Raw genomic sequence first — 123,631 nt, forward strand, 5'->3', positions numbered from 1 at the left:
CCCAGCCTCAGAGGCACTGGGATCCCCATCTCCTCCTGGCATCAACATCTCCCCAGCCTACCCCATGGACAGACACCCCAACCTCACTGGCCTCATCTCAGCTCCAGCATCTGCCCCTTGCTTTGGGGTGAGACAGGGCTTTAGCCAGGTAGTGAGGGGCAACCCAAGCTGCCCCCATCTCTGCATAGTCCATACTGATGCTCACTGAATAAAGTCTCTTCCTTTTCTCCCAGAAACACCTTTCTGTGGTCCTCCGCTGCTGTTCAAAGCCAAACGCCTTTTGCTGGCCTTTGCTGTGCATCTTTAGTGCCTTGTGGAGCGGCTGATGCCTACCTTGGCCAAACCCTCATAGGATGTAATAACCATTAAAGCTGGCCAGGTGTCTCTGCCATGGGCAAAGCCGGTGGCACATCCATTTGGTGCCAGTTGCTTGGGGGGAGCTTGTGCTCATGTCCCCCTGGTCACACAGTGGGGTCACACATGGTGGGGGCCCTGCCCACCCTAGCAGCATTGCCCAGGAGCAAGTGCTGGTGCTCAGTGGGTGCTCGACCCCACATCTCACAGGAGCTGCAGCTGCATCCCATCTCTCCAGCCCTGGACACACGGCATGGCCACAGGATGCAAGAGAAGACAAAGCTGGTGGGCACAGAGGCAGTGCAGCCCCTCACAGCAGGGCTATTGCAGAGAGACCCTGGTCTGTGCTGCTCAGAGCTGTGGGGAGCAATGAAGGAGTCACTGCTGGCACGTGGGGGTGGGGCACCTGACACAGCACCCCTCCACCGAGCCCAACCCATGCTGGAACTGATGAGTACCGAGGGAGGGATACAGCTGCAAGCAGTGGGACTGAAGGCATCTGCTGTAAGAGAGCACAGAGCCAGGCTGAGAGAGCTGGGCTGGGGCAGCCTGGACAAGAGAAGGCTCCTGAAGGGGAGACCTGAGAGCAGCTCCAGTGCCTAAAGGGGCTGCAGGAAAGCTGGAGAGGGGCTTGGGACAATGGCCTGTAGGGACAGGCCAAGGGGAATGGCTTGAACCTGCGCGAGGGGAGACTGAGCTGAGCTCTTAGGCAGAAGCTGTTCCCTGTGAGGGTGCTGAGGTGCTGGCACAGGGTGCCCAGAGAAGCTGTGGCTGCCCCATCCTTGGCAGTGTTCAAGGCCAGGTTGGACACAGGGGCTTGGAGCAAGCTGCTCCAGTGGAAGGGGTCCCTGCCTGTGGCAGGGATTAGAACTGAAGGAGCTTTAAGTTGCCTTCCAACACAAACCAGGCTGGGATTCTATGACTGTTGGCTCCCCGTAGGAGTGTTCATGGGCCATGGTAGACACAGCCTATTGCACCCCTGGAGTCCCAGAGCTGCACGAGCTTCACAGCCACCACAGTGGGAGCTCATGGCGCCCATCCTGGAGTGGTGCTCCTCCTTGCATTGCTGGTGCCCAGTACAGCATGTTCACAGAGTGGGGAGTCGGACACGTGCTTCCTATCCACTGTGGAAACCCCTGGTGCTGCCATCTCCTGTCATGCTGCACAAGGGTCCCCATGTCCTGCATCCCAGTAACAGGGTACAGCGGTTGGTGGCCTCCTCTCTTGCAGTGAGTTGGCACATCACTCTGCTGCCTGCAGTGCCCAGAGCATGCATGGGTGCTCTGCCATCCCTGATGTTATTTGCACCCCAAATGGAGGTGCAAATTGGATTGGAGTCTTTTTCCAGCTTTTTCCCCCATTTGGGATCCGACTATTGACAGCAGCAGCAGAGGCTGGGATGTCTCTGAGCCCTCATTTCTGAGGATGTGGCCAAGCCTCCCACTCAAGCCAGGAGCTGTGGGGATATATCCAATGCTGTCAAGGCTTCTGAGGTCCCCGCTGGGATTCAGGCACCTTGTCTGTTCTCTTGCAGGGCCGGTTTCCTTCCTCTGAGGCCATCTGAAGGGGAGCTGGCAGGAGAATAGTCGCTTTTAAGATGACACGAACAGACCCACCTGACATCCTCGTGTCTACGGTGTACCAAGACATAAAGGTGGCCACCGCAGCCCCCAGGGATTCCATTGTCTGCCAGCCCCTGGCACAATGTGATGCCTCCATGTCCTCCTCCCTGCCCCGCGAGCCGCAGCCCTTCAACAAGCGCCACTGCAGGAGCTTCGACTTCGACGAGTCGCTGGAGGAGCAGCTGGGCACCCCCGCGGCCATGGAGCACCCGTGCCCGCACCCCGGCACCCCCGAGCCCACGCCAGGGCCGCCGGGCAGGCGGGTGCCCCCGAAGCCGGACCCTTACGCCTGCAGAGCCCCGGCACCCAGAACTGAGCCGAAGCGCCGTGCCCGCTCCAAGAGCGCGCCGCGGGTCAAGACCACCTTCACCTCGGTGCCCATCGCGGTCTCGGCGTCGCCGCCGCCGGCCCGGCGCGGGCGCGAGGTGCTGCGGGTGGCACGGGAGCCCTCCCGGCCCGAGCCCTCTCCCCGCCGCGAGAGCCAGGCTCCGCTGCGGGCCATGGCCAACGAGGTGCACCCCATCAAGCTGCAGCCGCAGCGCAGCAGCGTCAGCCGCATCTCCCCACTCTGCCTGGGCAGCAACTGCTTCGAGGAGGGGCCGGGCGGCAAGGTGGGGGCCAGCCCCCATGTCAAGTGCCGGGTGGACATCAAGCCGGACGAGGCGGTGCTGGTGCACGCAGCGCGCAGCCTGCGGGCAGCGCAGGGCCGGCAGGAGCCGCCGCGCTGGCCCCGCGCTCCTGCCCGCAGCCTGGCCGTGCCGGGAGGCCGGCGGGCATCTGCATCCCGCACGCCCACCCCCAGCGACTCCTACAGCGGAGACCCCCCGTTCCTGCCCTATCCCGGAGAATACTATGAGCCAGACCCCCGGGCACTGGCGTACCAGACAGTGCCGGTGCCTGCCTCGCGGGAGTACAGGGAATACCCCGACAGGGGCTGCATGACCTTCTCGGCTCCCGGCGTCCCCGCCAAGTTCTTCTATGCGGAGGAGCCGACGCGATGCCCCAGCCCCGCCATGCCTCTGCGCAGCTCCGGCTACGCCAGCTACCCCTACCCCGGCCGCCACGCTGTTCCACAGCACTTCTACACCGAGGACCCGGCCAAAGCCGCTGTTCACACGGTGCCACCCCGGACGTTGTATGTGGAGGAGCCTCGGGGCTACCCGGTGCAGGAGGCGCCCGCCCGCGCCTTCTACGGGGATGAGCCCCGCTTTTACCCCCCTCGCGGCACCCCGGTCAAAACCCTCTATGCTGAGGACACCCGGACGTACCCAGCCCTGGGCTCCTCGGCTCGCGTCTTCTATGCCGAGGACTACGGGAAATACCGGGAGCGGGAGATGATGTCGCGGACGTGCCCCCCGCCGCGCAGCGCGCAGCCCTTGCACTTCAGCGACTGGTACGGCCCCAAGCGGGCTGCGCTGCCCTACCAGACCCTGCAAGTGTCACGCTTTACCCCGCAGCCAGCAGGACAAGAGGCTATGGTCTCCTCTTGGCACGCCAGCTATGGAGTAACCCCCCCACGGTTGGTCCGAGACACCCAGCACTACTCTAAGTCCTGGGATAACATCCTGGCGCCGGCAGTTCACAGGGAGGAGGTCCTGCAGCGCGGGCGCAGCTACGAGAACCTGCTCGCCCGGGAGCAGCACCGTGCCTTATCCCCCGAGGAGCGCCGCCAGCCGGTGGTAATCAACCTGTCGAGCTCCCCCAAGCGCTACGCTGCCCTGTCGCTCTCGGAGAGCTCCATCCTTGAGAGAGTACATGCCGATGGTGGCCGCGGCCCCCCAGGCCGCTCCTGGTACGTCACACCGGAGATCACCATCACCGACAACGACATCCGCGCCGACGGGATGGGCAGGAGTGAGAGACGCTCGGCTAGTTGGGACATGCTGGATGGGGGACGGGAGCATGGGCCCTACGCTGTGCCCAGTGCCCCGCAGCCCGTCCCCAGGGAGAGCAGCTCCGGGCGCCAGCGCAGCTTGGAGCAGCTGGACGAGCTCATCACCGACCTCGTCATCGACTACAAGCCGACATCAGGCCACCGTGCTGGGGACAGGGATAGCCTTGCTGAGCAGCTCAAACAGCTCTTGGGCACCAGTGCCACAGGGCCTCCACGGCGAGGAGAGGGCAGGAGGGGTCCTCCTGGCACATCCGAGGCACCTCGGCCCACAAAGGAGCAGCCGGGCCCCAGCTCCCGCACCAGCGCCCCACGCCCCTCACCTGCCCCAGTGCCTGCCGGCACCTTTGAGAAGTCCCCGGACAACTGCTCGCCTGACCTGAGCGCAGAGGAGGATGACATGATGATGTGCTCCAACGCCAAGTGCCGGCGGACAGAGACCATGTTCAACGCCTGCCTCTACTTCAAGTCGTGCCACAGCTGCTACACCTACTACTGCTCCCGGCACTGCCGCCGTGAGGACTGGGACACGCACAAGGAGAGCTGTGTCTACGGGCGGGTGGGCAGCGTCTGCCGCCACGTCCTGCAGTTCTGCCGTGAGAACACCGAGGTGCACAAGGCCTTCTCACGCATCGCCAAGGTGGGCTACCTCTCCCGTGGCCGCGGTGTCCTCTTCCTTGGCTTCCCCAATGCTGGCTCAGCGGAGAACTTCCTCCAGTTTGGGCTGGAGAGTCTGCTGATGTCCCCCACCTACCTGTCTCTGAGGGAGCTGGACAGCTACTCAGACAACCTGGGGGAGTACGCCCGGGAGCTGCGGGAGACAGGCAACCAGTACGACCCTGACGAATGTTTCCTCCTGAATGTAACTGTGGCCGTCACCCAAAAAGTGCCGGACAAGCCATCGCCAAAGATGCAGGTGCCAACAGTCAGGAAATACGCCAAGGTGGCCTTAGCCTCCTCCAGCCCAGAGAAGAAGATCCTGAAGAAGGAGCGGGACATGGAGACGTTGATCCTGACACCACCCCCTGGCACGGCAGATATTGACAAGGAGGGTGAGGAGGGCCGCAAGGCACGGGAGGTCTGCTTCATCAACATCCAGCGCGAGCTGCGCATCCGCGGCGTCTTCCTGCGCCACGAGTTCCCTGCTGTCTACGAGCAGCTCTGCGACTTCGTAGAGAGCAACAAGCGCTTCACCCCCACCACCATCTACCCCATCGACAAGAGGACAGGCAAACAGTTCATGTGCATGATCATGGCAGCCTCCGAGCCCCGCACACTCGACTGGGTGGCCAGCCCCAACCTCCTGGATGACATCATGTAAACATGGGGTGGGGACCCCTCCAGCTCAACCCCCCTGGCTCACAACCCTTTGTAGATAGGTGTTGCCCTGTCAGCACGGTGGGACAGGGACCCCCTCTCAGATGTGGCAGGGAGGGGGGGAGGAGGCCGCGACAGGCTGCGGGCAGCCGGCATTGGCTGGGAGGGGCTGCAGGGGGGGGTGCTGTAGGGCACAGGAGCATTGGCCAAGGTTTGCCATGGGGCACAGGTTCCAGCCAGCCCCTTGGCACGACCCCACAGAGCCCTCTCAGGGTGAGTGATGCTTGCTCAGAGAGAGGGCATCCCAAGGACTGCCAGCCTCTGCCCCCTGGCCAGCCTGGCTGCCTGCACATGCAGAGCCCCCTGTGCCAGCCTGCACCCAGCGCGCTGCACAGCGCCCCGGAGACTTCCGCAGCGGTCCTGGGGCCGTGCAGAGCCTGGGGTGCTGCTGGGTGCTGCTGGCAGCCCTGCAGGGATGCACTGGTGCGGTCTGTGGTCGGAACGAGTGCTACAAGGTCCCTGCTCCCTCGAGTCTATGTCCTGAGCACACCACTGCGTGATCGCGGGTACAGCGGGGACCCCGCGCGGGAGCTGTAACGCACCCGCGGGTGCCCCCGGGAACCCATAAGGCGGGAGGGGGCTGCGGGGAGTCGCGGCTGTACCCATGGCTGCGTGTGGAGCCACTTGGGTGGAAGCTCCGCATGGGGCTGCCGCGGCTGGGGCTGACTGCGGCCGAGGCTGCCCAGGGAGGTGCCGGGGTACCGGCGGAGGGCAGAGCCGGTCGAAGGCACGGCCCGGCTCTTCGTCGCTCGCCCGGGGCTGCCCCATAGTCCTGCCCAGTCCCGGCCGCGCAGCCGGTTCGGGCGCCGTGGGCAAGGTCCCGGCCGGGCCGCCCCTCGCGAGGGCTCCCGCACCAGGTCCGCAGGAGAACCGCCCCAGTGCCCGCGAGCAGGGCCCCGCCCCTCCGGTGGGCGGCACCCGTGGGCGGTGCCGGGCGCTGGTTGGCAGCGGCGGCGGAAGGGGCGTGTCGCGGGGCGGGGCGGGCGCGATGGCGGCGGCGCTTTCGGGGGTCCGGGACGTGGAGATCGACGGTGACGGCGTGTTCAAGTACGTGCTGGTGCGCGTGCGCGCGCCCGGCGCGCCCGGGAAGGACGTCGTGCGCGGGCACGGCTGGGCCGAGTACCACGGTGAGGGGCGCGCGCACCGGAGGTACCGGGGCTGCGCTGCGCCGCGGCTCCTCCTGGGGCTCGGGCGGTGTGCGCCCCCCCCTCCGGCGCGTGCCCGGCACCACCGGTCCCTCTCCCCGCAGCCGACATCTACGAGCGGACGGCGGCGGAGCTGGCGCGGCAGGGCCTGGAATGCGAGTGCCTGGGGGGCGGCCGGCTCGCCCACCGCCCCCAGGAGAGGAAGATCCACGTCTACGGATACTCGGTGGTAAGCGGGGGCCGGGGTGCGGGGGGGGTGGGGCAGGTCTCGCACCCCCTTGGGCGCGGCCGCTTCCTCGCGATGCCGGGCGCGCTGCTCGGGGGTGCGCACATCGCGTCTCCATGGCAGCCGGGGAAGGTGTCGGTGATGCCGGTGCCTGTTTTCCCAGCTCCAGGTGGCGCTGTCCGGCAGCCGGGGCCGGGCTGAGCTGCCCGTGGCCTGAACCGCTGCTGCAGAAGGGTCGGAGCCCACCGGTGGTTCACGGGCTTAGCGGCGTCTGTCGCTGCCGGCGCTGCTGCCGGAGCTTCTGGTTGCCATGAACCCCCCCGTGGGTGGTGTTATTGGCGCTACTTAGGGACCCTCTCTCCTCTGCCAGGGCTTCGGGCGAGCCGACCACTCCGTGACTACAGAGAAGCTGAAGGCCGAGTACCCAGACTACGAGATCACCTGGGCAGATGAAGGCTACTGACTCCTCTGCCCGGGCTGCAGCAGCAGCACCAGCCTGGAGCTGGTGCAGCCAGACCTGGTGTTGGGGTGGTGGCAGCGGGCTCCCGGTGTTCTGGGCTCTCCTGGTTTTCCTTTCTGTTGAACTCGCCTGTTCTCCACTGTCACTGGACTCCTCATGTGCCGGTGGGTGCTCCCACTTCCCAAGCACGGCAGAGCTTCGGTGAAGGCTGTGGGTGCCTTGCCCTGACGTCCCTGGTGGCGACGGGGTTTGTCCCACATGTGTATGTGAGAATTAAACACACTGGGCAGCGCAGCACCTATGACTTGGTCTGCTCCTTTTCCTGGTCTGGGATGTAGCCCCTCATAACAGGAGTGACTTTCCAGATTTCTAGCCACTGAGGGGGGCATGACCCTGGAGCTGGGAGGGTTTGGGGTGGGGACAGCTGAGGATGTTAGGATTAGCCTTGGGAAGGGGGAGGATGAGGTGATGGATTCCAGTGCCTGGTTGAGGGAAGGGCATGGTTACCACCCTCTTCCCCTGCTGGGAGGGAGCTGAGCTGCCCTGGAGTGTGGTTGAGAGACCATGCTTGTTCTCACCCCATCAGGTGGTCACACCTTGAGGTAGAGCATCTTCCTTGACTGCAGCCCTCTGAACAGCCAGGACTAGCTCCTGTCCCTCATTGTTGCCCAGGGAGGCTGTTTGTACTCCCAGTGAGAAGGGGGGGGGGGGGGGACGGACTGGGAAAAGCTGCTGTAGCCTTCGGTGCCAGGAGAGGTTGAGGGAGATGCGCTGGTCAGGCTGCCAGGTGGATCGCTTGATCACTATCCCATACAAGGTTGGGACTGGAGGAACCTTAACCCTCTGCTCCCAGCCCCGTGTCACTTGTCAGACTATGATCCTTTGTGCTCCTGGCTTCTGCCTGGCTGCTCTGTCTGCTGCTGCTGCCCTGCCTTCCCCTCTTGCCATCAGGGATGTGGGCTACCTAGACAGGAGGTGGTTTGTCTGTGCCTGAAGCCATGCAGGGTCAGCACACCTTGCTGAGGCTCAGCCCCAGTGCCCAGTGTCATGCACCAGACTCAAAAGGAGATCATGAGGGATAGGGGTGAGCTTCATGGGCCAGGCTGGGGTGTGGGACCACTGCCTGGCAGTTGGCTCGGGGCTGGAGCTCAGTCTCCTGTGGGGGATGGTGCCCACCAGCCTTACAAGCTGGCCTGCTCTAGACAAACAGCTCTGCTGTGCCTAGATTTGACCTGCTGCAAGGTGTTGACCATCTTCTCCATGCTGGGGTGAATTGTCACACAGCAGTCATGAGTGCACTCAGCACTGGTGGCTGTTAGGTGGGGGCTGAGTGCCCTGCACTGGTTGCACGGAGGCAACTCTGGAGATGTCCAGTCCATACTTTACCCCAGCAGAGCCAGCTCCTCTCTGCACCTTCCTGTCAGGTCTTTATATACATGGCTGACATTCCCCTGTGCCTTCTCCAATTTGGGCAGCTTCAGCTCTCTCAGCCTGACCTCATGGGAAGCTCAGTCCCTTTATCACCATCACAGTCTGCCCCAGTCTAATAAAGCCCAATCTCTGCCCAGTCTCTGTACCAGGGGACCACAATATCCCCTTGTGTCTCCTCAGTGCAGGAGGGAGGGATCAGACCTGCTGGAGATGCTCCAGGAGGCTGGTGCCTGCTCTGCTTAAGGTCAGCTTAGTACCCACCAGGGCTCCTGCCTGCAGGCACTGCCAGCACTGAGACATGCGGCTGGGAGGGTGCAGGTACCGACCCTGCTCGCACTAAGGGAAGGACTGAACCCTGTGCTTTACTGCACGTGATGCAATCACCTGCAATCTGCTGTCCAAGGCCATCGACAGGAGGGGAGAAACCTCCACGCACAGCTTCAGCCGCAGGGGCCCAGCCTCAGGCACGGGGGCTGCAGAAGCAGCGGCAGGAGGCTCTGCTGGCGCTGGGGAAGACGACAATGGCTGGAATGATGCTGCTGAGAGCCTGGGGAAGGGACACGGCCCTGGAGGGGTCTGCCAGGCTCCTCTGGCTGGGTGCTGGGTCAGGCTGTGGAACCCCGTGGGATGTGTCCTGCCTGTCCCTGCCTTCCCTCCCAGCCTGTCCCAAACCTTCAGACCCTGAGTTTTGTTCTGAATTCAAAGCTCCAACATTTTTAAGGCTAACTCCCTCTAGTCCTCTGTATCCCTGCCTTCTGCAGCTCACCATTGCCTGGCTGCATCATGACTCATTTATACCTTTCCTGCCTTGGGGCTTCTCCTTGCACTCCATTCCCCCCACCCTTTAGCACAACTGTCATCCCTGGCCACCCCATGCCTTTCACCCAGAGGTTCTCCCTCTGCTCCTTGTGCTCAGAGACTATCATATTTTTCTTCTCTATGGATGAACAGGACACAGGCCAGCAGCTGGCACATCATGACCCCCAGGCCCCTGGCAGAGGTGCCAGCTTCTCCCTCAGAGCTGGCAGCATCAGTGACTTGGTGGGAAAAAGTGGCCTTTTCCCTCTCTGAGCCAGTGTGTGCCAGCCAACCCTGTCCTGGTCAGAGCAGTACCCAGCATCTTGTCCCGGTTGGAAAAGGGGTCTAAAGAAGAGTGGCTCAATAACGTCTCCTAGGGCTGAATGCAGAGCTGGCCATTCACCATCTGTGATCCTGTGATGGTGCCGGGCAGCAGGACCACGGGTGACCTGTCCCAGCCCGGCCATAAACTCTGCTGCGGGGCTGGGAAACAGATAACAAGTGGGGCTGAAGTCCAGGGGAGCAGATTCCAGCCCTGGGCTCCCAGCATGGCCTTCCCCACCAGTCCCATGCCTCTCCCAGCTCCGTTTCACCGTTACCGTGGCACAGAGATGTCGGGGCAGAAGGTCCTTACTCTCCTGCTGTTGCTGGGTGAGCTCTGCCTCTGCGGGGGTGCTGCTGTGGGGAGGGAAGGGGGCTACGGCGCTGCTGCTCTGCTCTGTTCCCCCCCCAGCACGGCCTCCCATGGGGATCGCTGCTGCCCCAACTCTAGGGGGTTGCGCTGTTGGGGGCCCCGGGGCAGATGCAGCCCAGCAAAACCCTCCTTTGGGCTCCACTGACAGTGTGGGGGTTCTCAGGGCAATGGCTGGGCTGGGAATCACCGGTGGCTTTGGGCATCGGGGGAAGTGCCCAAATTTCCTGTTCTTTCCAAAACCGGGTCTGAGCCGGGCGCATGGGTGGGATGGCAAGCTGGAGGGTCAGCGGCACCCGGGATGTGCGGGAGCAGGGCTGGCAGTGGGATACGGCAGAGCAGATGTGGAGCCGTGGGGCGCTTGTGGGTTCCTTTCCAAGGGATGGAGCCACTGAGAGCTCAGCGCTCCCCAGCACGGCCCCAGGCTGGGAGCCCAGTGTCCCCTGCAGGGCCCGTGTGCTGGCACCGCTGCTGCCCCTGCCCTGTGCAGCGCCTTTGTCTCTCCCACAGCCGGCTTCGTCTCCCCCGGCGGCCCCAGCAGTGCCCGCAGCTGCGGCAGCGCGGCCGAGGAGCTCTGCAACTTCATCTGCGACTGCGGCAACTGCTCCGACGAGAACCAGTGCGGTGAGTGCCCCCCAGCCCCTGCCCCGCTCCGGGTGATGGAGCTGGGGCGCTGTGGGTGCAGGACCGCGGTATGGATGCAGGTCCATGGGGTGAGCGCAGGACCCCGAGATGGCCCCAGCGCTGCCCTGACGCCCCATCTGCCTGCCCCAGGGTACCTGCAGGGCTCAGCGGTGCTGGGGACCTCCTTTACCTGTGACTTCGAGGACGGTGCCTGTGGCTGGCAGGATGTGAGCACTTCAGTGTACAGATGGGTGCGGAACCACGCCAGCCTGGCTGCGTGGGGCACGGGGCCCCACTCGGATCACACCCTGGGCACCGACCTGGGTAAGCAGGAGCTGCTTGGATGCTGAGCAGGCTCCAGGCACTCACAGCACCACACCACAAGGCCATGTGTGTCCTGAAGCCAGGGGTGCTGGGAGTCCCATCCTTGTAGGGTGCAGGGGATACAGTAGACCCATAATGGGCAGGAGCAGGGCCAGCCACAGCTCTGGTGCCATCCCATGGGGCTGCGGCCACTGCTCTGCTCTCTGCTGTCCCCAGGGTGGTTCATGCTGACTGTGTCCCCCCCGGCAAAGACTACAGCCACTGCCTGGCTCAGGTCACCTGTGATGCAGGAAGCAGCCGTCACGTGTGAGATCAGGGCCTGGTACCACATCTCAGGCAACGGTGAGGGCTCCTTGGTGGGCACAGCCAGGTCTCGGTGCACCAGGCACAGGAAAGCTGTGATGGGGGGCAGTGGGGAGGGATGGGGCCATCTGCCTCCATGGCAGGGACAGAGCCACCAGCACCTCGAGATGGGTACTTGCCTTCCCGCTCATCTCCACATGTTCCACAAGCAGAGCTGATAGGACGTTAGGGGTCCCAGCTCTGGTCCCCAGAGCTGTCAGGGCTCAGTTCATCCTCAGGGGTACCCCAGGATGCCCGTGACTACATCCTGGGTGTCCCCACAGTGCTCAACCAGACAGAGTGGCCAGTGCTGCGCCTGGCCATGGCACACAGGGATGAGGTGGTGGAGCTGTGGCAGAGCCCTGGGCATGGAGGCGAGGGCTGGCACCAGCTGGTTGCGTACCCAGGCCGAGTGACGGGGGAGTTCCAGGTGAGATAAGGCAGTGTCCAGCCCTGTGAGCTGGGTGATGACCCAGACACCTGAGTGGTTCGGGTTGATGCTCTGCTTGTGCCATCCCCATCCTCCCATCCGCAGCTCATCTTCTCTCTGACACAACCACCCATGTGTGGGGCACAGCTGGCACTTGATGACATAATCTTCAGGAACTGTGGCTTGCAAGGTGAGTCCCACATCTGCTGGGATGAGACATGAGCTGGGAATTGGTTTGGCCTTTGGTTTGAGAGCTCTGCTGTGTCTCAGGGCTGCCTTGTCCAGGCCAGGGCAAGGGCTTGGCAGCAAAGTCTGTCCCTCAAGTCACCCCAGGGAGGGATATGGGGGAGCCCATGATGTGCAGGGGTCCCTGTGGGTTCAGCCACCTTCTGACAGTGTCCCACTGCCCCAGAGCTGGGGCAGCAGGTCTGTGGGGCGGAGGAGAGCACCTGCAGCCGCGGCTCCTGCCTGGCACAGCACCGCTTCTGTGACGGCACCGATGACTGCGGGGACGGCTCGGATGAGGATCCAATGCAATGCAGTGAGCATGCCTGGCCCCAGAGAGGGGTCCTGCCCACCGGCTCCTCCAGCCACACAGATGGGCTGTGGGTCTGCACTGATGGGGCAAAGCTGGGCAGTGGGGCTGTCAGGGGTCACCCCAGCTCTGGCCTTTGGCTGTGCAGCCAGAGGGGCAAAATCACCCCAAGAGCTTTCTGGAGGGGTGGCATAAGCCCAGCCCATTGCAGGGACCCCCCTGTTGTGGGGAAGGCTGGAATCCCACCCCTGGGTCACTGCTCCCTCTCCCTGCCCACAGCATCCTTCAAGCTCTGCTCCTTCGAGCAGAACCTTTGCAGCTGGGAGGCAGAGCCCGGGCAGTCAGCGTGGGAGAGGAACATGAGCCTGAACCTGGACACTGTGCATGGCTTCCCCAGCCGGGACCACAGCAGTAACAGCAGGGCAGGTACCTGTGCACCAGCACCCCAGGGGAGCCCCACTGCGGATCCATGGGGCATTGCTGGCACATTCCTGGGCTCAGCTTAAAGCTGTCCCAGGAAAATAGCATCTTGCACCCCCATGGTGCACCAGCCCCTTCCTGGCATCTTCTGCAGGGTTTTTCCTCCACGTGGGCAGCGCCGGTGGCACGGCCCGGCTCAGCAGTGCCACTCTCCAGGCCACCAACTCCTGCTCTGTGAGTCACCCTAGAAACTGTACACCACAGCCTGTGTGGGCATATGGGGCTGAGCTGCAGCTGACTCTTTCCTTGTGATGGGCAGAGAGATTTGGGGGTTGTTTGGATGGGCAGCAGGATTTTGGGGTGGTTTGGTGGCATCTCTGGTGCCTGTTGCCAGCTCTGAGCTCCTCCAGCCCTGCCTTTGAGAGTATCCCCTGGCTGTGCTGTGAGTGCAGTAGGCTGCTCCTACCCTGGGGTGTTGGAGTTTGCTCATCCCCTTCCCATCCCCAGCTCGTGCTGTACTGTCACCTCCATGGCTCAGCCACCAGCAGCCTCAGCATCTCCTATGTGACCAACTTCACCAAGCACCTGGTGAAGGAGAGGACAGGAGACCTGGGCAGCCTCTGGGTCCGGGAGAGAGTGGACTTCAACGTGATGGGCAGCTTCAAGGTGGGCACGTGCCTGTGGGATGGGGTGTACAGACACCCCCAGTACACACCCATAGGACTAGGGTTGAACTGGGAACTGGGCACCAGAGATGAGCCTCTGATGTTGGTGTTTGCCACCCTTGTGCCCACATGTCCAAACCCCCTACCAGCACCCCCAGCCCAGGGGCCACCCCACTGGAAGGGTTGTCTGCATCCTTCCCATGTTACCCCAAGCCTCCATGCTTCCTGTCTGCTGTCTCATATGGCTACACACACAACCCAACCCTCTCCCATATGGCCCTAGAGGGCACCCTAATGACACCCTAACAGTATCCCTGGGTAAACACAGGCCATGGTGATGTGCATGGGCAGCACCATGTTCCCAGGCCCACCACAGCCCTGCCAGCCCTTTCAGCCTCAGCATCCTCCTGCTGAGCCTGTCCCTGGAGAAAGCACAGCTGGCCAGTCACAGGAGTCGGGTCCCCCCTGTCCCACAGCTCCCCTCTGTTACCCTGTACCCAGTGCCATCTCCAAGATGCAGTGTCAGACTTTATGGTGACAGTGGTGGCATGTACTTCTCTGCAGGTGCTGATCGAGGGAGTGGCTGGCAGCTCAGGGACCGTGGCTATTGATGACCTGATCCTGTCCCCGGGCTGTGTGCAGGAGCCAGGTGAGCCTGAGGGTCCCCGATCCCACCTGCCCACGGCGCTACCCCTACGGGACCCACGGTGGAGTCTGCTGTGGCAGTCACTTGTCACAGGTCCCACAGCTTGGTGCCGCTGTCCTGCGGCTGTGACACCTCTTCTGTGCCAAATCCTCCTGCCCGCCCCGTGTCCAGCAGGGCAGGGGTGGGGAATGGGGAGCCCGGGCGGGGCGGCGCTGCCGCTGCTCTCACCGCTGCTCCCATCCCGGGCGGTTTCTCCATCAGAGCAGCCCTCGACGGCGCTGCCGAGCCTGGGGGGAGCCGGGCCCTGCGCGGCCGCGGAGCTGGCGTGTGACAGCGGCGAGTGCATCGCGGCGGAGCTGGGCTGCGACTTCGCCGCGACCTGCGCCGACGGCTCGGACGAGACGCGCTGCGGTGAGCGGCAGCCCCGGCGGCGAGGCCGGGACACGAGCGCTGTGCGGGGCTGAGCCTGGGCTCTTGCAGGAGCAACCACCTTCGAGGAGGGGCCCGGGGGCTGGCACGATGTCAGCGTGGGGCAGCTGCGCTGGGGGCTGCAGAGCGTCACCGAGCCCCAGCCCGCCAGCACTGTTCTCTCAGGTGAGGCTGCTCCTCCCCTGAGATGGAGCTCTGGTCCCCAGGGTGCAGGGCTCCTGCTCCTACCCTCCGCGGGTGGAGGTGATGGTGGGCAGGGTGCTTGGTGGGTGCTGCCGGGGGTGTCCCAGCCTCTCAGGGTGTTTCCATCCCCAGGGGTTTTCCTGGCCGTCCAGGCAGGAGAAGGACAAATGGTGGCTGCTGCCAAGGCCCGCACACCTCTGCTGGGCCCCTCTGGCCCTGCTTGTGCCATGGAGATGAGCTATCACATCCACAGCAGCCCCCAAGGTAACCACCTGCCTGCCCTGGGGTGCCCAGCCTGCACCCTGCCTGCACCTGCCTGCCTCTGCCTGATCCCTGCCCCCACGGCACTGGGTAAATCCCCCTGCCCCTTCCTGACTTGGCTGTTGCACATCTCTGCTCTGCCCCATCACACTGCCCTGGAGCCATGGTGCCCCAGTCCCCCATATCGGTGGGCTGCAGGCTGCTGGGGCTATGGGGGGCTCTCATGAGGGTGCTGCCAGTGCCTGCAGACTCAGCATCACTTCTCATGACAGGCTTCCTCGCTGTCAGCATCGTAGATCACACCACTGGCACCTCCTATGTGGCCTGGCACACTGAGGGACAGGGCAGCACAGCCGAGGGACACATCCACGTCCTGCTGGGAGAGAGGAGCCGACCCTTCCAGGTGCTCCCAGAGCACAGGGACCAGTGTGGTCAACTGTAGGGGGGCAGTGCCAGGCACCCGGGGCTCATTGCCACTGTCACACTGCCCTCAGGTTGAGCTGCTGGCATTGGTGGATCTGCAGAACATGGCAAGCGCTGCTGTGGATAACGTGACATTTGTGCAGTGCCACCCTGACATGGTGCCACCAACGGCCACGGGTATGGCCATAGTCAAGTCGGCAGGGAGGGCAGCTGAAGGCAGGAGGGGACCCCCAGCCCATCGGGGCTGCCTGGTACTGTCACCCTGCCCTCAGCCTAGGGACAGCATCACAGAAGATCTGGGGTAGGGCTGAACACACATCCTGTTCCTAGACACCTGCACAGGGTGAATCTGAGGAGGGGGCAGGCAGCAGAGGGAAGGGGACATTGGGAGGACCTGTTTGCTTTTTGGGTGCCCTGTCCCTGCTCCCTCATCATTATCATCTCTTTGTGGCTAGAACTGTCCTGCAACTTTGAGAAGGGTATGTGTGGCTGGTACCAGGATCAGTCCAGTGACTTCAAATGGGTTCGTGGCACAGGGCAGGGACAGGGCTCTGACCACACCACAGGCTCAGGTAAGGGGCTGGCTCCTTTCCCAGGGGCCCCAGGCAGCCCAGGGCACCCACAGCCTCTTGTCCCCAGCGCTGAGATGTGCCCGTGGGGTGAGACCAACCAGGGGCAGCCTGGGGACACCCAGATCCAGGCTGAGGGTGCAGGTGATGCGGGTGCAGCGTGTCTGTGTCCACTCCACCCTGGCTGTCACGGACACTCAGGCTACTTCCTGGTCGCGGATCCCTCTGCTCTGTGGAGCCGCGGGCAGCGGGCGCTGCTCATCACCTACCTGCAGGAGCCTGCTGCCACCGAGCGCTGCCTGTCCTTCTGGTACCGCCTGGCTGGCGCGCAGATCGGTATGCAGCCTCCTTCCCGGCGACAGCCGGGTCCCTGCAGGCTCAGGACGGCTGCCCCATTCTCTTCTCATCACAGGCACCCTGAACCTCAAGCTGCGGCTGGAGGGAGCAGAGGAGACAGTGCTCTGGACCCAGCGGGGCACCCAGGGCAGTGTCTGGCACCGGGGACGGGCCACACTGCCCGCTACGGGCCAGCGTCGGTACTGGGTGAGCACTGGGCACCCCCATGTAGCTGGGTTCTGGTAGGGTGCAGTCCATCTGATGGTGCTGTGTTGGGGTCAGTCCATCTGATGGGGCTGTCTTGGTGCAGGTGGCATTCGAAGCCCTGCGGGATGGGTTCCTTGGGGACATGGCGCTGGATGACCTGACGCTGACAGCGGGACCCTGCGGGGCTGAGCTCTCCTGCTCCTTTGAGGCAGATGCCTGCGGGCTGGTGGGCAGCGGGTGGCAGGGGTGGTTGCGGCAGAGCAACGGCACCGGCACTGCTGCCGGGCCCCCAGCCGACCACACCACCGGCACTGCAGCAGGTACCTGCACCACAGCTTCCCGGGGAGCCCTGCTGCCTGCGCTGAGCACCCTGCTGCCCTGAGCACCCTGCCTGCCCTGAGTGCTCTGCCTACACTGAGTGCCCTGCCTGCCCTGAGCACCCTGCCTGCCCTGAGTGCTCTGCCTACACTGAGTGCCCTGCCTGCCCTGAGCACCCTGCCTGCCCTGAGCACCCTACCTACACTGAGTGCCCTGCCTGCCCTCCCTTGCCTGCCCTGAGCACCCTGCCTGCCCTAAGCACCCTGCCTGCCCTGTGCTCTGCCTGCCCTGTGCCTTTCCTACCCTGCTTATCTGCCTCATGTCCTGCCTGCCTGAATGTGCAGAGGGAATTACTGTGCTCCTCAGTACAAGACAGACAAGGAGCTACTGCAGAGGGTCCAGCAGAGACCAATAAGGATGCTCAGGGGTTTGGAGTGTCTCTGTGATGAGAAGAGATTGCGGGAGCTGAGCCTCCTTAGTATGGAGAAGAACAGCCTGAGAGGGGATCCCATCAATGCAGATCAGTATCTCAAAGATGGGTGTCAGCAGGATGGTGCCAGACTCTTTCCAGTGGTGCCCAGTGACAAGATGAGGAGCAATGGCCATAAACTAACACACAAGTTTAACCTCAACATGAGGAAGAACTTTCCTTTGAGGGTGGCAGAGCCCTGGCACAGGCTGCCATGGGGGGTTATGGAGTCTCCCTCTCTGGAGATATTCCAAATCCATCATGGACACGTTCCTGTGCGATCTGCTCTGGGTGGCCCTGTCCTGGCAGGGGGTTGCACTGGATGATCTTCATAGAGAGAGACCCTAATGGTGCTGGGATTCTGGATGGGGCTACCCAAGCCAGGGGAGATCCCCAGCCTCAGTGGTCACCTGGGGCCGGTTGGAGGATCACAGCTCTGGGGCTTCTCTCCCACAGGCCATTACCTGGTGGTGAGCACGGGCAGGGACTCCCTGCCCACAGGGCACGTGGCTGCCCTCACCTCCCAGCCCTATCAGCCCTCAGCGCCTGCCCAGTGCCTGGCCTTCTGGTACCAGCTGAGCACCAGCACTCCAGGTGAGCACCAGGACCCTGGGGGCACCTTGGGATGGGGGTCCCACACAGACCCTGCCTCATGGTGGGTGCGTTGGTGCAGGCTCCCTCAGGGTGTTTGTGGAGCAGAGTGGGGTGCAGAGGAGGGTGCTGTCTGTGAGCAGTATGGAAGGGGATGCCTGGCACCGAGGCCACGCCACTGTGGAGGCAGATGGGGACTGGCAGGTGAGACAGGGCAGGGCACTGGGCAACTGCGGCAGGGAGGGGACGGGGGGCACGTGGCAGCTCTCTGTCCCCCTTTACCCCTGCCCACCTGCAGGTGATTTTTGAGGCGGTGGGAGCTGGGGGTGACCGTGGGTACATTGCGCTGGATGACCTGCATGTGTCGGATGGAGCCTGCCCCGAGCCAGGTGAGAGGGCCATGGGGCACCCATGGGGCATGCAGCCATGGGGATGGGTCTTGGGTTCCCCACCCCCACCCCCCCGGCTGCTGTCTCCCTCCCTGCAGCAGGAGCATCACAGTCCCCCCTTCCCTCCCAGCATCCTGTGACTTTGAGCAGGACATGTGTGGCTGGAGCAGCCCCACGGACCCCCGCCTGCACAGCTTTGCCTGGGGCTGGAAGAGTGGGGTCCCCCTCACCAAGTACCCCGGCCCCGAGCAGGATCACACCCTGGGCACAAAGAATGGTAGGAGACACGCTTCCCCCTGGGGCACCCTGCTATGGCTGGAGTGAGGAAGAGGAGCTGGGGATGGATGGGGTCACCCCTGAATGTGTCCACAATATGTCAAGGGCATCTGACTCCACAGCATTCATGTCTTCCCTTTGCCCCCTTCAGTACCAAACACAGCAAGGAGTGGGGCTGGGGGGTGCTATCCTCTGAGTATTGCCCTGAGCACTTTGAGGGGGACACGTGGTGGGGCTGCATCGCTGGTGGACACCCTGTGTTCTGTCCCTGCCATCTAGGTCACTATGTGCACTTCGACACCAGTGTGCTGGGCCCGGGGGGCACCACAGCCCTGTTGGAGAGCCAGTATCTGCCTGCTGCTGCCGACTCCTGCCTGCAGTTCTGGTACCACATGGACATCCCAGAGCACCTCTGTAAGCACAGGCAGGAGGCGCTGCCCCTGGGGAGGATGTCCTGAGCCCAGATGAGAGAAGGGGGCTTGACTAGGGACTGCAAACCCTGTCCCATCTATGGGACCAAGCTGAGAACGTTGGGGCTGTTCAGCCTAGAGAGAAGCTGCATGGAGACCTCAGAGCAGCTCCCTCAGAGCAGTACCTGAAGAGGGCTACAAGGATGCTGAAGAGGGACTCTTCATCAGGGACTGTAGTGATAGGACAAGGGCTGATGGGTTCAAACTGAAAGAGGGGAGATTGAGATGAGCTGTGCCCAGAGAAGCTGTGGCTGCCCCATCCCTGGCAGTGTTCAAGGCCAGGTTGGACGCAGGGGCTTGGAGCAAGCTGCTCCAGTGGAAGGTGTCCCTGCCCATGGCAGGGGTTGGAACTGGATGAGCTTTAAGGTCCCTTCAACCCAAACCATTCCATGATTTGATGACCATGGACACTCTGTTTCACCTCTGGTCGAGCTGTGGGGATGCTTGTTCCCATCGGGTCCTGCCAACCCAGTGAAGGATGCCCCAGTGTGGGAAGCCCAGTGGGTCTCGGAGGCTGTGGGTTGATGCTGGGACCCCTGTTCCCTTCACTGCAGCCTGCGGGGAGCTGCGGGTGGTGCTGCAGAGTGCGGCGGGGCAGCGCACGCTGTGGAGTGCAGCAGGGCACCGGGGCCGGGGCTGGCAGAGTGGTGCAGTGCCGGTGCAGAGCCCTGGCGCCTTCCAGGTGAGGGGGCCGCCTGGGATGCAGGGTGCTGTGTGTGGTGCAGGGTGCCATGTGGGGTGCATGGTGCTGTGTGGGTTCATGGTGGTACAGGGGGTGCAGGGTATCATATGAGGTGCGGGGTGCTGTGGGGGGTGCAGGGTGCCGTATGGGGTGCATGTCGCCCCTCCCCATGCAGCAGCCCCCCCCAGGCCCCACCTTCCCCTGCAGATCATCTTTGAGGTGACCACACGGAGGTGGCCAATGGAGGGGACGGTGGCACTGGATGACATCGCTTACAGCGCCGGGGCGAGCTGCCATTCCAGCCCAGAGCTGCCAGGGCAAGGTGTGGGAATTACTATGGCTATGAAGGTGCACCCGGCACTGCTCGGGGCGCTGCGCTCAGGCTGGGGCCGGAGCCAGCTCTCCCGGCAGCATCTCTTCGCCTTGCAGAGCGCTCCCCCGGCAGCTTTGTGGCAGAGACCGTGGTCGGTGTCCTCTTGGCCATCATCATCCTGGCGCTGGCGGCTGCCGGTGGCTGGTGCTGGGTGAAGCGGCGCGGGGTGCCGAGCGCGCCGCCGGCGGAGGGCAGCTCCCCCCAGGGCTTCGACAACATCACCTTCCGAGACGTGAGCACGGGGGTCATGTCCCGCTTGTCCCAACCTCGCCAAAAGCTCCCCTGGTGCCGCTCCCCCCGCCCCTTGCTTGCGCTCAGCCAGCACGGCAGGGGTGCAAAGGGCTCTGCCTCTTATCTGCTCACGGCAAAGGAGTGACCTGAGCTCTGGGGCTGACCCAGAAACGGTGCTGCCGCCGCCAGGCAGCTGCTGCAGGAAGAGCTGAGGCTGCTCTTCGTGCTCAGGCCCTGCAGGAGCAGGTCCTGCAGGCACGGCTCATCCTCTTCAAGCCAGCAGCTCAGACCCTGAGAGCAGCTGGAGCTGCAGTTTGATTTGGTGCCATGTAGTCCACAACAGAGCCACCAGCCGCAAGACGGACCCCATAAGAGGCTTGGAGACCCCCTTGGGGGGTTGGTTTCTCTGCTGGGGCCACAGGGGCTGGCAGACGGTTCTCCTCTCTGCAGCCTGGAAGAAGTCCTTGTATTTCTAATGAGCTTGTTGTAAACTGATTCCCTTCTCCTTTCTCGACAGGACAAGGTCATTATAGTTCCCATGCCAAAAGAAAGGGATGACAATTGAAATCATGAGCCAGCAGCAGTCGTCGCCTACTGCAGAGCATCCCTCCCACAGCACCTCACACTCCAGCAGCCTCCTCCAGCTTTCAGCATCCTGCAGCAGGTGCTGGCTGTGGGCTCCCACCCTGGGGTGCCAGCCCCATGTAGGGACCTGCCACTGTCTCCACACCTCCAAAACGTTGTCTTTTGTAACATGAACTTTCTGTGCCAAGACATGGTGACGTCCCATGCTTTGGTGGGTGCTGCCACCTGGAGCTCCTTGCAGGGGCCACCCTCAGCTGAGCTGTAGAAGGGGCAAAGTGCACAGTCCTAGACAGGCCAGGGCTGTGCAGATCAGGGGAGCCGCCTGAGGCACAAGCCTCTTCCCATACCCAAGAGCTCCCAGGGCAGTGAGCTGCTTCTGCTGGTGTTGGAGGTTTAGGGAGGGTGGCCAAGGGGGGCAGGGAGCAGCACCAGGGCACCACACAGAATACCCGAGGGCAGCCCTGACCCTCTGTGTGGGTGCCCACCCCTCACCCAGATCCCTTCACACAGGACTCCTTTCTTCCTGCCCCAGCTTTCAGAACTGTATTTAAGCCTGCACAAGACCTGAGCAGCTCACAGCCAGACCTGCCACTGACATACAACAGCTCCCATCCTGGTTCAGCCCACTGGGGATCCTGCTCACCTCAGCCCCGGGGTTTGTTTCCCCTGGCATCCTGCTTCCCCAGTCTGTGATCAAAGCCTGTTCATCCTCTCACCCTTCAGCTCTGTCCCACTTAGGTTGTGCCACAGCCACATCAAGCAGCATCCCTACAGCTCCATCCCTGTCCTGACCCAGCAGTGCCCTGCAGGAAGAAGTCCCCAGCAAGCTGGGCTGCTGGGAGCTGGGGAGGGGAGGTGAGAGGGAGGGAGGGAGGGTTCAGACCTCCTACAGTGCCCAACTGAGAGCATCTCCACATCGGTAGCACGCTGCAGAACTCAACACCACTCACCTCTGCACCAGATCAAACCACAGAATTGATTTCATCCATGGGCTTTGAGCCAGAGCTGCAGTCCTCTCCAGCAGGGAGGGGAGGCTGTGACAGCTCCACCTGCTCCCCAGACACCCCAGGTATTCCCATTAATTACACTTCCAGAAGGAAGAGAGTGCTGCAGCTCGTCACACCCAACCCAAATTTACTACAAGCTGGTAAACACGCAGCAACTGCCCTGTGCAACTGAAGGGTATCAAACTTTATTATAGATCTCTTTAAAACAGGCTGGAAGGAACAAACAGAAATGTCATTGCGATGCAGTGACAAAGGCGTCACTTCAAATGCAGACACTGGGCAAGCCCCAACTCTCCCACATTATTTATATATAAGATATCACACCCGCCCCCAAATTGTTCCAATTAAGTGATTGCATTTCAGACCACCCCAAGTGCTTTAACATTAGCTCTAAACACCAAGACGCACATGGGTTCTGCCAAATCAGATACTGTATTTGGGGGGGTTTAGTTCCTCAATCTCTGGAAAGGAGGAAGGAAAAACACAATCAGAAGAATTGCTTCTTTAAGGTTGCTTTTTTACAGCAGGTACAGATTCAGCAGATTTCCCCCCCCGAAGCAAGTCTGAAACCCTCTTGTTCAGCTTGACAATATGAAGAGAGCTCCTGGTGGTTAAGGAGAACCAGCCAGACGAGATCAGTCTGAACAAACTGATTTCGAGGCTTTGTTGTCATTTCCCTTTGGGGCCGGTTTCCAGTGGTTTTCCAATATCCTTCCCACGCAGTTTAAGGCCTGGAACAAGACAAAGGAGATGACCACCATCAACTGGCATCAGCACTCCATCATTCACCTGATAACTTTATGTCCTCACATGTTTGCTATATGGAAGAGAACAAGTGCAGGGGACCCAGAGGGAGGGAGAATCCTACTTTAGATTCTAGGAACACCAGACAAAGCTCCAACTCTTGCTTGTGCATTATCTTCCTAGAATATAGTATCTGAATTGGCCTGAGAGAGCAACACCAACACTACTGGCTGCAAGACACTTTCCCAAGTATCATCAGGCCTTCATGGGTCTCAGTATCTCTCTGATTTTGGGAGGAAAGCAAACAGGGGTGGCCTCCAGTGAATGGCCCCACACATGCAGATGAACAAAGAACAAGAGCTCCAAGTTCTAGTTTCAGGCAGTGGACCCAGGTTTTGCAGAACAGAGCTGCACCCACAGTAACCAGCAGCTGCTCCTGATGTGGAACATGGATATAACTTACACCAGAACACCCCTCTTAGGCACTGAAACTGTGTCATGTATTTTATTTCCCTTCTCCACTTACGGATGGCTCTCTCGATCTTGCCCATGACCTGGTTGTTGGGGATGGCTCGTCCCGACTCGTAGTCAGCGATAACTTGCGGCTTTTCATTGATTTTCTACAACAAGAGGCTGGATCTCAAGCACTGGCTCTTGACACTGAACCCCTCAGCACAACCCCACACTGTTCACACAGATAACAACAGCCTTGAATTATGCCAGGATCAGAAGACAGAGCGCTACTTCTAGGCTCACTCCACCACCATTGCCTCCTATTTGGGTCTCACAGCAATGGTGACACCGAACCTGGACAGGCTGCTACTTCCCTCAGCCTCCCAGGAGGAGCAGGAACACTCCACACTGCTGCTCCTTAAGACAGCAGTGGGTTTCTAAATGCTGTATCAGGCCCAGATGGTACCAACAAAACCTCATGTCACTGCTGAGATGATGGGAGAAAGGCAAAACAGCCTCCTCCCAGGTCACCAGCGGCAGCAATGATCCATCTGCAAGCAGTGTTCGAGGGCTGCACAACCCCTAAACCATTCCCCAGGTAAATAACCCTGCCTGGAGAGCAGCCACCAGAGATGCCCCATACACCAAGCTTCCTGGTCACGACATCACTCCACTGCAGTTGCCCACAAGGAGACAGGAAGGGCATCCACCTTCACCTAAAGCTGCATGGGGAGACTGGGAGCAGGGGCTGTACTCACAGTGGCCAAATCCTTCTGGGTCATGCCCTTGCTCTGCCGGCCTTGCTGGATCACTTTGCCCACCTCCAGGGGAACTCTGTCATGGTGCAGCTCTTCTGTCTCCCGATCGAGCTTGGCTGTGTTCTTTGTAATGAAGTGTTGTTTGTTCTGGCCTGCTGCCCCTATCACCCAAAGCAAGAACAAACCAAACCAAAACAAACCAAGGACAAACAAAACAAGGCTCAGCACTGTGCCCAACAGTATCAAGGTACTTTTTCTAAGCTCTCAGCTGCTCAGCATCCCAGGGAGCTTTCAAGATTTCAATGTGCCAACATCAGCACAGTTCCTGCCCATCAGAGAAGACATTCTCTTAATCCTGTTAATGCTGGTGTCTAAACACAGCTACACGGAGCCCACCCCTTTCTCCATTTCCCATCTGAACTTCACTCCAGACAAGCAAGATCTCACTATGGCTTGGAGATTTATCCGGACACACGTTTGTGCTACATCGTGGTGGGGTAACACCTGAACTTGAGTGGGGTTTGCTCAGGTATTAAGGCAGCACAAAGAGTAAGCTTTTAATAAATTTTCTGATGCCTTTTATAAGTAAACTCTAACTGTACTTGGCTCTGCTGAACGCCTGAGGTTCAAAACATGCTGTTTGGTTTGCCCCATCGCAGTTTGAATCTTTTCTCCCACATTAGTCTCTGATGTTCAGTCTCTTGATAACACTGACTAAAACTCTTTTGAGGAATATCTCTTTATTTCCCAACACCCTGATCTCATCCCTATGGCAAGAGAACCTGAGAAGTTACACCAAAGGAAACGGGGTATTTTTAAAGAGCAATGCCACAGAAATGCCTGCGGTTAAACCTTCGGGCACGCATCATCAACACGAGAAATCAGCTGCAGAAATTGGGAGTTTATAATTCATGAAAGATCCCGCAAGATCTGTGCTCAGCTCCGGAAAACCAGAACCTCAGCCCCGGCTACAAGAAGCACTGCCCATGGCAGGGCGCGGGACTGCGCGGACCTATCCTCATCCAGTGAAAATGAGCTCTGGCTCAGCCGGGGGGTGCAACTTCTGCCCCCCGCTGCAAGAGCCTCCGGCACCGTCTCAGCTCCGGCTGCGGAGCCGGCCCCCAGCCAGGCCGGGCTCCCCCCCACCCCGCGCTGCGGAGCCACTCGCGCGATACCCACACTTCTTGGAGGTCTCCACGTCCTCCCCGCGCCGCTGGGCCGCGAGGATCGCCTGCGGAGAGGAGAGGGGCCGCGGTGAGCGCTCCGCCGCCGGAGCCATCCCCTGGGCGGCAGCCTGGCCCCGGCCGCCGGCTCGCCCGGGCTTGGCCGCCGGTGTACGCGGGCACCGGCTTCAGCTTGGCCTGGGGCCGCTCCACCGCCGCCCGCCACCCGCTGACCTGCTTGGACTTAGCCTGGGCCGCGCTAGGCCCCTTCTTGCGCAGCACCGTGACCGTGTCCCAGTCGCTCTCCGCCATGGCACCGGTACGACCCCGCCCGCGGCCGCGCCCGCCGCTCCGCGGCGCAGCCCAACGCCTGCCCCCGGGAGGCGGGGCCTGGAGCTGCTCAAGTCAATAGGGCTGCACTCCCGTCCTTCAAGGAGCCACCGCCTCTCATTGGTGGAGAGATGAGCTCTGGTAGTGGGCGGAACTTCGACAGCTTCAGCGGGCTCAGCGGTATAATGGCGACCCGGGTGTTACGCAGTTGCACGCAATAGGCGCAGGAACACAGCGATCAATCTTACCGCTATTCGATTGGCTGGTGTACACGCCAGGCTGGACGTGGGCGGGCTCCCGCTGTACACGCTTATAGGTTCCTGTGACTGCCAATCACTCCATGCTCACAGGGGATTGGCTCAATCCTCGGCGCTGTCAGCACCGCTGACCAATAATCGCGCCCTCAGCAATTGAGCCGCTCCGTGGCTGCTCCTGCCGCTCTCGGCCCCCGCAGGTGCCGTTCGGGCGGGGCTCAGCCTCTCCCGCTGCCGGTCCCGGGTTCTGCCGCCGGAGGCGCTCGGCGCCGCGGGCCGGTGCGGAGGCGGGGGCGTTCTCCGGGTGCGTTACTCCGTGATGCTCCGGCCGGGCGCAGGTGTACCCGGAGCGGCCCCTGGTGGTTCCGCCCCGCGGCCGGTGCCGCACAGACGCGGCTGCGGGTTTCCTGCCCCTTGCGAGCTGCACGTCCTGCCCGGGACACGGGTGGTGCGGGAGGCGGAGAAGAGGCTTTTCCCCCCGTCGGGTTGCATCACCCAGCCAAGAGCTTCAGCAGCGCAGCCGCTTTCCCGGGGGCGCGCAGATGTGCCGGGAACTGGGACGTTGCGACCTGCGGGGATGGGCAGCGGGCACGTCCGCGGGCAGTTGCCGGGTGCCGTTCCCGGTGCTGCCTCCTGCACCGATATGTGTGCCAGCCCTGCTGGAGCCGCTCGCCCTGGGGAACCGCTCCTCGACGGGCGCCTGCATGGCCCCGCGGTTCCAGCCACCGGCTCGGCCCGTTGCGCTTCGGCACTGCCGCCGCGGCCGCTGCCACCACCCGGTTGTGCCCGGCTCTGACCGGGAGGGTTTTTCCGGGGCCGCCGGGTGAATTCCCCGTCGGTGAGGACGAGCCGGCCGCAGCACCGCGGTGCGGGAAGCGGCGAAGCCCCGAAGTCCCCGCACCGTACACAGGGAAGGCTCCGGCAGCGCCCGGTGCATGGGCAGCGCAGGGTGGCGCGGATGGAAAGGCCGGTGACCGTAAACCCGGCGGTTGTGGCATTCTGCCGGTCGAGTTCCGCTGCGCAATCACCTCTCGTGACCTCAGCGCCTTTCCCCCGCGTCCTTCAGTTATTTTCTACTGCTATTAAACCGGAACCCGCCCATCCCCACCCGTCCTTCCTCTGCCGCGGTGGTGTTCGCTCCCCGCCGCGCCGTGCCGGGACGCGGTGGCCATGGCGCTCTGTGCCCAGGTGAGGAGACTCCTGCCGCCCCGGAAGGACCGAATGAGGCGAGGATGGTGACGGGAGCACCTGGGGCCTCTCTCGGGGTGGCTGCGGGAGGACGGTGGGGCTGGGTCCAGTCGCGGGAGGTCGGGTTTGGGAGTGACTGTGGGAGGGGGTGACACGGGGGGGTGATGGTGTGTATGGGGTGAGTGCGAGTGCTGAGAGGAGCGGACAGTGGGAGGGAGTCTGAGGGGTGTTTGCGACAGGGCTGGTAGCGGGGGGTTGAGAGAGTGATAGGGATGATGGATGTGGGGATGTCGGGGGGTGACGGGTAGGTGACGGTGTGGTGCTTATGGAGTGGGTGATGGTGTGGGAGTGTCTGGGACTGATGGGGGTAGATGACAGTGTGGTGTCTGGTGGGTGTTTGGGGCAGGGGTGACAGCGGTGGGGGAGGGGATGATGGGGGGTGTCTGGGGGATGACAGGGTGGGTGACAGTGTGGGGGATATGGGGTGTGTGTCTGGGGGTGTTGGAGCAGGGGTGGCAGGGTGACGCCTGGGGGCTGTGGGGCAGCGGGCTGTGTCTGCGGGTACTTGGGGTGCCGGGAGGGGCAGAGGGGGAGTGTCCCGGCGGGGCGGGGGGTGCCACACGCGTCCGGTGGGCGGGGCCTGTGGGGCGCTTCCGGTGCGGGGCGCGGACGGAGGCGGCGGGTGAGTGCGGCGCTGCCCTCCCCCCAACTCCATCCGGTACCGGGCTGTGGGGCCGGGCCGCGGGGGAGGCGGGGTCTACCGTGCGGTTCGCTCCTCCTCGGGCCAGGCCCCTCCCGCAGCCGGGGCCGGTAGCGGTGGGGCCTTGGCGGGGCTCCTGGGGAAGGGGTTCGTTACCGTGGCGCGGGGCCCGGCTCCAGCGACCCCCGGCTCGCCGCGGGGGGGTTCCGAGGGCTCCTTCGGCCGGCCGTGGGATGTAGCGCCCGGTGCTGCTGGAGGCCGGGCTCACCGCACCGGGTCCCTGCAGGGGTTGCTGCACTGAGGCGATTTCTTTCCTGATCAGCTTTAAGGCAGGTTTTCACAGTGTTTTGGGGCAGAAACCCGGATTTCTCCGAATAAGCTGCATCTCGGTAAACGCGGAGGGGGTTTAGTGAGCTCTGTCCACCTTTGGCCTGGGTTTAGTTCTAAAGTTAACTGGAAAGGTTTTTTGCCACGTTCTTCAGTGGGTGGAGGCAGGCTCTTGGTGACATCGCTGTGCGGACGGACGGGGTCTGGCTGCCACTGTAGCACACTGTTGATGTGAAAGGTTGCCACCAGCCACTTGTAATCCAAAGGGAAAATGTGTTTCTTTCCAGGCTCTGGAGGTCCAGCCCGAACTTTTCGTTCACATGGCAGCAGCGAACAACACCCCTCCGGGCTCTCTGGATCTCAACCAGCCAGGATTTGCAAAGGAGATCCTGGGAACGAAACTGGAGGTCAAATACCTCTGCTCTGATTGCAAGAATATATTGAGGCGGCCGTTCCAAGCACAGTGTGGCCATCGCTACTGCTCCTACTGCCTGAAAAAAATTATAAGGTAACTGTGCCTTTGGTCTGATGGCAAAATGCTTGGAAAGGTGTTTTCAAGCACAAAAGGAGATAAAAGTTTTCTTTTCAGGGCCTTTCAGTGAGAGAGCTGCGTTGGGGTGCAGCATCAGATCATCTTCGAGGGAATGTGTGATCTCTGACTTGTTCTGTTGTTCTGGAGGTGCTTCAGAGTTCCCTTTCCAGAATCCCATGGGTTGGTTTTGCTGTTCAGGTGCCTGTCCATGTGGATCCCCCTTCTGCTTCAGTCTCCATCACAGCCACTGAAGGAACTTGCTCTTAAAAGTCATCATGTGATAATTGTGCCAAAACATGACAAAACACAACCTGGCTTCTGGGAAAGTTTCCTGGTGCTCTGCCTCACTCCTGCCTTTGAATGAGGGAAGTTGAATCCATGGTTAATCAGGAAAAGAAAAAAAGCCAGAGTCAGAAATGGGAATCAGAAATATCCCTGAGCAAAGGCTCAACGTGATGTTTTCAGAACAGGAAAAAAGTTACCAGAAATCACTTTATTATTAAATCATAGATTGGTCTTTTCTTGTTGTGTTTGATGATTATTTTTCTGTCTGGTAGTGCTGGACCTCAGAAGTGTGCCAGCTGCATTCAGGAGGGGATCTTCGAAGAGGGAATTTCTATTTTGGAAACAAGCTCGGTAAGTAAAAATGCATTTTGAAAACTCAAGCAGCTTACTGATGGCACTGATACCATGTGCCATTTGTGTTTAAAACCCAAGATCATAGAACCCCTTCTTCCTAGGAAATGTTTGTTTCAGTAGTGAGAGTTCTGGTTAATGTGGTGCACTCCCCAGCTTCTGAAATCCAGGTCATGTTGCTGTGGTGATGGCCCACTTAAATGCTGTAATAACGATGTGTTTGCCATTAGCACACCTCTGAGGATGTGATGTGGCAACAGGATGGGCAACTGGTCTTGAGAAAGAGTTAGGAGACCAAACCAAAACTGCAGCCCCTGGTAATGCTTGTGGTTTGCTTGGGTTTTTTTTTTCTGTTTTAGGCTTTTCCAGACAACGCAGCTCGTCGGGAGGTGGAAAGTCTGCCTGCTGTCTGTATTAACAGTGGCTGCACTTGGAAGGGCACTATTAAAGAATACGAGGTAAAGACCAGAGCAAGGCCTGTGATGTCTGTGTCCTTCTTCTGTCCTCTGTGTCTGGGGAAGGCTCAGGTAGTTTTCCTGGACACTGATGGTGGTGGTGGGAGCTGTTAACTCCCTGGACTAAGCAATGAGCTGGAATGATTCTTGGCTGTGCTGGAGGTGTGTGCCCTGCTGAGCACACAGGCTGAACTGAAACTGTCAGATTTGCTTGGCACCAAGCATGGCCCTTCCCTGATGGTATCCACTATCTCCAGCTCCTTCCTGCTATAAAAGACAAGCAAACTGTCAAGCAGCTGTGCTGTGCCATGAGGTGGTTGTGAAGTTTGCTGTGTTATGTGAACCCAAGACCTACTTCAGACCCATAAGCTTGGGGAAAGGAGCCTGGCCATGACCTTGCTTCCAGCCAGCTGCCCCATAGCTGCCAGGGCTGTGGAACTGGCTGTTAGTCACTAACTGGGCACCTGTCACTCTGAGCTGCTCTGGGCCATGATCCTGCTGAACAGGGTGTTTTTTTGACTCTTGCTCTTCTCAAGTAGCCCACCAGCTTTTCAATCCAGGCCTTAATTGTGGCTGGGGGTGTTTGGTCGTTAGCATGTATACAGCTAAATGGTGCCTTGTGAGAAGTGTCTTTGGGCTGAGGATGGCAGTGGATGCTGTGTTCCCTGTGCTTTCCAGGAGTTCACCTCTGCTGTGGCAATTTGTGGAGTTAAAATGCACTGGCAGTTAGTTGTGAATGAATATATACTTTGGTGCTCCTTAAGGGACAGTTTTGTCATTCCTCTTGGGGTGGAAGAACCACCATGTGCAGGGCCTGAAATAAGAGGAATAAATTTTATTTCCCTCTGACACTTGCCGTAGGTAAAGACTGTAGCCCTGTGGTTCATGGAGCTTTGAGATGCCTGTCTAGAACCTTGGTCTAGGCTAACATTTGGATTCTCTTTGCAGTGCCACTGCAGGGTGGCTGGAAGCTGTGGATCCTGCCTGGCTTGCTGAGCCCATTAGCAGAGATGTTTTTGTACCACTGCTTTCCTGTCCTACTCTCTAGAACTTTCTGCTTCTTTATGCTGAAAGTTAAGTCTAAAAGGTGAGGGGATGTAGGGTGCTGAATGGTTGTCCTGCTGTGAGGCCCTCAGACCTGGAAGTGGTTCATGATGTGGAGGGATGACTGAATAAATGTCAAGTTAAAGCTTCACTTCAACGCAGCACTGAGAGTCTGGGAGTTGCCTTTCAGGGTACAGTGTGTTTTAATGAGGTTCCAGGTTGGAGCTGTGCTGTTGTGGCCTGCAGATTGTTTGACCCAGGCTTGCTTTCTGCAGCGGTGACTAGAAGTCTGATGCCCACTGCAGGATTCAAAATGGTGATTGTAGTAAGAAAGCTCAGCTCCATTAACTAAATCAAATCCTGCTTGTCAGCAGCTTCCATTGCTGGTGGTTGTGGTGTGACTGGTGAGCAATTCTGAGCTGCTTCTTCTGGGTTTAGAAAAAGTCTTAAAGAGTTCTTGCAGAGTTCAGCAGTAACCATCAGCTGTCAAAGGTGCTTCTGTATGATCTTGCAAGTGTTTGAATGCAGGCTTGAGTCAGCAGAACTTCACTAGAAGTTCAAAAGGGCAATGAGCTGTCCTGGGATAAGTCCTGATTGAGTGAGCCCAGAGGAGGCCACGGAGCTGCTGCGAGGGCTGGAGCAGCTCTGCTCTGGAGCCAGGCTGAGAGAGCTGGGCTGGGGCAGCCTGGACAAGAGAAGGCTCCTGAAGGGGAGACCTGAGAGCAGCTCCAGTGCCTAAAGGGGCTGCAGGAAACCTGGAGAGGGGCTTGGGACAAGGGCCTGTAGGGACAGGCCAAGGGGAATGGCTTGAACCTGCGCGAGGGGAGACTGAGCTGAGCTCTTAGGCAGAAGCTGTTCCCCGTGAGGCTGCTGAGGCGCTGGCACAGGGTGCCCAGAGAAGCTGTGGCTGCCCCATCCCTGGCAGTGTTCAAGGCCAGTTTGGGCACAGGGGCTTGGAGCAAGCTGCTCTAGTGGAAGGAGTCCCTGCCTGTGGCAGGGGTTGGAGCTGAAGGAGCTTTAAGGTCCCTTCTAAACCAAACCAGTCTGGGATTCTGTGAAGTCTCTCTTGCTGGTGCGCAGATAGACTCCACAACTAGTTAAAGATGTAAAGTAGGTATGCTTTTATTCAGCGCTGAGGTGCATGGGGATAGCTCCTCCAAAGCATGCAGGTATGCGTGATGCTCCAGAATCTTTTGTCGAAATACTGAAGAGTGTCTGGGTCAAGGGCCTCTTTTTAAACTCTCCACCTGATTTTCAAAGGTCCTGTTTAGTGCTTTGCTAAACCAGAGCAGAGGTGGGCTCCGGAGTGCCTGGGCTGCGGGTCTGCAGCACTGATTGTGGCTGTCACAGGTTTTGTTAGTCTCAGGGCAGTTCTGTGTGACGGAAGGGGAATGGAGATTCTGAGCAACACTGGCCAGTTCATGTGGGGCTGAGCCTCTTACACACTCACACCTCCCTGTTCAGTCTGACAGGGGAAGGTTATTTCGTGCCCTCATGGGAAAAGCTGGTTCTTTCCTGGAAACTGGTGGGAGGAGGCAGCCGCTGGCTCATGTCCTCTCTCCTCCCAGCCAGCTGCTTGCCAGGGAGCTGTGGCATCTAATCAGGCCGGGCAGCCCTGGTATGTGTACCTGAGGAGGGCGGATGAAAGGAGATGTCAGAACATCTGTGTTAGTGCAGGGGGTAGCCTCAAACCCAGCCTCGTGGTCAGGCTCCTTTGGTGCTGAGTTTGCCTCCGGCGGTAGCCAGCAGTGTGTGTAAAGTCCTGCCCCAGCTCTGCTCTGGAAAGTCCCTCAGTGCTGCCGCTATTTCCGACAGGACATGGAAAGTCCCTGAGAGCAGATTCATTGTTTGCTAATTTAAACCGCTGTGTTCATGCCGAGGGAGGTTTGCTCAGCTGCTGTATCCACTTACACTGCAGGAGGCTGTCACTTCTGCTTTGCTGAGCCCATCGGGGCACGAACAAGAAAGAAAATGTTCTGCAGCTTCAAAACTTAATAAAGCTGATTTCAGTTTTGCTGCTGTTAAGGCAGGCCAGAGTTCAGGTCTCAAAGGGACATACAGAGCAGAGCGCACAATCTGCTTGGGCATGACTTGCATTTCTGCTTGAAGCTGTGTGGAGCATAGGAAATATTTCAATGCTGAGCACATGTCTGGGGTTATAAGTGCATTTTTTCACATTGTAACTATTATGTGGCATTTGGATAACCCAGCCTGTGGTGAGGCTGGGGGGTTCCTTCTAACCAGTAACCTCTCTGTATGTGTGGGTTTCCCGATGAGTCTGCCTGAATCTACAGAGAGCAAAGCAGGCTGTGGGCAGGAGCCTCTCGATTCAGGTGGAAAGTGCAAACTAAAACTGGCCCCTTACAGCAGGAGGAAAGTCCAAGAGAACCTGTCCTGTGGTGTCCAGGGAGACGTTTCCCAGCTCTGGCCTGTTTCTTTTCTTGCCTTCCAGTACCTCCAGTTGCCCACATCTCTGCTTTATCAACCTTGCTCTGGCCTATCAATGCATCTTCAGTTCTCTTGTGTCTTTTATCCAAGTTTCTTCTACCACTGGCTCCCTTTCTTCGTCTTATCCCCCCTCCCCTCCCTGTACCCTGTCCCCCAGGACTGGGATGGGAGAAGGGGGCTGCAGGGGGTGTTCAGCCTTGGCAATTCCATTTGTTACCCAGGATGGAGGTTTTAACTATGCCTTGCTCATCTCAGGTGATACAGAATCATTTGAGACAGGAGGTGGAATTGTCTAAGTTTTGGAAGGAGAACTAAGTTTTGAGCTTAATCCTGACAGCAGTATTTAAAAGGAAGTTTGAGGTATCGGGGTTCTCAGGAAACAGATTTGCTCAGCAAATGAGGACAGGGCCTGTCACCTGTGGTGATAACCTATCCTGGTCCAGCTGGAGGGCATATGTTCTCCTTGGAGTTTGTTGTCACCTTGATTTTGAAGAGCTCACTTCAGTTAAAGGTTGTGAAAGGTGCAAAACGTCAGAAGATGTTACTCCAAAGCATGTCGTGTCAGAGAGGATGCTTGCAGCCCTTTCAGGGCTATATGGCTTCCTGAGACCAGGAGGACAGGGTAAGTGCGCAGTGCCTTCTACCCAGTGTTCCTACTGGGAGATGCTGGAGAAGCCTTCATGTGGAGAAACTGTTCCTGTTCAGAAATGCTGCTGGGGCTCGTGAGTTTCGTGGTCTTCACTGTTTCATGCTGCATCCCAACAGACTTTGGTGGTGATTTTCAACTTAGGCTGAAAGCTTCATCTTCAGACCTCTGCACATTGCTTAGAACACAGCTGCTGCTGGTCTTTGAAGCTGCTTCACCTGGCTCCTGTTGCCTCCAAGGTGTACTTCTGAGCAGTTTATAGCAGTGTTGTCTGCACGAGATATGGCATTTTAAGCACTGTGGCAAGCACACATAATGGTGCTGGTGCAGGGTGACAACCCTTCTTTTTAAAATTCCAGTACAGCATTTACAGTTTGTTTCTGAAGGTTTTGGCTGCAGGTCATGGCATGTGCTGGGGGTGGTTTGCAGCCAGCCCCAGCCTCACCAGCAGTTTACCCCAAGATCAGGTGGCTTCCCTGTGGGGGAATCCCTGACTTGTACATGCAGGTGACCAGAAGCACCTCCTGCTTTGACAGAAGGGATCTGACACCTTTCCTTTCCAGAGCTGGAACTGGGCTCCACAGACAGACCCCAGCCTCCTCACAGTCACCAGAGCAGTTTCTGTATCTGGCTACCCAGACATGAGGCAGTTTCCCATCCAAGCCTGTAGTGGGAGCTGAGCAATGGGGAATGCCAGCCTGTGGGGGAGCTGGAAAGCCCTGGCTGAAAAGGATCTGCCCTTGGCTTGTAAAACCGGCTCAGCCTTGTGGTGGCCCAGCAAGTGAGCACTTTGGGCATCTGCTCTTTGAAGAGCGAAAGGCTGTCAGGAACTTTAAGGTGGGAGCTGTGTGTCCCTTCTGGGCTCTGATGAAACCCCTCAGTCTGAGCACAGCTTGGGGGGGGATGTGGGGCAGCACCCCAGGGGGATGCTCCTTGGGCTCCACATGTTTGGCAGGAACCAAAGCTGTGATCAGACACACCCACACCACCAGGGGCCTTGGACAGCCTGGAGAAAGGGGTTTGAAACTACAAGTTCGACTTTACATGGAAGGCACATGTCCCAGTTGTAGTATTTATCTCAGCTTCCCTTCTCTGGGTGCCAGCGGTGTTCTCAGCCTCACGCTGTGACAGGTCTGTTCACAGCCTGCCTCCTGTGCGGCCTGCGAGGCAAAGGAGACCACCTTTGGTGCCTCTGCTCCCGGAGCTCCACCACCTCATCCAATGTGCAGGTCAGGTAGACCACCAAGAGGCTCCATCCCAAGACTGTCCCTTGTGATCTGAGCAATGGAGATGAAGCTTTGTGTGCTGGTGGAAGAGAGGGGCATCCCTCCAGGGGAGCTGTTCTGGGACCTGGTTGGCTCAGGCCATGCTCTCTGTGTGCCTGGTGTGTCTCCTGCAGCGTGAGCTGTCAAATCGCCATGGCAGGTGAATCCATTGCTGTGACCATGCCGGTGCCTGGCTCTGTCACTGTGAAGGGAGGCCTGGGGTCTCCTCCCTGGTGGCAGGTTGTTCTTGAGCAGTGGCCTCATTAGATGTGAGCATCACATCTTGGGCACTTTTCATGCGACTATGACTGCAGCTGTTATCTGTAGCCTAGAAGACCTGCAGTGTTAATCCCTCATCAGACGTTCCCAGTTGCTGTAAACCTCCCTTAGGTATCAGCCCATGGAGACTTGGGGTAGTCCCAACGCTGTAATGTTTCATTTCCTTGGCAAGTGGATTTAGTGTTCTGGGTTTGCAGAGCACATGGAGGTGGGAGCACAGCGGTGTGCGGGCTCCTGCTGGCCATGGGGCTTCGTCAGGCTCAGGCTTATCTAAAATGCTCTGGGGTCTTGCCTCACACCCAGGGAAGAGCAGAGCCTGGTTTAGGAAATGGTAGAAAACCTGCTGCTGCTTTCAAATGCTTCTTGCTCCTTCAGCCTTTTTCAAAACCTGCTCTTGCTTTCAGATATTTTCAGTGTGTGAAGTGCTGCCTTTGTGTCCCTCTGCCAAGAAATCCCAGATCAAATGTGTCTAATCAGATCTAAGAGCTGATGAATGATGATGCTGAAAACAAAAGTTCCTGTACTGATTCTGGAGAGAGGCGTGAGGGAAGCTGCTGGGAACCACAACATCCCTGCTGCCAGTCCGTGTCCTCGAGCTGTGATGCTGTGGCATTGGACAGCAGAGGAAAGGTGGTGTTGGTTTCCTGTGTCATCACTGACATGCACAGAACCGCAAACTGCTTTGGGTTGGAAGGGACCTTAAAGCTCATCCAGTTCCAACCCCCTGCCATGGTCTGAAGCCACAAGCAGTTACTGATGGGATCTTCATCTTTGTTTTTGTCACTTCCTTTGAGGTTTAGTTATTTGTGATGCCAAGTGAACATGCTTGGACCTCTGTGACCAGCGTGTCCCAGCTCAGGGAGCAGTTTGTGCTGAGTATCAGCTGATGTGGCAGTCTCTGAATGCTCCTGTTCCGAGATGGCACTGTCAATTATAGACAGGGTTCCTTCTTCCCAGCCTTGTGTTGCTGGGCTCCATGAAGCAGCACAAGGAGCATGTGTGTGGTCACCATAAGAAGCATGTGTGTGGTAGCTAAGCCCATGTGTGGGGAAAGCTTTGGGCAAGCCTTAGCCAGCCTTAGGATACCCCTGAAGAGGAAGAGTCACAGCACGGATGGGCATGGTGACTTGAGAGGAACAGGACATCCCAGAGTACCTGCGCTGTGTGGCACATTCTGTCTCGGGGCTCAGAGCCCCTGGGGACCTGGCAGAGGGGCACAAAGCAGTTCGTACTTCTTGTCTCAAGGGATTTATGTCCCCTTGAAACTGAGGCACTGGAGGACTTTGTCAGGGTCTCTCCACCGTTCTATGAGCTCACCCTTTATCTTGGAGCCAGGATAAGATGCCAAAGGAGCCTTGTGCTGGACAAGGCAGTGCTGGGGTTGGAGAGTGCCAAAGCCCTGGCAGTGCTCTGGTGCACTCGGTGTCACCTCAGCTGCCTTTCCTTTGCTCTCCTGTTAGTTTTCCTTCCCTTTTCATTGCTCCCCTCATGCTGCCTCAACTGTGCTCATGGCCACTGTTGCCATGCTCGGAGAGTACTAATGGCCTATGTTTCAAAGATCAGCTTGCTTGAGTGATTGCAGAGGAGGCCACGGAGCTGCTGCGAGGGCTGGAGCAGCTCTGCTCTGGAGCCAGGATGAGAGAGCTGGGCCGGGGCAGCCTGGACAAGAGAAGGCTCCTGAAGGGGAGACCTGAGAGCAGCTCCAGTGCCTAAAGGGGCTGCAGGAAAGCTGGAGAGGGGCTTGGGACAAGGGCCTGTAGGCACAGGCCAAGGGGAATGGCTTGAACCTGACAGAACAGGGGAGACTGAGATGAGCTCTTAGGCAGAAGCTCTTCCCTGGGAGGGTGCTGAGGCGCTGGCACAGGGTGCCCAGAGAAGCTTGTTTGTGTTTAAGGGACCTTAAAGCTCATCCAGCTCCACCTCCTACCACAGGCAGGGACCCCTTCCACTGGAGCAGCTGCTCCAAGCCCCTGTGTCCAACCTGACCTTGAACACTGCCAGGGATGGGGCAGCCACAGCTCCTCTGGGCACCCTGTGCCAGCGCCTTTTGCCCTTGTCCAAAGCCCCTTCTGCAGGTTTGTTGTCAGCCCCTTTACAGCAATTGTCTGAATGTCAGAGGCTGGTCCCTGCTGCAGGAGCTCACAGATGTGTGCTTGTGAAAGGTATAAACGTGAAGATTGCCCCATTCCTGGGGGAGTGCAGCAGATCAGGCTTGAATGCCAGCCCCTGCTCTGGCTTCTGGGTGCGGTGGATTTCTTCCTGTGGCGATACCATCACGTCTGGTCATATGCCCGTATCGAGGGGGGAGGAACAGGGGATTCCAGAAGAGCCTGAAAGTGTTTATACAGGAATGTTTGTTAGAGGTTTGGCTCTGTGCAGGTTCATGCCAATGCTTCTGAGTGCCTTAAACACTTCCCATACAGACCAGTTGCACTTTCAGCTTAGCTGTGTGGGGCTGGTTCCTTTCTGCTGCAGGCTGGGCAAGCTTCACAGCCCTGCCTACATCTTGGGCAATGGCGCTGGGGTGCAGATAACTGCTGGAGGTGGCGAGCGTGGAGAACGGGGGTAGTTTCATGCCTGGCACATTGGCACAGGAGAAGCTGAGTTTAAATACTTCTGTTTTAAATAGTTGTCTTTGCAGCGAAGTTTCCTCCTTCAGCCACAGTGTCTGTTCTGCTGCCAGGGTCTGTGGGTCCTGGGGAAGATGCTATCTGGTGTTTCTAGAACATGAGAGCAGTGGGTGGGGAGAAGAAAGGGCTCGGCCCCTTGGAATGAGTGGGAGGAAGGAAGGTGCTCTGCCTCCTCCTGCTCCACAGGCAGGGTCTGTACAGGCAGCACTGCCCACCCAAACGAAACCACCCAAGTCACTGTGGGGACAGGGCAGTGAGGCCTTGAGTCTGGCCACTCATGTGAAGTATAAAAAGGAGAGAGTAAGAAGCCAGAGCTGACCACTGATGGGTTTCACTTTCCAGTTTCTGATGTGGTAACTATTTAAGTCTGTGCATGTTTCCCCCCACGCCTCCAAGACAGTGACTTGTTTTAATAAAGAATAAATGTGACTACATTTCCAAAGCGTCTGGCTTTGGATGACTGCTGTATGAATGCTTCTGGGGGGTTGTGGATGGGTTTCTGGGGGTTGTGGTTGTTCCCCCCCCACCGTTACTACCATGGCAGGGTACTTCATTGCACTTATCTTTTAACCTGAATATTGAACTGCATGTTCATGGCATTTGCAGTGCCTTGTACCAGCTGGATTTTGTGCAAAGAGGTTTGAGCAGTGTGGGAATGACGCAGAAAGCAGAGGCACGTTCTGGCATTCCCAATTTAGCTGCTGTCACTGGCACTGGTGTCTGCTGAGGACAGAGTCATATTGCCCCTCTCACTTTGTGCAGCTCCTCTGGCTCTGTGTGTGTGCTCTTGCCTGTGTGCAGGGACTAGTGAATGAAATAGGTTTGCTATTTCTGGTAAAAAGATGGTTTTCTGATGTGAATGTGAAGATGCTGCCAGAGAGCTCAGGCCAGTGAGTGATGACCAGGCTCTGGGTCATAGCTCCACTGTCTGATAACCATCACAGGGGATCAGTTATACAAATGATCTTGCTGAGATAGAGGCTTACTTCACTTAACCTGCCCAAACTTAGATGTTCCTGGCAGAGCTATAAATGGAGCTTCCTGTTGATTATCTTGTTCATCAAAGCAGTAATTTGATATGAAATAATTATAGCAGCTTTAAACTGTGGCTGAGGTTACAGAGCACCTGAAATCTGGTAGCCTGGAGATCACACAGATGAGTCAGCATCTGCATCACCAGCATGGCCAAGGCTGGAGTGGAGGTTGCTGGAGCACAGTGCTCTTCTGTAATGATGTACAGAACTCTTGCTGTTGAATTGTTGGGTTCATCACACAACCTCACTGGAGCTCTTCCTTAGAGGACAATTTCCTGTCACTTCTCCTACAGGCTCATGATGAAGTCTGCCCTGAATTCCCGCTGACTTGCGAAGGCTGTGGGAAGAAGATCCCGAGGGAGAAGGTAACCCCTGCCTGCTGGTGACCTGGGTGCTGTGGTGGGGTTTGGAGCCCTGAGGGGCTGTCACTGGTGTTCTCAGAGCCGGGAGGGAAACTGGGACCATTAATTAGGATGGGGTGTATGAAACAAGTAGTGGCTATTAGTGCAGGTGTGACCTTTGTGTAAGGCTCGGAATGCTGGTTGGGTGTGAGAACGTGACCCGTGGCATGTGTTAGTGCTGCCAGCGTCACCCCTCTTGGAGCAGTGTGTTTGCTATGTGTGGGTGCAGAGCCTCCATGGCTCTGTCACCCACAGGTGATACAGAATTATGCAATTATGGAAAGGGAGCTCATCTCCAGCTAAGTGAATGAATTTCTAATGAATGGTGTCATGGAATCTGTGCTGCTGGCTCCTGGGCAAGGCTCAAACCAGGGAAACTAAGGGTTTGGGAACCACCTTCAAAGAGCACATTCATGTGAAACTCTCCTGCCTTCCATGGGCAAAGGTTCTGAGTAGTGCTGTTGTCAAAGGCCTTGCTAGGAGGGCAGGGGGGACAGAAGCGTTATAAAGATGAGCAAAGAATTCTAAATGGGGAGGTAATGAAGGGCTTTGTGTTGGGGTCTGTGGATACAGATCTGCTCTGCAGGCTGGAGCTGGAGCCCAACAGAGACTAACTGGGCTTGTAGGATTCCTGTAGGACTCCAGTGGGTGATCTATCCTGTGTGTAAATATCAACTCCCTCTTCTATCCCTCTCCAAACTTCAGTTGATTATCTGCAGTGTTGTAACCTGACTCATTAAGCAAGCCAGATGGATCTAGAAGCCTTTAAGTGGTTTAAAAATAGTTTGAATCGACATCTGTTGTAGCAGATGTAGGTGTTAAATGTGAAATATGGTGGTTGTTCAGAACAGACCATCTATACGGAGATGAGAGGTGTACCAGACCCAAGCTGATGATGTGCCAGTGCTTGTTAGCATTAATCATGCGCTGTTTGGGAACCCAAAGGAGTCCTCTTGGCAACTGGGGCGTTCTTCTCCAGCACTTCTCTGTAGCAGTACTCACTGTTGGCCTTGGCTCTTTCAGAGAGGGCCTTTGGACAAGGGCCTGTAGGGACAGGCCAAGGGGAATGGCTTTAACCTGCCCAAGGGGAGACTGAGATGAGCTCTTAGGCAGAAGCTCTTCCCTGTGAGGCTGCTGAGGCACTGGCACAGGGTGCCCAGAGAAGCTGTGGCTGCCCCATCCCTGGCAGTGTTCAAGGCCAGGTTGGACACAGGGGCTTGGAGCAAGCTGCTCCAGTGGAAGGGGTCCCTGCCTGTGGCAGGGGGTGGGACTTTAAGGTCACTTCCAACATGAACCAGTCTGGGATTCTCTGATTATTGACAGCAGTGGTCAGGCAAGGTGAGGTGTGGTGTTGTTGGCACCCTGCTAGGGAATGCTGAACCCAGAGAGCCTCTGCCCTTGCACAGCTGGACCTGCAGTAAGTGCTGTAAGTGCTCAGGCAGGACCAGTGGGAAGCTTTTTGTTCTCAGATGTGTAATGTTCAGTTGGAAGCTGTGGCATGTCCCAACAAGGGTTACATGAGGTCTACAAAATCTAATGGCTGTCTTCTTCACAGAGTCGTTCTTAATCCTCCCCTTCTCTGTCCTCAGTGAAGCTTGTTTGGCATCCATAACATGTACCTGTGCTGGTTGCTTTTTCTTCCTTGCATATGGAGATGAGAAGTGAGACATCAAGAGAAAGAAAACTTCCTTCCAGGTGTCAGCACTAGATTTATATTACAGTGAAAGTTATATCTGATGGCAGACAGTGTCCATATGTAACCGTGCACTTGGACAGTGAGTGATTAGCGATGGCCTGGGTGTTCTTGTGATACCCTCAGTTTCCTACACACCAGCAAGATGGAGAGGGAGCTACTGGGGACACAGAAGATCTAACATTGCCTTCCTTGCTCTCTAGTTTCGGGACCATGTGAAGAGTTGTGGCAGATCTAAAGTGCCTTGCAGATTTGAGGTTGTTGGATGCACTGAGGTGGTAAGAGCTCATGTGTTGATGTTCATCTTGGGGCTTGTTTTCAGTTCTAGTGTTAGTACCCTGCAAACTGCTGTTGTCCAAACTATTGCAGATGCTTGCATTAAGCTTTTTGAACAAAGTGGTGTTTCAAACCCTTTGCAAATGGAGCTTAACATCACCTGCTGTCCAGAGTTGACGTAACCAGAGAATGAGCTCATTGTGGAAGCAAACCTCTTTTGAGGAACCCTCCAAGTACTTTGATGCTCTGGGGTTTGTGCTGCTTTTAGCTCTAAGCACAGCACTGGGTCCAGGCCAGTATTTCTCCATGTGACTTAGTTTTCCAGCTCCTATTGGTAATGTTCATACAAATCCCTTCTCCAGGGGATTGCATGAGTCTTTGTCCTGCGATGCTGTTCAGTACATCTGATAGAGCCCTTCTGGAGAGTACCAGAAGAAAGCAGAGCAGAGCAGTGTGTACAGCTAAGGAAATGTCAAACATCCCCTTTGTATCTGAGCTGCAGCATCTGTAAAACTAAACAAAACCCCATCCCCAAACCAGTTTTCTTAACTATCTTTCTTTGGTTTTTACCCTTTATAATTAAAATCTTAAATTGTGACCTTGAGAGCAGGAATTTGTTGTGTGGATGGTGACAGTGTAGGGTGAGCTTGCTGAATGGGGGATGTATTTCTCTTCATGTAGGTGGAAAAAGAAGAGCTTCTCGAACATGAAAGGAAGTGCTTGGCAGAGCATCTCTACATGCTGCTGAGTTTTGTGCTCAGCCTCAAGGCTGGGGCTGGAGACCTGAAGCCTCTTCTTGCCCTTTCCTCATCACAAAGTGCCCCAGTGCTGGCAGAAAACTCAGAGTCGGAGGTCTCCAGGTCCCTGGAGCTCCTGGGAAGATGTGAGACCCTTGAGAGGAAAACCATGACCTTTGAGAACATTGTCTGTGTGCTCAACCGGGAGGTGGAAAGAGTGTCTCTGACAGCCGAAGCCTACAACAGGCAGCATCAGCTGGACCAGAAGAAGATCGAGACGCTGAGTAACAAGGTGTGTAAGCACTGGCTTGGGCTTCCCAGCACCTGGAGTAGAGGCTTTTTCTGTTTCCTTCCCATGTTATTAGCAAAGCTTCACCAGCCCTGAAACTCCACATATCTCAAGGGCGGGCTAAAATATCATCAGTGCCTGTGCCCAACCCTCAAAAGGTTCCTGGAAAAGACAGGGATTGAACTGACAGGCATAAAGTGTTCAGATCTCTGCTAGTAATCGAGTTGTGCAGATGCTGAGACGTTGCTCCTGGATGAGGTTTTCCAATGAGAGCCAGAGCATCCCAACTTTTCACTGGATCTCTCTGGATCTATGAGGCTGCTTCTAGACCTTCCTAAAGGAGTGCAGTCATTAGTGCTGCACTGCAGTGTTGTGGCAGGCACCGTCTGGAGCTGTTAGGAAGCTGACCCCAGCAGTATGCTCCAGCACAGGCCCTGTTGAGCACTGCAGGCTGGGAGTTGTGCATTTCGCAGTGTACCTGTGCTCTCAGCAAGGGAGCTGCCAGCACTGGTGTGATCCTGTTAGCCAGGGGTGATTGACCCTCTGGAGAGCTTGTGGGCTGGGTGGAGGTTCTTCTCAGTTTAGCTTTGCCACAGTGCTGAGCTGTTGTTCCCCCCGAGCACTTCTTGGCTGCTCAGGTAACAGAGCTCTCGCTGGGAAATTTTACCACTTGCCGTGGAAAAGTTTTGAGCTCAAGCACTGAGTTGTATCAGTGACCAGTGGATCTTCTCTGGAGTGACAGAATTCAAGAGGGAGCTTCAGGGAACCAGCTTCTGATGCCAGGTTTATCCCTTCTGTGACCACTGTCGGTTCTGAGATACAGCTCACACTGAAGAGTCACCCTGAAGGGGATCATAGAATCCCAGCCTCATTTGTGTTGGAAGGGACCTTAAAGCTCACCCAGTTCCAACCCCTGCCACAGGCAGGGACACCTTCCACTGGAGCAGCTTGCTCCAAGCCCCTGTGTCCAACCTGGCCTTGAACACTGCCAGGGACGGGGCAGCCACAGCTTCTCTGGGCACCCTGTGCCAGCGCCTCAGCACCCTCACAGGGAAGAGCTTCTGCCTAAGAGCTCATCTCAGTCTCCCCTTGGGCAGGTTAAAGCCATTCCCCTTGGCCTATCCCTATGTTCCTTGTCCAAAGCCTCTCTCCAGTGATGGATGCTGGTGGCTGCTGGCTTCCTTGGGTCTCACAGTGGTACATTTTTCTAACCAGGCTGCACTCTGTATCCCACTGAGCAGGTCCGGCAGCTGGAAAGGAGCATTGGGCTCAAAGATCTGGCCATGGCCGAGATGGAGGAGAAAATCCGCAACATGGAAGCTTCCACCTACGATGGTGTTTTCATCTGGAAGATAACAGAGTTTGCCCGGAAGCGCCAGGAGGCCATCACAGGCTGCTCTCCTGCCATCTTCTCTCCAGGTTATTGCCTTTTGTGTCTCAGCTGGGTGTGGGATTTGTGGTGATGTCCTTGAAAAGGGAGATGCTGCCCCTTCAGATGTTCTTCTGTTCTCTTCCCCTTTCCCCATGGACCCTGAGCAGCTCTATTTTAGCAGTGGGCAAAGTAAAGCTGGTGGTGAAACGGTGCTCTGTTTGATTGCAGAAAACCCTTTTGATTTCTCATAATGCAGATTGCAACCCTCGTAGGTCTGGAACAGCTATCATAACCCTTCAGTAACATTCAGAGACCATAAAACCAGCAATAAAATGGTTATGTAAGGGAAGAAATGTCTATTAGAGCTCCTGCAATACATTGTAGATTCTAAAACATGGTGGTGCAAGAGACAATGTCTACATTGTCTCAGCCCATCCATACCCAGGAAGTGCTTAAATACCTGTTGGAGGAAGGGGCTGTCCTCACAGAGCTGCCCCAGCCCCACTGTTCTTCCTGTTCCTAAAGAAGGACCTGGTGGACAGTGAGCCTCTTTGCTGGGGAAAGAACTTCCCTAGCTGGTGGCTGTGAGATGAAAGCGTCTCTTCAAACAGTTCTTACTTGGTGGAAGCCCATCTTGCAACAGAATGGTCGAAGAGGGGAGCTGGGGTTTGCCTGAGCAGGAGTTACTGGGATTGAAGTGTGCTGGAGAGCTTTTTGAACCTGCCAGAGCTGTGTGCATGTGTGGAGCAGGTACCTTGTTCCCAGTGCTGTTGTTGTGGCTGTGCCACAGGATGAAAGCAGCTGAATTGGGTTAGAACTACTCTGAAGTCTGTGTTCCGGATGGAGGCTGCTCAGAGGCCTTTTCCTCTTGAAAAACTGAAAGAAGAAGGGATTCCCCTTGTTGACGGGAGCTACGGTGCTGCTGACATCGTGCAGACTTCAGTCAGCAGCAGCCTGGAAACCCCCACAGGAAGGGCACTGTTTCCTTTTCCCAAATCTGCTTCAAATCTGGTTTGTGTGACTGAAAGGACTTTGACTCTTGCAGCCTGCCCATGTCCCACACTGTGCTCCATTGCTGCTTGGCCTGAGCATCTACAGTGACTGTGGGTTGGAGGGAGGTGCTGGATGGAGCTGACTCTGCTCCTCTGGCCACGGGCATCCCACACTGTGCCCAGCTCCAGGCTCCACACAAGCCGATGCCATCTGCACCCCTGCCGTTGGGAGGGATTTCTAGGTTGGAGAAACACGTCAGCAGGATGTGTCAGAGCCCAAGGGAGGGAAAGGGCTGAAACCTCTGACTGCAGGAGGCTTTGTTTATCGAGACACATGCCCTGAGTGACCAGTTCCTCCCAGAGCTGCAGCTCAGGGTTGCTGGTGCCTCCTGCAGTGTGCTGTGTGTGGGCCAGGCTCCGGGATACTCTGGCAGCAGGAGCAGGACTCAGGGCTTTTGTAAACTGTTCCATCAAAGCAAAAGCTCCTTCCTGAGCCACCAGAAGTGCTTCACGGTGCTGGCTGGTCTCTGCAATCTCCTGATGAATGTCTTGTATGTGGGGGGGTGGGGGGGTGGGAGGTGAAGGTGCCCAATGCCAGGACTGGCTCTGGAAAAGGCAGCACTTTATCTTGCAAGTGCAAAGTCCAAGGCCCTGTTCCCTGCAGCAGCCAGTTGTGGTGTTCAGAGCAGAGATCTCAATGCTGCTGCTTTAGCTGGGGAGATGGGGCTGAGAAAAAAGTTTCTTGTGGAGGTGGGGTTTTATCTTGGAAAGGGAAGTAACTCGACTGGTGCTGTTCAGTCTGGAGGAAGTCAGCTGAGGGGAGAGAGACTGAGGCTGTGAATGGGACAAACCAGGGAAATTAGTGTGTTTGGTTTGCATTTAAACGTCCAGGTGAAGAAATAGTGAATGAAATCAGTGTCACAACTTCCTTAGCAGAGTTACTGCTCACTCACGCTGTGAGCTCACCACCATTACCACAGGATTTTGCAGAGGGCAGAATCACAAGTTCAAAAAGGCAAATGCACAGGGAAAAGGCTCCTTGGGGGCCTGAACAGGGACAGCCCAAAGGGTAGCTCCAGCTGGAAACTGCCTGCTGCCAGCTGTCCAGTGCCACTGGCAGCTTGCTGGGCTCTTGCTTTGATTATGATGCTCTTTACCTTTGCTGGGGCTGGTGGGAAGCAGGATGCCTGGCTCACTGCTCGGAGCTGGTGGTGTGCAGGGTGCTCAGTGTTCTGCCTGGTTCCATGTCTGGGTGCACCCACCCCTGTGGGAGCATCCTCCCTGCAGTTCCTTGCCTGGCTTTGTGCTCACAGGTTTACAGGAGTGCTGAGGAGCCCCAGGGGTGGTGGAGATGCTCTGCTTGGACTAGCAGAGGGTGGCATTGCCCTGAGAGCCCTTGGGTTGTGAGGAAGGATGAGTGGGGAGTGCTGGGGGGAGGTGGTGGCAAAGCCCCATCCCCAGCTCCTCACCCAGTGGCAGTCACAGGATCTGCTGCTGCTCCTCTGTCTGCCCATGGCAGTGCACTGAGCCCTGCCGCCAATGAGCTCAGCTCTGGCCCATGCCTGAAGTGAGCTGAGCCCCAGGCCTGAGGCTCAGCCCTGTGTGGGGACAGATACCCTGCCAAGGGGTGTTTCTGTGGCCCCACACAGGTCTGGTGTCAAACATGGGCATTCCCAGGTGAGATCCAGAGCTCGTGCCTGTGCCGTGCAGAGCAGCCAGGATCCAACAGGATACCAAAGCTCATGTCCCTGAGCCCCTGCTCCCACCAGAGGCAGCCAGCTTTGACAGTCTCAGACTGATTTGGGCTGGAAGGGACCTTAAAGGTCCTCCAACTCCAACCCCTGCCACGGGGAGGGACACCTTCCACTGGAGCAGCTGCTCCAAGCCCCTGTGTTCAACCTGGCCTTGAACGCTGCCAGGAATGGGGCAGCCACAGGTTACAAGGAGGGTGCAGCGAGCACTGAGGATGCTCTGCACCCAGTCAGGGGGTTTTACTTCTGCTCATCAGCATTGTTGTCGTGAGCTGCAGCTCCTTCAGCAGTCCTGAGCAGCACAAAGTGGGTCTGGGAGGGTCCATTGGGAATCACTCAGCTCCTGGGCACTGCTCCAGCTCCAGGCTCTGCCCAGGGTGCTTGTGCCTCCAGGAGCAGGAGGGGAGATGCCAGGGGTGCAGGAGCTCTGCTCTGTGCTGCAGTGTCTCAGGCACTGCCTGACCCTGGGCTGTCCTCAGGCCAGTCTAAGATAGCATCTAACTGTTGTACCTGGTGGCTTTCCAGACCACCTCCGTGCTTCAGGTGCTTTAAGACCTGGACCAGGTTTCTTCCAGGACCCAATGTTAAGAGTCCTCAGAGTCCAGAGAAACATGCTGGTGCCGGCCTGGCTGCCTTTGACCCTTCCTGTGTCTGCTTTGCCTTTGACAGCTTTCTACACAAGCAAGTATGGCTACAAGATGTGTCTGCGCATTTACCTGAACGGGGACGGCACCGGGCGTGGGACCCACTTGTCCCTGTTCTTTGTGGTGATGAAAGGACCGAACGACGCACTGCTCCGGTGGCCCTTCAACCAGAAGGTAGGTCTGGGACAGAGCCTGCCGTGCCCAGCAGTGTGTGTCTCTAGGTTTGCGCCCACTCAAGCTTCTAGGTGCCACTGCTGTGGCCTGCTTGGCAAGCAGGAGGAGGAAGGACTGATGTGCTGGCTGCCCAGGGGATTCCCCAGTAGTGCTGAAAGCACTGAGTGTGCCACAGGGCAGAGGCTGAGGCAGGGGAGCAGCAGCGTGGCTGAAGGCAAATGGAGCCTCTGCAGGAGTTGAGGGTGAGGGAAGGGGAATGGCCCCATTGCTCAGGGCGCAGCTGATGCTCATCCCCTGTCAGAAGCTCACGTCGTAGGTCTGGGAGTTGCAGGTTTGTGAAACACTTCAAGGCTGAGCCCATGAGGTTCTGATGCAGGCAGAGGAGACGCCTCCTGTCACTGCGAGACATCAACACAGACTTGACAGAACACCCACGTGAGGTGTTGGTGCTGGGAGTTAGCCCCATGCCAGCTGGGTGCAGGTTCTCAGGTCAGGGGGACAGCTCTGTGCTGCCACCAGAAGTTTCCAGTGACGGGGCAGGATGTGGGGAGGGTTCTGCAGAATGTCACTGAGCTGGCTTTCCCCCTGGCCCTGCCCTCAGGCATTTCTCGGGGCTGTAGGCATGTGCTGGTGCTTGCACATCTCACAGGCTTCCAGTGACCGGTCACTGGGTTTCCATGTGCCTCTTGTTCATGCGCTCTCATGTGTTTCCACCTTCTCCACAGGTAACGCTGATGCTCCTGGACCAGAACAACCGGGAGCACATCATTGATGCCTTCCGACCCGACGTGACATCCTCGTCCTTCCAGCGACCAGTCACAGAAATGAACATTGCCAGTGGCTGCCCCCTCTTCTGCCCTGTCTCCGTGATGGAAGCCAAGAATTCCTACGTGCGGGATGATGCCATCTTTATTAAAGCCATCGTTGATCTCACGGGCCTCTAACCCTCACCTCCAGGAGCAGTGACCACAGAGCCAGCCCCGTGTGGGCCATCCCCCTCTTGTGCTGCACTTCAGGCAGGTCTCGGAGAAAGGAGAGGGGGCAACACGTGGAAGGGGCAAAGCCCTTCCCAGAAAGGAACCTTCACTCTGGGTGGGAATGAGGTGTCTGATGGGAATTCTCTTCCCTGGTGTGGCAAGACCTTCATGAGAAGAGGTTTGGGTGGACGTTCACGGTTGCTGGGGTACAAGAAGGGACTGCAGGGACTTGGGGATGTGGGAACCAGCACAACTCTTGCTCTGCCCCCTTAGTGCACACCTGCAGTGCTCTGTAGTAAAAGAAGTGTTTGCCCTGGCTCCACCTGGTGTGGGGGCTCGGCGCAGCAGCCCACAGCCATCAATGTGTGCCTGGGAGCTTCGTGCACAGCAGGGCCGGGAGCTGCGCGGCCGGCTCGGGGCAAGCTGGGCCAGAGAGGTGAGGATCCCACCGCTGTTGTGGTGCTGCTCCGCACTGTGTGGGAGCAGAACCCCGAGTGTGGCTCTTGTCGTGTGCTTGGTGGCTGGTTTAGCAGCACAGAGTCAGACTGCTTTGGGTCAGAGGGACCTTAAAGCTCCTCCAGTTGTGCTGTGGCCATGAGTGGCTCTGGCGAGCCAGTACCCAGGCTGGGCTCCAGGCTTTGCTGCCTTCTCTTCCTGCACCGCGGCCAGTGTCTGAACATGCCCCAGGGGATGGTTTGTTGGTCAGAGGAGACGGGTGCTTGCAGTGATGGTGCAGGAGGCCCCTCAGCACCTGTGCTGCTCTGGGCAGGAGGGTGGGCAGTGGGGCAGGAATCGGTCACACTCCTTCACAGTTCATGTGGATCAAGCTTTGAGCCCTGCTTTGAAGTCTCCACGTGGATCTTAACCCGGGCATGCAGGGCTGGGACAGACTCTGCTGCTCCAGCAGCAGGAGGGCGGCAGGAGCCAGCGAGGAGGGACCTGCCTGGTACGGCTGCTGTCATTCTGCTGTAGTTGCAGGCAGGGCCCTGATTGTTTCTTCCCGGAGGCAGATGGTCAATAACTGTGTCCAGCTCACAGGCAGCTGCCTGCACCCTGCTCTGGTGTGAGGGGACCCATCCTTTGTGCACCCCCCCCAGCCTATCCCTTGGGGCAGACCCAGCTGCATGTTGCTGCTCTCACCCTGTTGCCCTGGGAGGAAACAAAAGCCAAATAAATCCCAGAACCCCCACACATACTTCCAACAGATCAGGCCTGAAGGCAGCCGCCAGCCTGGAAATGGGGAAGAAAGCCATTTCTGGACATTCAGCTGTTGGGAATTGAGTGTATTTTATGGGTGGGAAGAGGCTTGGTGGGAGTTGATGCAGCTTTGCTCTTGGAGTGCTGGACACCCATTGCCACCAGCCAAGCAGTGCTGAGGGGCCCTGTTGAGACACCAGTGCAGGGCAGGGGGGAGGTTTCAGGGTCGGTCCCCCCCATCCCAGCATGTGTCTGGAGAACGTGTGGAAGAGCCCAAGCTTGGGGTGCAGCTCAGGCTGGTCCCTCCCAGCTGGGCCCTGCCTCAGGAGCTGTTACCTGTGGTGCTGGGGCTGCAGCGTGGCCTGAGCTGTGTGCAGGGGCTGGGGCTGGCATAGGGTGGGTCAGGGAGCCCCAGCGCATCTGGGCAGCAGGAGCAAGGTTGTGTTCCTTGAGGATGGAAACTGGTCAGAACCACCAATAAAGCTGTTTGAAGAGCATCAGTGTTGGCTGGTTCCTGGGCCACTGGCTCTCTAGCAGTGCAGGGGCAGGAGCACCTTGGAGGGGGGAGGGATCCTTCCCCGGGGTGGGTTTAGCCCTGCAGGGATGATGGTAGCAGCCAGGGAGCTCACAGCTGCTTCAGCACTCACTGCACGAGTGTAACTTGCTGGCTTTGCCTTCCCAGTTGTGTAGTTCCCTCTCCAGATGTCTTGTAGGCCCCCTTTAGTGCCTAAAGGGGCTACAAGAAACCCGGAGAGGGGCTTTGGACAAGGGCCTGTAGGGACAGGCCAAGGGGAATGGCTTTAACCTGCCCGAGGGGAGACTGAGATGAGCTCTTAGGCAGAAGCTCTTGCCTGTGAGGGTGCTGAGGTGCCCAGAGAAGCTGTGGCTGCCCCGTCCCTGGATTCTGTGATTCTCCTCCTCTCTTCCTGTCATTTCACAGCCTCCTGCCTGTCCCCTGCAGCCCAGGGCAGGTGGGCTCAAGCTGCTCAGCTCCATCTGGGTGCCCCAAGCAGCCACAGGCACAGTAGGATGATGCTTCTGGCCTCAGTTCTGCTTCAACAGAAAAACAAACATTGTAAAGATGCTTTAGCAGAATATTTATTCAACGCCATAGTGAAGAGCAAAACTCAGCACAAACATAACCCCTCGGTGCCCTGCTCACTGTTACACTGAGACAAGGAGCAGACTGCACAATCTTGGGGTAGGAGGAAGGTGGAGGCTGTTCCTATGCTGTGTGACTGACCAAGTGCTCAGTGTGGAGCCTGTTCACACACAAAGGACCTTCCTGTTTCTGGAAGTCCTACGATGACAGAAAACCTGAGGACAGGGCCTACGGTTAAAGCCTTGGGCACCTGCTGGGGCACAAACGCTCCTGCTGAAGGGCACAGGAGCTGTTGCAGCCTTCGGTGTGCATGAGCACAGCGCCCACTGCCTCCAGGAGGTCTATTTACAACCTTGGCTGAGTGGCACAGACAACTGCCCCCATGCCCAGGGGAGGCCCCAGCCCTGCCCGGAACGTGGCTCCTTCTCATGCACAGCCCGGAGCCCGGGAGCAGCTCCTGCGCCCCATCCCAGCCAGGGCAAGAGCAGGAGCTTCATTTTAGACCCTCACATACAGGTGCCTGCTGCAGTGAGGAAAGCCTCAGGGGCAGATACAATCAACATGGGTCCGAGTACTGCAGCTCCACCAGCTGTGAGGGCCCCATCTCCAAACCCAGGGGGAAGCTTATTCAACTATCATGTCAGACAGAGGAGGGCCGTGGGCCCCGGGTACCCATGGGGACCTGCGGCCATCCATGGGCACCTATACCCGTTCACAGAGAGCATACCAAGAGAACCTAAAGTGCCATGACTTGGGTAGCGTGGGAGGGAGGCGACCAAGAGAGCACCAGCCATGGACACAGCTGCCCCGGGAGGGGACAGCAGAGCCCCTGGAGTGTGTTACTGATGCTAGAGCTTAGTGAAGTGCTACTGAGCAGAGGATGAGAGAAAAAGTGAGCACCACGTCACCACCAGCCTCCCCACACTCAAGTTTTTAAACTGGGGAGATCAACACGCTGTTGCCAACAGAAGGCATCAACTGGACCTGGCTGCCCCCCCAGCCCTGCTGCTCTCAAGGGCAAAGATGCCCTCAGGGAGCAGGTGCTGGCCTTGCCCAGCAGCCAGCCCAACTGCCTGCGGAGATTTGGGACAAAACCATGAACAAAACTACGTTAACGGAGTCCTGCAGTGGAGCAGCGCTGCGCCGGGCTCTGCCAAGTGCTCTGCAGGGGCAGCTCTCGTGGGGTCAGCCCCGTCCCAGGCTCAGCAGTACCAGCGCTGGGGATGCACCTCAGTCTGTTCTTGGAGACCAGAGCTCACCCAGAGCGAGCTGTGACCAAGTAGCAGCGTTTGTGAGAAGCTGTGGAGAACCCATCCTGCAATGACCAGCTCAGGCTGTGCCCCTATCCAGGAGCAGGCCCTTGGCTCTTACATTCTGTCTCTGGAGCAGATGCTCCAGGGAGGAAGCAATTCCCACTATCAGGGCCCCTCCTGTCTCAGTGGATGGGATTCAGCGCTCAGAGCTCGTCTCTTGTGCAGGGCCTTGGGCTCTGCAGGCTCCAGAGGAGGTGGCTGCAGTGAGAAGCTGCAGGTACAGGGGGACCCAGGTTCAGCTTTTCTGGTTCAAGAGCCAGGAGAAGAGCAGTTTCCTGGGCCGGGGCCTGCGGGCCTGCCGGCTGCGCAGAGCACGGGGCGAGCGCCACACCTTGATGGTGGTGTCATCGCTGGCGGTGAGGAGCAGCTCCTGCTCCACTGGGCTGAACGCCACCGAGTTGACCACGTTGTCGTGCTGCAGCTTGGCCAGGCAGATGTTGTAGTGCCGGTCCCAGATGTAGCCATGGCGATCCTCTGCCCCGCTGCAGTGCACAGGACAAATGAAGGATGTCACTGACAGCCTGCTCCCAACCCCCAGCCTCTGTCTGCAGCCCTGTCACCCACAGAACAGTTTGGGTTAGAAGGGACCTTGAAAGCTCCTCTAGTTCAAACCCCTGCCATGGACAGGGACATCTTCAACCAGATCAGGTTGCTCAGAAACACATCCAGCCTGGTCTGCAACGTCTCCAGGGATGGGGCATCCACCACCTCTCTGGGCAACCTGTGCCAGTGTTTCACCACCCTCCTTGTAAAGAATTTCTTTCCCATACACAGCCTGAATCTCCCTCTTTTAGTTTAAAACCATCACCCCTTGTCCTATCACAACAGGGCCTGCTAAAAAATCTCTCCCTATCTTTCTTACAGGCCCACCCCATCAAACACACCTTGCTACAAAGTCCCTGCTGACATCCAGGAAGATGAAGAAGCACTCCTCATTGGGTGTGTAGGCCCGGTGAGCCCGCAGCGCTCTCTTCACCTCCTTCATGGTCTTCAGGTCAAACACGTGCAGGTCGATCTCCTCAGCGATGGGGGGAGGCTGCATGGGGTCAGAGATGACGCAGTCACGGGGCCAGGCTCGGCTGTTCACGTACAGGTACCTGTGGGAGCAGAGGGGTGACCCTGCAGCTTCCTGCACTCAGGGAGCCCCAGCTGGAAATGTGCAGGTTGGTGGCACAGGGACCTAGCAGCTGCTCTGGCCCTTGGTGAGCTTGAGGCTCAGCTCACCAAAACCCAGGCTAAAACATGGGAACATGCTGCTGGAAACACACACTGCTGCCATGTTTGGAACTGGCAAGGTGGGTCCTGAGGGCTAGGCCAAGCCTCTTTAATCCATTACAACCAACTTAAGGGATAGTGGTGGATTGTGAGCAGCAGGTTGAGGGAGGGGATCCTGCCCCTCTCCTGTGCTCTGGGGAGACCCCCTCTGCAGCCCTGATCCAGCTCTGGGGCAGCAGCACAAGAGGGATGTGGAGCTGTTGGAGCGAGGCCAGAGGAGGTCATGGAGATGCTGCGAGGGCTGGAGCAGCTCTGCTCTGGAGCCAGGCTGAGAGAGCTGGGCTGGGGCAGCCTGGACAAGAGAAGGCTCCTGAAGGGGAGACCTGAGAGCAGCTCCAGTGCCTAAAGGGGCTGCAGGAAAGCTGGAGAGGGGCTTGGGACAAGGGCCTGTAGGGACAGGCCAAGGGGAATGGCTTGAACCTGTCTGAGGGGAGACTGAGATGAGCTCTTAGGCAGAAGCCCTTCCCTGTGAGGGTGCTGAGGCGCTGGCACAGGGTGCCCAGAGAAGCTGTGGCTGCCTCATCCCTGGCAGTGTTCAAGGCCAGGCTGGACACAGGGGCTTGGAGCAAGCTGCTCCGGTAGAAGGGGTCCCTGTCCGTGGCAGGGGTTGGAGCTGGAGGAGCTTTAAGGTCCTTTCCAACACAAACCAGGCTGGGATTGATCTGCCTCGGGAACAAGACAGTGTGCAAGCCGTTTCTTCACTCTTACAAAGCTCCCTGCTTGACCCTATCCTGACTCAGGCTCAGCAGTGCAGAGGAGGAAAGCAATATTGCTGAGGCGGGAACACAGGACATCAGGACAGAAACTGGATGTGAACAAGCAGAGCTGCCCTTTCAGGCACCCACTACAGTAATTTCTTCTCCTGGTCACTCCACAAAGCCCCTAAGCAGCTGCTGCCCGCCCCTGCAGGTCCCGAAGCCAGCACTGAGGCCAGCACTACCACACTCACCTGTGATCAGGAGAGAGGCCCATGCCAATGATGTGCCCATGGATGTCGATGACGTGATCCAGTGAGTCAAAGAACTCATCCGAGCGCCTCTCCTCCCCGAGCACAGGCCCAGCAGTCGTCATCTGATGGGGCAGGATCCTTTTAATCCCTTGGTGACAGAAAGCAGAATCAGGCCAATCTGCAGGCTGCTGCCTGCAGACAGCAGAGGTGGTAGAGGTCCCCAGGCTTCAAGAAGGGACTTCCCTTACTGCTGCTAAAAGAGAACTGGCTCACTGGTGGAGAACCAGACAGGGGCTGCTGTCCCTGCCAGGCTCCTTCGAGTTCTCGCAAGTGATACTTTCAGCCAGGACACTGCCCAGGCACAGGCACCAGGAGGGGCATGGAGCTGTTGGATAGAGGCCAAAGGAGGACATGGAGATGCTGCCAGGGCTGGAGCAGCTCTGCTCTGGAGCCAGGATGAGAGAGCTGGGCTGGGGCAGCCTGGACAAGAGAAGGCTCCTGAAGGGGAGACCTGAGAGCAGCTCCAGTGCCTAAAGGGGCTGCAGGAAACCTGGAGAGGGGCTTGGGACAAGGGCCTGTAGGGACAGGCCAAGGGGAATGGCTTGAACCTGACAGAACAGGGGAGACTGAGATGAGCTCTTAGGCAGAAGCTCTTCCCTGTGAGGGTGCTGAGGTGCTGGCACAGGGTGCCCAGAGAAGCTGTGACTGCCCCATCCCTGGCAGTGCTCAAGGCCAGGTTGGACACAGGGGCTTAGAGCAAGCTGCTCCAGTGGAAGGGGTCCCTGCCTGTGGCAGGGGTTGGAGCTGGATGATCTTAAGGTCCCTTCCAATTCAAACCAGGCTGGGATTCTATGATTCTCCACAGGCAAGAAGATGCCCAGTGCCCAGCTGGCACAGACACTCATCGCTCCAAGTCCATCCTCCACCACACTCTGAAGCAAGGCTTCTTGACTAAAGGAGACACATGTTATGGGTCAAGCTCTGTCACCTGCCATCTCTAGAAGTCCCAACACAAACGATCCACAACAGCTTCTTGAAGGAATCCTATGAGCTTCAGCATGGGCTCACATGGGCTTCACCCTCAGCAGGTCCAAGTGGAGCTGGATGATGGCCTATCCTATCCTACTGCCCTTCTAAAGGAATCACTGCCAAACACCTTGAATTTCAGCCCTCTCCCACAGATCAACATGACTGGGGTGACACCACAATGCACCTCAAGTCCAAGGTCCTGCACAGCATCGCTGCATCTGAAAGTGGGCTGTCCAGGACACTCATTCTCCGATCCAGCTGGCAGTGCTCACCAGCATTTCACTCCCATTTCCACAGCACTGCACTCCCAGTTCCAACCTCGGCTATGTGTCCCCTCTGCACAAGCCAACAGAAGAGGAGGCTGTGCCCGTGACTCAGACCTGCCACAAGCAATAGGGAGACAGGAGCTCCAAGGCAACTCCTGCAGAAGCACTTGTGTGCTACAGATCAGACCAGAGAGCGCTGCTGCCCAGCAGCTCCAGCAGCAGCAGGGCGAGAGGCAAGCACAACAGAGCTCTTTTAAAGTACTGGCTCCTTGGGGCAGACACCAGATGCACAAGGGCTGGTTCCATGCACAAACTGATGGGTGAACATAACATCTTGCAGTGACTCATGGCTGGAGAGCAGCAGAGCCATGGCTCATCCCCCCCAGGAGCCAGTCGGTGCTGCCAGCACTGGCCACCAGCCAGGGAGTTCCTGGAGGCAGTTCAAAGGCACCAGAGCCCACAGCCCTGGGGGCTCTGCTGGAGGTCAGTGGATGCAGATATGGGGCTGGGTGCAGGGCTGAGCTGCCACCCACCACGCAGGGCAAGGTCCACCACATCCAGCTGAAGACCTGGTGGTGGGGAGGAGCACGGGGCAGAGCCACACTCAGTCCGGTCACATTCCCAACTTAGATGTACAAAGACCAAGTGACTCTTCTCCAAGCTGGCCTCAGCTTTGGAAACTGCCTCTCCCTGGGCTGTGCTGGTGCAGGACCAAGTAACAGGAAGGTCAGAAGAGTCTGCAGCAGTGAGGCTGTAATTGTGCAAGCAGCAAAAGGAACTGAAACTGTCAGGCTTTATAGAAGAGTCTTCTTGCCTGAAAGCAGCAATCCCTGCCCCCCCCCCCCTTCTACTGATCTGTCTAGTCCTTTCCACTGAACCTCTCTGCTAGCTTTAGGGGCTTTTGGAGAAACAGCTGGACTACCTGCTTCTGCTCACCACTGTACCTACTTCCCATAAATTCAGGCTCTGCGAGTCCCAGTGCCTTGACAAGAGAGCACTGGATGAACAAGGTCACCAGCAGTGCCATTGTCTGGCATGTGCTGGAGATACAGCCCCTTGTACCCTATGGAACAGAGAGGCCGAGCACCACAAACTGCCTGGCACCAGCTTCCCATGGGAACACCCACTGGGGCAGCTGCAAAACAAACCAGGGGTGCCCCAAAAGGCCAAATGGTGGTGGGTTACCACACAGTGGGCAGGAGGTGAGGCAGGCTAGGCTCAGAGCAGGCAGAGCACCATCTCCCAGAGCTGAGTGGCACTGTGCAAACAACACGTGAGCTCCAAGCTGCTCAAACTAGCCCTACCCTGATGCCCTCTGCACCTGCACATGAGAACATGACTGAGGCCCTTCCACACACTCCCATCAGAACAATCACAACCCTTCACATCCACACATGGTGCGTGACCCATGGCTGATGTCCTGAAGTCCTTCTTGATCTTCTACTCAGCCCTCACCATGACTTTATTGTTTGGCCACACGTCTGGTAACAACAAAACCCTCAGGCAAGCACTTGCAAGGTGGAACCCCCTTCAGTGACTGGGGGCACCTCAAAAGCCTCCTGTATCGAGATCCCAATGGCCTCAACAAAGCTGCAACTCACTTGCCACAAACAGGCAGCAAAAAAAAAAACCAGATCTTTTCCAGATTCAAATTCAGCCCATGCCCCAAGGGCAGCTGGTGTGCCCTGGGCTCAGACCTCAACCTTACCTATCTGGTGTGGGGAGTAGGTGAGGCATCCTGTGGTGAAAATTAAGTACTTTGTCTTGCTGTTGCTGTCTGTGGAGAGCAGGTTCAGCTCAGGGGGTTTAGTTCTGTTGCGTACGAACAGCTCAGCCACCTTTGTCTCGAGCTCTGTGTCGGTCATGGCAGGCCTCACCCGGCCCTCCATGATATCATCAAAGAGCTGCTGCAGCCCATCCTCTGCTGGCACACCCACGTCATCCAGCAATTCCTGTACTGCTGGCTCCGGAGCTTGCTTGGGCTTGGCCTCCTCTTCCTCGCTGTCACTGCCAAGATCAAAGACGGGGCAGGTGGAGGTGGAGGCAGCGAGCTGCTCCTCATAGTCCAGGAGCAGGTCTGGGGAATCGTAGCGGCTGCAGTCAGCCACCATCACCGTCCGGATAGTGCTGGCGTTCAGGTTCTGGATTTTGAACAGTCTCTTCACTACATTCACATTCTCGGACTCTATCCCCTGCAAGCAGAAGGAAAAAGTAATCAGGAACCATCTTGGGTCCCTCCTAAAGCTCAAACCAAGAGCAACCTGCTGAACCTGTGAGTTGGCACAGCAACACCAGCCACACACCGACATCTCTGCACTGCTACATGGAGCAGGGACCATGAGAACTGGCCCCAAGGCTGGCCAGCTCTGTGGCACTTCTTCCTATCCTGGAGGTGGGCACACTGAGACACAAAACTCCTGCAGGCTGGAGGTGGGAAACAGATGCTGAGCAGCCATGCTGCCACCTGCAGCTGAGGCTATCAGCTGGTGCTGCTTGAGGTGTAAGAAGAATTCCAGGACAGGCCTCTAAAACACAAGCGCAGCACAAAGTACCATTCTCTGGCCTACAAGCAGCAGAGGCAGGAAACCTCCATGTTCTGCAGTTCACCCGTGCAGAACCACCCTGGTTATCTGCTCCCAGATACAAGCAGCAGGTCTTTTCCTACCCGACTGCCCTGGCATTCTGCAGCCGCGATTCAACACCCCTGGACACCGTGGGCAAGGTGCTTCCTCACTTCATGGGGATGGAAGAGTTAGTGCTGTAGTATCAGAGCGAAACAGATGTGGTTATGGGAAGGATCTCTGCATGGATTTCACACAGGGCCAGCATCAACTGTTCATGTTAAAAACCACAAACAGTGGGATAAGCAGCTGTGACACTGAGATGAAAAACATGGAAGAAGAACACGCCTGAGCAGGAAAAATGCCAGAGAATGGACAAGCAGCAAACAAGCAGTGTAAGGGCAGCTCACACTGATCTCCAGGTTTCATCACAGCACCAGAGCCAGCACCTGGCCTGCAAAACCCTCAGCAACAACAGGCAGGGATGAGCTTAGGCTCTCAGCTGCCTCTGGCTCTCAGAAATAACACACTGAGCTGCCAAGTAGGAGAATGGCCACTGATCGGGTACATGCCAGGCTCCAGCTCTCCCAAGCCCAGCTTCATGTTAGCAAGGACCTCACCAACCCTTCTGTGCTCCAGCCACTCTCCTGTTGAGCAACAAATGCTCTAAGGCACTGCAGTCAAGTTCGCATCCCAATTAATGGGACAAGAGTTAATGGGATGTGAAAGTAGAGTTAGAATATTGTAATGGGTACCACAACACCTAGTGTGGAGAAGCCTCACACAAGGGTTGCCTTAAGCTCAGGATCCTGAGGGCAACTCAGAGAAGACAAACAGGGAGTACAGGAGGATTGGGCCATTCCTTCCCACTTGCACTTCCTCTGCAGCTTTTCCTCCCCCAGGAGCCAGCAGGAAGCTGCACTGCCTGTGAAGCTGGAACAAAGGCACCTCACCTGGAAAGCGTTGTTCAGCCACAGCACAGAGCAGGAGGTTATACGCCCAATCCGGTGCAGATTGCCAGAGATCAAGTTGGTTTCATTCAACCAGCAGCCAAACACATCGTAGGGCTTATTCCTCACCCTGGAAAGCAGTGTGAAGTTCTCTGCAAGGGAGGGGAAACACGAGCATGAGGAGATGGCTCCTGGCCCTAGAGAGACTGTGTCAGAAGACATGGGAGATGGATTCAAGCCTCCCCAGAAGAGGCTCTGATGCAGCACCTCCACTGCCAGCTGAGTAGATGCTGCACAATCACCATCCAGCTTCCAGTCATTCCTATGAAGATAGATATTTCTCTCTCCCACAGCAGTGTGTGAGGAGAGCAAGCACAAGGGAAACCAGAGTAAAAGGGCAGCCAGAGGAAAGAGCAATTTAATCTCAGAACCCTTCTCCAAGCATGGCTCAAAGCAGACACCCCAATTACAAGAACAAGTCAAACATGTACAGAACATCTTCACTCCCACCCCTGGGGCTCAGGGCCTTACTGAGCCGGACATATGTGCATTTAGGAGCACCCCTCAATTTCTGGCACACTGAGGTGGTGAGAGACAACACAGCTGGGATCTGGGAGCTTCACAGAACTGTAGCAGAAGAGATGAAGCAAACCCAGATGAATGAGCCTCAGAAAGCCCAGGGTGGGACTAGCACCACTTGAGTCAGAAATGGTGGTTCAAAGACAACAGGTTATGTGGGTAACTCTTGCTTTGCCCAGACTGTCACTTAGAGCTGAAGTGAGAATAAACATATGCCACACTACTCTTAGGTGATGATGTGGTCACACCATGTCAGAGCTGAGGGTATCCATAAGGTTTACCCTATGAAACTGTGATGTGGAACCCTCTGCACAGATGGTAGAAAGCAGGACAAGCAGAGGTCAAGGCCACTACACACCACAAGAGGAAGAGAACCCCAGCACCCACCGCTTTAGACTTCCCAGGCACCCCAGTGAGGGAGAGGGTGACATTTACCCATGCTGATTACAGCAATCTCTCCTGAGGAGGAGTTATGAGGCCCCACAAAGACACCGGACACCAGGAGAAGCGAGTCGTCAGAATTGAACTGGGAGAACTGTGTGTAGCTCCAGTTGTATGGCCTCATGTTGGAGCTGTGCTGCAGGGAGATGTCCAGCTCATTGCTCCAGATCTATAAACAGATGGACAGACAGACAGGAAGTTGCTGAGAAGCCCGAGTGTGGCTCCACTTTATCTGTTCTGCCAGCACTCATCAGGCCAAGAAAAAAGCCAGCATCAAAGACCCCATTTAACTGCCTCCCGGTCCTGACTTCCCTGTCCATTCCCCTGACAGAAAATGGTCAGCAGCTCTGGAGAAAGTTCAGTACAGGATTGCTCCCCCAGCCAGTAGAGTGAATGGCACTGTCACAGCTGGATTTTTCAGCATGTTCAGAGAGATTTCTCCCAAGACAACCCTCAAGCAAGACATCTGGATCATTATCTCCACACTCTTTATGAGACCCACAACACAACAGGGGACTGGTTTCCACCTAGGAAGCAGCCTGAGCCAGGCAGGTGCCTTGGCCACCCTCACATGGACCAGAGCTGGAATCCACAGCCCTCAAGGCTACATTTGCAAGAGCCATTAGTTCTGTGGTTTGGAGAACAACTCAGCATTGCAGGAAGAGGCCTAAGTCCAGGGACACCCAGTCAAACCTCTCCTCTCCAGACTTCCTAAAGGCTGCTCTTGTGGCTGAGCCCCACTAAATCAAAGCTGGAAGGGTTGTGCAAGGGGAAGGCTGACACTTTACCTTGACAGTACAGTCTTTGGAGCATGACGCAAACAAACAGCCAGAATGGGAAAAGCTGAGGTGCAAAACCTGGTCATTGTGCTCCTTCAGGGCCTGCACTTCCACACAGGGGATAGTATCGTAGAGCCTCTGGAACTCATCATACCAGGAGACAGCAGCTGTAACACATGAGCAGGCACATGGCACAGGAATGAAAGTGGAGGGAAGCAACACAGCATTCACAGTCCTGACTGTGACTTGCATACCTGAACCCCCCTGTGTATTGAGTGCACCCCCAAAGCATGAGCAGCAGCTCAGGGAGGGGATCCTGCCCCTCTGTTACACTGTGGGGAGAAACCTCCTGCAGCCCTGATCCAGCTCTGGGGCAGCAGCACAAGAGGGACGTGGAGCTGTTGGAGTGAGGCCAGAGGAGGTCATGGAGATGCTGCCAGGGCTGGAGCAGCTCTGCTCTGGAGCCAGGCTGAGAGAGCTGGGCTGGGGCAGCCTGGACAAGAGAAGGCTCCTGAAGGGGAGACCTGAGAGCAGCTCCAGTGCCTAAAGGGGCTGCAGGAAAGCTGGAGAGGGGCTTGGGACAAGGGCCTGTAGGGACAGGCCAAGGGGAATGGCTTGAACCTGCCCGAGGGGAGACTGAGATGAGCTCTTAGGCAGAAGCCCTTCCCTGTGAGGGTGCTGAGGTGCTGGCACAGGGTGCCCAGAGAAGCTGTGGCTGCCTCATCCCTGGCAGTGTTCAAGGCCAGGTTGGACACAGGGACATGGAGCAAGCTGCTCCGGTGGAAGGTGTCCCTGCCTACTCTGCTGATGGGGCAGCATCATCCCCACAGCTCCAGCCGAGTTTTTAAGGGGCTTGAACAGCTTTCTCTGGAGCTTTCCGACTCCCCCTCACACACAGAAAAAATCAGTTTCTTGCAGTGAACAGACACCTCTGGACCATGTCACTGCTCTATCAACCCCTGCAAGAAACACCGGAGCAGAGCTATGGAACAAAATACTTGCTCAGGCACAACAGCATCAGAGCTGCAGATGTGCTCCAGCACAGTGCAAACAAATCCATCATGTGATGAGAGAGAAGCCCAATACCTCAGGGTACTGGGCTCCACTCTGCTTATCTTTATCTTGTCTAACACAGAGTTAAGAAAGTTCCAGAAAGGGTATGGGACCAGGAAAACAACATCTCCATGAGATAAAGAGACTAGAGAAAAAAGAGGAAGAGTGGGAGCTGGATCCAGGCTGCCAGGACAGAGCAGGAGCGCTGCAGCAAAGCCTGGAGCACTCTCACAGAAGTCACACTGACAGCCAATAAAGAGACAAATAAAGAGGACTTTCAATCAAGTGCCCCTTAAGGCAGCCTAGAGACCTCTTGCAGCAGCAAATCTCAAGGAAACAAAGAGTATTAGACACATACATGGATAAGGGCCAACTTTCCTGGTTACACTGAACAGGACTGAGGGATTTTGGAACTCACTGCAGCCCAGGAGGCACCTACTCTTGCAGACAGGGAGCTGCTCATTGCCAGGACACCCTCCACTGCTCACTAACCTATGAAGCTCTTGGTCCCAGCCCATCCGGCCGCAAAGCAGCCTCGACAGATCCCATGTGGCCAAGGAACCCCAACATCCCCTGTTACAAGGCCCACTGGATTCCACAGAGCTACCTAGGGCAGGCAGACCTAGGGCTTTTCCCCAGGCTCCTGCTTCAGCCCATGTCTGCCTTGCAGCCACCCCCTGCCCCATGGGGGCTCTCACAACTTCAGAAGCACAGCCTGGGAGGTGTCCAAATACGTTACTGAGATCCACCAGCTGCACAATCCCAATGAGTGCTGAATAACAATGCTAGCAGCTTCCTAACTCTCTCAAGGAGGCTGGAAGTGAATGAGCCTGGCTAAAGAGCCTCAGTAAAACCCAAAGGAATGTCCTCAACTCTATGGAGTTCCCAGGGTCTGCACATGTGAAATCACAAAGCCACATCTGACAGTCCTCCTGTCTTCATGTTCCTTGCTGCAAGGAGATGGGCTCTTGCTGCTTGATCCTTGGAGTTTCCTCCCATCCTCCTGTAGCAACTGCAGCTCAAGATCAAGAACTCAACTCCCCCTGCCTTGGCCAATGCTAGGGGCCCCATGAGCACCCTGGGGGCTGAGGACAGAACACATCCCTCCCGGACTTCTGCAGCACACTGGGAATGTGCTTTTTGGACTTCAGGAGAGACTCACTGTGACAGCAAAGGCTCCTGTCGGCAGGTCCCCAAAGCCTGTCTGCTGGTGTGACAGTGCTGGGTTACCCTTCCAGACTGCACAAACTGCTCCCAGCTCCTGACACTCAACTTGGAAGTGACCCATGATCGTGTGCTGGTCACCACCGACTGCGACAGCTCTACTGAAGGAAGGCCCGACCAGGCTCAGATGATGCTGTTAATGGGTCATTTTCCTACTGGGAGCTGAGGCCAAGATCAAGATCAAGTCCAACCTGCCCTTGCAAAGTGGGTCAGCTGCTGCCTTAGTACTTGCTGTACAATTAAAGGGCTGTGCACCCACCTCCCTCCTCACGGAGCAGGCACAGATCTGCCTTCAGAGCCTGCATCTTATGGAAATAGTCTGACGTGTTAATGTGCACTTGCAGCTCTTCCTGGTCTGGATGAGAGGGGCAGAGCCTGGAGCAGGCACTTGGTGTGAGGTCCCGCTCAGGAGAAGCCAGCAGCAACTATCACCGAGCCAGGTGGGCTGTGCTGGGCTTGCATGCCACGACTCGGTGAGTTCCTGCCATCTCCCTCAGAAACTACCACAGAGCTCCTGCCTCGAGACCACCCAGAAACCACCTTGCTGGGAAAAGAAAGCTGAAGTATTTTCAATCATCTGATTCCCTTTTCTGAAGGGTTTGGGTACTTCCACAGCCCTTCACGTGCACCTCACCACCCAGCCGTATAGACTGCTAATGTGACACGGTTCAAGGGCTCATCACCCACAGCACCAAAGGACAATGGGTTGAGCAGCAGAGAGGGAGAGAACTTTCCCCTCCTGGCTCACGACATGAGTTCAGGCTCCCATCACACGGGTACCACATCTCGCAGAGCCACTGGAGGCCCCGGCGCCGGGCACCTCCCGGCAGCTCCAAGGAGGGCAACCCCACCAGCCCTGTCCCCCCGCGGCCGCGCACCTGGGTGCCGGGGCACCTCTCGGGAGATGCGGTAGTAGCGGTAGAAGAGTTCCTTCCACAGGAACTCGTCGCGGGCCACAGCGTGCCACTGCTGGCAGACCAGCCCCACCGAGAGCACGTCTACATGGTCCAGGTAGAGGAAGATCTCGTAGAGGACGCTGTCAGGGAGGAGAGGGCCGCCGCCCGCGTCCATCGTGGCATTCTGCCGCCGCGCCTGCAAACGAACGGGCCTGAGACCCTGCCCGGCCACAGCCCCGCACCGAGCACCCCCGGGCTCCCTGCCACCCCTCGGCGGCCCCGCTGGCCCCGCCCACCCCCCTCAGCACTTCCGCCGCCCCACCCCGCACTTCCGGCCCGCCCTCCAATCACCGCTCCGCTCTCTGCCGCAAGGCCGGAGAGATCGAGCGCAGAGCCCCCAACAGAGCGCTAGGCCCCGCTAGCCGAACGTGGCAAGCTCGTTCCCAATTGCCCGCCCCTACAGCGACCAGACCCCACCCTCCCGGCAGGCCACGCCCCTTCTGTAGACCACGCCCCCCGACTCCTCCCCATCACATCAGGCCCCTCCCACGCCGGGGTCCAGGTCCCTGTGTCCCCGGGGTCGATTTGGGCACCTCTTGCTCCATCCAGTCCCGGCCCCCCCGCACCCCTGCGGCACAGCCCGGCCCTGCCCGCAGCCCCGCGGGCCCGGCTCCAGCTCCCGGCTTCCCTCGGGGCCCTCCTGCCCTCGCCGCTTTCAGCCCCTTACCTCCAAGCCCCGCTCCGCTCACCAGCACCATGCTGTCCCGGGCCGCGCTCCTGCTCCTCGCCCTGCTCCTCGCCGCCCCGCCGGGGCTGGGGCAGGGCCCGAGGCGGCGGCCGCCCCCTCCCCAGAGCCTGCTGGAGAAGGTAGCGGTCCCGGCGGAGCTCAGACTGCCCGAGGTGAGGGACCGTGCCAGGGCGGTCCTCTGGGGCTGGAGCTCAGCTCGTTCCTCTGTGGGTCCCCTTCGAGGTCCAGCTCTGCAGCGTCACCCTCCAGACCTGCCCTTGCAGGCTGAGCCTGGGCTGAGCCCCCCGGTGCGTTTCCTGCCCCGAGACAGGGGCCGCAGGAGCCCAGCTCGGCCCTGAGCTCTGCCCTGGAGGCAGGTCCCGGCCCAGCGGCTGCTGCCCCGCTAGACCCCGGCTCCTCAGCCCCGGGGCCAGTGCAGCCAGTGCTGGTGCTGAGTCTGGCAGTGCTCGGTGCCCCTCGAGCACCCTTCCCCTGTGCCACCCCCCGCAGCCTCTGTGCACTCCGGGCTCCGCTCTGTTCTTTCCAACCACAGAGGAGGGTGCTTGGGGGAGTTGGTGCTGAGGGCAGTGGGGTGGTGGCACCCAGGGCAGTGGTGTGTCCCTCGGTGCCAGCCGGTCCCATGCAGCTGGCAGGGAGGTGGTTCCTGGTTGGCATGGCCTCCCGCTGCAGCTTCCTGGCTGAGCACAGCCACCGGCTGGAGGCCACAGCAGTGACGGTGACCACTGGTGATGGGCAGAGCCTGGACATCAGCACCTTCAGGAAGCTGTGAGTGAAACTGTGCACCAGGGCCACAGGCAGGGGCTGGGATGAGGGATGATGGATGGGACAGGGACACTGCAGGCAGGTCAGAGCAGGACCAGTGCCCCAGCCAGGCTCCAAGGAGGAGAGAGCTGGCCCAGAGCAAAGTGATCTCCTGTGGGATGCTTTGTGCTAGAAGCTGGGGCCATGGTGGGCTGGAACCCGGCCACCAGCATGGGGTGGGATTGGGCTCACCAGCCTGGGTCGTGTGGGGGTGGCCAGGCTCTCAGAAACTGAGGCTCTGGGATGAGAAACCCTGCCCAGTGTGTGCCCTGGCAAGGAGGGTGGGCAGGAGCCTGGGCAGGGTCCTCCCCAGGCTGTGCCAACAACCTCCTTCTCTCCTCAAACAGGGATGGGATATGCTGGGAGATCAGGCAGCGCTACCTCCCTGCCCAGGCGCATGGACACTTCCTCCTGAAGGGTGAGGGAGGCTGGGCTGGGGAGGAGCAGGGACCATGGAGCTGGAGCCCCCACTCCTGCTCTCGACAGGGATTTGGGACTGGCGTCCGGCCTCCCAGTGTCTCAACTGTAGGATCTCAGAGTGTCCCAGTTCCAGGTCCATCACAGACAGCACCATGAGCTTGTGCCTACTCATAGGGAACAGCATCCTATGGGGCTGGCCTCAATTTTCACCCCTCGTACACCTCCCCTGTGGTGAAACAAGGCCCCTGGATGGTGCTGGGGCTAACCAGGATTAACTGGGACTAAGAAGGGCTATTTCCTGTCTTTCCCAGGCCGTGGCCATGGCAGCAAGGTGGACATGGTGGTGGGGGAGACAGACCACAGCAGTTATGCCATCCTCTATTACCAGAAGGGCCGGAACATCTCAGTCAAACTCTATGGTGGGTCAGTGTTCTGGGGCTTGTGGCACATGAAGGACAGGGGTGGCAGAAAGGTGGGAAACCCGGGCTGGGACCAGGAGCTGCCTGTGGGAGCCCTGGAGCACCCGGACACAGGAATGGCTGTCCCCAGGGCCCCTGGTCCCAGATGGGCAGTTGTCCCCAGATGATGCTGGAGGGGAGACAGGGGGGAACCAATAACCCTTCTCTGGTCCCAAGCCTTGCCAGAGGGGCAGGGTGGGCTTTGGGGCAGGGACAGGCAGGGCTTGAGGCCACCGATGGCATCTCCTTGTGTAGGACGGAGCAGCCAGGTCAGCGATGCTGTCATAGACAAATTTGAGCAGCGTTTGAGGGCTGTGGGCCTGAGCGAAGATGTGACCTACTACTTCCCTACGTACGGTGGGTGGCACATAGTCCCCTGGGACCTGGGAGCACCAACATCCAGAGACCAGCACCAGGGGCTGGGCAGCGTTGGGAGGAGAGGCTCATCCACATCGGTTTGAAGAGCTTGTGGCCCCGTGTCACCCACAGCAGGGCCACAGCTGGGATCTGTCCCAGTGCCAGAGGTGCAGGGACTGGGCTGTGCCCCGCAGTGTCTCTGGATGCAGGGCTGGGGCCAGGCAAGGTGATCCCCTGGGCTGTGTCTCTTACAGGGTTCTGTGACTCCACAGATGAATTTCACGTCCTCGATGGTGAGTTGTGGGGTCCAGGCGATGCACTGGGTCCCCCCATGGGCCAGGCCTGGCCCCACATAGGGCAGCACATGGGTTCTCCTGCCCTGGCTGGGAGCTGGGCACAGAGGGTTCAGACCCTCACCACACCCATGTGGTCCTGCTGGGGGACCCCAAGACAGGCAAGAAGGTGGCAGACCAGCAGCCAAGATGGGCATCAGGTGCATGCTGGCAAAACAAAGTCCTGTTCACTCCCCACATGGGTCAGGCAGGTTTAGTGGGATTTTAGTGGTGTTTCCAGGGGTGAGGGTTGGTCTGGGACAGGGACACCCCTGGGTGAGGGTTGGGGTCCCCAAGGACAGCTCCATCAGTTGTCACTGGTGCTTGGGGGTGGGTCTCCAGCCCTTGTGCTGGGCTTGGACATCTCCCTAGCCCCTCAGCACTTCCCTTTCCCTTCCAGAAACAAAGCTGTAGATGCAGATGGTGTTGCCAGGAGGTCCTCAGTGCTCAGCCTTCACCTCATCCAGCTGCCCATGGCCACACAGGACTGAGCTCAGGCTTGGTCAGACCCTATTGCTGCTCCTGGGGCTCCCCATCTCCTCCAGCGGCATTGGCAGCCATGTGGGTCCTTGTTCTGCCCCTGCCAGGTTTGTGTCACACTGTGTTCTGCATCCTTGTGCCTGCAGCAGCAATGACACCCCAATAAATGCCTCTGAGAAGAGTCTGTGTCCAGGCAAGTCACCCCTTGGTGTGCCCCAGCAAGGCCATGGCTGCCTCCACAGTGGGGCTGCCAGTGCTCCCAGTTGGGAAGTGTGGCTGGAGGGATCCGTGCAGCCCCATCCATGCAGCCCCGTCCCAGCCATGGGACAGTGAGGAGGAATCGTGGCAGTTCCTGGTTAACCCTGAGTGAGGGAAAGCCCCGTGCTGGTGCCGTGGGGCTGGGGGTGCTGGGGACTGGCACAGGATCTACCTTCCCCTGGGGCAAGCCAGCAGTTTCCTCAGGCACCCCAGAGGAGGGATCCTGCTTCTCATTCACAAGCCTTCTGGGCAGTGAAACTCTGCATTCCCTGCCCCAACCTTGTGGAATGTGTTCACTGTAGAGCTGCTGCCTGCACCAGATCCTGCCTGTGAGTGCTTCCCAGCGCCTGCCAACACTGCCTACATCTTCCCTTCCCCCCTCCCCCCAGCGGGGCAGGGGTGTACTTTTCACGCTCAGAGCCAGCTGCAGGGGCTGTGGGGGCTTGGATTAGGTGAGCAACCAGGGCAGAGGAGCCCTTACAGGACCCATCTGCCCCATGTGTTGAGTCCGACCAAGGCTGTCCTGCCACATGCTTGGGCTGGGGTGTTCTGGTGCTGATTCCCCACTGCAGGCAGAGGATGGGATGAGATGGGGCCAGGCAGGGCCCGGTCACGCTGCAACCCAGGGGCCGGGGTTTCGCAATGGCAGCGATACCGGTAACACATGTTGTTTATCAAGGGTTTATGTAAGGCTCTGCACGTGACTCGCCCCACGCCAGCCCCTGGCCCACGTGCGGGGCAGCTGTGCCCATGAACCCCCCCCCCCCCCCGGCAGAGCAGGGGCTGCAGGGCTGGGTCAGTCTCTGCTCTACACCCCACAAGCGGCTGCAATGGGAGGTGGGGGGAGGGCTGCCCTCCACCCTGGGGAGCTGGCTTGGACCCCAGGACCTCCCAGTGCACTCATCTGGATGAACCCGTTTCTGGGGTGCCAACCCCCAGGTTTTGCCTGAGTGTCTGTATCCAGGCACTGCAGTGATCCCTCAGCCCTGCCTCATGACAGTGCTCCCCTGTGTCGCCAAGGTCCCGAGCTTGCACCCAGCTTTGCCACCCAACTCCTTGGCCAGCCTGAGCTTTACCAACCCTGGGAGATGTCTGGAAAGGGGGCTGGGGAACCCCGGGAACTGGAGGGCTTCGTGTGCACAGGGCTACAGTGCACCCATGGGTGCTCCATGCCTCTGGTGCACAATGGAGAGAGCCCTTCCTGGCACTCTGCACCCCGAGGGGGAGCTTGGGCAGGGGCTGAGCCCCCAACCCAGCGTGTGGGGAGGCCCCAGCCGGGCTCTCGTGATGCTCAGTCCTGCCTGGCTCAGCTTTTGTTTTGTTTTAATAAATCCATGGAGCCGGGGCTGAGCTGGGCGCAGCTGGGTGCGGGGAAGGGAATGTGCTGGGACAGGGGGGCCTGCCCGCGGAGGAACAGCCGCTGTGAAAACACAACATGCTTCTTATGTAAAGCTTTGCCTTGGCAGGGCTGAGCCAAGGGCTGATGCTCGTCCCAGCATGGCCAGCCCTGCCTAGACTGTGCCAGACCCATAGCAGCTGCTGAAAACCCGTGCTCATCCCCTGCCTTCACCCTACAGGTGCTCTGTGTATGCCCTCATTAAAAGGGAGGACAGTTCAGTGTCTGCTGGTGGCCACAAACCGAGGGGGAGGGTATCTAGCAGCCCCTCTTGGGTGGCATGGCTGGGCTGAAGCACTTCTGGTCCCTTGCTGTGTGCTGGTCCCCAGGGGGCTGGGCACCGTCTCCCCCCAGCACCCCCAGCTCACCATCGACATGGACTGGGGTTGCACAGTGGTGGGCTGAACCCTGATACGGCTGAGATGCTTCCATGGATGATGCAGGGACGTGGAGCAGGGCAGGGCAGGGGATCCTGGAGAAACACCCTGAGGTGTCAAGTTCCGAGTGGCGATGTGAGCATTTGACGTTCCCACACCTCGCTCAGGCCCCTCTCTCAGTGAACCCACGCTGCAGCGGTGGGCGCAGCCAGCAAGCCCTGGCCCCGGCCCTGCCCGCGCAGGCTGCAGCGCATGGCGCTGGCTCAGGCTGTGGTGCTGCTGCGGGGCAGTTCGGCACCCGCAGGCAATCCCGGCATCTCACCAGGAGAGAAACATTCGCAGGGTCTCTGCTTGCCCTTTGGCTTCAGCTCTGGGCCCCGCTCCCGCTTGCATAACGCACAGGGGGAGGCAGGGCCGGTCCCCCCGGGGCCCCCGCGCAGCCAGCCCATAAAGAGGGGCTCTGCGGCAGCTCCGCAGCTCCTCTCGCTCGGCCCGGCCCGGCTCCGCCCAGCTCCGTTGGGCTCGGCTCGGCTCCGCTCGACTGCACCCGGCTCCGTTCGGTTCGGTTCGGCTCCGCTCCGCTTTGCTCGGCCCGGCCCTGCTGGCAGCAGCCATGCGCACTGCGCTGCTCAGCCTCCTGGGGCTGGTGCTGCTCGGGGCTCTGCGCGCTCAGGACACCATCCCCGTGCAAGCCGACTTCCAGCAGGACAAGGTGACCCCGCATCACTCTGGGTGATGGGGGTTTGGGGTGTCTGGGGGGGATCCCTGCCCTGGAAACGTGTGCAGGGGGTGTTGCAGGTGGATGTGGGGCCAAGGTGGCCCCAACACTGGGACGGGCAGGGGGGCTGTGTGTGGGGTGCTCACGCAGACCCTGGCCCTGAGGACCCCAATCCCTACGAAGCCCCCGTGACTGGGGTTTGGTGGCTCCATGGGGGATGCAGGGTTGAATATGTGTGGAGCTGGGACACAGTGTGTCCTGCAGTGTGGAGTGGGTGTGGGTACACAGGGATGCTACAGGAGGGCTGATAAGAGCAATCTTAGTTTGAGGTAGCCCATGGGGATGGGCCATGGATCTCCCACCCCAACACAAACCCCATTTGCCCAGCCCAGTGTCCCAGAAGACCAAGGGCTGGGGTGCCCCACACACCCTCTGCCCTCCCACCCCTCTGTGCTGGCATGCTCAGGGTGCTTGCAGTAACCGCCCAGACAGGCAGCACCCAGAGCAGGACAGACCTGGCCTGGCTGTACATTGGAGGGGCCCAACCCCACAGCCCCTGGAGCCATCCAGGGAGGTGCTGGGGATGGAGGCACGTCCTGCAGGGATGGGGGTCCTGCAAGGGTGGTCCCAACACCACCAATCTCCAGGGCTGATGGTGCCCCTCTGAGTGTACCAAGCTGGTACCTGCAGGGACCAGGCTGGGATGAGCTGTGCTGGCCCCGGTGTCCTGACCCCTCCTTGGGCCTCCAGATGTATTGAAATGGCATTTTGGAGCCAGGCAATGCTGTCACCCCCTCCCTGGCTTGGGGCGAAGAGGAAGGAAACACCCCAAGTGCCAGGCACATCCTGCACCAGGGGTCTCCTGGCCTGTGGGTTTTGTGGACACCAGGAGCTGTAGCAGCTCCATGGGGACAAGGACCCAGAACCCCATCCTGCAGTGGGGCCAGCAGGGGAGGGGGAGGTGGCCTGGGCTGTGGCTGGCTGGTGGCCAGGGGGTGAGATGGGGTCTGTGTGCAGCCGATGACTGAGCAGAGGTTGTGTGCAGCTCACGGGGAAGTGGTTCAGCATTGGCCTGGCCTCCAACTCCAGCTGGTTCAAGGAGAAGAAGCATCTGATGAAGATGTGCACCACGGTCATCTCTGAGACCGCAGATGGGAGCCTGGAAGTCACCACCACCTACCCCAAGTATGGGCATGGGCAGGGGGTGGGCAATGCTGCCATGCCTGTGGCTATGTGTGGGCTGCAGCATCCCCCCCGGCCCCTCGTGTTGTACTCCCTAGGGGTGACCAGTGCGAGAAGAGGAACAGCCTTTACACCAGGACGGAGCAGCCGGGGCGGTTCAGCTACACCAGCCCACGTGCGTGCCCAGCTCCCAGCCCAGCACTGCAGGGACCTGCTCCTGGCCTCACTGGAGCACCCCAGTGCTGAGCTGGGCCCTTCCTATCCCCGCAGGCTGGGGCAGCAAGCACGACATCCGTGTGGTGGAGACCAACTACGAGGAGTACGCCTTGATGGCCACCCAGATCTCCAAGAGCACCGGCCCCTCCACCATGGTGCTGCTCTACAGTACGTGTGCCCAGGGACCTCTGTGCAGCCTGCCCCCCAGCAGCCGCAGGATGTGCTCAGTGGGGGATCTCTCCCATGGGAGAAGGGCAGCAGCATCTCCCAAGTTGGGGTGACCCATGGGGTGTCAGGGTCTGGCACCTCTGCTTGCTTGTCCCTTGCTGGGCTGCACTGCAGCAGCGCTCGGGGGTGCCGGGGGGGGCTGCCTCTCACCCTGCTCTTGGCTGCAGGCCGCACAGAGGAGCTTGGTCCTGAGCGCCTGGAGAGGTTCACGCAGTTCTCCAGGGAGCAGGGCCTGACGGACGAGGAGATCCTCATCCTGCCCCACACGGGTGAGTGCAGCCAGGGAGCAAGGCTGGGGGTGCATGGGGGTGGTGGGAGCCTGGGAGAGGTACCCTGTGGGGCTGAGAGGGAGGAGACCCTCTAGGCTTTCCCTCCCTCCCTGAGGGACCCATGTGGCTGTGGGGTGTCTCCATGGGGGTCTCTCAGGAGTCCCCCAGCCCATGGAGGAGCTGATCTCTGTTTTTCTTTCTCCTGCAGACCAATGCATGGCAGATGCTGCCTAGGTGAGTCCTACCTTCACTGAGGTCAGAGCAGCCCTGCAGGGGAGTATGAGTGTACTTGGAGATGCTCCGCCCCATCACTCTCCCCTCTCTGGTTTGCTCCTCTTACTGCTATCACAGATCATAAAATCATAGAATCCCAGTCAGGTTTGGGTTGGAAGGGACCTTAAAGCTCCTCCATCTCCAACCCCTGCCATGGGCAGGGACCCCTTCCACCGGAGCAGCTTGCTCCAAGCCCCTGTGTCCAACCTGGCCTTGAACACTGCCAGGGATGGGGCAGCCACAGCTTCTCTGGGCACCCTGTGCCAGCGCCTCAGCAGCCTCCCTGGGAAGAGCTTCTGCCTAAGAGCTCATCTCAGTCTCCCCTCTTTCAGTTTGAACCCATCACCCCTTGTCCCATCATCACAGTCCCTGATGAAGAGCCCCTCTCCAGCATCCTTGTAGCCCCTTCAGGCAGTGGAGCTGCTCTGATGTCTCCATGCAGCTTCTCTTCTCCAGGCTGAACAGCCCCAACTTTCTCAGCCTGTCTCCATGTGGGAGGTGCTCCAACCCCTGATCGTGCCCCCACCTGTCCCATGGCTGATTCTTTGGTGCCCCTGGGTGGTGGGTGCCCATGTAATCAGCGTGGGTCTGGCTGGCCCTGTGTGTCCCTGTCTCACCCCCATCTCTTTCAGACAGACCCACCAGCTGCTGCCGGCCGGAGCCCGGAGAGCACTGTGAGCCGGTGGCTGCCCCGTGCCCCCCATGCCCAGGACCCCCCAGCACTGCAGCAGCCCCCTCTCCCTGGCTTCACACCCACACCTGTACCCCCCACCCATTAAAGCCTGTATAAAACCAACACCCCCCCCCCCTTGTCTGCCGGGTCATCCTGAGGGGAGCCCCAGTGGGTTAATGGGGAGGAGGTGTTGGCTGTGAGCTCTGGATGTGGCTCAGTCCCGACCACCCCCATGGTGTCCCTGCCATGAGCCTGGATCCGCCCCGGCAGCAGGGCCTGTGCCTGGTGCCGGCAGCCTGGGAAGCCACGAGCCCTTCTGGGGGACTCTGGGGTGGGGCTCAGGCCTGGGCTCAAATCCTCCTCGTTGAGGTGGGACTGGTGCTGGCACTGCCAGGCCCTTGGGCCAGCAGGCAGCAGCCAAGAGCAGGGCACTGGGAGACATCCCTGTCCCCCTCCCTGTGGGTCATCACCTGCTCCCCCACTGCTCTGGGCTGGGTCCTGCACAAGGCTGCATTCATCCAGGACAATGGGGGGAAAGGGGCCAGCGCTGTCACCCAACACGGGTGCAAGTGATCCCTGCTCTTGTGTAACCTGTTTCATCAAGGGGGCGGGAGGATGCTGCCAGCGGTGGGGGTATAAAGGTGGGTGCGGGAGGAGACGGGTCCCAGCAGCCTCCCCTGCCCGCACGCAGCTCCCGCTGAGGATGACGGCGGCGCTGCCCTGCCTGGCGCTGGCGCTGCTGTGCGCGCTGCGCGCCGCGGCCGAGGTGCCCGTGCAGCCGGGCTTTGACACCCAGAAGGTAACGAAGGGCAGGGGCTGCCCCCAGCCCGTGTTGTGTCCCCAGGCACCCCGAGGAGCCCCCGGCCCTGAGCCCGCCCCAGGGCAGCTCCCAGGAGAGGGGGTATCTGTGCACACTGGGTTAGTCCTGCCCAGCGCCTGCCCGGGATGCCCAGATCCAGCCCCGCTGCAGGGACACGGACACCCGGCACTGTGATGCCCCCAGACGCGTGGGATTGCCCCACGGAGCACGGGCCAGGCGCTGCGCTCACCTTTCCAGTGCAGACCCGTGTGTCCTGCATGCAGGCGGGTGCCAGGTCCCCGTGTTAGGTCTGCACATGGCGTGGCAGGTTCCTGCACTGGACTGTCACACCTTCCACAGAGGGTGGCAGGTTCCCCTGGTAGGTGGCAGGTTCCCATGCCTGTCTCAACCCCGCTGGTGATGTCCTGCTGCAGTTCGCAGGGAAATGGCATTTTGCAGCCACTGTTTCCAACTGCTCCGTGTACCTGAAGATGAAGGATGGGATGAAGTCACCCATCGCCACCATCAGCTTCACACCAGAGGGGAACCTGGCTATGAAGCTTGCCTGGCCCCTGTGAGTGCCAGCCTGCTCAATTAGTCCTGCTTGGGCTCTATCCCCACCAATGGAGCTGGGAGAGGATCATCCTGCTGCTGCCCCACAGCGCTGGGCTCCTCCCCGCTCTCCCCATCTGCTGGCCTGCCAGGTGGGGTCTAGCCCCCTTTGTCATTCCCATTTTCCCTCTCCAGGCCGGACAGATGCCAGAGGTTGGAGCTGCTCTTCCAGCGGAGCGGTCAGGCAGGACACTACACAGGTATGGGCGGTCAGGTGGAGCAGAGCCACCCACACCCTGCACAGAGGGGGTGTTCAGCCCCTCTGCCCCATGGCTGGGCCAGGGGCTGTGGGAGCATGGGTCTGCTGGATCCCACGGGGGTCCCCTGGTTCCCTTCATACCCCCCTCAGGCCCTGAGCTGTGAGCCCCAGGAGGGGCCATGGAGGTGCTCAGGCCTTGCCACTTTGACTGCTGTGGCCCTTCAGCAGCACAAGAGAAGAGGGAGCTGCGTGTGATGGAGACGGACTACAGCCACTACGCCATCGTGCACGAGACCCAGCACAGGGAGGAGCAGCCCAGCACCATGCTGCAGCTCCTCAGTGGGTATCAGGAGCAGGAATGGGCACCCACAGCTCCCCACGGAGGGACATGGGCATGGGTGGGGGGCAGGGGCTGGGCTTCCCACTGCGTTCCAGGGCCCCCTGCCTCAGCACCCCATGTGCTGTCAGCCAGGGAGTTCATTTGGGGTGCATTAAACCTTGCACCAAAGATATCCCCCATGGGTTGTGGTTTGACCTGAAGCTCCCCCAGCCTCACCAGCCACCCCACACCACCCCTAGCAGGTGGGTCCTCATCCCAAGGGGCTTGTGCCCCTTTGCTGGCAGCCCTGGGCAGCTGTGGGGTGCCCGGTGTCCACCCTGCACCTCCATAGCTTCACCTTTCCCCTTCCCTGGGGCCCCATTGCTGCCCCATGGGAGCTGGAGCCCCAGTGTGGGGTTCGCTACTGGGTCCCCCCACACAAAGCCCCTGCTTTGGGTGTCTGCAGCAAGGGAGCAGGATGTGAGCCCCCTGCTCCTGCAGAAGTTTGAAGAGCTCATCCCTGCTGTGGGGCTGACCAAGGCCATGCTGGCTGTGCTGCCCAAGTCGGGTAAGTACTGGCAGGGCAGGGGTGCACGCACAGCCCCTCTGCATGGGGATGCTCAGGACACTGCCCATGGCCTGCTCACCCCTCTCGTTGTTTTTCAACAGATCAGTGCACCGCAGCCATCAGGTGAGCGTGGCCAGGGGATGCTGGGTGTCCCTGCTGGCATGGCCAGGGCTGAGCAGGGACCTACAGCCCCCCAGGGACTCCCTGCCTGCCTCGGGGCTCTGCATCACTTCTCTGCTCCCTGCCCTAACTCATCATCATTCCCCCCTGCAGCTGAAGGGGCTGGTGCCAGGACCATGGTTCCTCCAGCTCTGGTGGAAACCAGGCTCTGCTCCCTGCTCCATGATACCCTTTCCTCTCTTTCCTGTCCTCCGCTGCTCCACGCCAGGATCACACTTCACCCTCTGAAATAAATAGGTGCAGAAGCTGCCCCAGAGTTTGGTGCTTTTGTTTGAAGGAGCAGGGGTGCTGCCAGGGTCCCCAGACACCCCAAGTCCCATGCTCCTGGATCCAACCCTTCCTCTCAGCACCCCAGGGGAGCTGGGGTTCATTTGCTGTGCTGTTTGCTGTGCCCGGTGTGCTGAGGAGGGGGAGCAGAGGATGGGGAAGGTGCAGGGGGCAGTGCTGGGGATGTGGGCAGGGGACGACTGAGCTGGGATGAACAGGGGTTCATGCAGCAGGTCTGGGCAGGCAGCGTTAAGCACTTGGGCTGCCCATCCCTGCCTCCTGGGCTCTGGCTCCAGGCAGGCAGCTCATCCCCAGGACACCCAGTTGCAGCTCCCCAGCTGGACTGAGGCTGCCCCATGGCTACCCTGGGTAGGACAGGGACCTCCCATGCATGTTCCCATCCCCCTGGCTCCCCCCACCTGCCCACTGGCCACGGTAGAACCAGAGCCAGGGCACAGGGGGACATCACACTCTGGGAAGGAGGGGACACACTCTGACAATGACACGAACTCCTTCCTGCTGTCCCTGCTCTGGGTGCATCCTGCTTTGCAGACCCTGAGCATGCAGAGGTGCACCCACAGAGGTAGGTGAGTTGTGCAGCACCGCAGGGTCAGAACATCAGTGGTGTGCAGCTGCCTGGGCTTGGGCACGATCCCAGTAGCAGCCCTGGGGCAGATCCAGCCTGGCCAGAGGGATGGGTCACTGAGCTCCTTGGTAACAGCGCTGCTTGGGGCCAGTGCCGGGAAGGACGTCCCGACTCTTCCCAGCAGCTTTCCACCATCCTGCTGGTAAACAAATGCTCTTTTAGTTCTTTCACAACCAACTTTGTCCTTTTCACAACCAAGCACATAGGGGAAATCCTGAATTTCAGCACTGGTGTGGTGCAAGAATTCCTGCAATGGGCTGCTCAGCCCCTCCTGGTGCCCTTTGGGCACTTCCCCTGTGCTGCAAGGCTGTTTACTCCGGAGCGACCTCAGCTCTTGGAAACCGTCTGCCCCAGCCAACCCTATCGCCGGGATGTGTGGAGGGGAGGAGAGCCAGGTACTATAAATTCAGCAGCCCGGGCACCGCTCCCCATCCTGCTGGTGAACCCAGAGGAAGCTGCGGCGAGATGAGGACCATGGGGCTGAGCCTGGGGCTGGCGCTGCTCTGCCTCCTGCGCGTGGGGGCTGAGGACCTTGGTGCTGCAGAGCTGGACATGAGCAAGGTGACCGCAATATCCTGGGAAGGGCAGGCGGGAGCGTGGCCACCGCTGATAGGGTGGGGACTGCAGAGGTGGCTTTGTGTTGAGGACATCCCCTGGCTCTGGTGTCCCACCGAGGTGAGGGGGTGCAGGCAGTTCCTTGAGCCTGGAGGGGCTGTGGGTGTCCCGTGGCCTGAGGGTGTCCTGGCTCCGTCCCAGCCCCTCCCTGCTCCCCTAGGCTCACAGCCTGCCCCCACTGCCAGATTGCAGGGAAATGGCACATCACGGCTATGGCCACGGACAATGAGAGCTACCTCCAAAAGAAGGATCTGCTGAAGATGGCAATGACGTCCATCGAGGTCCTGGGGGACGGTGACCTCAATGTCTCCTTTGCTATTCCCACGTAAGTGCCAAGCACTTTCCCTGTGGGATTTACTGACCTCCCCTTACCTCTGCTGGTAGGACTCCACTCAGGTGCCTCCACCCAGTACCCACCAAAGATTGGGGTGGGGTGAGGCAGGACCTCCAGCCCCATGGTGTACAACAGGGGCTCGGCAGCGCTGCATCATGGGGATCCCTTCCTCAGGGGTCAGCACCAGCCAGGAGCAGTCCCACTTTTACAGCTGAAACTCTGCTGCTCCTGGCACGGATGTAGCAGGTTGATGTGGGACCCCATGATCAAAGCTCTCCCAGCAGGACCAGCCTCATCCCAGAAGCTCAGAGGATGAGCAACGGAAGGGCTGCATGACCCCACAGGACACCCCTCAGGCCAGCCCAGGCACCCATTGCTCTGTCCCCATCCCTGCCCTGGCCACACCAGCAAGTCCCATGTTTGGGGAGACCCCTGAGCCCACATCTGCAGGGGAGGGAAGAGATGTCACTTAACCCCAGATGAAGCATTCTCCACTGCTTTGCAGCCCGGGGCAATGTATGAGACTGATGTCGATCTACAAACCAACAGGAGTTCAGGGTCAATACTACAGCTCTGGTGAGTGGGGCTGAGGCAGCAGCACTTCCCCATCATCCCCATGTGAAGCAGCCGGTTGTCCCTGAGACATGGCCCTCCTGGGGTCCTGGGTGGGGCATCCCTCTGCAGTCGCTGCACCCCAGGGCTGGTGTCCCATAAGCGGGCAGATTTCTTGGCTCCCTCCCTCTGGGATCAGACATGCCCAGACCAGGAGTAAACCCTGGGGAGAAGCAGGTTAATTCTGCAAGGGGGCTGTGGGTGGCTGTTCCCAAGGGATGGAGCAGGAGTGGTTTCCCAGAGTTAGTCCGTCTGTGCTCCTCGGCTGTCTTCTTCCCAGTCCCTCTGCTCTGCTGCCGTCTGTCGGCTCCCGCAGGCTTTCAGAGGAGCCTCAGCAAGGGGATAAACCAGGAGAGGGAGGCACAGAAGACTGAGTGGGCCCAGCCCCTGGCATCCCGGCTCGCACTCCTGCAGCCTTTGTGCAAGGTGAGAATTCCAGGTGATTAATTGTTCCCTTTCCTCCACGTCCTTCTGCAGACAGAGGCTATAAGACAGCGCAGGTGGTGGACACGGACGGCAAGACATATGCAGTGGTCTTTGCCACCAGAGTGAAGGATGGGAAGACCCTGCATGCCCTGAGGCTCTACAGTGCGTAACCAGTGGTGCTCTGAGCAAGGGTGGGCAGCCTGGGGGTGTCCCAAGAGGAGGCCAGGAGCCAGGGGACCCGTGGGGACCCCTCCTCAGCACTGCCCTCCTGCCCTGGGTGGGGTGCAGGAGCGGGAAGTGGCAAGTGTGTGGCAAGGAAAGGGGCAGTGAGCTGACACTGAATGGGGGGGCTGGGCTCAGCTTCTGCACCCAGGGGGAGTCCATGGCCTTGGGTCAGTCCCTTTGGAAATGGGTCCTGCTGCAGGGGCTGGGGATGGAAACCAAGAAAGGAAACATTGTGCTGGTGCCAGGGCCTCCACTTAGCATTGTCCCCGGGATGGGTGTTTCATGTCCCTGGCCACCACCCCTTTCCAGCACCTTTCCCACTGCCTCCAACCTTCCCTGGGGACCATCATTAGCCCATCTCACCCGGGTGCCCAGGAGATGCGAGGAGCTAACTCATGTCCTCACCCCTAGCCAAGACCCGGGAGGTGAGCCCCAGGCTGGCAGTGCTCTTCAGGAAGCTGGCAAGGCAGAGGAGCTTCACCAACGACATGATCGTCATGCTGCCCGCCCAGGGTGAGCGCTGCTCGTGCATGTGGGGCTGGTGTGGCTGAGCCAGGACATGCGGCTCAGGCCATCACTGCTGCGGTTCTGCAGTCTGAGCTGCCAGGAGGAAGCCAGAGCATGCTGGCCTGGCATGCTGTGGCATGACACAGCCTTTCTCTTTGTTTCCACAGACGAATGCAGCCTCGATCAGGTGTAGGTGAGTTGCCGCAGTGCAATGTGGTGTTTTGCAATGTCCTCAGCTGGAAACTGCCCCGTTGGTGCTCCAGAAAGGGCCATTGTGAACTCTGGGAGCCACATTGCTTGAACCTGACTCCCAGGTAGGACTGTTCCCTTTGGAGCTGCTCCGAAGTGGAGATCTCCAGGGCGCAGCTGCCCAGTGGTGAGCAAGGGCACTTGAACCAAAACCACCCGGTCAATGGAGAAAGAGCTGCAGAGCTCCTGCAGCAGCTAGAGCCATGACTGCTTCTGGCCAGAGGGGCCTGGGGCTGTGGACCAGCAAAACTGGTCAGAGGTTAGGTTTGTTGTTGGCCCACTCCGACACATGATGTCCCACCACACTGATACACACTCAGTTGTAGGGCTGGATCCATTGCTGGAGATGCCTCACCCTACAGAGCCAACAGAGACAACCAGTATACAATAAGCTGATGCTGATGGGGAGCCCTGCTTGTCATTCTCCATTGGCCTCCCCACTCAAATATTCAGCCCACCTCTCCTGCTGTTTTCCAGGAGGTGCAGGCTGGCTGGTGGCTGCTCCTGCCAAGCAACGCAAGACCCACACTCTGAAGCTCCAGGCTGTTGCTTCCGCATGCTTCTTCTGAGCTCAGTGGTGAAGGCCATGAGACATCCCCCTCTTCTCCAGCATTCAATCCCTCCTTCTTGCCAAATAAACAGCAACTCACCCCAGAGCTTGGTGTAACTGTCTGGGGAGAACCTGGGATGCTCAAGCATGTGGTCCCTTCTGCTGGCCTCCAGGTCTGCATTGGGGAGCATCCTGGCCTGACCTCACCCAAGTGAGGGCAGTTTTGGAGCCCACCAGGATTTTCCCTCCTGGATGCCTCCTGTGGAGAAGGCTCATGGCCAGGCAGAGCTCAAATATGTGATTCAGTGAGGCTGCAAATCCTATGGGCACGAGAGGCTGCTTGGAGAAAGGCTGTGGGACTTGGCCACATAACTAAAGTTGGAGTTGGAGGTCTGCAACCACCACCACCCAACTGACCTTCCCTTTGCTCACCTTGCTGCAGTGGCAGCCTCTGCTCCCCTGGAGGGGCAGGACTCAGTCTGAGGACCTCTCAGACCCTCAGCGCTGCAGGGTCTGTGGAAGGTAGGTGTCTGAGCTCTCTGGACCCAAACCTTCAGACTGGTGTGGGGCTGTGCATGGTCTCTGTGCCTGGGCACTGAGCAGAGAAAGCCTCCACTGGAGTCTGATTGCCTGCAGTGGTGGATATCTGCCTCCAGAGGCTGTCTGAATTTCTGTTTCTGAAATCCCACTCCATCCTTCCCTTCCTGATCTATTCAGACTGTCAAATCCACACAGGAGAAACCATAACCCCTGTGGGTAACCTGTGTCCCCAGTGGTGCCCTGCGCCCTCGCATACACTCATCTCCAGGGCTTGGGCACTGTTCGTAGGCAGTGAGGTCTGGTAGGGCACGAAGCAGCTTGTGCCTCTCCTGGAAAAGGAAATTCCTCCAAACTCCTCTCTGGTGGCATTTCCACAGGGGCCCTGCCCATCCCTGCACAGCCAGCCAGGCATTAGCTTCAGCCCAGGGTTTGCCTTGCTGCTGTGTGATGGTAGCAGGTATCCCTGGAAGGTGCTGTCCCAGCAACTGAGCACCTCAGTACCTCCTCCCATGGACTGGGAAAAACTGTGGGAAACAGCATCTCCTGGTCTGTGGACCGTGAGAGCTGGACACATCCCAGGGCATGAGCATCACTGGGACTTCCCATCCGAGTGTCATCTCCACCCTCTTTGGAAAGACCCCAGTGTTTCCAGCAGGAATCCTGCCTGGCAGTTTGTATTGAACAGTTCAGTGTTTGCTGCCCTTCCAGGAACACCAGACTCACACCAGGCTTTGCCCAGAGCCTTGGTTTTGGTATGTGTATTGATGCAGATGAGAACATCCCGCTGCCAGCAGTGGCCTTTGCCAGGGACTGTGTGATTAGGAGTCCCAGTGTGTCCACATCATGTTCCAGCCAAACATTTCCTCCCCTGCTGTGCGCAGGTGGCACCCCAGACAGTGCTGAGATCACTCCTCTGCCCCTGTTCATCTGTTCTCTCCCTGTGCCCTGGAGCAGGATGCACACAGGCTGCCATTCTGGACAGGTCCCTAGGTGTGAGACCCTCTGTGCAGTGCAATGTGGGGTCCTCACTGCAGCCCCCACTCATCAAGCTTGTCCCTGTATCTGCTGCTCATCAGACCATGCAGCCCCTCTGCCTTCAACAGTAGGCAAGAAGCACAGAGGGACAGGGTGACAAGAGGGTTGTACCTGCCCTCCTTTATCCCCCAGCAAACCCAGCCAGATGTCACTGTATATTTCCTGACACAGGGCTTTTCTTCTCCAAGTGTTTCTAAGGGCTTCCTGGGGTCAGGGACCTTCTGATGGCATCCTGCAGTGAGAGGTTCCCTGATGGGTGCTGTGGGCACTCACTGGTGGGAAGGGCTGGCAGGGACTGTCTTGGTGCAGTAAAGATCAGCCCAGGCACCTGGGTCTCAAACAGCTGCTGGAAACAGCAGAGGAGTGTTGGGGCAAGGGAGGTGCTGAACAAGACTTTGACATTGAGGAGCACTTTGGAGACTCCCAGCTGATGGCTCTGGTGCTTACTGGTGATGCCAGACTTCCTTTCTAGCCTATGGCAGCTTGTCCCCTGCAAGCTTTGGTAAAGACCCTTCCCAGCTGACCTGGGGATGTCCAACACCCATGTCTAGACTCCTTCAGAAAGTGTATTCCTAAGGTGTGATGTTCCTCTGCAGAAGTTGTATTCAGTCTCCTCTGTGACATAATTTGTCCACGCATCAACCAGGTCTGCCCTTTACTACAGCTTTAGTGGGCATCTGCCCACATTGCCTCACACATCTACTTGTCTGCAATCTCTCTACCTCTGGCAGGCTCTTCCAAAGTCAGCATGTTTGCTTCTAGTCTTTTGTGAAACTAGAGGTAGCAAAGGTGAGTCTGAGCAGCAGGTGACATGCTGCAGTTGCTACAGTGAAGAGTTGGAGTTTCATACCTGATTTATGTTGACTGGAAATGTCATCTGTTGTCTTACATACTCTTTGTATTGGTAGGGCCTTTTCTGGTGTTTGCCAAAGAGATCCCCCAGACTGGGATTTTCCTGGGTTCAGCAGTAACAGTAATTTTTTCTCCTTCTTAATAGCTGGTGCAGTGCTGTGTTTTTGACTTTCAGCCTGGGAACAGCACTGATAACACCGATGTTTTTAGTTGCTGCTCAGTAATGTTTAGTCTGACCAAGGACTTTGTGAGTCTCATACTCTGTCAGGGAGGAGGGGAAGCCGGGAGGAAGCAGAGAGAGGACACCTGACCCAAACTAGCCAAAGAGGTATTCCATACCACAACACCTCATGGCCAGGATGTAAAACTGGGGGCAGTTACCTGGAAGGGCTAGATCACTGCTTGGGTCAGGCTGGGTATTGGTCATTGGTTGGTGAGCTGCTGTATTCTCTTCCCTTATTGTTATTATTACTGGTGGTAGCAGCAGTGGTTTGTGTGATACCTTAGTTACGGGACTGTTCCTATCTCAACCCGTGGGAGTTACATTCTTTCGATTCCCCTCCCCATTCCTCTGGGAGCAGGGGGAGAAAGGGGGCAGTGAGAGAGAGGCTGCGTGGCTGAGTTCAAACCACGACAGGGATCCACCAGAACTCCTCCTCAGCTGAGGTGGATGCAGTTACTTCACTTTTCTATCAGCCTATTTCCTTTGAAGACTCACTCTGAATTTGACTGGAAACTGGACAAACATCTTCTACTGTTAAATTCCTGCTCCCAGTGCCCTTGACAAAGGGAGTATATATAGGTGCAGCTGGTATTCTTCAAAGTAGAGAAGCAAGGGACCAAATTCTGGTGTCTTCATTGTTTGTCTTGCAGTTACCAGAGGTCATCTGATGTGGAGACAGGTTCAAGTTTAGAACTTTCATCTTATTTCTGATCACCTTATTTCAAATGGTTGAATTGTGCTGACTTCCATTTAGACTTTCCCTTTGGAATGTTGTTTAGGGTTTGTATTTACTAACACCAGCTTAAGTGCTCAGAGGGAAGCTAAGCTGGTCTTCCCAGACAATCTCTGTGCCATATGTGATACTTAATCTTCTTGACTTTTACTTTTTTTTTCCCCTTTTAAAAATTAAATGCAACTGTATTGGGCCATTTCTGGTTTTCAGCATAGCACTCACTGTCAGGAGAATGGTGTTTTGATTTCAGCTCATGAGACAGGACCCACTTGCTGCTCATGATCTGTGGGCTTTTCGCCATCCCAAAACCCAAGACCCATCCAACCCGCCTGGAGTAACCATGTGTTAAGAGGCTCCCAGATGTCCCTTTGCATGTGACAGGTGCCAGCAACCACAGTGACAGTCATTCCAAGTCATCAGGTCTTGTCCATCTGTCTTGCATGGTGTAGAGTGAGACCATGGGGTTCCCCTGGAACCAGGTGGGTGCCAGCCCAGCTGAGCCTTCCCTCACATCCACATCAGGGCAGCCCCTTGCTGGGACTGGGGTGCTGAGCATCAGCTCTCAATGACACAAACATAAACTACCTGAACTCCCCCAGGCCAGCAGTGAGTCATCTCTCAAGTGCCAATTGCAGCTTTGAGACACCTCTGTGCTGCTCTGAGCCCCACAGATGAATAAAGACTGGTTTTGCTCCCTGCTTTGGGAAGGGGCAAATATAGCTCCTGTCCCAGGTGTGGCACAGCAAACCCCTGGAGGCCCTTCAGGAGTTAACACTGCAGAAGTTCAGAAACTTTTAATGGCACAACTGAGACCCATTATAAGTGAGGAAAAACCCTCAATGCTGCTGGGGCAGAAGGTGCCCCACGAGCCACAGTGTCACAAGGCACCCAAAACACAAATGGCTTCGAGTGTTCCTGCTTCCTCCACGTGCTGAAACCTGTTGAAAATGTGTGAATATTTTCAACCTGGACCATCTCAGGGCATGTTTTTATACCCTGGCTTCATGAGTGGCTGACAGGGATTGTCTGGTTGAGCTGCAGCAAAAGGAGCGTGACCAGCATGATGAGGGAGGGACTCTGAGAGACCCCCCCCTGCAGCCCTGATCCAGCTCTGGGGCAGCAGCACAAGAGAGACATGGAGCTGTTGGAGCGAGGCCAGAGGAGGCCATGGAGGTGCTGCGAGGGCTGGAGCAGCTGAGGCTGAGAGAGCTGGGCTGGGGCAGCCTGGACAAGAGAAGGCTCCTGAAGGGGAGACCTGAGAGCAGCTCCAGTGCCTAAAGGGGCTGCAGGAAAGCTGGAGAGGGGCTTGGGACAAGGGCCTGTAGGGACAGGCCAAGGGGAATGGCTTGAACCTGCCCGAGGGGAGACTGAGATGAGCTCTTAGGCAGAAGCTGTTCCCTGTGAGGGTGCTGAGGTGCTGGCACAGGGTGCCCAGAGAAGCTGTGGCTGCCCCATCCCTGGCAGTGTTCAAGGCCAGGTTGGACCCAGGTGCTTGGAGCAAGCTGCTCTAGTGAAAGGAGTCCCTGCCCATGGCAGGGGTTGGAGCTGCATGAGCTCTAGAGTACCTTCCAACACAAATGTGATTCTATGAAGGAGAGAAGCAATGTGACTGGGGACTTCCCAAGCTGCCAGGGTCAGCATTATCCTGAAATATATGAAGATTTATCAGTCCCAGCAATGACTAACCTTAGTGACAATGTTCAGACTTTGGGGACATGTTATTATGCTGGATCTGCCATTCAGAGAGGCCACATCAGCCTCCAACGTGGGGCAGCACAAACCAAATGCAAAGTCCTGTCATTGGACTGGGCTTACTCCACAGAATGGGGCAGACTGGGCCTGCAGGGAATGGAAGCAGTGTTGGAGGAGCCCTGCATGTCCAGCAGGCAGCAAGCAGAACACTGGTCAGCAGAAAGCCTCTGCAGCAAGGACATCTGTGGTCTGGCTCAGTGAAGTGCAGCCATCAGCCTGAGGGAGCACTTGAGAGACCATGTTGGCAGAACTGGATCCTGTGAAGGGCTCTCCAGTACAAGAAATGACCTGAGAAATGGCAAAGAGTGCAGTGTGGGGCATGGAGCTGGTCAGGGCCTGGGGCACAGCGTGTACAAGGAGAGGCTGAGAGAAGCAGGATGGTCCAGCCTTTGGAAGGGAAGGTGAAGGAGGAATCTGGCTGCTGTGAACAGCCGCCTCAGGGGGAGGTCTGGAGAAGATGCAGTCTCACTCTTACTGCAGTGCTCAGTGGTGAAGGGCAATGGGCATGAGCTGCAACATGGCAAACTCCAGCAGGACAGAAGGAGGAAGTTCTTCATCATGAGGGTGGTCCTGCACTACAGCACATCCAGAAACGTGGCTGAGAAACTTCCCATCCCTGCAGGTGTCCTTGGACAAGTCCCTGAGCAGCCAGACCTAACTTTAAAGCTGGCCCTGCTCTGAGCAGGAGCAGGACCAGAGACCTTTGAGATGCTTTCCAGTCAAAACCCTCCCTGGTTCCCTGAGCCATGGGTTATGCAAATGGAACTGGTAACATGGAACCAGCTGAATGCAGCCAGTGCAGCACCAAACACTCATAGAAAACATTCATTACTGACCACCAGTAACTGTGGCCAGCACTTGGAAGGTGCCCAGTCCTGATGTGTGTGCTCTCAGTGTGTTCCCAGCCCTCCCTCCCCTGCCCTGCAGCCATCCCCTGCGGGAAGAGCAGGTACAGGCCAGGGCTGCAATAGTGACAGAGAAGAAAGGAGACTTCAGCCTCCAAATGCACTTGTGTGCACTGGAAGTGAGAAGAGGAGCTGAGCTGTAGGGGCTCAACCAGGGGAGAACTGCTGCATGAGGGAGAGGTAGGTGCTCCTGTTTCTGGCCAGCATCTCCATCACTGTCCCCTCCCCAAAGATGTGGGTGCTCTCAGGCCCCACCATGACCTCTGTAGATTGATACATCTGGGGGGCAACTTACCTTCCAGATTCCCAAATTTCTCAGAGGGGGAATGTCTCCAAGCAGTGGTTCAGAGAAGCAGCACAACTCACACTTTATACAGATCCTTATGGAACTTCTAAATCTAGATGAGCTTGTGTGGAAGAAACCAAGGTTATCCCACAAAGCCAGAAGGTACATGCTTGGTTGCAAATGTAATAGAATCCCAGAGTTGCAGAATGGTTTGTGTTGGAAGGGACCTTAAAGCTCCTCCAGCTCCACAGGCAGGGACCCCTTCCACTGGAGCAGCTTGCTCCAAGCACCTGGGTCCAACCTGGCCTTGAACACTGCCAGGGATGGGGCAGCCACAGCTTCTCTGGGCACCCTGTGCCAGCGCCTCAGCACCCTCACAGGGAAGAGCTTCTGCCTAAGAGCTCATCTCAGTCTCCCCTCGGGCAGGTTCAAGCCATTCCCCTTGGCCTGTCCCTACAGGCCCTTGTCCCAAGCCCCTCTCCAGCTTTCCTGCAGCCCCTTTAGGCACTGGAGCTGCTCTCAGGTCTCCCCTTCAGGAGCCTTCTCTTGTCCAGGCTGCCCCAGCCCAGCTCTCTCAGCCTGGCTCCAGAGCAGAGCTGCTCCAGCCCTCGCAGCATCTCCATGGCCTCCTCTGGCCTCGCTCCAACAGCTCCAGGTCCCTCTTGTGCTGCTGCCCCAGAGCTTGATCAGGGCTGCAGGGGGGGTCTCCCCAGAGCACAGCAGAGGGGAAAAAAAAGCTAGAAAAGGAAAGCAGAGTCTGAAGAGCCAAACCCTGACATATTCCTGGATCCAGGCTCCTGCTTAAGGGTGTTTCTGGGCTCCTCTGACAGCAGAGCCCACCGTGAGCCTTCAGCTCCACCACAACACTACCCCTCTGGTGTCTCTAGATGATAAGTTCAAAGTCAACTTCAGACCTGTCCCTCAGTCTTGGCCCCTGTGGGTTATGGGGGCTTCTTAATGGGGATGCTGCTGGAGCACACCTTGGGGGAGTGTCCATGGTGGGACACAGGACCCAGTGTATTCCCTTGCAGTGCGCTCCCCTACTCCCACAGCATCCCAAAGAACTGTGCCCAGGGGGCTGTGCAGGGCAATTACAGACTGTGCTGTAACAGGGGAGCTGTTCCCAGGTGCCTGCCAGGAGCACACTAAATCACCCTTGTGTCCCAGACCACCAGTGCTGCCAGACACACCTTGTGTGAAGAGAGGAAGCATCTGCCCAAGGTAAGCTGTGTCACTGGTGTTCCCACATCAGCACCGGGTCAGTGCTGGGGCCAGGAGAGCTCTGAGGCTGAGGGGGGAAGGAGCCAGCCCCATGGCAGGGTCTGCCAAGGCCAGCTCTTCCCTGCCCTGCTCTGTGCCCCACTCCCATGACCTGCAGCCTTGGGTGTCCTCATTGTCCCCATCCTGGCCCAGCAACCTGGGGAGTCCCTGGGTGCCCAGCTCATGGCTCACAGCACCGTGGGTCAGCCCTGCCCCTGCTGCAGACACAGGGCTGCAGAGTGTCCCTGGCTGCCTATGCCACAGCCGGTGTCCCACCAGTGCTCCCCATCCTCCAGGATCCAGCTGTACAGACACAGGGACCATGGTGTTGGCGTGAGCCTTGCGCAAACTGCACCCACCTACCTCCAGCTCACTTGTCTCAGATTAGATTTGATCTCAAATCAAATGCAGTTTAACTACCAGAAAGGCAAACAGACACTTCCAATGACTGGCTGAACATCCAGCTAATGACTGGTGAATCAACAGATGGGATTGCAAACCCTGCAGTGATCAGAAATGAAATGAAGCCACTTGCGCCCCAGTCACACACCTCTGACATCTCCTCCTTCCCTGGCTAGGGGGCTAGAGGCCATTGCTGGGGTGGACATGGTCTCTCTGCCTCCATCCTCGAGCTCCCAGGGAGGCCACTGGTGCCACAGAAACCCAGCTGGTTCTCTGGTAACCCAGACTGTGACAGTGCCCTGGGGACACTGGAGTCTTGGTTTGTGCCCAGTTCCAGGGAGGCCATGGGGCATAGGGGAGAGATGGGAGTGCGTGCCCACACCAGGAGCCTTTGTGATGTCTTTCAGGTGAACCAAGAATGTTGTTTTCTACCTCTGCTTCATTAAACCAATGCAAAGGCTCTGTGAACATCTACTTAAAACAGGCTTATTTTAGGTAAAGGGAAAAGACAAAGAGATTTAGGAACCAAAGCCTTTGCTCCTTGATGTGAGCACTTTGGACCCCAAATCTCCTTAATAAGGTATGATGTGAGACCTCAGCTCCTTGTCTAAACCCTGGTGCATTAGATCTAAGGAGAAGACTCCTGGGTCAAAGTAATGTTTGTAGTTGGGTTTAAGCTGCTGACTCTTGCAGGCTCACCTCTGCCAGCACTACTCACAGCGTCATGCTTGAGTGAAGGGCTCTGCTCCTTGATGCCACAGCCATCTCCCTGCTTGGCTTTGCTTCTCCAGGCTGGCCATGTCCTTCCTCTGCAATGGACTCTCACTTTGCCAGCCAGCCTGGTTCCACTTCCTCCTCCTTGAGTGGGCTCCCTGCTCCCTGAGCACCATCGGGCAGGGTCTTACTAACGCTCCACAGCATCGAGATTTTCCCACATGGGTGGCAACTTTCCTGCTGCCCCCATGAGCAGTTCGGCATCCTGTGCCACACTCACAGCTCAGCACTGTCCTGGCCTGATCAGCCACGGGGTCTCCAGCTACAGATGCCGTGGGCAGGCAGACTGCTCCACAGTCCCAGAGCTCCTGTGCTCACCCAGTTTTCTTGCTTTTTCTTTCCCCTAAAGCCTTGCAAATGCCTGGTGCTGGGCCCCTCTTCTCCCAGCGAAAACAGCCCCATCACAAAGACTGCAGAGCAAGCACTGTTCATCCTTTATGGATTCAGGTGCAGGAGTGCTCCCTTCCTGCAGCCCTTCTGACATGCAGCGGAGCTCTGGAGACTCTCCTCCCTCCTTAACGCTGCTGGCCCTGTGCTCTCCTGTTGCCACCGGACACCCTCCCTTTGCCATGAACTGTCATTGTCCTCTTGGACAACCGGGAGTGGGGACACCCGGCTCCCAGGCACAGAGCGCTGCGGGGCTGCCATTCGCATGGCTGAAGGTGTCTGTGTCACACTGCAAGTGATTCCCACAGACTCCCTGCACTCTGTCTTCAGTGCAGGCTTCCCTTACCACTTCTCAGGCTCTCTTCTTTCCTTGCAGGCTTTCCACTTTTGCCAAACATTCTCCTTGGTGTCTGTATGTTCCCTGTTTGCAGAGGGAGCAGCCCCTCTCCAGCAGCCTCTGTCTTGTGCTCAAAAGGGAGTTCTTAGCTGGGTTTTGCACCTTTTCTTTCACGAAATGCCAGCTCTTTCCTACATTTGCAGGCTCAATATCCCCAGTCTGCCCAGCTGCAGTAACCAGCCCTCCTCCCATGTCCTGATTTGTGCTTGTTCACAGCCACAGCCACCAATCTGTTCCTATTGATCTTGCCATTTCTGCAGAATGGCATTGACTCATCCCTACTCGAGCTGAAGTTATTTTCTCAGACAGCTCTTCTAAAAACAGCCTCTTTTTCAGGAACAGGTACAAGAAAACCTCATCACTTTCTGCAGTGACCTGGTGAGGAGCCATGTGAGGTATCATATCCAGAGAGATCTGGAATGACCCTTACAGATGAGGCTGTGATTTATTTACCATCACCCCTCCAAAGAGTTTTTTTTTCTGGATTAATTTCTCCCCTGGAGCTTTACCCTCCCCTCAGTCTGGCTGGGAATGTGTGACAAGCTCCCAAACCTTCCCTTCGCTCCTTCCCAAGGCAATTTAGATCCATGAAGATATTTTGATGGTGTCTTTCAGCATCTCCTGCTGTCCTACCCTTCCTCCTCACTTCCTGCACTTACTTTCTCCTTCTGTCATTTCCATTACTCTGCTCAGAGCTATTTCTCTGACTTCTGGGAACATTTGCTACCGGGGGGGGGGGGGGTCCCCACATAATAATTTGAGTTCCCTCATACGTCTGGTACCTATGGAGTTCCCCCATAGCTTTGCATGAGGCCACAATCGTTCGTTTGCTATGGACCATCTGCTCTTCCTGAGCCAGAGGAGACACCAACCTTCTGCTACCCACTCTCCAGCTGCTCTTATCCCCACCAGTCTTTCCCTGCCCTCCACGGTTATGCCCTTGTTTACCAGCTCCTGCTCTTCCAGTACAACGCAAACCAGCAGACACAGGACATGCCTCTCCTTGGCATCCATTCTCTTTGTGGTTCAAAGCCTGGCATCAGATTCCTGAAGGCTTCTCCCATCCTGCTGCCTCCTTGCCTTAGGAGAGTGCCCATGGAGGCTTCCAGCATCTCGAGCACCCCAGCCCCTGCTGTGGCACCCAGCCTTGGCTACCTGCTGCTCCCTCCCTCCCTGCTCACACCCCATCCCTGCTGCTGGGCACCAGCACAAAGCCGCAGCCCACCCCGGCATCTCTGAGCTGCGGAGCACATGCCCAGCACGGTGCGGTTGTTCTTGTTCTTCTTGGAGGTAGCTGGCAATGTGCTTGAGGGAGCTCAAGTCTCCTCAGCTTGGCACCCACCTCCTCATCACTCCTGGTGAAGATGCTCCCACACTTCCCTCTGGAAGGACCTGGAGGCATCTCCAACAGCTTCTTGCAGCTTGCACAAATCTGATCATCTCCTCAGTGCTCTTTCTGTGGATTCAGTAGATTTAGGTTCACACTCAGGATCCTCTATGTCTCATCTCCATTTATCCCCAAGCTCCAGTTTCTCATTAGATTCAGTCTTTCCTTCCTCCTGCAGGCCAGTGTCTCTGCTTTTCCTTGCCACACTCAAGCCTGCTTGAACAGCATGGTCACCTTCAGTTGCCTTTCTGGTCCTCCTATGATGTCTCAGACTCTCAGAGGTCCCTCACTTGCATTGTTCTCTAGGTGTGAACATGAAGATTAGAATCATATTAGTCATGGAATGGCTTGGGTTGGAGGGACCTTAAAGCTCCTCCAGCTCCAACCCCTGCCACGGGCAGGGACCCCTTCCACTGGAGCAGCTTGCTCCAAGCACCTGGGTCCAACCTGGCCTTGAACACTGCCAGGGATGGGGCAGCCACAGCTTCTCTGGGCACCCTGTGCCAGCGCCTCAGCACCCTCACAGGGAAGAGCTTCTGCCTAAGAGCTCATCTCAGTCTCCCCTGTTCGGGCAGGTTCAAGCCATTCCCCTTGGCCTGTCCCTACAGGCCCTTGTCCCAAGCCCCTCTCCAGCTTTCCTGCAGCCCCTTTAGGCACTGGAGCTGCTCTCAGGTCTCCCCTTCAGGAGCCTTCTCTTGTCCAGGCTGCCCCAGCCCAGCTCTCTCAGCCTGGCTCCAGGGCAGAGCTGCTCCAGCCCTTACAGCATCTCCATGGCCTCCTCTGGCCTTGCTCCAACAGCTCCACATCCCTCTGGTGCTGCTGCCCCACAGCTGGACCCAGTGCTCCAGTGGGGTCACACATCTCCCATTCAATATTTGCAAACAGGCACTTTCTTTGTCTGTATCATTTAAAGATGTCTATTTTTTGACCTCTGCTCTCACAGCCTGTGATGGATAAGGGAAATCAGAAGATCTTGCTGTACCTTCACTAATGATTTAAACACAGTGTGCTCCCATGAACGACAGCTTCTGTTCAGGCAAGTCCAACCTGTCATGTTTTCTGGGATCTTCAGAGCAGTCTCACATTGCAGCCCAGGGAAGCTGGAAGGGTGAGAGGAGCTGCTCTCGTTTGGCAGCCCCTGAGATCCTTGTTGAGCATGGGGGTGACATTCCAGCTCATTCTGGTCTCCTTCAAGTGACATGGGGTTGGAGTTGCCTGGAGGATTGAACCTCCATGAGCTGACACCAGCCCCCACCACCGTACACCCCTGAGCCCTCGGCAAGATGTGAGGGGTGCAGGGCACAGCCACAGCTTCAGCCCACCACAGAGCAGAGCCCAGGGCTGGGGATGCCCCCTGATAGGGGAGAGCACTCACCCTCGTTCTACCTGTCCTTACCTCCTGCTCTCCCTGCAGATGAGCCCCGAGTCCCTGCAGCAGCGAAATCTCAGCAGCCCCACCACGTTCCTTCTGTTGGGATTCTCCAGTGCCTATGGAGCACAGATGACCCTCAGTCTGTTCTTCTCGCTCATTTACCTGGTGACAGTGCTGGGGAACCTGCTTATTGTGATCCTTGTCTGGTTCAACACCCATCTGCAATCCCCCATGTATTTCTTCCTGGGCCACCTCTCCTTCCTGGACATTTGCTACTCCTCTATTACCCTCCCTAAGATCCTTGGAGACTCCTTCTCACAGCAGAAGACCATCTCCTTTGTGGGCTGCATCACACAGATCTACTTCTTTCTTTGCTTTGGGGGCTCTGAGTGTGTGCTTCTGGCTGCCATGGCCTATGACCAGTACCTGTCCATTTGCCACCCCTTCTGCTACCCCATGCTCATGAGCAGGATGATGTGCCACTGCTTAGTGGCCATTTCATGGCTGAGTGGCTCCTTCTCATCTCTGATCCAGGCCTTCCTCACAGCCTGCCTGCCCTTCTGCGGCTCCAACGTCATCGACCACTTGTTCTGCGAGATGCCCTTCCTGCTGCAGGCATCCTGCAGCCCCAATGCCCCCCTCAACAAGGCCATCTTGTATGCTCTGGCTGGGACTATTGCAATGGGCTCATTCCTCCTCACTCTTGTGTCATATGCTCACATCATCGGGGCTGTCCTCCAGAAAGGAGGGGGGATGCAGAAGGCCTTTGCTACCTGCACCTCCCACCTGACCGTGGTGTCCCTGTTCTTTGGCACTGGGGCTGTGGCATACCTGGTGCCTCACTCCAGCACCACCAAGGAGATTGACAAGGTCCTGGCCCTGCTGTACGCTGCTGTGACCCCCATGCTCAACCCCATCATCTACAGCTTGAGAAAGAGTGAGGTCAAGGGTGCCATCAGGAAAGCCCTGTGCAGGAGGAGGTTACAGATGTCCGCCAAGGGTTCAGGCATTGCCACTGAGCAACCTCCACGCTTCCCGGGGCAGGGATGCAGCTCTCAGTGATCCAGCACACATGAAGGGGTCTGGTGGTGCTAGGGGGGAAAAACTGACCGCTCCTCACCCTCTCTCACCAACATATCCGATGCTCAGACCCATTATTGTCCGATGGGACACAGCTTCTGGGTACACAATTCACAGCATTGCCTCTCGTTCTGCATGTGTTTGTACAGCCGGGCTGAGCTCACAGTGCCAGCTTCAGAAAGCCCACTGGGGGCAAGCTGTGTCCCACCCTATCCCAGGACCCAGGTACTGCCCTTCCAGCATGGAGCACTGCGGAAGTCCTCACCCTTTTGGACTGGTTTCAGAAAGATGGAGACCTGAACAGATCATAAGGGGATGTTAGAACATTGCTAATTGCTTGGACTTGGAGTTCTCCCAGGAACTGATTCTGAGAACTTGTTTCCTACAGAATAGTCATTGCCCCATAGAGGAGCTGTGCTGGCTGCCCACACACTGCCCTGTATGGGATGGTGCCCTTGGTAAGCCTTATATTTTTAATCATTTACCTACCCCACGGCTTTGCCAGGCTTTCTGGAAAGAGCTTTTATGCCTCAGTCAAGCCCTTTCCAAGGTGGATCACTGTGCAGAGCCCAGCAGTGATTCTGGGCTGCTTGTATCTCCTGTTAAGTGGTGAATAATTTTGTCTGGGCTGGACCTGCAGACACTGCAGAGCTGGATATCTCTCCCTTAACTCAATAAATTATGTATAAGTAAGAAAAACACTGTCTGGGGATTGATCTTTGTTGTTTCAGGAGTCAAAATTAAGGCTGGTTACGGAGAGCTACTTCCATGGGCAAAATGGCTGCGATAGGCCATAGGCAAATGCCATAGGCCGGAGCTTGAGTGGAGAAGGAGATTACTCTGGTTCATGATGTGCCTTCAAGAGGGTTCAGGGGCTCCCAGCAGCACATGGAGCCAGGGAAGTGTTACTTGGTGGCTGTAAAAAAAAGGGGGGTGACACGGATGGGGTAAAAATATGCCGTAACCACCACTCAGTGGGTGCAAGGGTACACCTTGAGGCACAGCAAACAGATCTGGCCGAATGCTGGGTTGGGATTTCTTTACAAGTAAGACTCCATAAGACACCCACCTAGCAGAAATTATGATTTTCTGTGCTTGGAAATAGCCCTGTCCCTGATAGAGCCAAGGATTTCCCAGTAGAAACCCGACATAGAATCATAGACCCATAGAATAGTTAGGGTTCGAAAGGACCTTAAAATCATCCAGTTCCAACCCCCCTGCCATGAACAGGGACACCTCACACTAAACCATATCACCCAAGGCTTCATCCAGCCTGGCCTTGAACACTGCCAGGGATGGAGCATTCACAACTTCCCTGGGCAACCCACCATCCTAACAGTAAATAATTTATTCCTTATATCCAATCTAACTCTGCTGTTTAAGTTTCAACGCGTTACCCCTTGTCCTATCACTACAGTCCCTAATGAAGAGTCCCTCACCAGCATCCCTGTAGGCCCCCTTCAGATACTTGGTCTCCAAGTATCCTCTGAGGTCTCCACGCAGCCTTCTCTTCTCCAGGCTGAACAACCCCAACTTTCTCAGCCTGTCTTCATATGGGAGGTGCTCCAGCCCCTGATCATCCTCGTGGCCTCCTCTGGACTTGTTCCAACAGTTCCATGTCCTTTTTATGCTGAGGACACCAGAACTGCACACAATACTCCAGGTGAGGTCTCACGAGCAGAGTAGAGAGGCAGGGACACCTCCTTTGACCTGCTGGTCACGCTCCTTTTGATGCAGCCCAGGATATGGTTGCATTCTGGGCTGTAAGTGCACACTGAAGCTGGCTCATGTTCATTTTCTCATCAACCAACACCCCACGTCCTTCTCTGCAGGGCTGCTCTGAATCTCTTCTCTGCCCAACCTGTAGCTGTGCCTGGGATTGCTCCGACCCAGGTGTAGGACCTTGCACTTGGCATGGTTAAACTTCATGAGGTTGGCATCAGCCCAGTCGAGGTCCCTCTGGATGGCATTCCTTCACTCCAGCGTATCAACCGAACCACACAGCTTGATGTCATCGGCTTATCCCACTAAGGTGAGGCTACAACTTGTCCTCCTAGAGCACACGAACAAGACAGGACCATTGGGGATCCCATTTTTTAGGACATCTACAAAATCAGCAGCTCCTTTCGAAATACAACAGGAATTTCACATCCCTTCCCAGGGGGAAGGCCCCATGACAGGGTGAGCCAGGGCTATCTGCCACCCCTCTGCTCTCCTCACTGACAGGAAAACCTCTGACTTCATGACTGCTCTTGCCAGCTGTAGCTACTTTAGTATCTGTTATGCACCTCTGGAGGTGACAGGCAGGGCAAGAGGATGGAGAATCCGTGGCAGGGAAGGGTCAGGCACCAGAATCCTGAGTGTGCTCCATGCTCAGCCGTCAGCAACTTGTGACACCGATGGGAGAGACAACACCACGACCAGTAGCATCACTAGGGATAAAAGCAACATCTATCCCTTTTGTGAGACTTACCTGCAGTGGTCTCCAAACAAGCAAAGAATGCTTCAGGAAGAAAGTATTTTCGGTACCATTAATAAATAGTCACATAAAATTATATTAGAAGTGATGTTTATTTAATCTTTATCTTATCTTCTTAAAATGTCTGTTACTGTGTATGTTTTGTAATGTGCATGTATAGATTTTATGAATAAATATACATATATTGGTGGTGTGTGCTTGGAAGCTGTTCACTGATAAAGGGCATGCAATCAAAACCATTTGGAGAGCACTGCTCTGCGCTGCTCTACACCACCATAGGAGAGCAAAAGTCTGTGGGAGTGAAGCTTTACTCATAGCAAAGGAAGATTTAGGGATTAAATGGGGACCACTTCCTCACACAGGACATATTCAGCCCCTGGGACCAGGCAGGATGCAGCCCAGGGTGCCAAGGAGTTCTTGTGGTGCTCTCCATCACTCTGGAACCTCTTGTTTTGACTCCCCAGAAAGTCTCAGTGGGTTGAAGCTGACAGAGGATTTCTCACCCCACTTCCCCTGCCCTCTCGCCAAGGCCTTGGGAGGGTTGCTCAGTTGGAACATGCAGTTAGGCTGTAGGTGGGGAAAAGCCCAGCTCATGATGTTACCTGTGCACTGGCACCTGCCATCACGTGGATGAGGTGAAGGAGGGTTGGTTCTGCTGCCCTGAGGATCTGTCTGCACGGCTAAGAGCTGGGAGGTGCCTGCAGAGCTCATCTTCCCGGAGGTGTGCTGAAGATGAAGGCCATTTTCTTGCTCCTGGAGTTGACGCTTCCATTGGTGCTCCAGGGCAAAAATCCCTCTGAAGGAATGTTTTGATGGAGAGAAGGTCATGCTGCTGGGGGGGGGGAGTTTCCCATGGTGGGGTCTGGGGAAGATGCTTTGCTTGCACACAGTCTCCACAAGGGAGTAGAGGTCAGACAAAACCCACCTGCCTGGTTTTGCAAGAACCCCAGTTCATGCTGTAAGTCCCTTGGGCTCCCTGGCTTTTGGCAGCACATTTGTGCGCTTGGACACTTTAGTGAGGGAGTCATTGGGTAGTGAGATCTTGCATCAGGTTAGTTCCTTAAGGCAGACTGCTTTGCCTGGCAGAAGAGATGCTGTTCCAGCAGTCAGCAGCTTGGGCAGAGGAGATAGTGGGGGGTTCCTGCTCTATCCCTGAATTTCTCATTGCTCTTCATATTAATGGGTGCAGAGCCATCCTCTAGAGCTCGCTGGGCAGTGGTCCACCATCCCCATAGCTTCCCATTCTAGCCAGGTTAAAGACCTCAAGAAAAACAGGGGGATGCCTGTGAGTACAGTATTTCACTATGAAATAGCACCAGAACTTCTATTTCTGGATGAGCGTCAGTGCAAATCTTCCCATTCGTGGTGGCTTTTTCTCAGGGCTCTGCTGCTTATTGCTCTTCACCTGGGCTGGCTCTTGAGTTCCTCAAAAACCAGAGAAAATGACACATGTGGCTGCTGCTGTGCACAGATCAGAGCTGCCGGGAGCTGGTCTCTTGCCTCCAACCTAGAATGGTGATCAGCCAGCTCCACCAGTGGACATGGCACATGGATGGCATCCACATCCTGGAGACTTCAGGAGGTGACACCAGAGGGTTTGCTGTGCCAGAGCTCTCCAGAGCCTTTTGCTTTTTCTTCTTTTGCGTAGCACTGGATAGAGGTTCCCCCCATTACCTGTGCATTCAGCCCAAATAACTGGGTGATGACTCTGCTCCTCCTAGAAAGGTGACCAGTATGGGTAGAAGATGAAGAAAAATGGGAATCTTAGTATTCCCTTAACAGCTTTCTCCCATACATCCCTTTGGAGCTGCTTTTTGAGGGGACCCATTGGGAAAGCTGGGAGCTTTGCATGCCATTAACTCGAATCCAATGGTCTCTATTTGCTCTGCAGACCTGCAGAATGTGAGCAGAGGGTGATGGTCCTAAAATAAACCAAATCAACTTGGTCAAGATGCAAACTCCTGTAAGTACCAGGGGAGCATGAAGTAGGGGATGGGACCTGACCCAGCAGCAGAACCATGTTTGAACTTTGATTAAACCTCCACACCCATGGCATGAACATCGATGAAACCTATTCCCCACTACGCAGGTGGCAGTTTCATGTACTACCAGAAGGTTTATCAGGAGGATTTAGGGATTTCCGTGCCCCACTCCCTGGGGTCCCAATACTAGGCCCTCCAGATAACGGTGCTGCCCTGTGAACATCTCCACCCAGGCACAGGGAGCCCTGTCCCAGAGCCCACTCCAGCCCCACACACCATCCCAGCTCTCTCTGCAGAATATGCTGGACTCAGGATTTGCAGGTGATGCTTCCTGGGGCAGAAATGTCCCTTTTCTGTGGGGCACTAAAGTGATCTCATCCCAGCAACCCTCCACCCTCCTGCATGGCAAAATGCAGCATGTTAAAGGTGTGGTTACTGGCCCCACCATGGGCACTTGCCCCACTTGTTCCAGCACCATCACCTAGAGCACTTGCTGGTCGCAAAGGTCCACGTTAAAATTGAGAAGCACTAATGAGTACAGAGCTGGAGCAAATCAGAGAGCAAAGAAAATGCAGGGTCTTTCCTTTGGAATTAAATTCCCAGACAGATGGCGGGAGTGAGAAACCAAGAAAATCAAGGAAGAAAGGGAATGTTAAGCTGTCTATTCTGCTGGAGGCAGATTCCAAGGCTGCAGAGCGTTGTCCTCATGGCTGTGCTACCACCCACCTCTGCCTGCACCATCCTGTGCAGCCACGGTGGCAGCGGGCACAGCGGGCAGAGAGCAGGCGCTGCCAAAGCCCAGCCCGGCATTCCCAGCACGCTGCAGCTCCAACCAGAGCTCCAACAAACATTGGAAGTGCTGGAGCCACTGACAGCCAGCCAGGGCCCCGCAGATGCTATAACGCGGCCCCTGCCGTGCGCACCGTTGGCTGGGACCAAGCCCAGGCACGTGGCAGGACACCAGCCACGGGAATCCCTCCTAGGAGAATGAGCAAGGAAGAGCCAGCATATGTCCGGCAGCGGGACCTCGGGAGCAGGTCCCATCTGGTGTTGTGCCAAGGTCTTAGGTCTCTGCCCAGAGCATGGGGCTGGAGATCGGCTGCCTGGGTTTTGCAAAGCTGTCTGCCTTGGCTCAGGATGGGGGGAACCCCTTGTAGGGACGCTAGGATGATAACCTGAGATGCCGTCTGGACACAGTGGTCAGCATCACTGAGGTGTCTGTGGGGCAGCCCTGGAGCTGTTGGCACTGGAGGTACAACTCCACTGAGACCCACTGTCCTGCAGCCAGCTGGGATGTTCGTGCTCCAAGGAGGAACCAAGGGTTAGAAAACAAATCCTAGAGATGTGAGACTGGTCCAGGGTATGTCTGGATGAGGGTACAGTGGCGGTTCAAAAGTGAGCTCACCCCAGAGGGACACAGGCACGTGGCTGTGATGAGGAGGGATGGATGTTTTGGCTGTGCACAGCTCTGCCCAAGGCTGCAGCTGAGATCTGACAAACTCAGCACTCAAAGCCAGGAGCCACAGTCACTGGACAGACAGGGACATAACACTCCTGCCATAGCCTGGGCATGGCCCCAGCAGCAACATGACCCACACATGGGATTTCCCAGACCCTCATCCCCAGTTTGTGCCATTCCTGTTGGGACCAGGCAGTAACAGGGTCCCAGCATCCTGAGAGCTTGGCAGAAACAGCATCGCTGCTGCCCCGTGCTCCTCATCTCTCTGTGCAGGCTGTATTGCTGGTTTCACGTTTTATGTCATCTGTCCCACCTGGCATGTAGAGACAACTCCACACAAAACAGTGATGCTGCCAAGTCAACAAGTGCACAGAGTGGCTGGCCCATCCTGGCATGCTGGAAAAACCTCATGTTTAAAGGAGGGTGGTTCGGGGGCAGGTTAAACCTCAGTTTATGCCTCACTGATGGCCTTAATGCCAACATAGGGATCATATAATAAGAAAATAGTTTGGGTTGAAGGGACCTTAAAGCTCATCCAGTTCCAACCCCTGGCACGGGCAGGGACCCCTTCCACTGGAGCAGCTTGCTCCAAGCCCCTGTGTCCAACCTGGCCTTGAACACTGCCAGGGATGGGGCAGCCACAGCTTCTCTGGGCACCCTGTGCCAGCGCCTCAGCACCCTCACAGGGAAGAGCTTCTGCCTAAGAGCTCAGCTCAGTCTCCCCTGTTCGGGCAGGTTCAAGCCATTCCCCTTGGCCTGTCCCTGCAGGCCCTTGTCCCAAGCCCCTCTCCAGCTTTCCTGCAGCCCCTTTAGGCACTGGAGCTGCTCTCAGGTCTCCCCTTCAGGAGCCTTCTCATGTCCAGGCTGCCCCAGCCCAGCTCTCTCAGCCTGGCTCCAGAGCAGAGCTGCTCCAGCCCTCGCAGCATCTCCATGGCCTCCTCTGTGGCGCTGGATGCAGTGCTCCATCAACAACCCCCGCCCCGCGATCCCGCCATCACCGCGGACCTGTCCATCCCCCGCCAGCGGGATCCAACCCCTCGGGCCCGCAGGGATGTGCGGGATGGGCGGGACCGATGCGGGATGCGCTGAAGCCTCCGGCGGTGCTGCAGGAGGGGCGGGGCCGCGGCTCCACCCCCCCGGGGGTGTTCCCATCCGGATCGCCCCGCCCCGGCCCCGCCGCTCCCACCGCTCCCGCCGCCCGCGGCCCGCACCGCCCGGCGCGCGATGGTGTCTGCCCGGGGCGCCGCCCGCCGCGGAGCGCTGCTGCTGCTGCTACTGGCGGCTGCGCTCGGGGCCTGCGGACCGAGCCTCGTCCGTGCCGGTGAGTGCGGGGTGGGGCTGCCCCATGACCCCCGTGTCCTTCTTCGCCCCCCGGGGGCACAGCGGATGCTCCTGTCCCCTTCCCGGCGGATCCGCGCTGCCCCTCCCGCCGCCATCCCCGTGCGGTTGCTCCCCTCAGCCCCGAGAGCGATCCGCATCCACAGGCGTTCGGGCTCCCAGCCCCCGGGTCCCTCCCCGCACCGCCCAGGCATAGGGGAGATGCTGCTGTGGGCTCGGGGCCGCTCGGCACCCCCACGACGGGCAGCGGGGTGCGAACTGCTCTTGGGTCCCCTCTGCGCTGCCCACCCGGTGTCTGACCCACCCCCGCCTTCCCCGCTTCCCCCCGGTACCGAGCAGCGCCACCGCCCTCCCCCGGCTGCTGCAGGCAGGGTCCCCCCGGGGCAGCGGCGCAGGGGTGACCCCCGGCTGCGGTTTGGGTGTGAGGAGGAACCCACAGAGATGGGGCCTGTCATAGAGCGGAAAGAGAGCGTGAGCTGGGGGAGGAGGCCTGCCCCAGGGCCCTCGTGAAGCACCTTTATGGGGAAAACCCATAAAACCAGGAAAACACAAACTGCGGTGGTTACTGCGGTGTCCCGGGGGGGGTCGCACCGGACCCGGGGCACCCCGTTCACCCACCCGCCGGGGTAGAGGGAGCAGCAGCAGCAGCACTGCCCCGCAGCACTGTACTGGTGACCGCAGCGTTTGTCTCCCCTGGGACAGAACCCATGCGTGGCTTTGGTTCCCCACCAGCAGCACCGCCTTTCCTTTCTCACTGTTTCCCTAAGCATTGTTTTGGTTTGGTTCTGGTTTGATTTGGGGTTTTCTTTTAGTTTTGGAGTCTGGGTCAGAGCATTGCCCCTCCCGGTGGGTCTTGCACTTGCCTTGTGCCGTGTCCCCTCACTCTGTGCCTGCTGCTGAGGTGTGCGGAGCCATAAACACCCCCCAGCAATCCCAAGAAGCCCTGGGGAGCCCCGGGTGTTGCACTGCTCTCAGTGGCACGAGCAGCGGGTGCTGTGTCCCGGCCTGTGGGATGTTGTGTCTCCGGGCAGGTTCTTTCCACCTCACTGGCCCCCAGGGCTGGGGAGCTCCTCCTGGCTCCCAGCATTGTTTGTGGATCCCATATTGTTCTCCCTGCTCCGGCTCACAGTCAGCCGCACTGTGTTCCAAGGGAAAGTGAGGAGGTACAATGCGATTCTGTATTTGTTTTAAATCTGCCAGTGGTTCATATCATCCGGGTCTTTCCGTGCTGGAGGCGGAGGTGGGGATGCTCCTGCGCTCTACCTCTTCCCATGTGTCCAGGCTAGGGTGGCCTGGCTGGCGGTACCAGTGACGCAGGCTGCTATGGGAGGAAGGAGATCCGTGTGGCTCTGGTGCAGCCGCATAATCTCTGCTGCCTCTGAATTAAGGGGTTGAGGTGGGATAAGCCAGCTTGGCAGCGCTGCCACTGAGGGACCCCTCATGGGGCTGCTCGGGGTTGGTACAGGGGGGGGAGAAGAGTTTCCCCTTCCCCACCATTCCCACCCTTGGGTCTCTCGGCACAAGTGGGGTTGGGATTTTCAGCTCAAGTGAAGGTGGGGATGGTTTCTTTGTGCTGTTTCCAGTCGTGTTGTTGTGCTGTCTGGAAATGCCGATGGCAGCATCCCGTTGCTGGAGATTGGGATTGTGCAGTGTGTGGCAGTGGGGAGTTCTGGGCTGGTTTCTCCTGGGATGACTGGGGCAGCTGGAGGAGCATCTCTGGGATGCTGAGCAGGGAAGGGAGTCATTGTCCTATCCCTGCAGCCTTCCCCCCTGAGTGTGGCAGGGCAGATGAAATGTTCACTGCTTCTTCCCATTTTATCATTGACTTTCCTGGGTGGATAGAGTAGAGCTGGGCTTTCTCTGCAAGGTGGAGGTGCAGGGGCAGCTCCCACACTTCTGTGCTGGTAGAGCTGGTGAGGGGATCGCTGGGGGAGAAGGTCCTGGACCATCCTACCCACATCCTTCTGTCTCTGCAGCTTCAGCAAAGCTTCTTCAGATGAGGGCTGGCATCTCCTCCTCCCACCTTCTGCAGCCCAGAGGCTCCTGCAGTAGATGCCATCTCCTGGGACACAGCAACACATGGCATGGGTACATCTTCATCGTGCCTAGTCCAAGCTGCTGCAGGGCAGCAGCTGCTCTGGAGGCGGTGCTGTGGTGGGTCAGTTTTGGCTGGTGCTCCTTAGTTGTGTTTTCCTCACGTGTCTCCATCCAGCACACCCAGCTTTGGGCACTGCTTTTCCTCCTTCTCTGGATGCATTTCCTGGAGCATTAGTGGCAGTTCTCACTCCTTCCCAAGGAATTTCATTGCCAAATTTCATCTAGTTTTAGTATTATAAAAAAAAAATAAAACCCGAGATGATGGGCAAGAACCTCTTTTGTTAATAGCCCTGAAAAGCTCAGCCCAGCTGCCACAGCCAGCACTTGACTTAGAAACACCAGAGAAACTGCTCAGCAGAAAACGAGTGGTCCTTTCCAGTTCAAGTGACCCATTTGGCCATGTGTGAATCAGCGGCTCATCACTGCCTTTCCTCCTGGTGCTGCTCCTCAGGGATGCAGGTGGGAGCACAAATGCTGGTGCTGTTACTGGCTGCCCCAGCCCTGTGGTGGTGCAGGATCCAGAGCTGGGCACAGCAAGAGGAGAGCAATCCCCTATGAGGTCCTCACAGCTCTGCTTGTGGTGTATTGTCCACTTCTTGCTGTTTAACATGCTTTGCAGTCACTGGGAGCCATGGCAGGGTCAGGGTGCAGTGGGCTGTCCCTGAGGACCATCACTGTGAACACTGGAGCTGGAGCAGCTCCAAACCCTTCTTGGAGCATCATGGTGGAGCCCAGGTGGAAATGGATGGAAAGAGGCCACCACTCTCCATGTTCCCAATCTCCAGTGTGGTCAGCATCAAGGAAGAAGAGTCTATGGAAAAGACAGTGAAAATTCCTCCTTTCCTTTCACTGCAGCTTGCTGGGGACCCACAAACCTGTGTGCACCCCAGCTGTGCCCTGCAGGTGCTGGTCTGGGGAGAGCTGGAGCTCAGGGTGGAGACACGGTGGTTCCAGAGCCTGGGAGATGCTGGGGTTACTGGTGCAGGGTCAGGCCTTTTGGATCAGCCACCTCCTTGGCAGTTCCAGGTGTGGACTTGGGGTCTGCAGTCGATCCCGAGGGATCAGGATCCTGGCTTAACCCCACAGCTGGGCTGCACTGCCTGGGGGAGTCCCTGGGGCTGCCCCCCTTCCCCAGGAACCCCTTGGTTCCCAGGGGCACCTGGGTTCTTCCTGCAGTGCAAAGGGGAAGATGAGTCTGGGATGTTTGCCTGAAACAGCTCTTCTGGGCCATGGGGGTATTAAGGATTAAATCGGCTTAGCTCTGCCGGGGGGGGCACTGGGGATAGGAAGGGTGACAACATGATGGGGGCACTGGGGACAGGGAGGTGAATGGTGCTGGGGTCTAGAGGGCTGATGAGGATATTTGGGATAGGAGAGGTGAGTGGTACTGGGGACAGGCAGGGTGACAGTGCAGCAGTGGTGAGGGGGATGTGTGTGATGGATGATGTGCTGGGAGAGGAGAGAGCTGGGGATGCTGGGAACAGGAGGGGTGATAGCATAGTGGGACACTGGGAACAGGAAGGTTGATGTGGATTGCTGGGGACAAGAGGGGTGATGGGGGTACCGGGGACAGGAGGGGTGACAGGGTGGCCTCTCTCCAGGCGCAAGGCACTGGGGACAGGAGCTGCCATCAGTCCTGTGCCTGTGTTAATCCTATAAACAGTGCCCCAGTGCTTCATTCCCACAGGGGGCTCCAGGTCTATCCCTGATGGGTGCACTGGGTCCCCCCAGATGACTGCCCCCCAGTACCTCCTAAACCCCACGGCACGGCCCCAGTGCTGCTGCTGCCACATCTCCTTCCTGTGTTTCAGCTTTGCTGACTGCTGCTGCTGTGGAGAAGCAGAGCAGCAAGTGGCAGCCTCAGGCCTATAATTAGTGTTCCATGAGCTAACAAGAATTGCAACGGGAATAAACTGGCCATGAAGTGCCTGGAGTACGCTTTGAATTGGAGGAAGGAAACACAGCTGGAGCAGGCCCCAGTCCCAGCCTCTTCCCATCCCAGAGTACTGGAACTCTATGGGCTGCTTGCCCGAACCAGGGCACCCCAGGGGGTGTTGCTGGGTCCGTTCTATGTGGACAGAGGGTGGCAAAGCTTTGCAGGAAGGAGGTTTGCTCTTTGGTGGAGGGACCTGCTCAAGTGTATCCAGAGGAGGCCATGAGGATGCTCTGAGAGCTGGAGCAGCTCTGCTCTGGAGCCAGGCTGAGAGAGCTGGGCTGGGGCAGCCTGGACAAGAGAAGGCTCCTGAAGGGGAGACCTGAGAGCAGCTCCAGTGCCTAAAGGGGCTGCAGGAAAGCTGGAGAGGGGCTTGGGACAAGGGCCTGTAGGGACAGGCCAAGGGGAATGGCTTGAACCTGCCCGAACAGGGGAGACTGAGATGAGCTTTTAGGCAGAAGCTGTTCCCTGTGAGGGTGCTGAGGTGCTGGCACAGGGTGCCCAGAGAAGCTGTGGCTGCCCCATCCCTGGCAGTGTTCAAGGCCAGGTTGGACCCAGGGGCTTGGAGCAAGCTGCTCCAGTGGAAGGGATCCCTGCCCGTGGCAGGGGCTGGAGCAGCTTTAAGGTCCCTTCAACACAAACCATTCTGGGATTCTGTGACCCATCCCTTCTGGTGTGTGACAAGAGGTGCCATGTCAGCTGGTGTGCTGGCAGGGACTCTGCTCATTGTAGTCCCCTCCTACAGAAAGGAGACAGTGATAGAGGTGGGTACTGTGCCGCTCTCTCTGTGCACCCAAAACACCCATGGCTGCCAGCGAGGTTTGACTGGGGTCCGCAGAGGAGCATGTTGGGGATCCTGCAGCTCTCACATGCAGGAGGAGCAGCTCTGCCTTCAGAGCTCATCATCTCACATCTGTTGGGGATTATTTCCCAGCCACCCACTAAGCCGGGTGGCCCCAGTGAGCCACAGTGATGTGGCCCATCCTGCAGCATAATTCTTGGCTTCCTGGCTGAGACCAAGAGCATTCCCCTGAGCTGGCTGCCTCCTGCAGGGATAAAGTACATCAGAAATCTGGGTCTGGCTGTTTGGCACTGCCTGCAGCTCTTTCCCAGCACCCTGGGAAGTGCCTGCGCCTCCCTTGGGCCCTGTCATCTGGGCTCTCTGCCCATGTCCCTCAGATCTGTTGCTGGTGTCTGAGTCAGTGCAGGCAGCATGGGGTGCAGTGATGTGGCCCCAGCTCTTCAGCCTGCCTCTGCCCTGTGTGACATGGACTACCTGGATGGGGATCCCCAAGCTGCTGGAAAGCCATAAAGATCAGTCCCTATAGCCCCGGCACCTCCTGATGGGTGTCTGTGTCCCCAAGCCCCCATCAAGGTGATGGGCTGTTGGGGTGGATGGTTGGGGCAGGATGGGGACCCCACTACCCCATGTGGAGCTCCCTGTGCTGCTACCTTTGAGCTGCCTGAGAGTGTTCAGTCAGCAAAATCCTATCGGTGCATCTTCAGCAAGAGCTGCAGAACGTCTGTGGCAGTGTGGGATGCAGCAAGGAGTGGGAGGGCTCTGGCTTTGCCAAAGAGCATCTGGACCCACGGACATAGCAGTGCCTCGTGGGAACTGCTGCTCCGGGGGTGTGTTTCCAGCCGGGCAGCAGGAGTGTGGTTGGACACCGTGGCTGAGCTGTGCCAGTGCAGCTGCATGGGCTCTTGGCCTGGCAGTGCCTCGGGGGCTCGGCTAGAGGTGGGCAGCAGTGAGTCTGCAGGAACAGCTCACTGGTGGCCGTGGTTCACCGGGCAGCAGACAAGGCTCTGTGCATGCTGCCCTGCCCTCTGGTCAGTGCTGGTAGGGAGACAAGGACACTCAAGGCTGCTTGTGGCTTCTGATGGGTCCATGCTCAGGAGAGCTGCAAAACCCCTGCACCACAGGGCATGTGTGGCATGACAGTGGTGCCAGCACTGCCTGTCTCCTGCCTGCTGGCACCACACTGCACTGCCCACTGCAGTGTCCCAGAGCACTGCAGGGATGCTGGGGCATCCCCATTGCCAATGGAGCCATGGTGCTGTGCACTCAGCATTGCATGCTGCTCTCCTGCCTGTGGTGGTGCTTTGAGCCGTGACCTGAGCACCACATTTTGCCAGTCACACAGTGCCAAACCTCAGAGCCAGTGACAAGAGAACTAAAACCCCCAACCTGAACCCCTGCCCCGTGGGTTCCTGGCAGGGACACAGCCCATTGGTATTTGCTTGAGCAAAATCTGATTAACACGACTGTGAGTGGGTGGTTTAAACTGAAAGAACAACTAAGTGTTTTTGGCGTGGGGTGGCATTGGGGACAGTATGGGATCCCTGGTACCGGTGAGTGCACACCAGCAGAGCTGGGACTGGTGGTGCAGTGCCAGGGGCAGGTTTGGGTGGGCAGCACCAGGGAAATTACAAAGAGCATCTGGGATCCCGTTTTATTTATCTTTTATTATTATTTCTTCTTCCCATCCTGAATATCTGAAGCAAAGAACTTGTGGCTGGGGCAGCCCTGGCGCTGCAGGGTGCAGCAGGGTGGGTAGGCAGTGTGTCACCCCAGGCAGTCTGGAGCTGCCCTGAGCAGCTCGAGGGGACAGCGAGCCAGGGCTGGAGACAGCAGTGTCTGGGAATGGCTGGGATGGGGACAAGGGGGTCTTGCCAGCTCGGTGTCCTCCTCACCTGCTACAGGCAAGGGAGCTGCATCCTCTGCTGCATCCTGGCCCTGCCTGGTCCCAGCTACGGGTCTGGGGCTGTGGTTTGCTGGAGCCATTTCCATCCATCCAGGTGACATCTCCCCTTCCTGCAGCCCCATCTTCCTCTGGTGTGCCAGGTGGGTCCTGGGGCAGGGAACAGGGATTTTTCCAGCCATCTGAGAGGCTTGAGGAACAATGACACAAAATGTGGCTCCCTCAGCCTGGCAGGGGGAGCCTGCCTTGTGCTTCCCAGGACCACAGCAGCAAGCTGAAGTTCTGGGGCTGCTTGTAGATGGGCTCTGGAGTAACACCAGTGGTCAGGGAGGTGAAATATTTGGGGTTGCAAAGAGCTGGGTGTTCTCCCACCTCAGGGGCAGCCTGGCTGAGCCTCTTCCATCCCTCCATTTCCCCCTTGGCATTTAACCTGGAGGGGGACCAGGCTCTGGGAGCCCACTGTGATGGCCTCAGGGCTGCAGCAGGCAGCTGCCCTTGGCACAGTTCCTGTCTCCTCTGCCATGTAGCCCCGATGCTCCCACAGGCCCCTGCCTCCCCTACACTAGCTCAGTCTCCTCCCGGCACTGCGTGCACATCATAGGCAGCAGCCCTGCCTGCATCAGTGACATTGACTGTGACTGCTCGTGGTGGCACTTCCATTGCTCCTGGGTGGGGACACTGCTGGCAGGACCATCCCCTTGGTGGGAGCGGGGTGCATCCGGACATAGGGGATGCTGCTGAGGGATTCATGTGGAGATACCCACATACCCCTGCCATGGCGCAGGGCTGCTGGCACTGTCCCTCTGCCGTGACACCATCCATGCTGGGACGTCTCTGCTGTTGTGCTTTATGAGCTGGATAAAGCCCAGCTGAACTGGAAAAGCTGGAAGCTGGTAGTGAGCCCCAGTGGGCTCAGGGACGGGAAGCGCGGTGGCACGTTGCCTTTGCCTGGAGAAACCTGACCAAGCACAAAGCAAACAAGTGCTTTGCACTGCCAAATGCTCTCCCGAGGGCTGGCTCAGGGAGGCTGTGGGCAGAGGGAAGCAAAACCTCAGGAGCTGGGGTGTGGTGGGGGGCAGCACATCCATCTGCTCCCCTGCCTGCCTGCCTGCTCTGCCTGCCCATCTGCCTGCCCTGCCTGCCCATCTGCCTGCCCCTCTGCCTGCCTGGTTTCCTGCCCTGCCTGAGGCTGTCTCCAGCCGTTCCGAGCCAGGAGTGATTTGCATAGCTGTGAAAGCCCCAGCCAGTGCCAGCTGACAGCAGAGGCGGTGGTGGGTGGGCAGGGGCAGGCAGGTCCCACAGCAGTTCTTACATCACCTGTCTGGAGGAGCTGTGACCTTGGTGTGGAGCTGGCACTTGCTGCAGCCCCTGTCAGGGACCGGCTGTGCCCTCGGCCGTGGTCAGCCCTTGACTGCAGCCCCGTACCAGTGCATGGAGGCTCAGATCGGAACAGAGACCTGCACCCCTGCTCCCCGGGCACCCAGCAACCCTCACCGCCTGCGGTGGCCCCATGCCCTTGCTCAGTGGCCAAACCACCCCAGGGACTATGTCCTGTGCCCACCGGGCTCTGCCAGCTCATGCTGCTGGCACCGGGTCCAGCCTCTGGGCGTTGGCGCTGCACCGCGCCAGCACCAGCCCTAATGAATTGCCCTCTGACGTTAACTTTATCTCCCCATCGGTGCAGGGACACAGGCGGGGCAGGCCCGGCCCTCCCGGATGTGTTCCCCAGCTGATTTGTCTTCCCTCCTCACTGGTGAGCTGTGACACGGGTGTTGAACTGCTTCACCTGTGCCCTGCCTGGCCAGGGGAGTCCTTGAGGCAGGGAGGTTGTCCTGAGCTCGCACACCCCCATTTCCTCCTGCGCAGGGGCCGCTCTTTGCTTACTCGGCCCCTGCTCTCCCACTGTTTGTGTGCTGTGCTTCGCCTGCTGACCTTGGGCTCAGCTCCTGCTCCGCCTGCCTGCGGGCACCCTCCCTGCCTGCTGCGCTGGAGGCTTGTCCCAGCATAGAGCCCCTGTTCATGGCTCACCTCTGGTGGTGCTGGGCTCGCCGGAGGTTTGCACCAGCAGTGCTGGGATGGAGCACCCCCGTCCTCCAGAGCCCCCTGCACATCTGGGCAGCAGTGTCCTGGCTGAGCCATGGCCAGTGCTGCCTTCAGACTCCAGTTACTGCACATTCCTCTTGCTTTGCCTTACAGCCGGGTTGTACTGTCCTGCAGATGGGTCTGTGTCACCCCACTGTGTCCACACCTCCTATCCACCCATGGCCAGGCCGAACCTCCTGTCCCACAGCACCCATGCTGGGCTGCTCTGGTGCCAAGCAGGGGACATGGCAGAAATAGGGGTATCCAAAACTCTCTGACTCAGCAGTAACCCCATAGGAACAGAGGCAAGACTGGGAGGCTGCAGCCTGCAAGCTGGCCCTGGCTCAATATGTACTGGTGTTTGGGCCTGTAGGGACAGGCCAAGGGGAATGGCTTTAACCTGCCCGAGGGGAGATTGAGATGAGCTCTTAGGCAGAAGCTCTTCCCTGTGAGGGTGCTGAGGCGCTGGCACAGGGTGCCCAGAGAAGCTGTGGCTGCCCCATCCCTGGCAGTGTTCAAGGCCAGGTTGGACACAGGCACTTGAAGCATGCTGCTCTAGGGGAAGGTGTCCCTGCCCATGGATAGGGGTTGGAACTGGATGAGCTTTAAGGTCCCTTCCAGCACAAACCAGGCTGGGATTCTACAGGCAGGCAGCGTGGCCATAGCACAGGGTGGAAATGGAATGCATGTGCTGTGCCACCACCTTGGGGTGGGAGCAGGGACCCATGACCAGGATGCTGGGGAAGCCAAGGGGTGGTGGGGAGGTAAGGTACCTGCCGGAATAGGAGGAGGACCCCACCATAGGCCTGCTGGAGCCCTGGGCAGGGCAGCACCAGGCTCCTGGGCACCTGTGGGGCAGGGAGAGACAGTGAGGTTGGGGGATGGCAGTAGTTGGAGTCGACAGTGTGCCTGTGGCAGTGCTCAGCCCCAGCACACAGCATGGCCAGGGAGCAACCACTGAGCGGTGGTGGGGTGGGCTCAGAGAGCGGCAAAGCCACCGTGAGACCCCCATTCTGCAGGGTGCCCACAGTGCAATGGGTGCTCACCAGCTACCACTTGATTGCACACGGGGAGCTCCATCAGCTTCATGCTGCCTGTCTCACTGCTAATGCCAGGCTGTGACAGCTGGGCAAGCACAGCTTGTTCCTCAAACAGAGATAACGACCTTGCTGTGTGCCAGGCTGCCTTTATTTAACTGTTGCTGGGCTCTGGTCGGGGCTGCCCTGCCTGGATCCTGCAGGGTGCTGCACTGCTGGGGTCCCATACTGGGGTGGCTTCATCCCACCAGGGAACAGCTTTCGGCAGCACCTGCCTTGCAGGGACGTGCTTCCACAAGCCCATGGCACAGGCAGGGGGGCTCCACTGTCCCACCCAGTGCCCCACAGGGATGTGGCACGTCCGCACATGGGACCTGTGCAGTGCAGAACCTCCTCCTGCCCCAGAGCCTGTTTTGTGATGGTTGAACTAAGTGGCCTTGAGCTCAAGCCCGGGGCAGGCGCCCAGGTCCAGTCTAATTGCTATATCTGAACACCTGATTCTTCTCCCATGCAGCTCTAGTTCTCCCCCAGCTGCTGGGCTGAGCCCTGCTCCATCTCTGGGAGGCAAATCTGGCCCCAGGGAATCCTCTCCAGGCTGCTGGACCTGGTGTGGGCTTAGCCAACCCCAAGTGCAGCTGATGGGAAAACCCTGCCCACAGGAAAACCACTGCAGCAAGTGCAGCTCTGCTGCTTGTCACTGCCATTCACACTGGCATTGAATGCAGTGCCCCATGGAGTGCAGTGGGGAGCAATCTGGGTGCAGGTCATTGGTAATGGTTGCACCCTCCAGTGAGTAGTTTAATGGTGAAGTAGGGCTGTGCAAAGGATTTCTTGTGGGTGGCATCTCATGTGTTGCTTGGGGTGCCATCCTGCTCAGTAACTACACCCCTGCTGGGGGTGTAAGTGCAACCTCAGTGGTCATAGAATCATAGAACCATGGACTGGTTTGTGTTGGAAGTTACCTCATAGCTCCTCCAGCTCCAACCCCTTCCACTGGAGCAGCTGCTCCAAGCCCCTGTGTCCAACCTGGCCTTGAACACTGCCAGGGATGGGGCAGCCACAGCTTCTCTGGGCACCCTGTGCCAGTGCCTCAGCACCCTCACAGGGCAGAGCTTTGCCTAATGTCTAGTCCTGGTGGCTCCATCCTGTGCTGACACACACCACTGTGCTGTACCTGTGGGGCAGGGATGCTCAGGGAGTCCCCAGAGTTGACGTGCACCTGCTCACGAGCTGTTTGGTGCAAAGCTGCACCAGAGCTGTTCCTCGGGCTGCCCCCTCGGCACAGCAGCAAGCAGATGGTGTTGGTGTGTGGGCAGGTGAAGGCAGGTGGTGCTGGTGCCAGGAGGATGGGATAGGGCTGGAGCTGTGACTCATCTCCAGGTCTGGCCCAGCTCCCAGTGGGAGCCCTGGTGCACTCCTGACTGTGAGAAAGCTGAGGGCATGGCCATCCCTGGAGGAGAGCAGCAGGTCTGGGAGCTGCCCTCCATCCAGCCATGCCCAGCACAGGGCAGGAGTGCACTGAGCAGTACCCAGCTTACACTGCCACCAGCCTGGCAGTGAGGGATGTCTGTGTGCTTGCCATTGACAGTGTCACCATCCCAGCAGCTCCTGCTGCCATCAAAAGCCAGGACCCAGGATGTCTCCACAGCCCAGTGCTGCTGGTGATAGCTCTGTGCTGGCCCTGCACATCACTGATCTGGCTGGTTGTGCTTCCCCTTTCTAACTCTGCACAGGGTTTGCCACTATCACCCAGTCTCAGGACTGAGCTTTGCGTTGGACCTGGGGACTTTGTGTGTCCTCCCAGGAGGTCCTGCTTTACCCCAAGAGGGGTAAAGAATGGGGTTCCTCCTAGCCATGGCAGCACTGCCAATGTCTGCTGGGTCTGGATGGGGTCAGAGTACGGGGGTTCCTGCCTGTCCCCAGGTAGCAAAAAAGTCCCCAGGTGTGACACAGAAACAGGATCCTTAATAGTGCATCAAGAGAGGTTTGGGCTGCAGTGTGTCACCAGGGAAGGTTTGAGTCCCGTCAGTTTCTTCTGTCATGATGCTAAAGGGATGGAAGCTGAAGCTACTGCTCTCAGTGAAGACCTGTCACAGCCATGCTGAGGCTCGGGGTGGGGGACTGTTTGAGGGGAGGTTGTTTGACAGCTACCGCATGTGTGTCAGTTTGTGTTGGCTGTATTTCAGCTGCCATTCTGCTCTGTGTGGTGCAGGCAGCAGCTGGAGACTTGTCACTGCCAGCTCTGCATACTTGGGGTGTCCTGGAGCACCCTGGAGCTTGGGGCATCCCATGTGACAGTGGAGGTTGGGGTCCTATGTGGGAGGATGGGCACTGCTTGCTCATCCCTGCCTTGCACAGGTCATAAAATCATGGAATATCTTGAGTTGGAAGGGGCCCATAGGGATCACCAGGTCCAGCTCCTGGCTCATGGGTGCCTGTGCTTAATTGCAGTCAGTTACGGCTTTGTGAGGGCAAAGGGGGCCGAGGGGCACTTCTGGTGAAGCACATCCACCCCCCTCAGATGGGATGCAGTGAGAACTGTTTGATGCACTGGGTCCCACACTGAGGGGCCATGGACAGACCCTCCTCCTGACCTGCTGCCTCCTGTTCCTGCAGCAGCATCGTGTCCTCGGAGCCTGGACTGTGCTCTGCAGCGCCGGGAGTTCTGCCCGCCGGGCTCGGGAGCCTGCGGCCCCTGCCTGGCCTCCTTCCAGGAAGATGAGCATGGGCGATGCGTCCAGAAGCAGCTCCCTACCAGCGGTAGGTGAACCCCCTGCTCTGCCCTGCCCTGCCTGCAAACCTGCCCCCAGCCCTGCCCCAGCATTGCCCTGCAGCTCTGCAGATGCAAGAGATTCCCAAGCCCCCGGGCCCTGCTTCCCATCCTCTGGCTTCTCTCCGCAGCAGCCATGTCCCTGTGGGCATGGCAGCTCTGCGCCCTCTCTCCCCAGGCACCAGCTGTGGGTGGTTGTGGGGCTGTTGGGGAGTGCATGGACCTGATTCTGCTCCTTGTCTGTCCTGTATCCACACCAGTGACCATGCATGCTGCTGGGCCCTGCCAGCACCCAGCGGTGCCCAGAGGCCAGAGGCACTGGGGTTGGCCTGGCTGCCCTGCAGGAGCCAGGAACACTCCTGTGACAAAAGCTGTGACTTGTTCAGACACCCTGTGGCCTCACCTGTCCTGGGGCTGAGCTGAGTGTTTGGGATTTCAGTTCCTGGTTCCCACTGGTTTGACATGTCAGGCTGTGGTTTATGGATGCAATCTCCTTCTCTGGTGATGCCCAGCATCAATAGTGGGAGGACTGGAGTCAGCAGCACTGGGTGGGAGCCCTGCCTGGCTGTGCAGGAGGCAGCAGGGGCTGCTGTGATTCCCCTGCTCTAGCTTCCCGTGGGGGCTGAGGGGCTGTGGCAATGGGCAGAGATGGGCAGAGCATCCCCAGGCAGCAGCAGCCATGGTCACCTGTGGCAGCTGCACAAAAGTCTTCCACCCACTGCTGCAGAGCCTTGAGGAGCTCCCAGTGCAGCCATGGCACCTGCACCCAGCTTGTCCGCACAGCGGGCACAGGGATGAGAGAGGGAATGGCACAGGGAATGAGAAGGGATGGCACAGGGAATGAGAAGGGATGGCACAGGGATGGGGTCCAGCCTTGCCATTTGGCAGCGAGCAGGGCTGATACACCCTGCCACAGGCTCTACATTGCCAGGTACCAAATGGCTTTAGCAGTTGTTTGTGGTTTATTTTTTAGTGTGAAGTCTCTGGGAGCAAATTCCCCTCTTGGAAGGGCTGCTCATGCGCCAGCATCTCCATAGCAACCCCACTCTGTGCTGGCTTGGGCAGGGAGATGCAGCCACAGCAGCATCCTTGCCTATCTTTGGCAGAGATGTGGTACCGCGGTAGCATCCTCTGCCAGCTGCTGTGGGACCATGGCAGTGTACTCTCCAGCTTTGTTATGGAGATATGCAGTAGCATCTTCTGAGAGGACACTGGGAGATGAATGGAGCTCATCCCACAGTCTCTCCCAGCCCCATCTTGTTGTCTCAAGCAATGCCACCAGCTTTGGCAAAAGCCAAGGGGGTAAAAAAGTGGGATCCCCTCCCAAATCCTCTATTTTAGGAGGCAGGGGAATGCCCAGCTCCTTTTGGCAGGAAGGCACCAATTTTTTCCACGGATGCTTTTGCATCCTACAGTCTGGCAGCAGCAATAGCTGTGTTTGGGGGAGTGCAATGCAAACAGAGGCGGGGGGGCTGCCATGGCTCAAGGATGCAGAGCCCTTTAAAGGGTCTGCCCACGCTGTGTGGTAGCATGGGCAGCGTGGGCAGCCCCTTTAAAGGGTTCTGCATCCTTGAGCTGTTTGCGACTGGCAGTGACGCTGATCCCGGGATCCCAGCAGCTGCCACCGTCATCCCTGCGATTGGTTGTGGCTCCCAGCAGGAGTGTGGGCAGGCACCAGGGCTCTTCTCCCTCATCATACCCTTACAGACAGGCACCAAGAGCAGGTTTTTGGGGTGACAAGCAGCGGTTTTGGGGTCTCAGAAGAGCGATGCATGTGAGCGGCATGTTCCTGCCATTGGTGACGGCGTGCATGGGTGTCTTGGCGTACCCAGCGCGGCACTGGCACAGAGGTGAGACGGGACACATGGGACCTCATGGTGCAGAGCATCCTGTTCCCTGCATCTCGCTGGTGCTGCCTGCGCAGGGGTCTGAGCTCCCCAAACCCTGCCAGGACTAGATTTGAATGTGCTGTGGTGGGTTTGCATGGTGTGGTTTGGGCTGGTGGGTCCTGATCCCCGCGTGACCCAGCCAGCACTGAGTGAGGAGCGAACCCCCCAGGCTGTGGGAAGCACTTTGGGAAGAGGAGGAAAGGTCCTGGCTTATGTCCCTGGGGATTCCCCCCTTCCTGCCTGCTGTGCTGCCAGCAGCTAGGAGGACATCGGCTGTCCTAGGGCAGGACTATAGAAAGCAGTGAATTTGTAGGAATTTTGTGCCCTCCTGTGAAGCCTGTCGGCATCAAGTCTCCTCCGCCCAGGGCAGAAGCCGCATGTCCCTTCTTGCTCCCTGCTGTCCCCAGACCGATCACAGTAACTCTCCAGACCCCAGCCTTGAGCCCAGGAGAGCCTGGGGAGGGGGGAAGGCCCGGGGAAGCCCCTGGGCTGGATGCTGTGTGCAGGCAGTGAGATCTACCATGAGAGGGCACCCGTGACCTGTGCAATCCCTGTGTGCACCCTGCATGCGCCCTGCATGCCCTGTGCAAGCCCTGTGTGCACCCTGCATGCCCCTCTGCATGCCTTGTGCATGCACAGCCTGCACTCTCTGTGCCCTGCACATGCTTTGCATGCACCCTGTGCCCACCAGCGTGCCCAATGCACTGCAGTGGAGCTGGGGGACACTGTCAGCACCCCATTCTGCTCCTCTTGAGAGATCCGGGATCTGCTCCTTGGGGAGTAGCCCTGGCCCAGCATCACAACCCTATGTTTCACCACCATGGTGCCCAGCAGGAGCTACCATTGGTGCCAGTGCAGCTTCTGCCCTGCAGATGCAGGGGGGTGGCTGATGTGGCATCACCAGGGGAAGTCTCCTTGGCCAAACGCAACAGGGGTGTGGGGATTTTGTCCCTGACAGGGAACTTGGTGATGAAGCTGTTGATGAGGGTGAGCAGCATGGTCAGGGCACTGCTGGCAGCACTGGAAACAGCAAACAGCGCGGCTGCCCTGTCTTTCCTTGTGCTGCTTGGCACAGCCGGAGGCTCAGAGTGACCTGGAAGCTGCTCTTGCTGGTTTCCCAGCTTTATTTTTCCTTTTCCAGCCATGTCATATTCATCTTCCTGAAGCATCTACTGTTGAAGGCCAAGGGGTGCCAGAGCAGGGCTGAGCCTTGTGCCCAGTCTCCAGGCCTGATGGTGACACATGAGCATGAGCAGGGTTATCCCCTAGCTCCTGTGGGAATGAGGACTGGCCCTTCCTCAACTGCTGTAGAGAGCTAGGGCCAGGCTATCACCACGGGGCACAGGGCTCTCACCCCTATCCCATGCCAGGTCCCTGCCCATCGGGAAAGCCTGGCCCTGTGCTGGCACCTTGGCACCAGGACACTCAGCTGCTGGCACAGCACCAGTGGCACAGCCCGAACCTGGCACTGTGTGGCCGTGGTGCTGCTCTGCAAATTGCTTTGGGGTGAAATTAACAGGGTGCAAAGAACTGGGGGTGCTCCAGCTCCTGCCAGGGGTGGGGGCTGGGGCAGTTCGGGGACACAGGGAACAGGAGACAGTGGCTCTTCGTGACTTTTTTAAAGCAGTGTGCCCTTCTAAACTGTTCTTGGCTTGCGTGGCTCTGAGTCACAGCGTGGCTGAGTGGCCTTTGTGCCAGGCTCCCGAGGGAAGTGGGGTTTATTTCCAAACATCGGGAGTGAGATGGGATTCCCGAGGAGCTGCAATTGTTATAACCTTGCATCATCCTGGAACGGAGCTGCTGGTATCACCTTGCCTTTGTATGGCTTGATCTCCCCTCAGGGCTTCCCGCTGGGCACCGCCTGAATGCAGCAGTGGCACAGGGAGCAGGGATGGGAACAGGGATATCTCCTGCCTTTGAAGCTGAGTTTAATCCTGTTAAAATCGCAGTGGAGAGATCAGAGCTTGGATCTGCTCAGCAGCCCTGGGGACAGCAGCTCCACTCCTGCTCTGCGCTGTCCCACTCTAGGTGGGCACCGTCCAGGATGGGATGTGGGTCCTGTCCATGTCCCATGCCACAGGAGCACCCAGAGCTTGGCATGCACTGTGCTGGGGCATGGGCTGTGGCAGCCAGCCATGGAATGCCCAGCCAGCCCCGTGGTGGTCCTTGCTTCAACCTTCCCCAAAAGGGCTGCATCCTGCCGGGTGCCAGGCAGAAACCAGATCCTCAGCTGGAGTGAGGGATCCCACCAGCTCCTAGGCAGCCACGGATGAGCTGTGCTCTGGAGTGGCTCCAGCCTTCCAAACATACAGGAGAATGTGCAGTGTCTGCCCTGAGAGACCTCCCCTGCAGCCCTGATCCAGCTCTGGGGCAGCAGCACAAGAGGGACCTGGAGCTGTTGGAGAGAGGCCAGAGGAGGCCATGGAGATGCTGCAGGAGCTGGAGCAGCTCTGCTCTGGAGCCAGGCTGAGAGAGCTGGGCTGGGGCAGCCTGGACAAGAGAAGGCTTCTGAAGGGGAGACCTGAGAGCAGCTCCAGTGCCTAAAGGGGCTGCAGGAAAGCTGGAGAGGGGCTTGGGACAAGGGCCTGTAGGGACAGGCCAAGGGGAATGGCTTGAACCTGTGCGAGGGGAGACTGAGCTGAGCTCTTAGGCAGAAGCTGTTCCCTGTGAGGGTGCTGAGGCGCTGGCACAGGGTGCCCAGAGAAGCTGTGGCTGCCCCATCCCTGGCAGTATTCAAGGCCAGGTTGGACACAGGGGCTTGGAGCAGCTGCTCCAGTGGAAGGTGTTCCTGCCTGTGGCAGGGGTTGGAGCTGGATGATCTTAAGGTCCCTTCCAACACAAACCTGTCTGGGATTCTGGGATTCTAGAAAAAAACAGTGTTCAGATGTACCCTGCCTGCTCTTGGAACAGCCCTGCTGCAATTCACCCTGCCAGACCCATCCCTCACATAAGAGCAGGGCAGCTCTCCTGATGTCTCTCCTGGTCCAGCCCATGTCCTTCCTCACTCAGGACCCCTGTAAGTCCCCCAGACGCAGGGACATGAGGAAGGCCCTATACAGTGATGCTTCCTGCTCCTACAGCGCTCTGCAGCACTTGTTGGCTCTGGCATGGGGTGGGAGCTGTGGCTGCTGTTGTTCCCATAGCCTCAGCATTTGTGGGGTAAAAAGCGTCCAAAAACCACCAAGGACATGTGCAGATTCCAGGACTCGGCTTTGGGACCGTGGTGGTGCTGAAGGGCTCCATCCAAGTGTACTTCAACTCCAAACCACCCACCATTACCCATGGTGGATTTTGGCCCCTTCTCGGCAGGGTTCTGGGTGTCCTGGGGCTAGGAGCACATCCCAGGATGCCCGGCTCATGCTGCTCTCTCCTGGCTCAGGGCGGACATCCCTTTCCACCTTGGAGAAGGAAATCGATTTCCTGGCAGATGTGCTGGCCAGGCAAGAGGCTCCTCGCTCCCACCCACTGAGGGATGGCAAGCTCAGGTGTAAGTGTCTGCTCCCCAGCTCCCACCACTCTCTGCAGTGGTGCTAGGGACCCCATGGCAGCCAGGCCCTGCACTCCAGGCTGCTTTGCCCTCCAGAGCTGCCCGGGAGCTGCTCTGCTGAACCCTTTGCTTTCTCCTGCAGCCACCCCGGTCCCTGCCAGCAGCAGACAGCGTGTGGCCAGTGGGCTGAGACTGGGGCTGCTGCAGCAGGGTCCTGCCGGCAGCAAGGCAGCCACCACCCTCCCCACCGCCACCATCCAGAAGTACCCGGTGGAGGCATCCCCCATCCCTTCCAGTGATGATGTGGTGCTCGGTGAGACCTCGGGAATGTGCAGCTCATGGGAAGGGTGGGCTGGTGGCTCCATGCTGCTGCACTCACACGTCCCTTTGTGTCCCCTCCACCCTTCAGGGCTGATCGTGGTGTGCACGCTGGCTGGGCTTTCGGCGCTGGCTGTGGCAGGGGTGTGCTGGTGCAGGTGAGCTGGGGGCTGCCTGTGTGCCCCTGTGCCCAGGGGAGCTTGTTCCTGAGCTTCCCAGGCTGGGGGGTGGGCTGGAGGAGAGGCAATAGCTGCCCTGCAGTACAGTCAGGGCTGGACAACATCAGTGGGACATCCCTGTGCCAGGCACAGCCTCCTGGGAGCGGGTTACCCCTGGATTAGGCATCGCTGCAGTGCTGGGGGCAGACACTCCATGCCCAGCGGGAGGGACATGACTGTGCCTGGGGGTGCCACCGTTCATGGGTGCCATTGCACGGAACAGGGGTGTGGGTGGGGGGACTGAGCCCATGGGAGTCCCTGGCTCCCATATGGAGTCATTGGCTGGTGGCTCCTGAGAGCTCTGCTCTGTCCCTGCAGGCTACAGAAGGAGGTCAGGCTGGCACAGAAAGTGGACTACTCAACACAGAGAGTGGCCAGCCCCCTGCCCTATGACAAGATCTCGGTAAGGCTTGTGCCCAGCAGGACTGGGGCACTGATAGTCCCCATGCACTGGGCACTGGTGAGGCCTCACCTGGAATCCTGTGTTCAGCTCTTTGTCCCTCACTACAAGAGAGACCTTGAGGTGCTGGAGCGGGGCCAGGGAAGGGCAATGGAGCTGGTGCAGGGCCTGGAGCACGAGAGAGATGGGGAACGGCTGAGGGACCTGGGGGGTTCAGTCTGGAGAAGAGAAGGCTCAGGGGGGACCTGATGGCTCCCTACAAGTGCCTGACATGAGGATGGAGCCAGGAGGGGCTGGGCTCTGCTCCCAAGGAACAAGGGATGGGACAAGAGGAAACGGCCTCAAGCTGCACCAGGGCAGGTTTAGATGGAGCTGAGGAACAATTCCTGCCCCAGAGGGTGCTCAGGCATTGGAACAGGCTGCCCAGGGCAGGGCTGCAGGCACCGTCCCTGCAAGTGCTCACACAGCGTGGAGACGAGGCCTCAGTGCCATGGATTAGGGGTGGCCTTGGCAGTGCTGGGAATGTTTGGACTTGACCTTAAAGGCCTTTTCCAACCCAGTTGATTTTATCTTTGGTGTTCAGGCCAGGCCTGTGTTCTGTTTGAGGGGCTTCCAACATGTTGGGGTCCCCCTGCCAGCAGGGCTGGTGCTTCTGCAGGCCAGCCTCCATGGCCCTGTCTTTGCTCTTTCTGCAGCCCGGGGACAAGACACTGGCTCAGAGTGCCCAGATGTACCACTACCAGCACCAAAAGCAGCAGATGCTCTCCATGGAAAAGTAAGCAGCCCAGAAGCAGACAGCAGCTGCTGGTCCATGCCCTGCCATTAACTGGGGTGCCAATAGTCATCCCCCTGGGCTTCACCCACTCTCTGGTCCTTTCCATCCAGGCATAAAGAGGAGCCCAAGCTGCCAGACTCAGCATCATCGGATGAGGAGAATGAGGATGGAGACTTCACTGTGTATGAGTGCCCTGGGCTGGCTCCGGTACGGTGGGTGCAGGGTGGCCGGGGGTTGACCCTGTGCATGCAGGGTGGGATCCAACCTGGGGATCCATGGGTTGGGATCCATGCCTGGGATGTGCAGTTCCTCACAAGGAACCATTTCAACATGTCCTTCATCAAACCCTGATATGATCCAACCCCTGCTTCCATGTGCCATGGCTAGGTCATAGAATCACAGAATAGTTAGGGTTGGAAAGAACCTTATCATCATCTAGTTCCAACCCCCACTGGAGCTTTCCAAGTGTCCTGGCATGGGGTTTTACCCTGAGGGGTGTGGCTCCATACACCCAAGAGCAGGGAGCTGGGACAGCCCTTGGCAGACCTGTGATCAGGGACATGGTCACCTCAGACTCCTGGGCACTGGGAGCAAGGGGCTCATCCTGCTGCCTTCCCAGCGCCTGGACTGGGGAACCTATGACCCCTTAAAGCCAGGGTGGAGGGGGAATACGGAGGGGGGACGCTGGCAGGGGACCCCGGGGAAGGGCAGCTCCTAACAGCCCTGGGTACAAAGAGCACAAAGACACCCAAAAGGAGCCTTTCACATGGTAATGGCTGCAGAGCCCGGCCATCAGGACCCAGATTGAGGGTCATCATTAGGTCTTTACAGGCCCATTAAAGGACACTTGATGGTAGGCAGGCAGTCTGGGCATGGAACCCCATTCCTGCCAGCCAGGCAGGGGGTCCCGTCTTGGGGTCCCCAGCCAGGCTGGGGGATCCCATCCCACCCAGTCCTGTGGGTTTTACACACCATCTCCCCATGCCAGAATCCCTGGCCACTCCTGATGGGGAGGCAGCACCTTTCAAGGGTTGATGGCAAGGGTCCTGGTGTGAGTCACCCCAGCCAAGCCCAGCACAAGAATTACCCCCACCGTCCCTGCTGGGCTGGGGTTCAAACTCAAACCCCTGGGGATGGGGCTGCTCAGCCCAGGCTGGTGTCTGACCTTCTGCCTTTTCCTTCCCGTCCCACTCCCTCCACCGCTGCAGACCGGAGAAATGGAAGTGAGAAACCCGCTGTTTGACGACTCCTCCTTACACCCCTCCAACCCCAAGTCGCACCAGTAACACCCCTCTGACCCCAGCTCGATACAGACTGTGTGCCCGGCACCACACCGATGGGCACCCGCAGCCGGGTGAAGGGGCTCTGCCGGACTGTTCGACGCCTGCCCAATAAACATCCACTAACAGCTATGGGAGGGGGGGATGGCCCCCGTTTCCAGCGTCCTTGTCCTCTTTGCTGCTGTGATCCTGCTGTGACCGCGTCCCTGCCTTGCCCTTGGCTCACTGCTCTCGGGGATGTGCCAGCCCTATGGTGGGGAGGCTGCTGCCTTGGCACAGAAACTGGGGGGGGGGGGGAGGGAGAGGGGGTTGCTGTGCCACTATCTCTTTGCATTTGTCTTCAAGGCAGCGGCTGCTGCCCTGGTTGCTGCTGGACTGATGCAAGAGCAGCTGGGAAAGGGATGGAGAGAGGGTCGGGGAGTGGGAGAGGGCTCAATGGAGCTCTGCAGGGAAAGTGTCAGTGCTGCCAGCTTCCCAGAGCCCTTCTTACAGCAGTGGAGACTTTCCCTCGGGCAGGTGGCATCACTGAAGGTTCCTGTGCCAGGTCTTTCTCCTCCTCCCCAGCCCAGGCAGCCCCTGGCAGCAGGGTCCTGCTCCCCAGAATGCACCATCAGATGCTGCCCTTTGCAATGTCCATCCAGGAGAAGAGGCTCTGCCCCAGCCCTTGTGCTGGCTCCATCCCCTTCTAGGGGTGCTGGTGCTTGTGCTTCTGTGGTGCAAGCAGTCCTGGTGCCTGTGGCCTGGGAACAATGCCGGGCTGTGCTGGCAGAGGATTCCCTCACAGCAGCCCTGGGTGCCAGCTGGGCTCTCACTTGGGGCCTCTGTGATGCTCATAGAAAAGCTCAGCTCTCTGTGATGCTCAGTGTGAAGCTCAGAGAAAGGGTTGAGAGGTTTCATTTTAAGCCTGTGTAGCCATGGGGGAGGAAGGAGCAAGGCTGGTGGGGGCTCGGGTGGCTGCAAGGGGTATCTGAGGCATATGGGTTTGCTGTGCTGGTCTCTGTCCTCCGGAGCTTGGCTCTGTGCTCTCTGGGCATCACTCCATGGCAGGGGACGGTGTCTGCTGTTCTATCCCAGGCACCCCCTGGGCTCCAGAGACCCCTCTTGCATGCAGGTGGTGTCTTTCAGGGGGTGTCCCCACGCACACCCAGGAGCCATTGCACACACGGGCAGCACGGGCAGGGGGGGCACGGTGGCTGGGCTGTGCTGGCAATTGGTGGTGCTGCGGGCCCGGGACCACGGGCAGAGCCCGTCACCACACAGCACCTTCACCTGTGCGCTGCTCCCGGCCCATGGGCTGCTGCTCCCCACACCCTTGTTGTTGTATGTAGTTCTTTTAATAAGAGATTTTATTAAACGACCATGTTTGAGACCCATGCGAGTGTGTGGTGTGGGGGCAGCTCCCTGGTCATACTGCTCCTCTCAGGAGTGGGGAGGGATGGGGTAGACAGAGAGGGAGGATGCTGCAGGTCCCCCATCCCAAAACCTTCCCTGGGGAATAGCGAGCACAGCCATCCCACCTCTGTCCCCAAACCATACCCAAGGGATTTTTCCCAGACCAGGCAAGAACCGGAGTCGACTTTCTTGCTCCAATATTAGCCAGGAGAGGTTTCCCCAGCAAAGGGCTGCGTGGGAGCCCCCAGCTGTGCCTGCACAGCCCACACCCAGCCCTGCAGCACCCAGCACCCACCCGCCCCATCACCCCTCAGCCCAGAGGCCCTTCGCACCTCCGTGGGGCCAACAGATAAGGGCTATCCTGTCCCCGCATTGTACTCTCCTGGCCCTTTGATCACACCAGCCCCCCATCAGGCTGATACAATCTTGTCTCCTCCTGGTTTCAGCAGCCCCAGGGTGGCTGGTGGGTGCTGACTCACCGGCAAAGCACCTGGGCACCCTTGGGGATGTTCAGCTCAAAGCCACCCATCATCATCGCCATTATCATCAGGACCATGGCAGCATCACAACCCAAATCACCCGGGACTGCCCTAAGGCTCACACATGGGGACACCCAGCCTTGCAACCCTGGGGAGATTTAGCCTTGCACTCTCCTCTCCAAATTCATCCTTTGCTCTCAGGGCCCTGCAGCCTCTCACAGCATGCCCAGGCTTTGTGGGACACCCTGA

General features: G+C 58.0%; 12 protein-coding genes across 16 annotated transcripts; 10 read left to right on the forward strand and 2 right to left on the reverse strand.

Annotated features, from left to right (window-relative positions):
* Positions 1-1,951: 1,951 nt before the first annotated feature.
* On the forward strand, positions 1,952-5,188 carry AJM1 (apical junction component 1 homolog). Its single transcript, XM_034067804.1, has one exon. The coding sequence runs from the start codon at positions 1,952-1,954 to the stop codon at positions 5,186-5,188; it is 3,237 nt and encodes a 1,078-aa protein (XP_033923695.1).
* A 1,044-nt stretch (positions 5,189-6,232) lies between these two features.
* Positions 6,233-7,376, forward strand: PHPT1 (phosphohistidine phosphatase 1). The gene is made up of 3 exons (XM_034067674.1): positions 6,233-6,371; positions 6,494-6,618; positions 6,986-7,376. The coding sequence occupies exons 1-3, from the start codon at positions 6,233-6,235 to the stop codon at positions 7,076-7,078; spliced, it is 357 nt and encodes a 118-aa protein (XP_033923565.1). The 3' UTR covers positions 7,079-7,376.
* Positions 7,377-9,915: 2,539 nt separating this feature from the next.
* Positions 9,916-20,753, forward strand: MAMDC4 (MAM domain containing 4). Its single transcript, XM_034067755.1, has 29 exons — positions 9,916-9,955; positions 10,506-10,619; positions 10,770-10,943; positions 11,160-11,285; positions 11,570-11,715; positions 11,821-11,905; positions 12,128-12,256; positions 12,530-12,676; positions 12,825-12,904; positions 13,178-13,336; positions 13,900-13,999; positions 14,231-14,392; positions 14,462-14,575; positions 14,726-14,857; positions 15,127-15,257; positions 15,349-15,454; positions 15,733-15,849; positions 16,048-16,182; positions 16,259-16,389; positions 16,493-16,709; positions 17,633-17,770; positions 17,850-17,971; positions 18,066-18,156; positions 18,287-18,433; positions 18,712-18,846; positions 19,457-19,584; positions 19,792-19,906; positions 20,014-20,189; positions 20,706-20,753. The coding sequence occupies exons 1-29, from the start codon at positions 9,916-9,918 to the stop codon at positions 20,751-20,753; spliced, it is 3,645 nt and encodes a 1,214-aa protein (XP_033923646.1).
* A 1,190-nt stretch (positions 20,754-21,943) lies between these two features.
* On the reverse strand, positions 21,944-25,289 carry EDF1 (endothelial differentiation related factor 1). The gene is made up of 5 exons (XM_034067328.1): positions 25,133-25,289; positions 24,915-24,966; positions 23,736-23,896; positions 23,051-23,144; positions 21,944-22,511 (listed from the first exon to the last, which is right to left on the reverse strand). Exons 1-5 carry the CDS (start codon positions 25,208-25,210, stop codon positions 22,450-22,452), a joined length of 447 nt encoding a protein of 148 aa, XP_033923219.1. The 5' UTR covers positions 25,211-25,289; the 3' UTR covers positions 21,944-22,449.
* Positions 25,290-26,586: 1,297 nt separating this feature from the next.
* TRAF2 (TNF receptor associated factor 2) lies at positions 26,587-49,658 on the forward strand. Of its 2 annotated transcripts, none has more exons than XM_005141835.4 (10): positions 26,587-26,670; positions 27,985-28,205; positions 28,787-28,865; positions 29,225-29,323; positions 38,960-39,031; positions 40,964-41,038; positions 41,718-42,065; positions 43,304-43,481; positions 46,847-46,995; positions 47,721-49,658. In XM_005141835.4, the coding sequence occupies exons 1-10, from the start codon at positions 26,653-26,655 to the stop codon at positions 47,937-47,939; spliced, it is 1,458 nt and encodes a 485-aa protein (XP_005141892.2). In that variant the 5' UTR covers positions 26,587-26,652; the 3' UTR covers positions 47,940-49,658. The 2 variants fall into 2 exon arrangements, with proteins under 2 accessions (XP_005141892.2, XP_030898428.1); XM_031042568.2 differs by lacking the exon at positions 26,587-26,670 and adding an exon at positions 27,337-27,352.
* A 584-nt stretch (positions 49,659-50,242) lies between these two features.
* Positions 50,243-63,862, reverse strand: FBXW5 (F-box and WD repeat domain containing 5). Its single transcript, XM_034067323.1, has 8 exons — positions 63,569-63,862; positions 60,423-60,580; positions 59,629-59,803; positions 58,618-58,766; positions 56,812-57,295; positions 53,809-53,956; positions 52,469-52,681; positions 50,243-52,066 (listed from the first exon to the last, which is right to left on the reverse strand). Exons 1-8 carry the CDS (start codon positions 63,759-63,761, stop codon positions 51,820-51,822), a joined length of 1,767 nt encoding a protein of 588 aa, XP_033923214.1. The 5' UTR covers positions 63,762-63,862; the 3' UTR covers positions 50,243-51,819.
* Positions 63,863-64,894: 1,032 nt separating this feature from the next.
* On the forward strand, positions 64,895-67,291 carry C8G (complement C8 gamma chain). Of its 3 annotated transcripts, XM_034067326.1 has the most exons (6): positions 64,895-65,099; positions 65,483-65,553; positions 65,867-65,974; positions 66,269-66,370; positions 66,625-66,663; positions 67,103-67,291. In XM_034067326.1, exons 1-6 carry the CDS (start codon positions 64,954-64,956, stop codon positions 67,114-67,116), a joined length of 480 nt encoding a protein of 159 aa, XP_033923217.1. In that variant the 5' UTR covers positions 64,895-64,953; the 3' UTR covers positions 67,117-67,291. The 3 variants fall into 3 exon arrangements, with proteins under 3 accessions (XP_033923217.1, XP_033923215.1, XP_033923216.1); XM_034067324.1 differs by having other exon boundaries at positions 66,625-67,291; XM_034067325.1 differs by lacking the exon at positions 65,483-65,553 and having other exon boundaries at positions 65,022-65,099; positions 66,625-67,291.
* Positions 67,292-69,509: 2,218 nt separating this feature from the next.
* LOC101880123 (lipocalin-like) lies at positions 69,510-72,895 on the forward strand. Its single transcript, XM_005143544.3, has 7 exons — positions 69,510-69,925; positions 70,977-71,116; positions 71,212-71,288; positions 71,384-71,497; positions 71,725-71,826; positions 72,035-72,060; positions 72,732-72,895. The coding sequence occupies exons 1-6, from the start codon at positions 69,827-69,829 to the stop codon at positions 72,058-72,060; spliced, it is 558 nt and encodes a 185-aa protein (XP_005143601.1). The 5' UTR covers positions 69,510-69,826; the 3' UTR covers positions 72,732-72,895.
* A 580-nt stretch (positions 72,896-73,475) lies between these two features.
* On the forward strand, positions 73,476-75,396 carry LOC117436807 (lipocalin-15-like). The gene is made up of 6 exons (XM_034067757.1): positions 73,476-73,571; positions 74,006-74,145; positions 74,319-74,392; positions 74,611-74,721; positions 75,168-75,269; positions 75,371-75,396. Exons 1-6 carry the CDS (start codon positions 73,476-73,478, stop codon positions 75,394-75,396), a joined length of 549 nt encoding a protein of 182 aa, XP_033923648.1.
* Positions 75,397-76,713: 1,317 nt separating this feature from the next.
* LCNL1 (lipocalin like 1) lies at positions 76,714-79,986 on the forward strand. Its single transcript, XM_005143543.3, has 7 exons — positions 76,714-76,923; positions 77,163-77,302; positions 77,817-77,887; positions 78,401-78,511; positions 78,986-79,087; positions 79,249-79,274; positions 79,808-79,986. Exons 1-6 carry the CDS (start codon positions 76,828-76,830, stop codon positions 79,272-79,274), a joined length of 546 nt encoding a protein of 181 aa, XP_005143600.1. The 5' UTR covers positions 76,714-76,827; the 3' UTR covers positions 79,808-79,986.
* Positions 79,987-92,212: 12,226 nt separating this feature from the next.
* LOC101868300 (olfactory receptor 1-like) lies at positions 92,213-93,247 on the forward strand. The gene has a single exon (XM_005143559.3). The coding sequence runs from the start codon at positions 92,228-92,230 to the stop codon at positions 93,245-93,247; it is 1,020 nt and encodes a 339-aa protein (XP_005143616.2). The 5' UTR covers positions 92,213-92,227.
* A 7,147-nt stretch (positions 93,248-100,394) lies between these two features.
* On the forward strand, positions 100,395-121,643 carry NPDC1 (neural proliferation, differentiation and control 1). Of its 2 annotated transcripts, none has more exons than XM_034067599.1 (9): positions 100,395-100,506; positions 112,991-113,134; positions 118,413-118,520; positions 118,663-118,833; positions 118,930-118,996; positions 119,375-119,459; positions 120,152-120,231; positions 120,342-120,438; positions 121,440-121,643. In XM_034067599.1, exons 1-9 carry the CDS (start codon positions 100,410-100,412, stop codon positions 121,515-121,517), a joined length of 927 nt encoding a protein of 308 aa, XP_033923490.1. In that variant the 5' UTR covers positions 100,395-100,409; the 3' UTR covers positions 121,518-121,643. The 2 variants fall into 2 exon arrangements, with proteins under 2 accessions (XP_033923490.1, XP_033923491.1); XM_034067600.1 differs by having other exon boundaries at positions 100,405-100,506; positions 112,994-113,134.
* The last annotated feature ends 1,988 nt before the right edge of the window (positions 121,644-123,631 follow it).

The sequence above is a fragment of the Melopsittacus undulatus genome, chromosome 11, assembly GCF_012275295.1.
Source record: "Melopsittacus undulatus isolate bMelUnd1 chromosome 11, bMelUnd1.mat.Z, whole genome shotgun sequence".
Taxonomy (NCBI): Eukaryota; Metazoa; Chordata; class Aves; order Psittaciformes; family Psittaculidae; genus Melopsittacus; species Melopsittacus undulatus.

What these genes read in the sequence shown, in the direction of transcription:
- MAMDC4 (XM_034067755.1), top strand. Translation starts at nt 9,916, where the DNA reads ATGTCGGGGCAGAAGGTCCTTACTCTCCTGCTGTTGCTGG. An exon ending in CAGGAACTGTGGCTTGCAAG is followed by an intron (nt 11,906 to 12,127) that starts GTGAGTCCCACA and finishes CCACTGCCCCAG; the next exon opens with AGCTGGGGCAGCAGGTCTGT. An exon ending in CGGGCCAGCGTCGGTACTGG is followed by an intron (nt 16,390 to 16,492) that starts GTGAGCACTGGG and finishes GTCTTGGTGCAG; the next exon opens with GTGGCATTCGAAGCCCTGCG.
- C8G (XM_034067324.1), top strand. Translation starts at nt 64,954, where the DNA reads ATGCAGCTGGCAGGGAGGTGGTTCCTGGTTGGCATGGCCTCCCGCTGC. An exon ending in ATCAGCACCTTCAGGAAGCT is followed by an intron (nt 65,100 to 65,482) that starts GTGAGTGAAACT and finishes CTCCTCAAACAG; the next exon opens with GGATGGGATATGCTGGGAGA. An exon ending in CATCTCAGTCAAACTCTATG is followed by an intron (nt 65,975 to 66,268) that starts GTGGGTCAGTGT and finishes CTCCTTGTGTAG; the next exon opens with GACGGAGCAGCCAGGTCAGC.
- FBXW5 (XM_034067323.1), bottom strand. Translation starts at nt 63,761, where the DNA reads ATGGACGCGGGCGGCGGCCCTCTCCTCCCTGACAGCGTCCTCTACGAG. An exon ending in GGCTGAACAACGCTTTCCAG is followed by an intron (nt 57,296 to 58,617) that starts GTGAGGTGCCTT and finishes TTCTGCTTGCAG; the next exon opens with GGGATAGAGTCCGAGAATGT. An exon ending in AGCAGGGACTTTGTAGCAAG is followed by an intron (nt 52,067 to 52,468) that starts GTGTGTTTGATG and finishes TGTGCACTGCAG; the next exon opens with CGGGGCAGAGGATCGCCATG.
- LCNL1 (XM_005143543.3), top strand. Translation starts at nt 76,828, where the DNA reads ATGAGGACCATGGGGCTGAGCCTGGGGCTGGCGCTGCTCTGCCTCCTG. An exon ending in CAGAGCTGGACATGAGCAAG is followed by an intron (nt 76,924 to 77,162) that starts GTGACCGCAATA and finishes CCCCACTGCCAG; the next exon opens with ATTGCAGGGAAATGGCACAT. An exon ending in GCATGCCCTGAGGCTCTACA is followed by an intron (nt 78,512 to 78,985) that starts GTGCGTAACCAG and finishes CCTCACCCCTAG; the next exon opens with CCAAGACCCGGGAGGTGAGC.
- LOC117436807 (XM_034067757.1), top strand. Translation starts at nt 73,476, where the DNA reads ATGACGGCGGCGCTGCCCTGCCTGGCGCTGGCGCTGCTGTGCGCGCTG. An exon ending in CGGGCTTTGACACCCAGAAG is followed by an intron (nt 73,572 to 74,005) that starts GTAACGAAGGGC and finishes GTCCTGCTGCAG; the next exon opens with TTCGCAGGGAAATGGCATTT. An exon ending in ATGAAGCTTGCCTGGCCCCT is followed by an intron (nt 74,146 to 74,318) that starts GTGAGTGCCAGC and finishes TTCCCTCTCCAG; the next exon opens with GCCGGACAGATGCCAGAGGT.
- LOC101868300 (XM_005143559.3), top strand. Translation starts at nt 92,228, where the DNA reads ATGAGCCCCGAGTCCCTGCAGCAGCGAAATCTCAGCAGCCCCACCACG.
- NPDC1 (XM_034067599.1), top strand. Translation starts at nt 100,410, where the DNA reads ATGGTGTCTGCCCGGGGCGCCGCCCGCCGCGGAGCGCTGCTGCTGCTG. An exon ending in GCAGGGGTGTGCTGGTGCAG is followed by an intron (nt 118,997 to 119,374) that starts GTGAGCTGGGGG and finishes CTGTCCCTGCAG; the next exon opens with GCTACAGAAGGAGGTCAGGC. An exon ending in TGCCCTATGACAAGATCTCG is followed by an intron (nt 119,460 to 120,151) that starts GTAAGGCTTGTG and finishes CTCTTTCTGCAG; the next exon opens with CCCGGGGACAAGACACTGGC.
- AJM1 (XM_034067804.1), top strand. Translation starts at nt 1,952, where the DNA reads ATGACACGAACAGACCCACCTGACATCCTCGTGTCTACGGTGTACCAA.
- PHPT1 (XM_034067674.1), top strand. Translation starts at nt 6,233, where the DNA reads ATGGCGGCGGCGCTTTCGGGGGTCCGGGACGTGGAGATCGACGGTGAC. An exon ending in CGGCTGGGCCGAGTACCACG is followed by an intron (nt 6,372 to 6,493) that starts GTGAGGGGCGCG and finishes CTCTCCCCGCAG; the next exon opens with CCGACATCTACGAGCGGACG. An exon ending in ACGTCTACGGATACTCGGTG is followed by an intron (nt 6,619 to 6,985) that starts GTAAGCGGGGGC and finishes CTCCTCTGCCAG; the next exon opens with GGCTTCGGGCGAGCCGACCA.
- LOC101880123 (XM_005143544.3), top strand. Translation starts at nt 69,827, where the DNA reads ATGCGCACTGCGCTGCTCAGCCTCCTGGGGCTGGTGCTGCTCGGGGCT. An exon ending in GTCACCACCACCTACCCCAA is followed by an intron (nt 71,117 to 71,211) that starts GTATGGGCATGG and finishes TGTACTCCCTAG; the next exon opens with GGGTGACCAGTGCGAGAAGA. An exon ending in GTTCAGCTACACCAGCCCAC is followed by an intron (nt 71,289 to 71,383) that starts GTGCGTGCCCAG and finishes CTATCCCCGCAG; the next exon opens with GCTGGGGCAGCAAGCACGAC.
- EDF1 (XM_034067328.1), bottom strand. Translation starts at nt 25,210, where the DNA reads ATGGCGGAGAGCGACTGGGACACGGTCACGGTGCTGCGCAAGAAGGGG. An exon ending in CCCAGGCTAAGTCCAAGCAG is followed by an intron (nt 24,967 to 25,132) that starts GTCAGCGGGTGG and finishes TCCTCTCCGCAG; the next exon opens with GCGATCCTCGCGGCCCAGCG. An exon ending in CGTGGAGACCTCCAAGAAGT is followed by an intron (nt 23,897 to 24,914) that starts GTGGGTATCGCG and finishes TTTGGGTGATAG; the next exon opens with GGGCAGCAGGCCAGAACAAA.
- TRAF2 (XM_005141835.4), top strand. An exon ending in CTATTTTGGAAACAAGCTCG is followed by an intron (nt 28,866 to 29,224) that starts GTAAGTAAAAAT and finishes TTTCTGTTTTAG; the next exon opens with GCTTTTCCAGACAACGCAGC. An exon ending in GCACTATTAAAGAATACGAG is followed by an intron (nt 29,324 to 38,959) that starts GTAAAGACCAGA and finishes CTTCTCCTACAG; the next exon opens with GCTCATGATGAAGTCTGCCC.